The 101405-nt window shown below is 37.8% G+C and overlaps 5 protein-coding genes across 15 annotated transcripts; 2 read left to right on the plus strand and 3 right to left on the minus strand.

Annotated features, from left to right (window-relative positions):
• Positions 1-2597: 2597 nt before the first annotated feature.
• Positions 2598-45390, minus strand: prkci (protein kinase C, iota). The gene is made up of 18 exons (XM_067452355.1): positions 45028-45390; positions 33311-33432; positions 28514-28603; positions 24352-24402; positions 24111-24196; positions 23849-23986; positions 21662-21719; positions 20724-20779; positions 19835-20011; positions 18986-19083; positions 17823-17909; positions 17533-17668; positions 8700-8787; positions 8390-8515; positions 8226-8305; positions 7957-8046; positions 4626-4741; positions 2598-4325 (listed from the first exon to the last, which is right to left on the minus strand). Exons 1-18 carry the CDS (start codon positions 45105-45107, stop codon positions 4238-4240), a joined length of 1767 nt encoding a protein of 588 aa, XP_067308456.1. The 5' UTR covers positions 45108-45390; the 3' UTR covers positions 2598-4237.
• A 2572-nt stretch (positions 45391-47962) lies between these two features.
• On the plus strand, positions 47963-62085 carry phc3 (polyhomeotic homolog 3 (Drosophila)). 5 transcript variants are annotated; one of them, XM_067452362.1, is made up of 15 exons: positions 47963-48076; positions 51228-51421; positions 51643-51804; positions 51953-52042; positions 52312-52467; positions 52597-52683; positions 53004-53235; positions 54343-54941; positions 55719-55881; positions 55967-56211; positions 56509-56659; positions 56741-56855; positions 59797-59935; positions 60045-60294; positions 61634-62085. In XM_067452362.1, the coding sequence occupies exons 2-15, from the start codon at positions 51248-51250 to the stop codon at positions 61786-61788; spliced, it is 2718 nt and encodes a 905-aa protein (XP_067308463.1). In that variant the 5' UTR covers positions 47963-48076; positions 51228-51247; the 3' UTR covers positions 61789-62085. The 5 variants fall into 5 exon arrangements, with proteins under 5 accessions (XP_067308463.1, XP_067308465.1, XP_067308467.1 ...); XM_067452364.1 differs by having other exon boundaries at positions 60048-60294; XM_067452366.1 differs by having other exon boundaries at positions 55967-56070.
• A 115-nt stretch (positions 62086-62200) lies between these two features.
• si:dkey-127k13.1 (PWWP domain-containing DNA repair factor 3B) lies at positions 62201-71417 on the minus strand. Of its 6 annotated transcripts, none has more exons than XM_067452358.1 (18): positions 69861-71417; positions 69554-69776; positions 69235-69434; positions 68928-69150; positions 68669-68808; positions 68296-68518; positions 68037-68176; positions 67670-67892; positions 67362-67514; positions 67195-67265; positions 67026-67111; positions 66886-66946; positions 66573-66648; positions 66016-66066; positions 63928-64163; positions 63618-63833; positions 62973-63061; positions 62201-62884 (listed from the first exon to the last, which is right to left on the minus strand). In XM_067452358.1, the coding sequence occupies exons 1-18, from the start codon at positions 70671-70673 to the stop codon at positions 62809-62811; spliced, it is 3300 nt and encodes a 1099-aa protein (XP_067308459.1). In that variant the 5' UTR covers positions 70674-71417; the 3' UTR covers positions 62201-62808. The 6 variants fall into 6 exon arrangements, with proteins under 6 accessions (XP_067308459.1, XP_067308458.1, XP_067308457.1 ...); XM_067452357.1 differs by having other exon boundaries at positions 67362-67511; positions 68609-68808; XM_067452356.1 differs by having other exon boundaries at positions 68609-68808.
• Positions 71418-76127: 4710 nt separating this feature from the next.
• dapk3 (death-associated protein kinase 3) lies at positions 76128-84910 on the minus strand. The gene is made up of 9 exons (XM_067452368.1): positions 84811-84910; positions 84045-84132; positions 82928-83288; positions 82684-82813; positions 82533-82581; positions 80921-80947; positions 80654-80806; positions 77287-77332; positions 76128-77200 (listed from the first exon to the last, which is right to left on the minus strand). Exons 2-9 carry the CDS (start codon positions 84104-84106, stop codon positions 76667-76669), a joined length of 1362 nt encoding a protein of 453 aa, XP_067308469.1. The 5' UTR covers positions 84107-84132; positions 84811-84910; the 3' UTR covers positions 76128-76666.
• A 1580-nt stretch (positions 84911-86490) lies between these two features.
• sppl2 (signal peptide peptidase-like 2) lies at positions 86491-101130 on the plus strand. Of its 2 annotated transcripts, none has more exons than XR_010907615.1 (15): positions 86491-86641; positions 92008-92124; positions 92349-92531; positions 92609-92698; positions 92806-92945; positions 93047-93189; positions 93287-93383; positions 93464-93580; positions 93650-93731; positions 93818-93892; positions 95875-95937; positions 96025-96124; positions 96791-96868; positions 97007-97242; positions 99798-99937. XR_010907615.1 is itself a non-coding variant. In XM_067452367.1 (15 exons), exons 1-15 carry the CDS (start codon positions 86594-86596, stop codon positions 99969-99971), a joined length of 1668 nt encoding a protein of 555 aa, XP_067308468.1. In that variant the 5' UTR covers positions 86492-86593; the 3' UTR covers positions 99972-101130. The 2 variants fall into 2 exon arrangements, 1 of the variants encoding a protein (XP_067308468.1); XM_067452367.1 differs by having other exon boundaries at positions 86492-86641; positions 97007-97167; positions 99798-101130.
• Positions 101131-101405: the final 275 nt, after the last annotated feature.

The raw sequence follows: 101405 nt of genomic DNA on the forward strand, positions 1-101405 counted from the left end.
GTGCGCCCACACACACAGTGCGCTGCGCCTGAACTCCAAATACTAGCGCATTGATTTTTTTTTCCAGAGGGTAATAACATCATCCCGGTGTTGTGAGGAGTAATTTAAACTTAATATGGGTAATTACTCTCCAATAGCTGATAGTTCATTTAAAGCTCGACATAATGCTGTTTGCGTGCAGGAGAATGAAGGATAAAAAATGCCAGGAAAATGGATTAAGCGCTGACGGGCCACACAGTTAGTCAGGCAGCTGTCTTCATTACAGACTATGGGACTAAGCCCTAAGCACCCCCCTGAGGACGAAGCTTCAGAGAAAATCTATATAGAAATGCATCATCAGACAGCAAGACAAACAAACGCTTATCGCCAGCAGTACTGTTACAAGTGAGGCACACTAGTGTTACCTGCTCTGAAAAGGAGCTCCGGCTTGTTGTTTAAACAGACCGTCTAAAGGAAGCGCACCTGGATCTCTCCCTAAAGGCCGATTCAGAACGGCTGATGTAACGGCTGATGATGGTGTAAACAGCTACAAAGAATTTTAAAGTAACTGTATGTAAGAAATGTGTTTCAATTAATCATAAAATGGCCCTGATATGTCACATTAAGAAATCATGTTAATTTCAAAGACTTATATCACTGACAACAGTAGTCCGGCCATGATATTGTCATTTAAAAGTTGTTGTTGCAGCCCTCAACTGATGTTGACATGTTGTGTTTTGGCCTGAAGCTCCGCCCTCCACCTATCGACCAATCACGAAGTCAGCCGGGTTGCCAGCTCTGCTCTAGTTACCACAGCTGCAGCAACAAACGTACCTACTGAATCCTGCAGCCTATCTGGCAACCTCAGGAGGAGGGGGAGAGGGGATACACCGTTTACAGTTATTTAAAAGTAATTGCAGTACCAGTTTTGGCCACAATCTTACATACACTTCCTTTAGGGAACAGAGGTGGCTCTTCATGCAATACGCAAAGCATTCGGTGTAGTGGCTCCAGGGCTCTGGAACTCTCTTCCATTAGCCTTGATAGCTTTGGACTCTGTGAAAGTTTTAAAAAAACACCTTAAGACGCATCTTTTTAGACAAGCATTTAATTAGCAATTATGGTTTTGTATGTTTTTGTGTATTTATGTATATTTGTACGTTATGTGTATATCTCTTTAACTCTTGTGTAGGTACTAACATTTTAATTAATCATTCAGATACAATGCACTTATTGTGTAAATCATTTTTTTTTACTTACATTTTAAAAATGACCTGTATGTAATTAATTTCTGTAGTTACATTATAATTACACTGCTGACCCTTCCCAGTTACACTTTATTTTAAGGTGTAATTGTTACAGTATAATTATATATTTTAAGTACTGAGTAATATTTTAGTAACTACATGTACTTACTATAGGGTTAGGTTTTGGTTGAAGATTAGTTGCATGTAATTATGCATAGTTTACTGCTATTACTATGGTAAGCACAAGCAAAATATATAACAAGCACTGTAAAATAAGTGTTACCCACTTCCATGCACCTAATAACCTTAAACATACTCATACCACCACACCTGTCCCTAACTTTACTCGTATCCCACTTTAGTATCATCAAAAGTGTTTTATAAATACAATATGAGCACAATAAGTACATTGTACTTAATTTTTAAAACAAGTATGTGGTAGTTAAGGCCACTTAATATAGGCCTAAAGTGGGACCTATTTCTTTTTTTACATTGCCCTTATATTTAAAAAAAAAAAAAAACCTCCATGTAACTACAGCTGTGTAACAACAATTTTTTTCTGATGTATGTATATAATTGTAAAATATGAAGTGTAACTGAAAAAAAAAAAAAAAACAAGAAATCACCTTTTCAACAAACAAGGTCACACATCTCTACTTTAGAGAGCAACTCGGCTCTTTCTTCCACAGGGAATTGTGTGCCCTGCTCTCCCGAGAAAGAGGACACTGAGACAATGTCACAGAGCACAATCTGATGCAAAACATTCATCTGCCCTCAAGGATTTACAGTAATGGCCAAAGTCATACAAGGTGAGCGGTTCCACCGGCACCGTCAAAGCCAGACGTGCGAGGCGAGGTCCTCAACCATCTGGCCAACAAGGTGCATGTTATTTAAATCACAGGAAGAGGATCTTTTTTTTTCAGGATTAAGTATGCACGGAGACCACCAGTTCATATTGCTGTATTCAGTTTTTAATGTCATGTTTACACATCAGAGAGAAAGATTATCATTTGATGCAGAGAGCTCAAGCCCAAAGGAAATTACAGCAATGAAATTGATTGATGTAGGAGCTTGACATTTTTTGAGCTTCATTTGTTTAGTCTACAAATGCATACTGTGTAACTTGCCAGATTGGTACTGACGTTAGCTATGAAACAATGACAAATGTTCATTTTATTTACTGCTAGCAGGTCTGATGACTGTTCACAACGCTGAGGAAGAGATGTTTTAGCAAATTATAAAATATGCATAATGTAGAACAAATATTAGTTTTATGCAATCCTTTTGGACAGGAAATTCATTACAAGAGTCAAAGTCAGGTGTGAATTCTGTCCAATCGCAACAAAACAAATGGGCTTTCACAATTGAGAATGAGTTTCCTTAAATACTTTAATTATGTGTTAACAAAAAGTGGTACAGTTTATTCCAGTCAATAGTGTTTTTCAATGTGCATATTAATACACAAAACATATAAAAAAACAACAAAAAAACAGGTCCACTTCAGCCCCCTGGCGCTTCTTTAAAGCATATTAGCACATAGTTTACTTTTTTTCCAGGAATGCAAAGAGGGCTTTAAGCAATTCAATCATTTCTAACACCAGGTTGCTAATGAGCTCGTCGCAGCTTGAAACCAGTGTGAACATCTGTGAAAATATAAGCAAGTTGATGCATGCATAGCGAGGAATGAGAGAGGGCAATGCTGTTTACGAGTAGCCTGTGTTTAATGTCATCGTTTGGTCATTATAGTCAAAGGTCCTTTCAATGTAACGCACACAAACAAAACTGAGTCCAGGCATGATATGTTTTCAAAACGCACAACTTGAAGCTGGGTTTTTTTGATGGGTCTGTGAAGGGTAAACACAATCCAGGACCCCTTTGTACATCATGTATCTGATCTGACTATAGAAATCACCCAAAGGGACAAAATTAACCCCAAAAAGAAGAAGAAGCTTCTTAGTAACTGTGCTGAGAAACAATGAACACTCGTCCATTGACGCTCAATTTGTTCAATATATAAAAAAATACATAAACGGAATATCATAACCAGAAAGGCAATCGCATTTAACAAAAAAAAGCAAGAAAAAAAGAAGAAAAAAGATGAGAAATACTTTATACATGCAGCAGTTGAAGAGTAATAACATACTTTTACCTTGTCCGTATGGAAACCACTGACAGGAACATATTAGTTTTAGTGTCTCGTTTCCGTCCTGTGCTGAAGAAAGCTGTTGTATTTCATGTCTAATTTCTCCCTCCTTCCCTCTCTATACAGAAAACTTCTCCATTCACAGTTTGTCAGTATTTACAACAGAGTTCATTAGTGTTCCTTGCTCCGTTCAAACAAGCTTAATACCACTTCAATCAAAAGCGAGGCCACATGCCCAATCATCTTAAAACAACTTATGGAAAACTCTGATTCAATACAATGTGCACATTCTATATAGATGACAGTATTCTTAAATAATAACAATAATAATAATAAAAAACAAAACAATAAAAAGTATTTTTCTTCCTTACTCAACATTTTTTTTCTTCTGAGAGGCAGAACAGATAATCAGAAAAAAATATTTTCAAGAATATCCCATGTGGTATAGAGTTTAAAAATGGCTTACTATATATGCTCAGTGGATTCTCTTTAATATATACAAATAAAAGGTGTATCGGACATCATCAGCATTAGGAGGTCCTGCGTACCATCACAGTCATTCTTTTCCTTTAGTTTGCAGAGTGTAACTTAAAACTGACATTCCAACTATGTTGGTCAACGCGCAAAGGCACCGATAAGTTTCATTTCATCAGTGCTGATTTACATGATACAAAAATAATCAAGAAACAATATTGACTTAAGGACTAGTGGTTATAAATGGCAGAAAGTGAAAGAGGTTTGGCAAAGTTAATGTTTCATCTGGTCCCAACAAAATGAAGTCAGGTTGCTGTTTCCTTTCTTGTGATTCTTTCTGACCATGCAAATAAAGGCAGCAATGATATGCACGTAACAGAAACAGACAGGCCGTTCACACACACTCCTCCGCCGACATCAGCAGAGGGTTGATGTACTCAAAGCCTTCAAACTCAGACTGGTCGATCTTCTTTACAGCATCACTGGGAGGGAGACAAAGAGATAATCAATCAGCCTTAACTGCTAGGGCACATTTAACTCACTACGGCTTTCAAATGGAGAACAGGCTGTAAAATATCTTCCTGGAAAACAGTGGTGTGTGCAAATGAGGGAATGTAGTTCACAGAACTATAATGTGTCATCAGACATCGTAAACTTGACATTACTTCCTGATGAAATCTGCATTGCTGTGGTAAAGATCTGAAGAACATTAATGGGGCCAGAGGTCTGATTCAGAAAGCTTGAGGCGTGACACAGACAGATACACATGAACAGACACTCACTCATCGTCAGGCGTGAGCTGAATGGGCTCATTGGTGAACTGGGCATCAAAGTTGTCCAGCCCAAACTCGCCAGAAATGTTAGGCTTGAAGGGTGGGACCACTTGCTTCTGCTCCATCTGAAATACAGTTAATATGAGTCAAATAACAACTGTGACTGTGTCATAAAGCAGTCTCACACTTAAAGTGTTAGTTCACCCAAATATTCTGTCATTAATTACTCACCCTCATGCCGTTCGACACCCATAAGACTTCCGTTCATCTTTGGAACACAAACTAAGACATTTTTGTTGAAATCCGATGGCTCAGAAAGGCTTCCAATGGCCACAATATAATTTCCTCTCTCAATACCCATAAAGGCATTAAAGTCGTCGTTAAAAGTCCATCTCACTGCAGTGGCTCTACAATAATTTTATGAAGCGACGAGAATGTGCACAAAAAATTTGCATATGTGATAAAAGTTCATTATTTTCCATAAGTTAATGATACAAATTAAAATGTCATATATTTTAGATTCATTGCACACCAACTGAAATATTTCAGGTCTTTTATTGTTTTAATACTGATGATTTTGGCATACAGCTCATGAAAAACCAAAATTCCTATCTAAAAAAATTAGCATATTTCATCCGACCAATAAAAGAAAAGTGTTTTTAATACAAAAAAAGTCAACCTTCAAATAATTATGTTCAGTTATGCACTCAATACTTGGTAGGGAATCCTTTTGCAGAAATGACTGCTTCAATGCGGCGTGGCATGGAGGCGATCAGCCTGTGGCACTGCTGAGGTGTTATGGAGGCCCAGGATGCTTCGATAGCGGCCTTAAGCTCATCCAGAGTGTTGGGTCTTGCGTCTCTCAACTTTCTCTTCACAATATCCCACAGATTCTCTATGGGGTTCAGGTCAGAGTTGGCAGGCCAATTAAGCACTGCCAAAACCACTGGTAAATGGTTTACTGACCATGGTATTACTCTGTGAGCAGGTGCCAGGTCTTGCTGAAAAACAAAATCTTCACCTTCATAAAGATTTTCATCAGATGGAAGCATGAAGTGCTCCAAAATTTCCTGATAGCTAGCTGCATTGACCCTGCCCTTGATAAAACACAGTGAACCAACACCAGCAGCTGACATGGCACCCCAGACCATCACTGACTGTGGGTACTTGAGACTGGACTTCAGACATTTTGGCATTTCCTTCTCCCCAGTCTTCTTCCAGACTCCATGAAAAATATGCTTTCATTGGAAAAAAGTACTTTGGACCACTGAGCAACAGTCCAGTGCTGCTTCTCTGTAGCCCCAAAGTGGCTTGACCTGGGGAATGAGTCACCTGTAGCCCATTTCCTGCACACGCCTGTGCACAGTGGCTCTGGATGTTTCTACTCCAGAGTCAGTCCACTTCTTACTGCAGGTCCTCCAAGGTCTGGAATCGGTCCTTCTCCAAAAACTTCCCACTGAGGTGCCTTGATACAGCACTCTGGGAACAGTCTATTCGTTTAGAAATTTCTTTCTGTGTCTTACCCTCTCGCTTGAGGGTGTCAATGATGGCCTTCTGGACAGGGTTGGGTCGGCAGTCTTACCCATGATCACAGTTTTGAGTAATGAACCAGGCTGGGAGTTTTTAAAAGCCTCAGGAATCTTTTGCAGGTGTTTAGAGTTAATTAGTTGATTCAGATGATTAGGTTAATAACTCGTTTAGAGAACCTTTTCAAGATATGCTGTTTTTTTTTAGATTTTCATGAGCTGTATGCCAAAATCATCAGTATTAAAACAATAAAAGACCTGAAATATTTCAGTTGGTGTGCAATGAATCTAAAATATATGAAAGTTAAATTTTTATCATTACATTATGGAAAATAATGAACTTTTATCACATATGCAAATTGTTTGAGAAGGACCTGTATATTGATGTCCTGGTTCAAAACACTGCTTCTGTGAAACCTTCAAACTGCTGAAATCACATAACTTTCGTGATCCGAACCGCTGTTTCGATACACTGATTCATAATGGTTCGAAGGGTGTTTTGAAATGGGCCTTTCGTGTGTTTTTTTTTGCGCACAAAAACTATTCTCGTCACTTCATAAAATTATTGTAGAATCACTGTTGTGAGATGGGCTTTGTAATGACATCTTTAGTACCTTTTATGGGTCTTGAGAGAGGAGAGGAAATGACATTGTGGCCAATAGAGGCCTTTCTGAGCCATCGGATTTCAACAAAAATATCTTCATTTGTGTTCCGAAGATTGAACAAAGGTTTTACGGGTGTTGAACGGCGTGTGGGTAAGCAATTAATGACAGAATTTTCATTTTTGGGTGAACTAACCCTTTAAGAACGCAGTGCTCATCTTACTAAATATCCACTGCATATGTAATCTTTTTTTCCTCTTTCTTAATCACTCTCAGCAAGGTTTTAACATTATATTTAGGTAAATGGATCCTTCCCATGGACCCAGTACCCATGTTCAGTACTGCTCTTAGCTTTTTTCAAGCTATAAACCTAACAGTAGGCTCTGCTGCAAGGCCAAGATCTGCTCCCCCTGCAGGCTGCCTCAGGCACTGCAGCCTGTCTGAGAAGAAAGTGTAATCTGATCCTTTCAAACTGTCTGACCGCCACTTCTCTCCCTCTCTCAGCCAGACCAAACAGGGACAAGAGGTCAGCGTGTTCGTCTGGGTCACGTCTGCTGGTTTGACATCATTTAAACCTGCCTCACACATGATACAGTTCACTGCCACAACCCTCAGACCAGAAAAATCAATGACTTGACACCTTATCACCTTTATTATATCACTGGCCTTACACGTGATGGTTTATGTCATGATACGAACTTGGACCACCCAAAAATTTAATTGTATCAGTTTACCTAATCATTACCTACACTGTGGCGGCAGTCTAGGTAATCATTTTTTTTCCATTGACATTTACTTTACAGTACAATAGCAACATATTAATGTCTATTGCATACTATAAGTTATATAAATAATGATATAAATTAAAATTATTATAATTATATTAAAATTATCTTCGGGGGGGGGGGGGGGGGGGGTGTCACACAAAAAAACTTCACACAAATTTTAAGTGAACTGTACCTTTAAAAGCTGACGTTCCTGAAATGCTATTTGAAGTGGTAATAATGCTCACGTCAAATTACACGAATGAGTAATCAAATGGATAGTTTCTCAAGGTCATAAACAGTACTAAATAGTTGTTCAGGCTCCAGTAAGTCTCCTGTTTAGTTTCACTACCGTCAGTCTACAGCGAATGACTCATGCTTCCGCTGCAGTCTCAAGTCAAAACATCCAATAAGTCAGATAAAGGAAACAGAGATAGCAGTGACTCACAAGATCCCAGTCTACATTTCGGAAAAAAGGATGGCCCATTATGTCTGCGAAGCCTGTCTGAGGATGACATCCAAGACGTTCCTTTGGCTCCTACAAAAAGAGTGGGAAAAAAAACATTGAACAGAGAGAAAAAACACAGATAAACAAAGAGTGAAAGAAAAAGGTAAAACAGAGGTGAGGAAATAAAGAAGAGAAACAACGATTATGACAGCACTATAACTGGTCCATGTGACAATGACATTAACATTGATCTGTCTGGTCTGCTTCACCTTATTAAGGAATCCCTTTAGCACACTAGCGGCTTTAACCGATAATGATCTGGGAATTCTGATCTGCTTCTCCAAAATGACTGTGAATGAGGAGCAGAAGAAAACATGAGATGTAATGAGAGATATGTATTTTTTTCCTAAACACTTAGACTTCTGTAATGTACCTTGGAAAAGATAATCTTCTGTGTTTTGGTCAGGGTTATCAGAGCTGCCAACTATGTCAAAGGGTGACCTCCCAGCCATCATCTCAAACATCAGAACGCCCAGTGCCCACCAGTCCACACTAAAACCTGTAAAGAAACAGCACGCACAAAGTTGCACACACATCATCCCGAGGCTTTGAAACGGGCAGCTTAGGACTGACAAAAATTCTAAATGGCAGAAAGTCATGAAGTAGACACAATAAATGGATTAAGCAGTGTGTGCAAGCGCACATAGTTGCCAACCAAAAATCTTTGTGAAGAGGCTGCTTACCGTAGTCTTCCCCTCTCAGAATCTCAGGGGCAATGTAATTGGGGGTTCCACAGAAAGTGCTGGTTGTGTCTCCTGGTCTCAGTCCCTCCTGCATAAAAGATGAATATTGAAGCCAATGAAACATTCAGGCACACAATATGATTTTTAAAGAGGAGGGTGGCCGATGTAAAGCCTATACATGTAGGGCATATATTGCAATATTTAAAGATAAAGATAAAAATAATTCTGCAATGCATTTTATGCATAATGTACTGAACACAAAATGTACTGAAATAATTAGAAATATAGTATTTATTTTAATTTTAATTAATTAATTTATTTATTAAATGGGAAAAAAACCCAAAATAAACTGATTTAAATATCAACTTCTTGATTAGGTACAAATTCACAAAAAAATAAATTGTTAAAGGGATAGTTCACCCCAAAATGAATATTATCCCATGATTTACTCACCCTCAAATCATTCTAGGTGTCCATGACATTCTTCTTTCAGACGAATACAACCGGAGTTATATTTATATTAAAAAAATGTCCTGGCTCTTCCAAGCATTAAAATGACAGTGAATGGCAGCCCAAAATTTAAAGACCAAAAAAGCGCATCCATCAGGTTAATAAAGGGCGTTAATAAAGGCCTTCTGAAGCGAAACGATGGGTTTGTGTCATTCACTGCCCTGCCATTCACTGCCATTATAAAGCTTGGAAGAGCCTGGATATATTTTAATATAATCGATTGTATTCATCTGACAGAATGTTATATACACCTAAGATGACTTGAGGATGATTAAACCATGTTAGAAATAAATCACATTTTTGGGTGAACTATCCAAAAACCAACAAGCAGTGCACACCGTAATCTGGCATGTTTGTGCACATTGGGAATTGCATGGGCTTCCGGTACGGTGCACATGTGTTCCAAACGGTTCTGAATGCAATCTTTAATAGTTAACAGTCGGTTTGTTTCAAGTACATACATTGAACATACCTCAATCAGAGTTCCCACATGAACTTATTAAATATTCAGTCAATTTTATCACAAAGTTCAAACAATAAATGCCGTTTTGAGGCTCTTTAATTTGATGTGACTGATCACTGGATAGGCGCGCCAGTTCAAGCGGCGCTGTGCGAGTGAATGCGATCATCTCTTCCTAAAGAATAAACATGAATTAATATCTTAAGGTATGTTGAGGATACATTACAACTAACTGAAATGTATCATATGTCATTTAATCACTCAATCTGTGTTTCAACCATGGAAAGACGTCAATAAAACAGCTTGTAAACAATGTCACAAAGCATTACATTTACCTCAGGGAGTCATTTAGAGTCCACCGCTGTTAGTTCACTACAGAGATGAATTCTTTTGCTAAATATATGCACTATATTAGCCTAAGATATATATATATATATATATATATATATATATATATATAATATATATATATATATATATATATATATATATATATATATATATATATATATGCACACACACACACACACAGACACACACACACACACACACACACACACATATATATATACACACATATATATATATATATATATATATATATATATATATATATATATATTCTTTAAAGGGTTGCTTCAGCGATTAGCATATGACTACGCTTTCTATCAGTGGAAACCCTGGAATATATCCGAATGATCCTGCTCCCCCCTCTCATATCCCCCTGAGACGAGAGCTTTATGCATTTTATTTCTGGAAAAATCACTCCGGTGACGCAAATATCGTCAATTTGCATAATCGGTAAAATGCTTGGCCAGATGCTAAAGACTACAGCCAGCAGAGGGAGCCATTTCCGCATGTTTTCAACTCGCACATGGGGGATGGGGTCGCACTCACGGCTCAGCTCAGCTCAGGCATTTATGGAAACGTTGCGGCTGGCGGAGCAAAGTGAGTATTTTATCTTCTCAAGTTAATTCCTATGAAAGTGAATCATCCAAAGGCATGAACAGTCTAGAAAGCATCAAATTCAAAAATAATTTCACATTTCTACTACATTAATGACCCAGTTTAAATACAGATTCATCTTCCCAGCACTGAAGTACCCCTTTAAGAACTTAAATTCTACTTAAAGAAAGTGTATGTAAGATTGTGGCCAAAACTGGTACTGCAGGTGTATTCCCCTCTCCTCTTGAGTGTTGATTATTACATTTAAAAATAAATTGCAACTGAATTTAGGCTAATAGTTTGGGCTCTGTTGTTAACCCTTAAAGGAAAACTCCGGTAAGAAATGATCCTAAGGGTAATTAACAGATGGTTACCAGATGGTAGATCGTTCTCTGGGATGCGTTTTCATCAAAATCGAATGTAAAGCGTTTTACCTCTAAAAACAGATTAGCTTATAGCGCTTGTCTATGGGGTACAGGGTAGACACAGGATAGTAAAATTAAATCGCTAGTTAATACCACTAACAAGGCTCAAAATAGCCTCACACTAACCCGGTAGCATAATGAGGGTCCCTACATGCAAACCGAAGCATTGAGAACTTTGTAAGTGTACAAACAGTTTAATAAGAAGATACTTTATAAACACAGCGCATTACACGTCCACGGATAGGTGCCATCTTGGAAAACAGTCTCGACGAGTCGATCCACGAGCACTGTTTGTGAAATGTAATTACATGGACATTTTTACTTTTATTTATTTATTTTCTCTGTTGCGTTCAGTGTTTTCTTCCGGAAACAACGGACCATATGAGATTCCAAATCACAGTTCATCACTTAGCAGAGCGCTCGTGGATCGACGAGTCGAGACTGTTTTCCAACTCGTAGTTTTTTACCCGTCGACGCATTCACGGCATGTCCGTGAACGCGTAATGCGCTGTGTTTATAAAGTATCTTCTTATTAAACTGTTTGGACACTTACAAACTTCTCAATGCTTCGGTTTGCATGTAGGGACCCTCATTATGCTACTGTGTTAGTGTGAGGCTATTTTTAACCTTGTTAGTGGTATTAACTAGCGATTTAATTTTATTACCCTGTGCCCCATGGACTAGCGTTATATGCTAATCTGTTTTTAGAGATAAAACTCTTTACATTCAATTTCCATGAAAACGCATCCCAGAGAACGATCTAGGTTCATTTCTCACCGGAGTGGCCCTTAAAATTATAGTGATGTGTAAGCAAGTTCAAGTGTGTGTGTGTATGTATGTATGTATGTATGTATGTATGTATGTATATATATATATATATATATATATATATATATATATATACACACACACACTGAGACTAAAAATCCTATAAGAAGAGCAGACATTTAATCAAAATCTATTTATATTTCTGAAGAAAACCTCAGTATTGCTTTCCACAAGGTATCAGGCCGATTTTTACTCTTATTCATCCATGTTTCTTTATTAATATATAACTTCCCGTCCCACCCACTGAAAGATATGCGTATTGTCATACAGACATAAATACAACACATTTATAGGACATAAAAGGTCTCTGCGGCAAAAGCGAAAGTACCCAGTGAAATGTTTGAAAATGTTTCTTGGCACAGCAGAGCACCAATTTCAGTCCAGTCACTTTTTAAAATACTACTGAATTTGCGCTGCAGCTCTAAAAATCTTCATTTCTTACCATTACCACAAACAAGCTAAGTAGCTGCTTGAATCTGAGTGTAGGAGCTCCAAGTTACCATAGAAACGCAATTGAATTGCCATTAAAGGGGTCATGAATAAAGAAACTGAAGTTTCATTGATCTTTTGACATGAGTTCATTGTACTATGCAAATATCCTTTAAGTTTAAGAAGGTGAGGATTATTGAAACCAAGCAGCCAAAATGACTTGCTTGCTTCTACATCAATGCCTTTTAACCCCGCCCACCGATTTGCGCAAACCAGTTATATCCTGGTTGATGAGTGATGTAACCCAGAAATCTAGACGCACCCTAGCGGCAGCAAATCTAATCTGCCCGCGAGTGTCATCAAGCAACTCTCAATACCCTTCGAGCTGTAAATGCCAAACTCTTGTCGGGCCAATCACATTGTGTATAGAGTCGGTGGGCGGGGCTTAACATAATGACAACAGCCGAGTTGCTTGCGTGCTTCTAGTAAACATAGAAACTGGCGAACGGCGGTGTCATGACAAATCCTATACGCCTGTGAAATCGTGTCCGCTGGTAGCAGTTTTAAATGCCTGATCAAAAGTTGTTATACATTTTTCTGGACAAGCAATTGTTTAAAAATAAACTATAGGAGTTAATTACATTTATTTGAAATATGTAACTGATTGCTATAATGGGAGCAAAAACATGTTCTGAATTATTTCAACTGATAAACTAAGTACAAATACAAAATCTTGACATAGTAATGTACCTATAATGTAAATAAAAAAGAATGAAAAAAAAGCAATATACAGAACAGGTGCACAAAACAAATAGATTATATACGAGATATGCTTGTATATACAGGTCCTTCTCAAAAAATTAGCATATTGTGATAAAGTTCATTATTTTCCATAATGTAATGATAAAAATTTAACTTTCATATATTTTAGATTCATTGCACACCAACTGAAATATTTCAGGTCTTTTATTGTTTTAATACTGATGATTTTGGTATACAGCTCATGAAAACCCATCTAAAAAAATTAGCATATCATGAAAAGGTTCTCTAAACGAGTTATTAACCTAATCATCTGAATCAACAAATTAACTCTAAACACCTGCAAAAGATTCCTGAAGCTTTTAAAAACTCCCAGCCTGGTTCATTACTCAAAACCGCATTCATGGGTAAGACTGCCGACCCGAACCTGTCCAGAAGGCCATCATTGACACCCTCAAGCGAGAGGGTAAGACACAGAAAGAAATTTCTGAACGAATAGGCTGTTCCCAGAGTGCTGTATCAAGGCACCTCAGTGGGAAGTCTGTGGGAAGGAAAAGTGTGGCAAAAAGAGCTGCACAACGAGAAGAGGTGACCGGACCCTGAGGAAGATTGTGGAGAAGGACCGATTCCAGACCTTGGGGGACCTGCGGAAGCAGTGGACTGAGTCTGGAGTAGAAACATCCAGATCCACCGTGCACAGGCGTTTATAGGAAATGGGCTACAGGTGCCGCATTCCCCAGGTCAAGCCACTTTTGGGCTACAGAGAAGCAGCACTGGACTGTTGCTCAGTGGTCCAAAGTGCTTTTTTGGGATGAAAGCAAATTTTGCACGTCATTCAGAAATCAAGGTGCCAGTGTCTGGAGGAAGACTGGGGAGAAGGAAATGCCAAAATGCCTGCAGTCCAGTGTCAAGTACCCACAGTCAGTGATGGTCTGGGGTGCCATGTCAGCTGCTGGTGTTGGTTCACTGTGTTTCATCAAGGGCAGGGTCAATGCAGCTAGCTATCAGGAGATTTTGGAGCACTTCATGCTTCTATCTGCTGAAAAGCTTTATGGAGATGAAGATTTCGTTTTTCAGCACGACCTGGCACCTGCTTACAGTGCCAAAACCACTGGTAAATGGTTTACTAACCATGGTATTACTGTGCTCAATTGGCCTGCCAACTCTCCTGACCTGAACCCCATAGAGAATCTGTGGGATATTGTGAAGAGAAAGTTGAGAGACGCAAGACCCAACACTCTGGATGAGCTTAAGGCCGCTATCGAAGCATCCTGGGCCTCCATAACACCTCAGCAGTGCCACAGGCTAATTGCCTCCATGCCACGTCGCATTGAAGCAGTCATTTCTTCAAAAGGATTCCCGACCAAGTATTGAGTGCATAACTGAACATAATTATGTGAAGGTTGACCTTTTTTGTATTAAAAACACTTTTCTTTTATTGGTCGGATGAAATTTTCTAATTTTTTTTAGATGAGCTGTATGCCAAAATCATCAGTATCAAAACAATAAAAGACCTGAAATATTTCAGTTGGTATGCAATAAATCTAAAATATATGAAAGTTGAATTTTTATCATTACATTATGGAAAATAATGAACTTTTATCACCTATGCTAATTTTTTGAGAAGGACCTGTATCTTATATACTTATATAAGCACTTACAGCTTCAGTTATATAGTACTAGTATGAAACATATGATTTGTAAAACATTAAAGACTAATTTTAAATTTAGATTTGCTATGCAAGTAGTCTGGCAAAGAGCCCATTCAAGACCATTTGTAATCCGTCGAAATCACGGCACCAATAAGAAATGTTGGGGCGGGGTTTACACAAGGATGACAGCACAGGGACGGTGAAGCAGATTTTGTACATTACAAAGATGGATGCCGCCGTAGGACATCACTCTGTTTTAAGTGATTTAAACTTTTCCTTTTGGTTAAAACCCGACCAAAGAACAACACTCGGCTATCACATGTGGATTACACCAGCTACTTTGATGAGGAGGGAGTGTGATCATGTGCTAACACCACATAGCAGCTCTGTATCTGGTCTTTCTGTGCTTATTTCCTCAGACTAGATATGGTAGTCATGTAAAAATTAGGGATGCACCGATACCATTTTGACATTACAAATTAAACTATGGAAGGCTTTAGAACACATAATACACTGCACAGATTTTTGATGATGCTTTATAATGTTTTTGTGCCTTTTGTGGGGTACTGGGGCTGATCAATAACACAGCATATTATACGCACAGTATCGAATTTGGATCGACCCTATCTGACCGATACCCGATCCGGCAAATAATTGCGAATCAGAGCAGATACTAGGGATGCACGATATTGGATTTTTGCCGATATCCGATATGTCGATATTTTTCAGCTCATTTTGGCCGATGCCGATATCGATGCCGATATGTTTATTTTTTCCCTTTGTTTGGAAACAACACCATTTTGAGCAAAAACTTTTTTTTTTTCATTCTGGTTTCAGATTTCTGAGGTATCCTTACTAAAAGGATTCTTGTTGAAGATAAATAAATGTTAATAAAGTTCTTTTTATGATAAGAGTATATTAAAAGCTCTGAAAATAACAATAATAAAGTCAGTAATTTTTCACCCCAGATGCAGCTGTAACCTAAATATTGTATTTTTGGATTTAACGTTTGTGCACATGAAGTGGGGGTGGCATGACATCCATTGATGCTGTCTTTTAATTCTGCAATTATTGTAGAGCTCCTTGGATTATTTTTCATCATCCATTTCGTAAAATTTTATTACAGATTAATACACTGTATATAAAAGTATTTAATTTACAAGTGTCATGCTTGTGATTTATGACATCATTACTGATTTGTTTATTCAGAAAAAGAAGTAACTTCAATTTATTTGTGTATTCTACTTTTCATTGTATTACTGTAACAACAGTGCCCCCACTACATGTATAAATATATAGCGGTCTAGCTGGAGGGCACTAGGACCTGGAGGAGCTTCTGCTGCTGTGGAGGCTGCCGCACGCGCTAGAGAGTGGGGAGACGCAATTGGGCTTGTTTTGGGCTAGTTTTGTTGTGAAAACGTGACAAATCTGCTGCTGACGGTCACGTCCTTCTGTACGTGCATTCAGAAATTCAAGGCAGCATTTAAAAACAGTCAATATAAATCACTGTACATGCAATGTATTTTCTTGTTTTCACTTGAAGAATGACCAGTGCTGACATGGTCTTATCGCTGTAGCACTCCTTGCACACGTGAGTTATTGCAGGCGCATATCAACACGTTATCATATCGGCAAGGCATATCGGCATAATGTTTTCATATCGACCGATGCCGATTTTTATATTTTAAGCGTTTATCGGCCGATTCCGATGTCATGCCGATAATATCGTGCATCCCTAGCAGATACGGATACAGAGTGTCTGATCGGTGCATCCCTAGTACAAATTTTAAATAATTGTAAATAAATAACTAGCGTAACTGTGCTCAAGTCTGAACATTTTCTAACACATCTGAAATGACTGAATTTGAATAAAGTTTGTGAGACACAATTTTCCAAAGACTCCTCAATATTATTTTATTTTCAATATATTGCAAATCGCGTTCTAATCGTAATACAAATGCCTTACAACAGGAGCAAATGCGAGATGAAGAGATTGATGTTTTCTGTTCGACCGGCAAGCCAAGATGTTTCAGTCTGTCTGAGATACTATTAGGTTTTACAAATTTGGCAAGAATGTTGATGGAGTGCCGGTGGACACCAGCTATTATCATATTTCTTTTACAACAACGGCAAAAGTCGTCAGAAGCCATTGCAATATCTTCCTCGAAATCACAAACAGAGAATTGCTGTCTCCGTCGCTCTGCATAGGCTATGTCATTGTCCATTGGTGACGCCCCTTGGAAATGATTTGTCTATGAAACTTTGCCAGACCATAATTCAGTTACTACTGAGCATGGTCTGGTTTTAACCAGGCTAAATCAGTAGCGAAAGTGGTCTGAGTGAGAAAATCACACGTTATTATCAAGTCCGTCTCCCTCTGTCCGGAGGGGGGCACTGTGGCAAAACCTCCCTTTTCTCACTACATTTCTCTCCAATATGGAAGGAAATTAAAATGAATGTGGAGGATTTTGACTGTGATGATGATTGTCAGGCAGTTGGCAGTAAACAGTGATGGGATGCACTAACTAAGCCACAGAGTCTGTTAAAAAATGACAGAATAGTATGTCCCAAAGCTTGCATACTCTTCTGCTACACACTCAAAAGTACATACTTTTTCTTCACAAAAAGAGTACATACTTTTAGGTCGTAGAATAAGTAGTGCAGCAATAGGTTCCTGACCGCTGTGCTAGTGTGTTGGTGGTTGCCGGGGGAAATATGCATGAGGTTTCTAGGGTGAAGCTAGATGGCTATTTACTGTTTTTTATTTTATTTTAAACACCCTCTCAACTCTCTATGATATTCTGAAAGAACATATTCAGACATACCTTACACATGCCGTAATCAGTGAGTTTGATGTGTCCCTCTGACTCTAGCAGAACATTGTCCAGTTTCAGGTCCCTATAAATGATGCCACGCTCATGGAGGTAGTTCAAGGCAAGGCTGATCTCTGCTGAGTAAAACCTGCCAGTGGAAAAAACAAAAGAAACAAGTGACCGCATTTGTTTTCTGTTCCTGTGGTGTCATTCAGACTAATGTCAGCTTTTTTTTTAACCAAGACAGGATGTTCATTAATTATGAACTGTGTTACACACAAAGACAGTTAACATCCTCATACCTGGCATGCTCTTCCGGAAGTTTTCTCTGTCGCTGCATGTGGAACATGAGATCCCCTCCATTCACATACTCAATTACAAAGAATAGCCTGTGAAAGAAAAGCATTAAATAATCATCAGCCTTCACCAGATAAACAAAACAGTTAACACTAAACAGAAGGGCTAAACAATAATATGGCCAGAGGACCAACATAAGAGCGGTTTGGGGCGGAGGTTGATGGAAAACTGTTCTTTTTTTCCCATTATTCAAAGCAAGTCACTTAAGTGGTTAAAAGCTACATGCCAAATGGGTCGATAAGATTTTTTTGGAAAAAATGTTTTTGAAAGTAGTATTTTATCCTCAGCAAGGCTGCATGTATTGAATCAAAAATACAGTAAAACGAATATTATGAAATTCAATTTAAAATTATTCTTTTAAAAAAATAATCTCTTACTGACCCCGGCCCATACCCTTTAAAATACAGTGTATATGATGTTGAAATGTTAATATCCTGCTTTTTACACAGCTACTTGTCTCAAGTAAATCAAACACAAAATATTGTCTTGAGTTTAAATATTTGAAACGCTCTTATACAAATTTTCTGTGAAGAAAAACAGTTCCAAACTGCTTTGAGCCTTTTTAAGTCAGACAAGATGGACATTTAAGGCATAATTTACAGTCGTATCACTAATTACAATAAACAGTTGGATATGAAACATTGATTAAAATATTTTATTAGCTCATTTGTAAGTTAACAAACTCAAACTTTTGAGAAAAGAAAAACAGCTCTTCATGCGGCTTAAGTCATGACACAAAGTTATTAAAAAAAACTGGGGAGTCATTGGAGTCTAAAAAATTGCTAAAAAAAATACTTTACCATATATGTTAAAAGTCTTCTGTGGTGGTTAAGTGTTTTTCAGTAACAAGATGACAACAGACAGTCACCGACAGCGGAGTGACACGTTAAGCATATAAGTAGTACCGGTGGAGATAACTCATACTAACCGGATGAGTGGTGAGCTATTCATTTTGCAAGTTCTTATCTGGAAATTACATATCACTTGAATGCGCGATTTACCAATCAGAATCAAGTATTCCACAGAGCAGTGTAATAATCATGGATAATATGATATAATATTTAATTTGTGAAGTCCTGATGATCTAAAAGCACGAGTGCAGACAGACCTGCTCTCTGTCTGGAAGCAGGAGTGAAGTCCCACTAAGAAGGGATGGTTGGAAGCCTGCTCAAACACATGCTTTTCTGTTTGAACCCAGTCAATATCCTGAAAACAAGAAAGAGAAGAACAAAACAAACACACAAAAATCAATCTCCCATTGAAAAGCAGAGCATTCTCTCTGTCAGTAGGGGAAACATTTGGAAGGACATTCAGGGCTGTATTGAGTAAAGGCTCCTCACAAGGCTGAAAACTGATAAAGATTTAAAGGACAGGGGCACCAGGTCTTTCCGAGGAGCTGCTCTGGATGTGAGGAGACTCATAATATACAGATACAGAGTGAAAAGCTAGGACCTTTCATTGACAGCCTGGTAAAAATACCTCTGACCCTGAGACATGCTTAAAGAAGCACTGCGGGGCCAGTAGAGCACAGCTGCCATTATTGACCATTAGATGCTGCTGTCAATTCATCACACAAGGCTAAAGTGCATCTAATCAACGTTAAATGCCCACTTCATCAACATCTAGTCATCAGTATGCCTGTACATAAACACATCCTGGAAAGATTAGAGCTATAGGCAGCTCTTTGCTTGTTTATTCTGCAAAGTCAAGACTCAAATAACTTGAATCATTCAGTGATTTAGTGTCAGGAGAAACACTTGAATTTGTGAAGTATCAAGAGCGGTTTAAAAGTGCAGATTGTTTGTTGGGTGTGACAGTAGTTTCATAGTAGTTTGGGATGTGGTTTGTTTGAACTTCGTATTGTTCACAACGGTTAAAAATGCAATCTGGCAATTTATATAATAACATTTCAGTGGCATTTTTGCCCGTTCCCGGTGTATGAAATGTAAAATTTCACCTCATCATCGTTCACCAGCTCCTTCTTCACCACCTTCATGGCGTAGATGCGGTCTGTCTTTTTGAGACGCACCAGCAGCACCTTGGCGTAGCTGCCCCTGCCAATCACTCGGAGCAGGTCAAAGTCTGTAAGCCCCAAACTGGACACAGCCTTCCCTGGGTCCCGACTGCCCACAGCCTGAGGGATGGATAAGATGCACCTTAATTATATTATAACCGACTTGCTGGTTTACACCTCTAAATGCTCTTCTCTGTTCTTTCCCTTTGTTTGTCTCCTTAGCCATACAATTTCCTATGATTGCAACAGAGCTACAGGAACGCAAGCCCTTAATCAGATGCTAATGACCCTGAGAGAAGGTTACTTTATTAGCTCCACTAAAGGAAATCAATACACCCTGATTGGGCCTTGTGCATCTCCTTCTCTGAGTGACAACTTCAGCCTGATCATTGGTCAGAGAGTGGACTACTGAAAGCTCATCTAATCAAACACACAGTTCATAATGATCCCATTTACACCTGGTACTATTATTAATTTTGACCACTTAAATCAACAAATGGAAAGTGTGATCCGATTGTTCAAACCACATTTAACAACACATTTGTCTACATCACATCCTCACTGGAAGCGTCAACTAGAACATCAAACGTGCAAGTGATTGGCTAAAGACAAAGAAGCCTTCCCCCCATTTAATATGACTAAAAATAATAATTATTATAACAATCATTAGAAATCTGGGAAGATGGATGGCATGTGTTGCGTTTTTAAATGCATGTTATAAGGAACCGAAATTAACAGCACTTGTATAGATGGAGCTTGTGAGAAGCAGCATTTAATACTGATCAAGAGATGGATGCTAATACCAGGAATAAACAAGGCCAAAGTGTCTTACCTCATGCTCCTCTCCCTCGTGATTGATACTTTCCGTTGAGTTCTTTTTACCTAGAACTGGAAAACAACAAAGAGAAACAGGGAAAGTCATCACTCATTAATATACTTATACAAATCTAATTCACAAGCCTCTAAAGCAAATCAGGCACTTTGATAAATAAAGCACTTTGAAAAAACAGAGGGATTGAAATTTATCTGACCAGCACTGTAACTAAAGCCATGAGCCTGTTCACGTCATTAATTCCAACAAACAAGCTTAATCTTGTGAGAAGACTCACGCCTGTAGGCTGCTCAATGCATCAATCTGTTTCAGTGCAAGCACATGCCTAATTACTAAGGGGAAACATCAGCTTAGCCCATCCAGTCATTTAAAACCCCTCAAGATGAAAATCAGTGGCATCAATGAGCCATTATAGATCTTAGTGAATCAATTTAATGACATAATGAATGCAACAACAAAGATTAACATTGTTTAACACCTCTGCATTACAAGTTAGTTTGTAGTTAATGATGTTGCTTGATTTTGCTAAGTTTATCTGCTTGACTTTATATTTTTGTAAATTGATCTGTGGGTAGAATGTTCATATTGTTATTCATGACTAGTAGTTATGGATATCAGGGGAATCTTTCGGTTCAGTTTCAGAACAGTATTTCCTTGAATATTTATGTTCTGACAAAAAGAGATATTATTATAGAAATGTCTGGGCAAAAGAGGTTGATTATTCTGCGACCTGATGCAGAACAACTAAAAAGAAAATTATTTTTAGAAAACTGATTGTGAGTTACGTTTAATTGAAATCACAAAAGTGCATTCTTTCTTGAAAATTGATTTTATACTCTGATATTCTATTCTGCCTCTAAGTACAAAGAGGTAAGGAACATGTATTAGACAAGATGCATGTGAAGTGTATGACAAATATAGATGAGAGCCTACTTTACCTTGATCAGCGTGCTCTGATGGACTGGACCCTGGATCAATTCTTCCAATCATTGGGTCCTAGAAGAATAGCAAGAAGATTAAAGCTAGGGATAGATTGAGGTTCATTCTGTTATTAGCAGTAATAGCATGCCTAATATTTAGGTCTACACTGAATCTGAAATTTGAACGACCTTCATTCACAAAGCTTCCTATCCCCATGCATGTCCATTTATTAAATATATAGGCCTTATTGGGCTAAATATTTTGGCTTACTTTAGCAACCAATAATAATGTAGTACTCTCAGCTCCATTTTACAAAACCCGATTCCAAAAAAGTTGGGACACTGAACAAATTGTGAATAAAAACAGAATGCAACGATGTGGAAGTTTCAAATTTCTATATCTTATTCATAACACAACATAGATGATATATCAAATGGTTAAACTGAGAAAATTTATAATTTTAACAATTTATAATTTTCAACAAATCAACAAATTTAAAAAAAAGTTTGGACAAGGCCATGTTTACCACTGTGTGGCATCTCTTCTTTTTATAACAGTCTGTAAACGTCTGGGGACTGAGGAGAGTTTAAGATTAGGAATGTTGTCCCATTCTTGTCTAATACAGGCTTTTAGTTACTCAACTGTATTGGGTCTTCTTTGTTGCATCTTTATGATGTGCCAAATGTTTTCTATGGGTATCTGAGTATCTGGACTACAGGCTGGCCATTTCAGAACCCAGATCATTCCTATGCATGTGGTCTGGCATTGTCATGTTGTAAAATGAAAGGTCTTCCCTGAGACGATGTCTGGTTGGGAGCATATGTTGTTCTAGAACTTGAATATACCTTTCAGCATTGATGGTGCCTTTCCAGCTGCCCATGTTACATGAACTCATGCAACCCCATACCATTAGAGATGCAGGCTTCTGAACTGAGCGCTAATAACAACTTGGGTTGTCCTTGTCCTCTTTAGTCCGGATGACATGGCGTCCCAGTTTTCCAAAAAGAACGTCAAATTTTGATTCGTCTGACCACATAAGAGTTTTCCACTTTGCCACAGTCCATTTTAAATGAGCCTTGGCCCAGAGAAAACGCCTGCGCTTCTGGATCATGTTTAGATATGGCTTCTTTTTTGACCTTTTTGGCACAGTGGGCTGTGCTCACTGACAATGTTTTCTGGAAGTATTCCTGAGCCAATGTTGTGACTTCCATTACAGTAGCATTCCTGTATGTGATACAGTACCATGTAAGGGCCCAAAGATCACAGGGATCCAGTATGGTTTTCCGTCCTTGACCCTTGCGCAGAGATAGTTCCAGACTCTCTGAATCTTTGGATGATATTATGCACTGTAGATGATGATAACTTTTTTTCTCTTTTTCTCTGAGAAACTCCTTTCTGATATTGCTCCAGTATTTTTCTCCGCAGCATTGGGGGAATTGGTGATCATCTGCCCATCTTGACTTCTGAGAGGCACTGCCACTCTCAGAGGTTCTTTTTATACCCAATCATGTTGCCAATTGACCTATTAAGTTGCAAATTGGTCCTCCCGCTGTTCCTTATGTGTACATTTAACTTTTCCGGACTCTTATTGCTACCTGTCCCAACTTTTTTGGAATATGTAGCTCTCATGAAATCCAAAATGAGCCAATATTTGACATGACATTTCATGTCAAATATTGTCTCACTTTCAACATTTGATATGTTATCTATATTCTATTGTGAATAAAATATACATTTATGAAAATTGTAAATTATTGCATTCTTTTTTATTCACAATTTGTAAAGTGTCCCAACTTTTTTGGAATTGGGTTTGTATATATTAAAATTATGGTGGCCTTAATTACTATGTACATCAAAAAATAAGTAGAACGTACTTATTGTGCTCATATTGTATTGTAAAACACTTTTGCTGATATTGAGGTGAGATACGGATAAAATTAGGGACAGATGTAGTCTGCAGGGAAGGGTCAGCAATATAATTATAAATGTAACTACATAAATATATTACAGATGTAATCGCATGCGGGTATTTTTAAAAATGTAAGTACAATGTAAAAACATGTATGTACACAACAAATGCATTGTATCAAATCATTAATTAAAATGTTAGTATATACTGTAGTAGTTAAGGCCACCTAATATAAAGTGGGTCTGATTTAAATTTATTCCACAGAAAATAAGAAAGATGTGGAATAATGTCTCACCTGTATTACCTGTCTACCACACTCCACTGTGACCAATTTATGGCATTTCTTATGAACCAGCAGTTTACAGTTTATGCACTTGTATCCCTGCCTGCCCAGGCCCCAGATACGATCTGTGCAGATGGCACAATGAGCACGCTGTACAGAACAGAAGGAACAGGAACATTAAACCATACTAAACACAAAAAGTCACATCCATATAATTGAGACAAATTTTATAATGTAATAGGTGCCAGAAATAACAATAAGAGCATTTTTGTACCCTATTAAAGCGCTTAGCCTGAAACGCATGTCCGTTGGCATAGTAAAGTTTCCTCCAGCGGCGAGCTCCACGACGGTAGATGGACTCTGAGTGTAACATTTGAGCGAACTTGTGAATTATCTGCTATTAACCAGTTTATACCCAATCATTTTAACCCAAAAAGCATGTTTTCCAGCACTATAAAGTGCAAACAAAGAAACATGATGACCCTATTATAAATATAATCACAAGATGCACATACTGTCTTCTCCAGGACAGGGCATGCCAGGCTTCTCAGGGACACACGGAAACACTGTGGAGAGATAGAGAGAGACTGTGAAAAAAGCACAGAATGACCTCACTGTGACCTCTCCTCATCTGACAACAGATAAGGACTCTGGGGTCAAAAATCTGAGTCTGGTTAGGCCTTTGTGGAGAGTGGATATTGACGGACAGTCGGTTGGGACCTTTTTCTGAAAGCCCTTGTGACCAGACGTCTCCTCCTCAGCATGACTAATTAACTCACCCAGCAGGCAGAACAATCTATCTCTGTCAATCACTCACTGAGTCCCATCTTTCCTGTCCACTAATGATCCAGTGACCTGTATGATGCCGTAGGGTGTGTTTCTGCGTTATAAATAAATAAATACATGTACCCGAGTCAGGACATCAAAATATGGAGCGTCGTCCAAGCTCATTAGCTCAGGGGATTAAAAGGACATAGGTGTTATGACTACATGCGTCTGATGTGTCAAGTTTCCAGTAACAAGCTGAATGCAAAAGCCACTGTGCGATGTGACAATCAGAAGATATCTGATATTTAAATGTACAACATTTTGGACAATGAGATTTAAGATATGTGAGATGAGCAGACGCAATACTGCAGAAACGGAAACAGGTGGCTGACAAAATGCAATTTGAAGGTAGTTGTGGATTATAACCGGGTAGGTTTTCCATCTCATCCGGGTTTACATTGATGAGAGCATTTTTTTCTAGGGCCCTATGATTATAGCAATGCGTTGAGCACTACCCTTTTGCGATAGTTACTGGTTTTACACGTTGTTCAGCCATACACTGATTACATTACTATATGGCTCCCGCCGCATCAGCCAAGTGGATGCTGCACATTGGTGGTGGTTGAGGAAATTTCCCTCCTTCTATATGTAAAAGTGCTTTGAGTACCCAGAAGTGCTATATAAATATAACAAATTATTCAGACAAAGAAGGGAAAATAAATGGCTCATAATTTGCTCATTAAAAGTAATCAAAATATTTGTAGAAAAACAGATTTGAACATTGGTAGGTTCCGAAGGACAATTTATAGGTCTATGGGAGGTTTCTCATTATGAGCACTGCTGTATGATCTTAACAGCAACTTAATTAGATCCCAATCCTCTAATTGGATCCCAATTCAGGATTGTGGGTATTGTAGTTCTTCACTGGTGTTTTGGTAATTACATTTTTATTTTATTTTAACAATGTAAATCAAAATAGCCGATTTTACATGAGCATATAAAACCAAATAACCATCTCACCCACCCTGGATCCTCAAGCCAGATGTATATATTATTGCAAAAGTAATACTATTGATAATTTTCTTTGAGGATAAATTAAGAATTTACTTCCTGTTCTGGAACACTGTTGTTGCCAACCACGTTTTGTCTGTAAGGGCAGGTTTTATTCAAAAAAATAAAACCTGTAAATATATTCAGCATTCTGCACAATTTATTTTTGGATTATCTAGACTATTTAAAGTTGTAGCCTGAGCCCTCCCTAGCTCTACTGCTCCTCGCAATTTTGATGAAAAATGGAACTGCAGCCTGCTTTAATTAAGAGCCTTTGGAGCAGATTTCAGACTAGACCACTTATTTTTGAATTACCTTATGTAAACCTCGCTCCAGTCCAAGACAAAGTCAGTCTGCTTCAGCTATGTTCTTATTAGTCAGCACCAGGTCAGTAACTAGTTGGCATGTCTCTTCTTTCTATGTGATATAGCGCATCAAATTAATAAAAGTATAAATCCTTTAGTTTAAACATGCTCATGTGAATAGCCTTTATATAGTTCTGTTGTGTTTGTTTTATGTTTGCTCTGAGAATAGACATGATGACATTTTTTTCCCTCAAATGGAATTCCTACACAACTTATAATATTCTAAAACAACATATGGAAGCAATAAATAGGCCTATTAAGGCAGTTCTAAGATAGCATTATATATGTGTTGTGCATACTTAAAGCCTGTAAATCATCATTAGAGCGCCACCCTCAGGCTGAATAAAGCAACCTCTGTCAAAAGTGTTCTGCGTGTGTTCAGAGATTAGAATATGAAGTTTACAAAATATTTATCATAAACTAGCGTTAAGGCACAGAATCTGCCCTACCTAAATTTACAGTCAGGAGCCGCTACTAGATGTTGTGCAGTTACAGGTAATTGCATCAATTTATTGCATGTTTTTTGGGATTAACTTTCGATTTTAGTCACTTTTTAATGTACAAATATGTAGTTGGAGAAATGTTTTGAATGAGCTTGTCACCGACTTTGCACTGCTCTGACTTCACCACTAACCACTTTTGGAATAAAAACTGCACTGTAACAAAAGTTAAGACATGTGTTTAGGTGTTCAAGCACGTAGTGGAAGGGTTTTTTAATTACAAAACCCTTTTGTAATTATAAGAATTTTTATTATTATTCTTCCGCCATATAACTGATCGTGTAGACCAAACCGTAAGGCCAAGAGACTTGAAACTTGGCCAGATAGTAGGTCTCAATTTGGGGAAAGGTTGACAAGGAATGACCCCGATTGGCTCAAAAAATGAAAAAGAGCTCCTCGATTACATATGCAACCTTCAAATGCGACCTTTGGAGTACGCAGCCTTGGAAAGGAGTCGCAGTATCTAAGTGCTAACAAAACATTATATTTAAAAAATGTTGGCAGTTGTCATGACAATGTCTGGCTAGTGGGTTTGGACTTCCTGTCAGTATGAATGGCAGATCATTTTGTAAAGTGTGTTGATAGCTTAATGAACCATCTAATTTTAGTAGTTCTGTTGCTGGAGTTGGACAGCTTTGAAAATCTAATTTTAAACGGCTCAATGCTTAGGCTGTTTCAGAATTTGTATTGCTTTCATATTGTTGTTATCTGCAAGTCTGTGCATATTTGTGGACTCTTTATTGTGGACTCTGTGCATATTTTGTGCATTCTTTAAGTATGGTCGATTTTGTTTAGATATAATGTGTTTACTTGGGAATGTCATTGTTGTATGGCCAGATGGAATTATGCCATACCCTAGGTTTTTGTGAAAACTGCTGCTGCAACTGCTGCAGTCGCAGTACAGTGCAGCAGGAGTCCGATTTCACTTATCATGTGACGAGAGTAAGCAGAGCTGACTGACAAGACAACGGCGGTGATGTGCAACAGATCCTGACTGCATTGACAAATATTGTATCTTGTAAAATGTGCCATCAGTACCGCCACTCCCTATACACTGAAACGTGACCGTGAACAAAACATGACAAGCACACAAGCATTCAAAGAGATTTCAACACTCCGCATATCGATAGTGGCTCCCTGATGTCTGCAAATTATAGAGAAATTAAAAAAGACAAATAAAGAATAATTCATAGGGCACATAAAACAGAGCACGAAGGAGAGAGACTATTCATGCTCTCAATCTGAAGGATAAACTTTCATTCATTAGGGAATAGGCTATATTAACTCAAACCATATAATTATTGTAACATGCTAAAACATCGACATCGCCCCAAGTTACCGTAACCGTTATATGCCATGCAAGTCTACAGTGTGAGACAATGTTTTCTTCTTCTGACTTGTTCAGGAAGTAACTAGCGCATGCCGATTACAATGTCATTAGTTCAATAACATACATGTAAGGGAAGACAGTGTTGATGATTTACCTTAGATATGAGCGATAGCGAGCCTGCAGTGTATTCGAGCATAGCAAGTGCAATCAGGGTAGCAAATTAATGGCAATTCACCGTCTCCTCAAAAGAGTCAGTTTGCAAGCAGCAAAAGCTGCCTTGAAGTGTCAAACATACAGTAAACCCAAGTGCTGTTTACTCCAAGTGAATAAAAAATAAATATATATATTGACCTGCGTTCTGTTTTCTATCATGCCCGTGCACGCAGATGAACGCAGACAAATGCAAAAAAAGAATCACGGTCACGTATCCAATATAAAACACCATGAGAGTTGACTGATAGCTTTTAGGTGCGTTATTGGCAGTGCCACACTCTGGTTAAACGAACACGTCACCACTTTAGTCAGCACTAAAAATATATAGATTATATTTTTAGATTATATTATAGATTATAATATATAGATAATTTAATTAACTAATCAAATATTAGAAAATCGTGACTTATCCCTACTGCCCACCCACATCAAAAGCCAAATCCCAGCATACCGTGAATAATGAGCTCTGAGTCTTTGTTGAGATCATAGAGACGTAAGGCCTCCTCCAGCTCCAGCTGAGAAGAAACGGTGCATGGATCCCCTGCAATGACAAGCACAGTGAACACTTACTGGAAAACTCTTTACCAAAGACATTAGCATAAGCAGCATACTTTACACAGCAAAGAGAAACAGAGTGAAGGAAAACTAAAGCAGGACTTAGAAAGAGACAAGAAATGAGTCCCTGTTAGCATGCAAGGATTATAATGATGTTTGCAGAGCATAAAACAAAAATCTATTCGTTTTTCACAATGAACTAGTAACATGGCCTGTGGCGTTGTCCGAAGGTGACGTCAATCCTGTTTGTCATTTAAAGAGCAGCCTGTGGCACCGACTGTCTCGACTTGCGTAGACACACGGCCCTCAATCAGACATCACAGCAGAGGCAATGAGTGACGCTGGGCATTGGTGCCAAGGCTTGTGTAGACAGAAGGGATTAACTCTTCGCCATGACGGCCCTCTCAGATCAGCTATGCTAATGAGCAGCATGACTCTGGGCTCAGCGTGGAATGGTGAAGATTTTGGTATTTAAATTAACGTTCTTCCATCTCCATTTCCCATCTCGTATGACTAATGCAGCAGTTAATCATCACACACAGTCTATCTTTCCAGCATAAAACCTGCTCCCTGCTGTGCGCTGCATTCTGATTCACTTTATTCCTCATGTAAAATCCATCCATTTTATTTCTGCCAGTGGAGTCTAGGGTAATTTTGAGACTCTAATGCAATCTGCCAAAAGTGGGTTCATTTGTAATATATAAAGTGCTGGTGCAAATGAGGCAGACATTTCAGCAGAATGGCAGGGGAAAGCTTGTTGCTACGGTGACAGTTAGAGGAAAAGAATGAGATTTACACCTGGTATTAAAGCTACACTGTGTAACTTTTTTAGTTTATTCTTAGCTAAAAACACTTAGTTCTTTCAAAAATATATTTGCTCATTAATGTATATTTACTTCTTTCAAGTAATAAAGTATTCTCGTGAGTTTATAAAATGCCATTGAAAATACATACGGGTGAGGGGTTAGAATGCTGGTCGCCATGTTGCCCCTCCATCTTGAAAGTACATTAGCCAAAGAGGGACATACCCATAAATCCAAGCTTCGCCTTTCGCGTTTTAACACCTGATGGCACAGTGTCGAATGTGAAGAGGGGGATTGCCATGTTTTTTGGATTGCCATGTAATCTTGGACTAAATCGGCCACCAGAAACAGAAACTAATATTCCCTGGATGGTCATATACCATTTCACCGCTAGATGGGGGAAAATATCACACAGTGTAGCTTTAACATCTGTCTCAGGGGATTTGATCACAAGCTGACATCACTAAACAAAGGTTTAAGTCTCAAACATTTTGCAACTCCTCAGACCACCTATGGAGTTAGACACAAATGACCACACTTCATTTATATTGTAAACTGATGCGCCCAGGACAATAACAAATAGTTACCTTCATATAATTTACCTACATTTCACTTATAATTAGGGCTGGATAGTATGGCCAAATTTATATCACAATATATTTCTTAATTTCGGTTTATACAATATAACTCCCATATCGATATGAACTATATAAAAGCCTCCGAAAAACTGACAATAACCCCCACAATGGATGTCTGTACCTAAAAACTATAAAATATATAATATTTCAGAAATAAAAACTGTACAAATAAATTAATGTTCAGCTTTTATTTGTGTTTAGCCCTCATACAAAGAAGAAATGTGAAATTACTGTCAAATAAACATAAGACTCAGTAGATTTAATAATATTAATATATTTAACTTTAAACTATAACCTTGGCTGATTATTTTATTCTTAAAGATTAAAACAAAAGTACTTCAGCCAGGATAAAGAATATGAAGTGCTTAGATTTGCTGAACTGAATCTTCATCTTCTGTCTCTCAGAATATTCTGTTGGGTGGAATTGCTTCAGATGGTGGAAGTTCGTGGAACCGATTTGATGTGTTGTTCCCATTGCTAGTCGGCACCAGGGGTATAAATCGGACGGTTCATCACGATTCATAACCGCAGTCACTCCAGCTGACGGTGACGTCACGCATGCCCTCAATACAGAGCAGCAGAATGATGCGCTCGAAGCAACACAATCCTATGCCGCAGTTTAACAGTTTTAAATGTCAGTGTGAAGAATGATTCATAGCGCTCTATTCTCCGTTTATGCGTAACCATAGTCCTTTATCTACTGAAGCACAAAAAAAGAAGACTCAATTCAGTGGCCTATTTTTGCTCACTGCTTTTTGCAAGGCTTTAAACACGAGCAGAATATAAACTTTCGTGAAGCACTGTCCGAGCGCCTTAGTGAAGCACTGAAATGTGCCTCTTAAATATATAAATAGCCAACAGGTATCTATTTTTAACGTGTGGCATTGATGCATTGCATCGTTAGACAGTAAATCAATGCATTGATCTATGTCGATGTATTGTTACACCCCATAGTCGGCACCACTCCCTGGCACATTTTGCAGCACACTGAAACCTATAGTTTATCAGATCCACGCCACTGAATTAGTAATTCCTCTCTTATCAACTATTACTTCTGCTTATTTGTGGAAGCTCATTCAGTCACATTTGTATTGCGGTCAGAGGTACTTTGCCTACTACTGCTAAGCACTGGCTTTGTGTCTGTGTACGTCATCACACAAGTAGCCAACCGTGTTCAGCTCTTCTGAAGGCTGTGCCCTGAACGGGAGTCAGTGAGAAATGCTGTAATGTATATCAAAATATTGGAAATGTGTTTAAAAATTACATCACAGTTATTTAATTTTTAAATAAATGTTAAATTTTTCAATATATTGATTTTGAATTATTGTCCAGCCCTTATAATTATATTTATTTATAATATATTTACAAAGAAGTCTCTTATGCTCACCAACGGTGCATTAATTTGATCAAAAATACAGTAAAAAATGTATATTGTGAAATATTAATTTTATTCAAATAAAAATATTTATAATTTAAAAACTTCTTCTTCAATCCATTTCATGCTGAGGAGCAGGTCATTGGCCGTGGTGTCTATGGTCTGTGCTTTATCAAGACGGAGTCCCCCAATGTGTGTGTCTAAATGTGCAACATTAAGCTACAAATAACTATCAAAAAACAGCTCCCACTATAAACCGAACAACTCAATAAAAATAAATGATTTAACAATGATTGAAATAAAAATAATGGGAAAATCAAAAGATAAAATTTATTTACAATTTGGTTTAATGAACCCTTTTGCACGCAAGTTTATAATATTCTAGCTGAGCCCTCAGTATGTTTTTTTTAAGGCAACCATTATTTTTTTGAATGCATCACCTTATTATTTTAATGGAGACACATCATGCTCATCACGTGACGCACCACAGTCAGATTAGTGCAGTTTGACAGATGTTTTGCTTTTATACATTTTTTCCTTGATGATTCAAAATATTCACAAAGTTGTTGCTTGTTTTTTCACAACTTTCTGATATTCAGATTGTCAAATATGTGTATGCAAATGCGTTTTGTTGTTTAAAAACCTTTACAATGTTCATTTTCGTCTATAACGTCCAAAGGTGCATGCTAGTTTGCACTGCAAATAAGATAAATCGGATCTGTCAGATTTACATCATATAAATTCACACATTTCTCCCCAAGTGAATGAAAGTAAATGGCCGGTGAGGTGGGAGGAGAATAGAGTAAACAATATAGTTACCTATACAATGTGTATCTGAATTACATATACATATCAAATTATAATACAAAGGACTATTATTGCCACTCCCATAGACATCAGCCCGTATTTAACAAACCATAAATATATTGTTTTGCTAGTACTCATGTGTATGTGTATTTAAATGTCTGAAACCTAAAATAAACCAGGTTGAAAACACTGAATAGTTGTGATACGTGACAAGCATTGAGCATGTCCATCTCTGCCTCAGTAGTAGCCAACGCATGAAAGCACATTTGAGTTTAGCATGTGATCATGTGAGTCACTGAACGTTCTAATCACACTGGTGTGATCGTATAGCCTAGAAATCTAGACGCACCCTGGCGGCAGCAAATTTAATTTGCCCTCAAGTGTCGTCTAGGCACTCTGAGCTGTGTTCCTCAAAATCTGGACGGCCCAATCACATCATGTATAGAGTCGGCGGGCGGGGCCATAATGACGACGGCCGAGTTGCGTTTGCGTGCTTCTAGTTAACAAAGAAACTGGCGAACGGCGGCGGTCTTTCGAATCAGCTCTGACCGCGACTCTAGAAGACTTGGAGTTAAGCTTTTCTCTGAGAAAAGAACAAAGAGCGGGAAGATGTGTTCGTAGTTTAGCCGACCGGATACGGCGAATGTTTAATCAGTCAGTGAGCTCTGCTTCACCTTCATTGCTCTGGATGGTGTAGCGCTATCCTATCGCGTGCAGAGAGAGTTTGAAAGACAACCGTTTATCCCGCCCCTCGGATTGAGCCCCATCTATGGTGAGTTTCCAGACCAAACATCTTGATGTGGGTCTGGCTTGTCAGGCAAGTGATCGTACCCATCAAAGGGCTAAAACTGCATGTAAATGCGCTGACTGGTTTAGCAAGTCTTGTGTTTAGTCATGAAATCAGAGGGCCTGTCAATGAAATCTGACCACAAGAGGTTACAGGACACACATGTTAATACCTGATGTAAATGGCAATCTGTCTAAGCTGACTGCGTGTGATCAGATCACCTTGAACGGATGTTAATAGCGGCTGTAAGGCCAGAGAGAAAAACACAAATAAAATGACAAACCTTCTTCATCAATCCATTTCATGGTGAAGAGCTGATCATTGTCCATGGAGCACATGTCTCGCACTTCACTGCACAGCCCCTCATAGGAGATGGAGGGCTCGAAATGTGTGATCATGATGTCCCTGAAACAGAAAAAAAGTGACATTCAGTAATGGTTTATCCATTAACAGATTATTCCAAGAATATTCTCCATTTTATTAGTGAAGACCTATTTTGCCTTTTTACACAATTTAATAGAGCGGCAAAATTCTGGATATACTGAGCAGGGCTTGACATAAGCATGTTCATGTGCTTGTTCTTCGGACAAGTAAATTGGTCATTCACTTAGTCCGAGTAAAAAATGTGCTTGTCCGGAAAAAAGTTAGATTTTTATTTTTTATATTTTAAATCTGCATATTTGTAATATTTTTACCTTTTATAAAGGGCAATTTCCCCCTAATCTTATTACATTTAGGCTATGCTTCATGTTTCCTATTATATTCTTACATTTGATCTATACACCTAATAAAAATAAGACACTATAGGGCTGTTACCAATAAAATTAAATCATTTGCATTGAAAAATTACAACTGCATTAAATAATGATATGAGATTTGTATTTCTGAAAAAACAAATAAACATTTTTGAAAAGTGTGTTTAAACATGAAACTAAACCACCAGTAGGTGGCAGCAGGTAAGTTTTAACGAGAGTCTTAAGCCCCTTTCACATTGCGATTCCGGCAAATACACGGATAATGCGACCCGGCATTTGTTCCTGGGCTGCTAGATTTGGTCCATTCTCACTGCCAGCAAAATACTGTAATATGTAAGCTTTCACACACAACCTGTAACGGTCCCGGATCGAGTTGACACGTGAAATTCAGATATGACGTATAATGGCGAGCGATCTCAGCTTCAGCGCGGATAGTAAGGAGCTCCGTGGTCTCGACTTGTGTCCAGTTTGCGCACATTTCTTCTTGTTTAATTTTAGTTTCTTTTGTATATGAACACTCTCTGCGTTTAAAACACAGACTAGCTCTTCTGGCACTGCAGGGTTGTATTATTGAAAAAACAAGCTCAAGGAGTCGCACGATAACTACGTACACGTTGCGTTAGTTTTGGCTTTTGTTCACAGAACGCTCGTCCCGGGTCGAACCCCGCAATGTTACTAGGTCCCCGAACCGGGTTCAATTCGGTAATCAATTCCGGGACATGGTTGCTTTCAGACAGAAGGTGACCCGGCAATGTTCCAGGAATATTGCGGGTCCGACGTGCAGTGTGAAAGGGGCTATAGAGTCATTGCTTGGAATCTTTGTTTGGAACTATTCTCGCAGCTAAAATAGAACAAAAATATTGCTTCTATAATGTAAGTGACTAAACTTAATTAATTTTTTAGGGAATTGTCATATAAAATCATTGTCATTTTCAGTTGTGATAGTATTCAAGAAAACAGCACACTTGGTTGAGTGATGTTGTTTAAAGCTACACTGTGTAACTTTTTTAGTTTATTCTTAGCTAAAAACACTTAGTTCTTTCAAAAATGTATGTGCTCATTAATTTTTATTTACTTCTTTCAAATAATAAAGTATTCTCGTAAGTTTATAATATGCCATTGAAAACATACGGGTGAGGGGTTCGAATGCCGGTCGCCATGTTGCCCCTCCATCTTGAAGTACATTAGCCAAAGAGGGACATACCCGTAAATTCAAGCATCGCCTTTTGCCGTTTAACACGCAATGGCATCGAATGTGAAGAGGGGGATTGCCATGCAAATCTTGGACTAAATCGGCCACCGTAGGAGTTGAAAAGAAATCGGAATTGAGAGGAACAGAAACTAATATTCACCAGATGGTCATATACCGTTTCACCGCTAGATGGGAGAAAATATCAAACAGCGTAGCTTTAAAATTTTCATACAGTATGTTATAAATATAAACACTTCACATTTGGAACGTTTACCGCAGTTTAAGTAAGCAGCCCTCATTTGTTGTGATTTTTGTTGTGACAGCACAACCTTGTTACAGTCAGTTCATTATATATTATACTATTATCCACTATTGATCGCCACTTACACTAAATGAATGCAAAATCATTCTTGCATTTTGGTCATTCGCTATTATTTTTTTGTTATTGATGTTTTACTCCGCTTAGTCTGTCAGGCAAGTAAAATTCTCTTTCACTTGTCCCTTTAAAAAATCCACTTGTCCTGGACATGCGTTAAACCAGTGGTTCTCAAGCTCTCAATCTGAATCATGAATCAATAAGCTGATTCATTACCGTTTGAATCTTTATTTGAGGTTTGAAAACAAACACAGAAGAGAAGACAATGCTAAATAAAGCCGTAGTTTTTGTTATTTTTGGACCAAAATGTATTTTCGATGCTTCAAGAGATTCTAATCAACCAACTGATGTCACATATGGACTACATTGATGATGTTTTTATTCCCTTTCTGGACATGGACAGTTAAGTGTGCATACACTTGGATAAGGCTCTCGGACTAAATGTAAAATATCTAAAAATATGTTTCGAAGATGAACGGAGGTCTTACGGGTGTGGAACAACATTAGGGTGAGTCATTAATGACATAAATTTCATTTTTGGTGAACTAACCCTTTAATGTCGAGCCCTGCTGAGAATCACATTTTGGTTAAAATAGAGATAACAATTCTCTGTTAATTGCTGCAGTCTATTAATTTCTTTTCTTTCTTCAAAATGAATGGATTCATTGATTTGAATGAATGATACAAGACTTCACTGTTTTTGTTACTGGAGGAATCTTGTCTGGCTATCACCAGACCAAGCTCAATTAAAAATTGAACATTGGTCTGGGTAGTCTGCTCTGTATTTTCTACTGCACAAGAGGTGTGATCAACTGGCATTATTCAAATGAGTCATTCAAATAATGCTTGTTTATCACATCTCTTGTGCAGTAAAAAATAAAGAGCAGACTACCCAGACCAATGTTTAATTTTTAATTGAGCTTGGTCTGGTAAATAGCCAAACAAAGCTGCCTCTGTAATAATCTTCTGATAGGTGCAGTGCAATCAAGTGAAAATCGCTGCGTAGCATAAATTATAAATCTATAAGGCATTAGCGAAATCGCTTTTCTTCCTGTATTCTTCAAAACAAAAAGTTGCATTGTGAATGACGCATGTTAAGTGCAATGTGAGTGCAGGCCAGCGGAGTGGGAACAATCGTGCTCTGGCACGATACAAGGCAACCCTGGTAAAGGTGAACTGTGATTCACTCTCTCACTTACACACACACACACACGAGCATGCGCAGCGATCGTTACACAAGAGTCAGACAGCAGCCGCTGACCTATCTAATTTCAGCACTAAATACACCGTTTACTCTTATTCACACATTGGATATAATAATGGTGGCTGCGTGTGTTTTTTTTTTTTAATTAACGGGCTGAGCCAAACCTGTTCTGCAGATTTATTTAGAAAATAGACATTCAAAATAATAAAATAAAATAAATTATTTAATATTCATCTATTGTGCATTTTTTTTAAAAGTTTTAAAACAAAATAAAACGTGATAAACAAAAAGAATAATAATTCTCAACTTGCGCACACTGACTTGATTGGAGAACTTTGTAATACATTACATCTGGTCAGCGTGACGCATACGGTGTAGTCGCTCAAGTTCAAATATTTGAATGCATCCGAAGCTCAAATCGGATCAGAAAATTCCGCATTTGCAGATGGTCGGCACGCAACCCCTGTACGACTCTCCATTGGAAATGAATGACTTCCGGTCCAACGGCTGTCATTTGTCATGTGCAGTGGAAAGGCAGCTTTAGATGCTGGGAGTAAATGGACACCTTTGGTTCATTCTTACAGCCAACAGCATAACTTTTAGATTGTGTACGACATAGCATTCTCGTGTTACCACTAGCTGCTCTAGTGATGAATTACCATGGAAGAAGGTGTATAGCTTACTAAGGAGAGAATCTAAACTAATAGGCAATACCTATCCCAATGTGATGTTACACTGGGTTGTAGACATGAACAAGTCATTTGTAGACAGTTTCTGATCTATGATTTCTGATTTTACCATTATAAAATCCTTTATTTGCCATCATTTAAAGCAGATCTTACATTTCTGTATCCTTGTGTATGGTAATTATGGAGATCGAAATGCATTTAAAATGCTATACGTTTTTTTTTTTTAAAGACCAAAAGATGAATACAGTGCAGCTGGAGTATCATACGATGGGTTTCTGGGAAGCTGTGTTGTATTACTAGCACATTCCTATAGAAGGAGTCACCCAGCAGTTCTTTCCCTTTGTTTTCTACTGTGTTCACACTAGGCTTGGGCGGTAATACGGTAAAATGGTATACCGCGGGATCTAAAAATAGCAACGGTATCAGTTTCAATACCGTCAAAAAAAACAAAAAACAGATCAACTTACATATTGCTGATCAACAATTAATTATTAAATATTTAATAAGTTGAACTAATTAAACTATTTACATATTAAATACTATTTATTTATTAAATGCCTAAATATGTGTATGCGTTGTTGTGACAGCGTGGATGAGAAAGAGAGAGAGAGAGAGAGAGGGGAAAAGACGGCGAGTCGGGCACTGAGTTATTATCGAAAAAGAACACAACTTCTGCAGTTTGGAAGTATTTTGGGTTTTGACGGTAAATACAGACGAGGCAATTTGCAAATTGTGCAACAAAAAGATGACCGCGAGAGATGGAAATACCTTGAACCTAAGGGCGCATATCCGAAACCACCATCCTCACTGCTGCGTGGATGAAAAACCGAGCGCACCCTCGGACTATGCTGTAATATTGCCGAAGCCTTTTGTCACACAGCTGGCAATGTAAGCAATAAGCATGAACTCCACAAAAATCAAGTGGACATGGGACTCACAAAAAAAAATGTCAAATGTCTGACAGTTGTCTCATAACGGTAAGCATAAAACGTGCAGAGAGTTTCTCAGGGGCAGGGGCTCAAATGTAAAAAATAAAATAAATATAGGCCTATATATATATATATATATATATATATATATATATATATATATATATATATATATATATATATAAGCCAAGCCAACAGTTTGTTGACGCTGTCTGAGCCTTACATCATAATGTTTTAATTATTCACGGTAATACCGTATACCGAGGTAAAATAGGGAGGAGGTTTGACGGTATCAAAATTTGGATACCGCCCAAGCCTAGTTCACACTGTTTTAGTTAATTATTGACTGCAGGGGAGTACTTCCTGTCTATGAGCCAGCGCACTGACCCACACATGCCACTGAGACTAGTGGAAGTACACACTATGACAAAGAAAATCACAAGGCTGATTTGATCTGATACAGGATCATTATGACGACGCTACTGTACGAGAGAATGTGATGCATGTCAGTGACATTATGAAAGCTCTGCATCAGTGAACGGTGCTTTAGTTAATATTTACAGTAGGGGTGTAATGATACATCAAGATGAATATAAAAAAATGTGATGATAAGTATTGGTTATGTAAACGGAATGATTCACAATATAGAGGTAGTTATATCCAAGACTCATCTTACTGTATTTGTAAAGTATAATTCACCCAAAAATGGAAAGCCTGTCATCATGTACTCACTCACCCTCTTGTCATCTCAAACCTATAAGATCTTCTACCAAACACAAATGAAGATATTTTTTTATGATACCCAAGAGGTTACTGCATTTCTGCCCCTCCATTTAAAGTGTATTCCCTATTTCCCTTAAAACTTAAAAGTTCCAAAAGAATCTTAAAGGGCAGGCGTTGTAAAAGTAATCAACCCAGAAGTCTAATCCAAATCTTCTGAAGAGACATTTATATGATGAACAGATTTACAATACACACTGAAGTAAACATATTTAAAAGGGTTCAAACTTTCAAATTCCAAAAAAGGTAAAGAGATAAAAATGAACTAATAAAGCAAAAAGGCCCAAAAAAGTGCAACAAAATGACTTGTACCTTTAACCATTGAAATATACTATGACGAAGATATAATTTCCTTATTCAAACTGAATTTTTTAAATATATATATATTATCAAATATATATATATATATATATATATATATATATATATATATATATATATATATATATATATATATATATATATATATATATATTATTAAAGGTAGTAAAGACATTGCTAAAAAAGACCATGTGACGACAGTGTTTCAACCTTAATTTTATGAAGCAACTATTTGTGCACAAAAAACAAAACGTAGCAACTTTATTTGACCATTTCTTTTTGTCTGAACATGAGTCATTAATGACATAAATTTCATTTTGGGTGAACTAGCCTTTTAATATAAGAATATCATGTTTCAGAGCTAAAAAACATCCTTGCTAGGCAAAGAAAAGCTTTTATTGACACCAGGCCTAGCAAACGATCGATCTCAGAATATGCCACACCAATAAATATCTTGCATAAGTTCATTCGGATTCGAATATGACACTTTATTTTTAGGGTTGGGCATCGAGAACCAGTTCTAACTTGGAACCGTTTAAAAAAGAACTATGCCATTGGAATCGTTAAGAAAAAAAAATTTCGACTCCGATCATCGGTTCCAAACACGCAAGTTTTGGTATCCATGGCCACCTGATTTCCGGAAGTTCTTGCAGCGTCATGGAGCATGGTATTCGACCTTAATGCTCTGTCATGATGCTTTAAGCTTGACGTCGACTAGTCGCTGGCCTATAGAGTGCACAACAGGATAAACAATTTCCTGACACGCAGGCTCTGTTTTGAACAGTTAAAAATAACAATGCATACTCCTTGAGCTCTCCACAAGACATGTTTGATTATACCAAAGGGTGCTCAAAATTAATCGGGAGAATGCACGCTTATTGTACACGTAAGTTAATCATCGCGCTAAACTAATGCGTGCTTGCATTGCAACGCATACACATAGCCGATCGCACGCGCCTCATACAAAACCATTCAGTAGCGCAGAAATGTATTGTCAACACCGTTCTGTGATTTATCAATACAATAGCTGAGAAACTTGAAAGTTCTAGCATATATTTCTTGATTACCAATAGGGAAACTGTGAGTTTTAGTTGAGACGCTGTCAGGTAGAATTAATTTACATGCAATCACTCACTAATGCATTCATAAACATGTAATTTTTATTGTTCTACTTCATCTGCATCTTATTCAGAACCAGCAGAAATCAGTGAGAAATATAACGACCATAAGACAAAAGAACTGATACAGAAGCTATTATGTAGGACCAATAACCTTATGGGCAGCGCTGTCATATGCCATAACTGTCCACAAGAAGACCCAAGTTCGAGTCTCAGCTCGAGGCTCAGGCTCAGGCTTATTTGTTCATTATTGACGTCATCGGCGACTAGTCGACGTCGACTCCACTTTCATCACAAAAATGTCGACTTTAAAAAACTGGAAGTCGTTCAACCCCTAATACGCACCGGCATATTCTTATTCAACCTGGTTAACCCTCTGAACACGCGTTCTTCTTGACTTTTCCTCATGACAGCATGTGAGTGTTAGTGTGTGATCGGTCTGAATTTTGCTTGGGATTGTACATAATTCTACTAATCCCTGCAGATTTCGCGCTCACATCTGAAGCGCACACACACATACCGTAATAAAGCCGCCTCTGACATACAAGTGCAAACATTTGCTTCTTTTTCCAGCTTATTGTTGGTCAAATACGCTCAAAAAAATTCTCAGTGCACATCTTGAAGAGTATAAACGTAAACACAGTCGTCAATAGTTCAGAAAGAATGAGTAACAGGAAATGTGTTTAGGATCCATGCGTGCATTAGCATGGGACAGCAGTTATTTGTTCAGACTACAAAAAGACTAACGATCACACTGCTCTTGACTGATCAACTTGTGTAACTTTAATGCAGGGGTCGTCAAGTATATTTGACTTATTCTCTCCACAGCATTAAATTATGATTTTGTTTTGTTTCTCCATGGCAACAAGCTGAGTACACCAACGCGCTACAGTTTAGAAAGAGAGCCCTCTGACAACAGAAAGCGGCATTTTTTTAATGTGCGGTCTGATGATCAAGCGCTGCTTTAAATTGAAATCTAGTATAATTAGCGACACTGTTATATCAGTCACACAGTAACTAAACACATATAGACATACAGAGAAAATTAAGAGTAAAGAAAAATGAAACAGCCGAGTCTGTTATATGAGCGGACAGAGCGGCCCACCGGGAATTCTCCCAATTCTCCCGAAGGCCCCTGCTGACAGGGGAGCTGGAGCTCATTATAATATGCCAATCTTATCCAATCCTAGCCGTCTTGGCGCGCGCATAGAAACCGAGCATGCCGGAGAGAGCCTCAAAACCAGTGTAGAAAATAGCCTATTACTTATTCAGTATGATGTTTTTGAATGTAAAAACCACGCAAACGTCATTAGTTGACCTCAGACAACAGTAAAAAAAAAGTCAGTTCATGAAACCTTTAAAATATCATGATAGTATTGCATTGTGACTTCAATATCGTAGTTTGTTTTATTGAATTGTGACATGAGTGTATATTATTATTACACTGCTAATTTACAGAAATTTCTTTTTACTGTTGCCTCCTGCAAATTATATAAAATGTTGGCACATAATTGCCAATATGAGGAAGTTGGCTCTGTATCCCACTCTCTTAGTATGAACAGATGCACCCTGCGAGAGCTCAGCATCACTGAAAGGAGGTAGTGAAGCCACAATCCTCCATAGGGCATACATGGATCAGCTCACATTGCCTTTACAACCATGAGCACACTCAATCTTGTTGTCAAACATGACTTACAAGAAGCTCAAAGACAATTTTCAAAGACAACAAGCTCACACACACTAAAACTCAAACAGAAAAATACACAAGGAAATAAGACCGCACAGCAGGTGTATAAAAGCGGTATTTCAGCATAAAAATGTAAATAGTCATTATTTACGGTTGTTCCAAACTGGTATGACTATCTTTCTTCCGTGAAAAAAGAAGAAGATAAAAGTGAGTGTGCTAGCCTCCACAAGCTTTAATGGCAGATGTCAAGAGTTTAAAATCCCCACAATCAGAGCTTTTCTCTTAAATGGATATTTTTTGTCTACTGTTTTACTTAATCTACTAAACCTTGCAACCATGCACACACATTCTCCCTCCCTGCACTGCAAAAAAAGCAGCAATCAGATCTCAAAACACAGACAAATATACTGGAAACCTCTATTGGGACAGTCCACTCAAAAGATGTTTAATATACTCTGTCTATGACTGTGTTTGAGTCCACGTGCTATTTGCTGAAACTATATCGGAGCAAACCTTCTGAAGAACTGTGACAAATTCAAATATGAATCTCAACTATATTGGTTGATGGTTGTAAACTAGACAAGAAAGCCCTAACCCTAACCATGCATATGAGTTGATCTTCTGTTGATTTGTGCTTTAATAAAAGTGCAATATTTCTGATTTAATGTAAAACAATACATTTGTAAATTAGAACAAATAATCGCTATTATAATTTTTTAACAAAATAGTTATCAGTTTAACCATTACTGTGCAGCCATACTGCAGAATAAAGGCATACAGGAACGACCTGAGGACGATCAAATAATACATTTTGGAGTAACGTATTCTTGTATTTTGGACTTACGAAAACGGCGATTGTTTTCAGTTCAAAAACGTATAAGCTATAGAGTTTCATAAGACGATACAGAATGATACAGAACATACAAGACTGGTGAAGACGCTTTTCCATCGGACCAAACTGTTCTCCTTGTTTGTTAACCGTTCCATTCCGGCCGGTACAGACATGGTTTCGTTTTCTACTGTGGTGCTGCAATAACAGAGCTCTTGGCGAGTCAGTTGTTGCCTTGGGGACACAAGAGTTTACAGACAATACGTGATATGAATACTGACTGCGTTATGAAGGATAACCAGATTTTTTAAAACTGTATTATTAATTTATTAATTATTAGTTCACATCACTAAAATGGCTGGCTACGTAGAAACTGGCATCCAGACAACGCATAAGTGTTCGATCTCGAGTGGCAACATCAATACAGGATTCCTAGCAGCACGGTAGTTGTGTATGCAGGGGAATTCATCCTGTGTTCATAGTGTGGTCCCAAAAAATTTTCATTTGAAGGGCTATCTGGCCCTTGCCCTTTCCCCTACCACTTCAGCCAAAAGAGAATCGAGACACCCCTTCACGTAAATGCGCAAAACGAAGGGGTAGGGGAAAGGCTATGGGGTAGAAATGGGATTGGGCCTAGATCTAATATGATGACCAAAATGCACAACTGTTGAATGTGTAACATCTGCTGTATTCAACAGCCATGAAAAAAAAATTGCAATATAGGTCAAATCTTCTAAAAGACTTGTTTAATACAGTTATACAGACTACATTTTATGTTATACAGTCATCACAGAAATAAATAAAAAATGGATGAGTGCCAGAAAGAGAGTGATAAGTGGATTAAAGGTACAAGAGAGGGCAAAGAAAGAGAAGATGGAGGATAAAGGCTGTGAATTTCATCTTTGCCAGGCTTTAGGGGGTTTCGAACAGAACATAAAAGGTGCAGAGAGTAACATGCCCTTGACTCTATTCAAGACTGTGCTGCATTCAGGCAGAAACCTGCCATTATGGCCTCCACACAGCAAAAATAACCTCTGATTGATCCATCATGGCCACAATAGAAGTTTATATAGAATAAGAAGGTTGAAAATAAAATGGGTTCAAAGATTCACTAAAATGACCTGCTGAAAAACCACAGAAGGAAAGACATATTCAGGGACAAATGATGGGTTTCAAAACAGACAGTAATTATTCAACTATTATTTGTATACAGTATATGCCATCCATACAGCTTTTCTTAAAAAATACAGAATTCTTGGAATATTTTTACATCACTGAGGCCAGTTCATAGAGATTAATGACGGCGGACATGTCAGTTCCCCACAACGATGATAATAACTATTATCAACAAATTCCAGCTGGAACAGAAACTGCTTGAATCCCCTAGACAGCTGCACACACAATAGCTCTCTTGGGGAGTGTGAATAGGAATTAGTCTCCAACAGGTTTGGCAAAAGATACTTGCTGTACAAGTTTTTCAAGTGCATTACAACAGCAAGCGTCATCATGAAAGGAACCCAGCTCTTACTAAAATAATTTAAACATCAATGTGCTTATTTATTTAACGTTACATAAAAGTAAAATATTTCAATAGAAACCCAAAATGTATTCCCTAAACAGTATGAGGAATAACAGACATTTACAGATTTTTACTTGCCAATTTTGGAATCATTCACTGTTCTCATTTATAAATTAACGTTATCTTAAGGCGAATATAAAATAAATTACATGATATACCCTATCGCCAAACAGAACCAATAGGCAGGCAGACATATCCAGCTCCATGACAGGAGCAGCTCTCAGATGAAAACAACACTAAGCCATTATTAGAACTGATAAGCATATAATCACTTTGTTGTGTGTACTATTACGTGAAATAAAATGGGGGGAAAACGTTGTAGACAAAGAGATTACTAAAGAGCTGTTTTATTGGAGTTGGTTTCATTTGACAACTTCATCAAGAGTTTTGTTTTGGGGTTAAGTTAGCTAATACTGCCAGCTATCTGGCCAATAATTTTTGAGTAACGTTAAGTTACATCCCGAAACTTGACTATAAGGAGTTCTAGACAAGATAAGAGTCTATCGAAACATCTAAAAAGACAGCACATGGTCTCTCTTACCCTCTGTAGTAGGCTTTTACCCGGACCTGGTGCGGGTTTTCTCCAGGGTGGGACATTGTGCTTTCCCGCAGCGTAGGCATTATGAACTCTCCGTACTCCGGCTAGCGAGCTAACTTAGCTAACGAGGCTAGCCCGCTGTCGTCTGACGAGAAAAAAACAACAACAACAAAAAAATAACCTGAGTTAGAAACTGGATTTATTACTTTGACCAAAATATTATTGGCCTCTGTGGTACAATCGGCCTGTCTAAAATATAACTAGTAAAGTTCTGACAAAAATTAGTTTGACTACTACAACTTCTGTGTCTGATGGGAAAACACTCCCTTCTCTCGCGCAGGCCTCGAGACGGAATGATCCAAACAGCGGAATGTGGAGGGGGGATGAGGGGGATTTCCATCAAACACATTAGGCTACATATTATTAGCGACTGTTAGTATCAGAAATATTGTTCGTTTATAGAATGTCCAAATATTCAACATCTGCGATATAATTAATGTTTGAAGTGTTGTGTTATGTTCAATTGGATCGGTTGGATGGGAACGTCTGGTAGCATTCCGATTATACCACACAAAATTCAGAGAGGGTGGAGGAGAAGAGCAGCCAAGGAAGTAGTTCGCAGCATCCTTTTCCATGTCGAGAAAAGATTGGGGCTACTTTTGAGACAGAAATATTGGGAATATAAGAAATGAAATTTTTATTTCAGATTTCAATAAAACGGATAGGCATTTCACAAATGGGGGGGGGGGGGTATAGTTGTGCAAAAAAAAATCCAGCAAAGTTTTCAATATTTTCTGTTTGTTTTGATGAATACAATTATTCATTATTGTTCAGTAAAAAAAAATGTTAATATAAAAATATTTTTAAAATAAGCTACAGAAACTATTATTAAGTAAATAATCTAAAAAAACTGAATGAATGAGATCCCATAATAATTTAATACAGTTTTATAGTAGGCTATTAACAACTTTTATTAGGTTTATATGATATGATTATTATCATATTTTTAGTATAAATATGATGATTATATCTAAGGTGAACATCCAACTTAATGATATTTACCATCTGAATCATAACCATGTCATGTCAAACAATGTCAGTCAGTCAGCTGTTTATTATCATGTTAAATATGCCTTTACCCCATACCATACTTTTATATAGGCCTATTCTGTTATTGAAAAACTGTTGCGTTTGATTTACAAAAATCATAAACAAGACCTTTGTCTCAAAATATATATTTAATAGCTTAATTTTAGTGATTCTCATTTAGGCTAACATAGCTACATAAATCTCCAATAGAAAAAAAATATAGAAAAAAAAGAAGAAATCAAATTAGCGCAGAATCAACTTTTTGGAAGCCTATACAACAACATACATTGAATTAGCACTAAAGCCTAACAGTTGTATTTACAGTATGATTGTAAAAGTTTTGTTGTGTTTATTCTCTATATATTAAGATGATACTCAACCCTCTCATAGTTTTCTTGGTTTGGGCCACTGCTCCTCAAAATGTCTGTGCACGGCCCTGCATTCGTAGTCTAATCGATTATTTTGTACGCTACAAGGATCATTATTTTGCGATAGGCCGTTACAATTCATAGTGTAGTACGCATTCTAGTGGCAAAACCAATGCAACTGCACTGCCTCCAGGCTTCACACCATGGTACCACAGTCAATGCCGATATCATGCAGATGATGGCACTGACATGCAGAAGAAATAGATGCACCTAATGAAATTTACCATGCCGTTCCACTACAAAACATATACAAACTCACATTAAACATATGCTTATGTAGGGTCAATTTGAGTTTCAAATCAAAATATGCATTTTGCAAGCTATCAGCAGTGTCTCATTTATGGTGAAATGAAAGTAAAATGACTAGCCTAACACAACGTAGGCCTAGCTATAGAAATACAAAGGCAAACTTTGTAAAACTCACATCAAGCGCATTTATTAATTAGCTTTACATTAAATAACCCATTAACCAAAATAATTTCAATGCATGACTCTCAAAATAACAGTTGGGCCAGGCAGACAGGTTAAAACTGCATTAAGAATCTGACTGTTTTCACTATAGGCCTATATGCAAAAGTAATCAACTTTAAATATTGCATAAAAAAATACTAACAGTTTACGGTATAGGCAACAATTTTCATCTGCTAGCATTAGTTAACATTAGTTAACATTAACTAACAATGAGAAATACTTAGTCTACAGCATTTAGTTAATAAGTTCAAAAATACATATTTCAGATCAAAAGTTGTATCTGTTAACATTATTTCATGAAAACTAATAACAAATGTAATAAATAGGCTACTGTAACACTGGTCGTTTTTTTTTTGTTTGTTTGTTTGTTTGTTTTGTTTTGTTAATGCATTATAAGGACCACAAATGAGACCTATTAGCCTAGTGTTATTAAAGATGGCAAGCCTTTTTTACTTTTAATAATTTTGCAGGATATCAATTTGACAACAATTACATTTTCAATAGGCTAGTTAAAATGCTAATTCTGGATATCAGGAATTGGATTTTTACTAGAAACAATGGCTTTTAAATATATCGGGAATTACATTTCCACAAGTAAAATGTGAATTATTAATATCAACAATGGTCCGCACTAGCAGAAATACGAATAATAAATATCAAGAATAAAGTGTAAATTAAAAACTATAATCTTGATAGGCTATATGTAATTGCACAACACTTAGCAGAAATGTATACAAAATTAGCATTTTAACTAGGCTAGTGAACGTTTTATTGTTGATATCCTGAATTATCCCGAATAAAAATCAATGTGGCTTGCCAAACCAAAATTTTAATAATAATGTATATTATTATTAAACCATATAAAACAACGATGAGAAAGTCATGGTGATAGCGCTGCACGAAGTCCTCCTACACAGCAAGTGGTGCTGCTGGCTCAGACATTCCTCAGCCTCTGAAGCGTTTTGTTTTTATCTCCATCAGTGCGCGCTGTCGCATTAGAACATGACTGAGGCCGTGACAGAGCACAGCAGCGCGCGCTCACGTCTCATATCCATCTCTGGCAGGTAACACTCATCGACTCATGCGCTTTCAATACTGAATGGGAAAACGCGTCATGATCGCATGATTCCCCAAAGATGGAGACGTAAAGTCTTAATAAAAACATTTTCTGAAAATAATTCCAGTCAAATCGATTGTTAAAAAAATATCAGTGTCCCACAAGAAGAATCACGGTGGGCTCGACTGGAAAGGTGGGCGTTTCTCCATCTCCATCAAGCAGTTATGACTTGATGTAGCCTAAAACATTCGGCCTGTCGAAATATTCTACAAGGCATTTCGTAATGCGACACGACACCAGTCTGTTTTACAAGTATTTCTTGTAATTGTGATAAACAGTTAATATACTGTTTAGCTACTGTTACATTGTTTTGCCTAGATTTAATAACGCATAGCGGACTCGAGTTAATTTGAGTCAAATTCTTTGCACGTCTCCTTATGGAAGAAGGGACGCAATAATAAAAGTATCAAACATATGTTATTTAATTTTACTGCTGAATTATTCAGACGCTTCTTCTCATTAAATTGTTACACTTCTGTTACGCGGGTCTTATTTCCTATTTTATGTCTATAGCCCTATCCTAACGTTAGGCTATTAAAATATTAAGCTATTAAAAACTTTTAGCCTACCATTGCTTTTAAACGGATTGTGTCATTAAATTTACAGTAGTGAAGTAAGAATGTCACAACACAGAGATAATAAGTCTATGGTAAAGCTAGTCCTATTTATATTTTAGGCTATTAAAAACTCGCCGTTAATCCGCAGTGTAAAATGCTTGTAGCTCGTTGTAAATTTTTATTTTATTTTTCTGGTTGTCCAAGAGATTTAAACACTTAAACAGACCTTTAGGGACGAAAAGGGGTTTTCTGTGAAATGTAGACAATTCTTTATCGTCATCGTCATGAGTCATCATGACGATGGCAATTCTGTTTATAGAATACAAAATAGTCCTACAATAGAATTAACTTTTAATAATAAACACTAGACAAAAATACCTATCCTACACTAAATTGAAAGGATCGAATGACGTTAACAACTAAAAGTGAGAGAGCGCGTGCACAAAATATTTTCATTTAATATAGACTAATTTTCCAGACAAACAGGCCTATTGTAACAGTCTGTGAGAGACTTTACTGTACAGATGCTATAATCTGACAGAGAAAATAAATGAAAAAGTTACTTTTTTAAAAGCCCTAGATTTTTACCTCTGTATTAAATGAAGGTCCAAAAAGAAGCTAATTTGCGCGTATAGAAATCGACCAATATTGACATTTAGACAACATATACATTCCTATTTTGTTTAATTAAATAGTATTTTATTCAGTTGTTTTTGATAAACATTCCTTCATTAAACTCACTTTAAAAAAAACGCAGATGTAAGCTAAATTTGTAAAATTGATGCTACTTTTCATAATAATAATTGTATCAATTAAACTGATAAAATGTGAATGTATCAAATAATAAATAAATTATAAAGTTAACAATATTACTATAAATTAAAAATGAATGTATGAAGTTGTATGAATTACTATTACAGCTAAATTGTAAATTTTTATTTATACATTTAAATGAATTGTTAACTTCAATTATAGAGTCTTTTTAATGACATTTTATACATTTGGTAAATTTGTGAATTTAAATATGTCTTAATGTGTAATAAATGTGAAGTGTGCTATAATTCTGAAATGCATTATTTGTGCAAGTATAGAAATACAGTGCATCCAGAAAATATTCACAGCGCTTCACTTTTTCCATATTTTGTTATGCCTTATACAAAAAATGGATTAATTTAATATTTGTTCCCTCAATTCTACAAACAATACCCCATAATGGCAAAGTGAAATAAGTTTGTTTGAAATCTTTGCAAATGATTAACATTTTGTTTTTAAAATCACATGTACGTAAGTATTCACAGCCTTTGCCATGACACTCAAAAATGAGCTCAAGTGCTCCTGTTTCCACTATTCATCCTTGAGATGTTTATGTTACTTGATTGGAGTCACCCTGTGGTAAATTAAGTTGATTGGACATTATTTGGAAAGGCACACACCTGTCTATATAAGGTCTCACAGTTCAAGGAATTGTCTGTAGACCTCCTAGACAGGATTGTATTGAGGCACAGATCTGGAGAACGGAAACATTTCTGCAGCATTGAAGGTCCCAATGAGCACAATGGCCTCCATCATCCATCGTAAAATGAAAGGAGGGTTTATGTCTGGAGGAAACAGGCACCGCTCATCACCTGGTTAATACCATCCCTACAGTGAAGCATGTGATGGCAGCATCATGCTGTGGGGATGTTTTTCAGTGGGAGGAACTGCGAGACTAGTCAGGATCGAGGGAAATACGAATGCAGCAATGTATAAAGACATCCTTGATGAAAACCTGCTCCAGAGCACCCTGGTCCTCAGAGTGGGGCGAAGGTTCATCTTCCAACAGGACAATGACCCTAAGCACACAGCCAAGATAGCACGTGGCTACAGGATGACTCGGTGAATGTCCTTGAGTGGTCCAGCCAGAGGTCAGACTTGAACCCGATTGAACATCTCTGGAGAGATCTGAAAACGGCTGTGCACAGACGCTCCCCATCCAACCTGATGGAGCTTGAGAGGTCCAGCAAAGAAGAAAGGGAGAAACTGCTCAAAAAAAGGCGTGCCAAGCTTGTAGCATCATATTTAAAAAGACTTGAGACTATTCAGTGCCAAAAGTGCTTCAACAAAGTAAAGGCTGTGAATACTTAAGTACACGTGATTTGTTCCATTTTTAATAAGATTTCAAACAAACATATTTCCCTTTGTCATTATGGGGTATTGGCAAAACATTTTTTAAATCCATTTTGGAATAAGGCTGTAACATAACAAAATATGGAAAAAGTGAAGTGAACTGCAAATGTTTCCAGTTGCACTATATTTACCTTTAGTAATATACAAAAAATGTGGCAGGATAAATTGTTTAATTTTTTTCACATTTGCTAATGCAATACATTGTAATTACATTTTTATTTTAAATTAAATTAAATCAACATCAATCAATTAAATCAGCCATCAAACCATGCATTTACAGAACAGAAGTGGATTACAGAATAGATTTTTAGATTACATTTTTTTCCCCACAAAAAAAATTAAAGTGGCTGATTATATGTTTTTATAATTTTTCAGTAGGCTTACAAACCACTCTGATGGGTGACACAGATAAACAGAGTCAGGACGAGATGGAGGTGGGCGGCTGTGTAACAGTAGCCTCCAGCAGTGCCGCACCAGTGAGCTCTACACCTAGATCCAACACTCCCACAGGCACCCAGCCCAACTCCATTCCTCTGGGAAACGTCTCTTCAGACAGACAAGCAGTCCAGGTAAGTCCCCACCGGTATCAACCACTAACATAGTGAACAAATGATATTACACAATGCTAAAGAATAGCAACGACCTTTAAATGTAGTAAAATATTTATCATTGCTTTGAGGCTGACCTAATCTTTAGCTGCTATTTCTTTGTTGTGGTTGTGAGTCAAAAACAAGCCATTGATGATTCCCCCCCAGTGCTGTGTGAAGCTTATGATGTGGTGGTTTGCTAGGTAATCCAGCAGACGTTACACAGACCACAGAGCATGACAGCTCAGTACCTGCAACAGATGTATGCTGCCCAACAACAACATATCCTACTACAGACAGCTGCACTACAACAGCAGCATCAACAAAACCTCACGGCTACACAAATCCTGACCACTACAGAGCAAGTATGAGAAAATATAATATAATATAATATAATATAATATAATATAATATAATATAATATAATATAATATAATATAATATAATATAATATAATATAATATAATATAATATTTAGGAGATTAAGAATTTGTTCCTGCTACTTCTTATCAGGCTGCAGAGACTAATGGCAGACGGCCCAACTCCTCCCCTATATCATCCAATGGGAATGTAACTCAGCTTGCTAGTGTGTCTCAAACATCAGTAAGTGCTTTCGTTGTTTAGCATATAAACTTTAATTTAGCTTCTAAAGCTACTTTTGTTTTTTTATAGATGAACCATGTGCTCTCATTGAAACATTATGCCAGAAAAAGTGCCCTATTAAAAGTGAACCGTAATTTGATTTCTAGAAAATCTAAAATAAATCTGTTCTTTTTAAAAAGATGATAAGATCAGAAAACATAGTTTTTATGCAAACATTAATGGTTTTGATCAAAGATGAATTATACAGGAACACGACTCTCTCCCTCTAGATCACCATGCCAACCTCTCTTGTAACTCAGCCAATAGGTCGCATTCAGGTCGCTAGCTCCAATAGCACAGGGGGAGCCTTATCCCAGCAGGCCATGCTTCTAGGAAACAGTTCTCCCACAGGTAGCCAGGCCCAAATGTATCTGCGCACTCAGATGGTAAGAAAGTATTTACTAAAAGCATTGTGTTCTTCGAGTTTATTGCTGTTCTCAAGCTTCTACTGACTTGACTTGATTCTATTTCTTCTTCTTTCTTCCATTGCTGTGTCATTGTCTCTAAATCTGTAGCTGATTCTTACTCCTGCCACTGTAGCTGCCGTTCAACCTGAGCTGACTGTTGTTAGTTCAATGTGCTCTCATTCAGCATCATCACAGGTAAGACAGAGTTTTCTTTAAATCAGGGCTGTATAATGAAAAGGATTAAATAATATGTTATCCACAGTTCTTTCAAATAGATGGTTGTTGCCATTTGAATGAATAAATTAATATATACATATTTGTAAATGTCATGTAATAATGATGAATGCACATTTCCAGATTTTTATTTTTTTTTATTAATAATTTAACTTAGCAGAGTTAAAGCTATAAAATAAATGTGTTATCCTGTATCCTGTTTATTATATTAGTACCAAGCCATATGTCAAATAATGACCATACTATGTTGCAGTAAAATGATATGTATTGTCTTCTGCAAGGTTCAAAGCTTGGCTCTCCGCACGCATCTCTCTGGAGCTCTTGCTACTCCCCAAAACATCCAGATCAAGCCTTCTTTTCAAGGCCAGACACTGTTGTCACCCCCACCTAAGATGTCCATTTGCCCACTGAAGTCCACACAGCTGTCTCACAACCTGGTAGAAACTTCTAGAAATGATTCTCTGTTGACCGATGTCACTCAGCCACCATCAGCCCAACCACACATTCCTCCTTGTAAGTCACAAGATCACAGTTCCATCTCTATTATTTTCATAGTTGTTTTAAATGCAGAATAATGTGAATATTGTAAATACTTGCTTCTGAAGAAATAATAATAATTTTAATTGCAAAAGATCCAAAATAATTTCAACATTGTTCGAGCTTTATGCCATAGCAAAGTGGTTCTCAACATAGGGGGCCTCGACACACTTCCAATGGGGGCAGAATATTAAAATGGTTTGTGTGGGGAGATTTCGTTTATCATCTATGGGTGGCAGGTCTTTCTTTGTTACAGCCCTTAAGCTATGAAACTCTTTCCTCCTGCCTCTCAGGACAACAACCACGTTACATGAATTTAAATGTGAACTCAAAACACATTTGTTTAATCAGTTTTATCAGTCATGAAAATGTTGACTTGACGTAACACAATCAAAATGTTAACTCACTACCAATAATCTCTTTCATCTCTACTCTAACTGCCCACCATGCTGTCTGTAATTAATGTTTGTTACATAAGTTTTTCATATTGTATTGTAAATGTAGTGCGTATATAAAAAGGTGCTATATAAACTAAACCTATTATTATTGTTATTATTATTATTAAATGAAGATGAAACAAGCTTTATATATTATTATATAAAAAAATATTATTTAAAAATTCCATTATTATTTATGAATCAGCAGTCCCACAGTCTAGAAAAAGCTAGATATTTCTAAACCTGCATAAAAGTGATGGAAAATGTATAAAAACGTATTAATAAATATTACGTCTAGTTATGCCAAGATAGTTTATTGGTTGGAAATAATGAGAAATTACTATTTGTGAGTAAAATAGAATTGAAAAACCATGGACAGCTTGAAAAGTCATAAATTCATTGGTCTTAAAGAGTGCGAACCCTAAAAAGCGTTCAGTTATTAAAACTTCTTGAATTATGGGATTTTAATTATGATTATTTATAGTTTTTTTTATTTAATTAGTTTAATATTCCCATTACTTGTAGTTTCTGTAAATGATAAAAGGTTGAGATCCACTGCTAGAACACCAATTTTACTTTTCAAACATCTTAGAACTGTTCATGCTGAATACTTTGTGTTTGCTCCTAATGAATGTCTGTACCACAGCAACGTTCACACCAGTCCAATCTCATACACTGGTCAGACACCAGCTACACTGCCCTTCTGGCCAGAGGGCGACGCCACATCAGCTCATCATCCAGCAGAGTTCCGCCACTCACAGACAGGTCCAGCCCAGTGTCACACCGCAGGACAGCTCTCCTTCACCTCTTGCCCTGCAGACCCGTACCACTTCCACTACAGCCACCGTCCAATCACAGCACACAGAGTTCCTCTCAGTGCCCTCCTCTGCAAATCAACCAGCCAATCAGTCGGAAGTTGTGTCTATGTCCACAGTTCCTCCTGCAGCGCTCCCTGACCCTCCACCCCTTCATCTGGGCCCAGTGCTAGAGCCGATCTCTCAGCATTCACCTCTGGCCTGCCCCCCTCCTCTCACCATGGGTCTGCCTAGGCTGGTCCAGCCGCAGAGACACACGCTACGCTCAGTTCAGACAGTAGCTGTCCAGCCTGACCACATGCTGGTGTCTGAAGAGGAGCACCCAGTCGATGAAGTGGTTGTTCAGTTGCCTTTTCAGCATTTACCGCCACCACAGACAGTGGCAGTGGATTTAAAGATGCAACCTGCTACACAGACAGAAGTTCCCTTGGTTAGTCTGGTTTGATTTTTAATGTGGCTAAACTGGAATCAAGCATATGGAATAGTTAGCCCAGAAATAGAACAGATTTATCTAAGGATTGTCCAGGCTGCTCTTTTCCATAAAACAAAAGTTTAATATGACCAGTGACTTCCATATGCTGAATTTACAATTCATTGTATGGTTACAGAAGACAAATACCAAGTTCAGAGACATATGCCATATCACATGTATGGACTGCACTTATGATGTTTATGGTGCTTTTTTTGGGGGGGGGGGGGGGGGGGGTTCTATGGTTTGCTACACTACCATTCAAAAGTTTGGGGTCAGTTAGATTTTGCTTTTTAAAAAATTCATATTTTTATTCTGTAAGAATGCATTAAATTGATCAAATATGACAGAGAAATTAATTTATAATGTTGAAAAAGATTTCTATTTCAAATAAATTCTTTATTTTAAACTTGGTGAGCAGAAGAGATTTATTTCAAAAGCATAAAAAAATCTTACCAGTCCCAAACTTTTGAATGGTTATGTATTATTGAATGGAAAAGAGCAACTTCTTATTCTTCAGAACCAGTTTTTGTCTTTGAATAAAAAAGTATTATAAATATATTTCATGTCATACGAATTTTAGTTAGTCAGATTTTTTAGTTATAGTTTTTGATTTTGTTGAAAATATCCTTTGAATTTAGTCTATATTTTGTCATGTCATATTCATTAGTTTTAGTAAATTTTACTTTGTAACTGTACATACATATCATTTTAATTGCTTATTATGAAATTTGGCAGACGCCGCCGATGTTGAACGAGAGTGGAAGCATGAATTTGTTGAAGGATGTAGAACACGTATGTCCTCAGTATATCAGAGCACCCACCCCGTCACCACTGTCCTCACCAGACGAGTCACGGAGAAGCTCTGATGATGTAACAGCTCAACCAGAAAACTGTACAGGTACTTTGAACCTAAATCAAAGAATGGCAATGTGGTCTTCCCACCCTTCTGCAGATCTCTAACCTGACCTCTCATTTATCCATAGCTGATCCGGACCAACCGTGCATTCCATCGAGCAGATCTGTGATCCGGTCACCGGAGGCCCCGACATATGTCAACAGTCCCCCCCCTCCCGTCCTCTCCTCTGTGGTAAGAAGCACCAGCAGGCTTCCCCCAGCCAGCCTGCCAGGGAACCCTGAGGGTCAGCCCTCACAGGCCATCGTTAGACCTCACATCCTCACACACCTCATTGAGGGCTTCATCATCCGAGAGGGCCTGGAGCCGTTCCCGGTATGTCCACTGTTTGACAAAGTAGCAATTCTCAGCTGCCATGAGGCCCAAATGATGCCCATGGTTCTCTCATATTCTCTAATGGAGCCGTGAAGCTCAAAGATCTCTCACTCCCTGAGAGCAAAGAGTAAGATGGCTGGTGAGGGTCTGCGGCCAAACGTACAGATCAATCAGTTATTAAAGTCCCCTTTGGGAATCTCCACAAAGTGCTCCACACTTTCAGAAGTCCAAACCACAAAAAGCATCTCAAAAAATGTTTGGTATGTCCAGTATAGATGTGCTTGTCTTTTTCATCAGGTGAGATGTGCTTCCTTAGAGATGAACCTACAGGCCACACTGCCAGAAGATAGAGAGGATGGAGAATCAACCCGGGATGACTGCCTTATGGATGCCGACCATCCAGAAAACTCCACTGATTCTGACATTGATAACCCACATGCTGAGGATGGTGGGCTCATTGGCATATTTCTTATTTATACAATCATTGAGTCAATATGAGTGTTTCTGGTAGCATCTCTTCTGCTTTCAGAACAGGCAGTTGAAAACCTGCCTGACGTTCTCGAATGCGAGTTCTGTCGGAAGAGAGGCTTCGCACGTACGTTCCTCAGATCCAAGCGCTTCTGCTCCATGACATGTGTCAGAAGGTAAAGAGCATTATGGATGACCACTTTTTGTGTCTCTTTCATTTTAAAGTATGAAGTGTCATTGGAATTATTATTACTATTATTCTGGGGATTATTATTACTCATGCTTTAGGTTTTCTAAAATGAAACCTCTAAACTTGAATAATAATAAGCCCATAAATTATCCTGTACAATTTCTTCCACAGACATGAATGATTGTTAAGGAGAGGTGTTCTATTACATTCCTAAATTAAAAAATATGAAATTTTTACCTCCTGGATGATAAAATGGACAAAAATATTGTTTAGATCAGGGTTCTTCAAATCCGGTCCTGGAAGGCCACTGCCTTGCAGTTGGGCTGCATCCAAAAACCTAGCCAGCTGACATGTTGCCTCACTGCCCTATCAGGCAATGACTTTGCAGGCAGTATTTGCACATGATGCTACCTCACAAAACAGACTTTGAAGGCAGCGTAATGGTTTAATGACCAAAGCGAAATAGAGAGAGCTTTAGTAAAAACGAAGTGAATATTTAATTAGTACAACAGTAATTTCTCAATAGAAATGACATAAGAAATGGAAAATGTTGGTAAAAAATGTACATTTACACACAAACTGACTGCAAATTTTTAGACACTATCTTTATTGTTTACCTCAACTGTCACAGAATGGAACAGTGGGACAGATTTGAGGAACCTTGGCTTAGACTTAAAATGAAGAGGGACATGAGACCAGAATATCATAGGGCAGGTTTCCATTCTCATATTTTTATGCAAATTTTGTGGAAACAGAGATACATTTATTTCCTAAAATGCATATAAAGAATATACACTACCATTCAAAATTGGGTTATATTTATTTGATTAAATAATAAGAATACAATTAATCATATGTAATATCACATTAATATTGTGAAATATTATTTTATTATATTTTATAAAATATAATTTATTTAGGCGATTGTAAAGCTGAATTTTCATTATGATTACTCCAGTCTTCGGTGTCACATGATCATTCAGAAATCATTCTAATATGCTGATTTGATGCTTAAGAAACAATTGTTCTCATATTAACATCAAAAACCATCAATTGTGCTGCTCTATCTTTTTCCCAAAAATGTATTTTCAGATTTTTTTGATAAATAGAAAGGTAATTTATTTGAAAATATTTTTTTTTTTTTGTAAATGTGAAAGTATTTACTGTTACTTTTGATAAATGAAATGCATCCTTGCTAAATAAAAGTACACTGCTCCAAAAAAATTAAAGGAACACGTTTTAATCTCTGGTCAATCTCCTCGAATATTGATCTGGTCAGTTAAGTAGCAGAAGGGGTTGTTAATCAGTTTCAGCTGCTTTGGTGTTAATAAAACTTACAACAAGTTCACTAGATGGGCAACAATAAGACAACCCCCAAAACAGGAATGGTTTTACAGGTGGAGGCCACTGACATTTTGGTTCCTCAACTCATCTTTTCTGGCTGTTTTTCACCATCTTTGGCTAGGGTCAGTGTCACTACTGGTGGCATGAAGCAATTCGTAGACTCTACCGAGGTTGCACAGCCAGTCCAACTCCTCCAGGATGGTACATCAATACGTGCCATTGCCAGAAGGTTTGCTGTGTCTGCAAGCACAGTCTCAAGAGCATGGAGGAGATTCCAGGAGACAGACAGTTACTCTAGGAGAGCTGGACAGGGCTGTAGAAGGTCCTTAAACCAATTAGCAGGACTGGTATCTGCTCCTTTGTGCAAGGAGAAACAGCATGAGCACTGCCAGAGCCCTACAAAATGGCCTCCAGCAGGCCACTGTTGTGAATGTCTCTGACCAAACAATCAGAAACAGACTTGAGGGTGCCATGAGGGTGGCCTGAGGGCCCAACATCCTCTAGTGGGCCCTGTGCCCAGCACCGTGAAGCTTGATTGCTATTTGCCATTGAACACCAGAATTGGCAGGTTCGCCACTGGCAGTCTGTGCTTTTCACAAATGAGAGAAGGTTCACCCTTAGCACATGTGACAGACATGAAAGGGTCTGGAGAAACCGTGGAGAACGTTGTGCTGCATGTAACATCATTCAGCATGACCAGTTTGGTGGTGGGTCAGTGATGGTCTGGGGAGGTATATCCATGGAGGGACGCACAAACCTCTACAGGCTAGATAATGGCATCCTGACTGCCATTAGTATCGGGTTAAAATCCTTGGACCCATTGTCAGACCCTACGCTGGTGTAGTGCGTCCTGGGTTCCTCCTGGTGCATGACAATGCCTGGCCTCATGTGGCGAGAGTATGCAGGCAGTTCCTGGAGGATGAAGTAAGATACCATTGAATGGCCTCCATGCTCGCCTGACCTCAGTCCAATAGAACACCTCTGGGACATTATGTTTCGGTCCATCCAACGTCGCCGGGTTGCACCTCAGACTGTCTAGGAGCTCAGTGATGCCCTGGTCCAGATCTGGAAGGAAAAACCCCAGAACACCATCCATTGTCTCATTAGAAGCGTGCCCCGACGTTGTCAGGCATGCATACAAGAATGTGGGGGCTACTGAGTACTATTTTGAGTTGGACAAAATGGACAAGCCTGTTGTATAATTTTTTCAGTTTGATTTTCAGGGTGTCTTTGACATTTGTCCTCTGTAGGTTGATAATTTTAATTTCCATCAAACGGTGTGGCATCCTTTCGTTCCTAACACATTACCCAGTCCATATTAGTATAGATATTCAGCATAAATTTTTCCCCCATTGAGATCTGATGCGTTTTTAAAGTGTTCCTATAGTTTTTTTAAAGATGTGTATACATTTCTTTGAACGGTAGTATATACATGCTCACTTGAAGTGGTTGCGTTTTTTGTAAGAATGCATGCATATTTACTATGATGAAAACACATTTAGGATATTTGCCTTTTATAAAGAGAAGTTAATGTGTTCATAAAATTGTATACTGGACTACAAGCAGCCTTGTTCATCTTACAGATACAACGTAAGCTGTAAAAAACGCCTAAACCTGTTGAGGTCAGAAAAAATTGTCCGCTGGCCCCACAGAACAATGGGCAGGCGGGGGAGACCACCTAGTGGAGTAAATGGTGGGTCTAGGGAACACTACTTCAGGCAGGTCAGTGAAAACTAACAAATAACAGTTTAACCAAACTATACAACACAGTGCTAAACCATTTTAATAAGTGGGACTGACCTACTGCAACAATACTACATGATTTTCTCAGCAGCTGCCAGATTCCCATCGTTCCAACGACAACCAGAGGGTGTCCAATTCATTGTGGATTGAGAGAGAAGAGGAGCCACCAGGCCCGATGACGACAAGGCTGCGTTTACAGGCTGAAAGAGAGAAAGAGCAAGACAGAGAAAAAGAACAGAGCAGACTGGAGAGCTCCAGCAGCTCTGACTGTGTTCTTGACTCGAGTCCATCACGGTGGAATGTGGAGCAAGTGTGTTCCTTCGTCAGCTCTTTACCAGGTAGCTGCACAGGCTTCAAAAACACAATACTTCATGTTTCACTAGGTGTTGTCTAATAGATAAATACAATACTTTTGATTGTAAAATGACACTTTCTATATACTATGAATGTAATCTGAAAGTACTACATTCGCCATGTTGTCATTGTCATGTGACCTACCAGTGTCAGTGCTTTCCTGCCATTCACAAATCCTCTCCAGTGGCCTCATGGGATAGTAACATGTCCATCATAAGCACACCTTAGAATCTCACCATAAGTAGAAGGTACTTTTTGCCTACTCTTTCATGAGTAGAGTGAATTTGGAAATATTTATTTTGTCCCATCCCATCCTGTTTTTCACCTACTATATATGCAGGGCAGAATACATTTTGGACGTAGCCATGTTTTCAATTTCAGCTTCTTCTGCTGTTTCCATTCAAGCTTTAAAGCTTTGACTTGCTACCAAAGTTGGCCTCTGCAGATGTGTGATATGGTTTAATGATATATATATATAAACTTTATGGTTTGTAGCAGGGTGCATTATCCTGCTGAAAGAGCCCACAGCAACCAGGGAATACCGTTTCCATGAAAGGGTGTACATGGTCTGCAACAAAGCTTAGGTAGGTGATACATGTCAAAGTAACATCCACATGGATGGCAGGACCCATGGTTTCCCAGCAGAACCCAAGATTTCCCAGCAGAACATTGGCCAAAGTATCACATTGCCTCCACCGGCTTGCCTTCTTCCTATATTGCATTCTGGTACCATGTGTTCCCCAGGTAAGTGACGCACATACACCCGGCAATCTATGTGATGGAAAAGAAAACGTGATTTATCAGACCAGGCCTCCTTCTTGGTGGTCCAGTTCTGATGCTAATGTTCCCACTGTTAACACTTACAGTGGTGGACAGGGGTCAGCATGGGCACCCTGACCGGTCTGCGGCTATGCAGCCCCATATGCAACAAACTGTGATGCATTGTGTATTCTGACACCCTATCAGAACCAGCATTCATTTCTTGAGCAATTCGAGCTATAGTAGCTCGTCTGTTTGATTGGATCACACAGACTTCCACTCCCCACGTGCATCAATGAGCCATGACCGGAATAACCCACAAGAGTTGCAGTTTTGGAGATGCTCTGAGCCTGATCGGTATATATATATATATATATATATATATATATATATATATATATATATATATATATATATATATATATATATATATATATATATAAAACTGTGACTTACTTAGTAATATCATTATCTATGATTTACACTGCATTTAGCATCTGATATAATTAATACAATTCTTTAGAATCATATGCTCATATTTGCATCTTCTCGACTTGTTCTAAGGGTGCCATAATATTGCAGCAGAGTTCCGGTCACAGGAGATTGATGGACAGGCCCTGTTGTTGCTTACAGAGGACCACCTCGTGAACGCTATGAACGTAAAACTGGGCCCTGCACTCAAAATCTGTGCACAAATCAACGTTCTCAAAGAACCATAGGCTCGTCTTTCCACAATCCTTACGAAGGTCATATTCTGTCACACAATATCTGAAAGTCAGCTTCCTCCAAAGTGCCATGATTTCAGTGTGTGGCCCATCTACAAATATTCTACACGCATGGGGACCTCCTTCTTATACCTCAAAGTTTCATGGTGGATTTTATTCAATTCAATACAATTGTTAGGTAAAGTTTTGTATAATATCTAAAACTAAATTCGAATCTTGTATATTGGATTTATAATAAACAGACCAACTGGAAACACGAAGATGAGGTATGATGTTGCTGTGCAGCCACGATTTGTGGAATTTGGCACATAAATGTACAAAGTATTTTTTTTAAATTACATAACTGTTTAAATATAAAGAAACTCTTTAAATTACCTAAATGTTTACATAAGTACAGAATATATAATGTGTTGAAAAATAAAGATTTATTGAAAACATCAATTCCTGTATAAAATCGTTATATACATTAGACCAGAACACATTTTCAGAAAAATTAAACTTCTTTGGCATCTTTTTACACAAAGATGTTGAATAAGCCTCTATGCACTGTAAAGGTATTGTGAAATGTCAGATGTCTAAAAGGCAACATTTTAGAGATAACAATTGTTCAGTTACAAACATCCCTTGCACACACTTGAGCGTTTTCAAAACATAGCCATAAAATCAGGTTTAGCGCAACTGAACAATACAATAACAAGAATACAATTAGTATTAAAACATTGGATTTATGTACAAGGTGTTTCTTTATTACACACACTGCACAGATTAAAAACACAGGGATACTTGTTTTTTTATTATCTGAGTCTCAGAGATCTGACAATAAAAATGAATATTGTCAGGTTTAGTTAAAGCAATAATTGTTTGCCATGAAAATGTTTAATTTCAACCATCATTCAACTGATTTCTCATATACTATGATTAAGTGCTGTCAAAAAATGAAAGATAATATTCCAAACCATAAATGGTATGAAAAGAGCTCATAAAAGTTAATGTTTCTTTAAAACAGAGATGATGTCACGGTCTATGATGCTGTGTGATTTCCTTGAGCTTCATCTGCTGTTCAATCATCATGTCAAACTCCTGTCTTTCTCTATAACACAGTGAAAGAGAACAATTTTTTTTTTTAAAAAGATGTAAGATGCAGTTTTTCAGGTCAAGGCAGTTCACAAATACTCTACCTGTTACTAAAGCACGGCCCTCTGCGGTACTTCTCCTCTGCCTTCTCCAGGGAAAGCTTGTGGACTCCAGCAATGGCATGGATAATGGCCTGAACAGCAAAACAGTCACTAAAACACGGCTATGCATGATCGGACCATCGGACTGGAGTATCGGATTGTTGAAAATATTATACACTACCGTTCAAACGTTTGGGGGCAGTGCGATTTTTATTTGATTTAAAAAAATTAAAAAAACACATTTATTCAGCAAGGATGCATTCAATTAATCGAAAGTAAAGGTAAAAAAAAGTGTTACAAAAGATTTCAATTTCAAATAAATGCTGTTATTTTGAACTTAAATCTTACCAACCCCAAACATTTAAAAGGTTGCAAAAATTGAACGGAAAGCTCACCCAAAAATTCTGTCATTTATTTGGATGACAAGTTGTTCCAAACTTGTGTGGAAGTTTTATATTTTTATGTTAATATATATTCATATTCCCCCCCCCCCATACTATGAAAGGCAATGGGGTCCATCAATTGTTTGGTTAACCATATTCTTCAAAATTTGTTTGTGTTCAGCAGAATAAAAAGTCATATGTTTGGATGGAACAACTTGAGGATGAGTAAACGATGAGCAGAATTTCACCATTTTGAGGCAATTACCTCAGGCAGGAGAACATCAAGGATAAGTCGGATCCGGTCCACCTGGTTATTTTCTAGGCAGGTGTTTGTTTCAGGGAAGCTATCGCAGACTTTGTTCAGGTAACGGTACACCCTATCAACCTGCTCCTCATCTTCCAGATAGACATCAACCACTGGGCGAGAAGGTTTGTGGAGGGCTTGCATCCATTTAGATGACTCGCGACCGCTGATGACTGCCTGTGCGCACCAGACAGAAGGGTTAGTTGTGTATAGTGCTTACGTAAACCTGTCTCAATTCTGGTAAATATATTTATATCATCAAAAATCGTACCAGTAAGCGGTTTTCAACTTTTCGTCTGATGATAAAGTCAATCAAGTGCTCGTTGGCACGGTTCCGTGCAGCCTTGGATCGGTCAGGCAGCACTTTCTTAGAGAGGAGCTCATCTTGCTCTTCCACAATGTCCTCTGTGTTATTATCGGAGTTGTCACACTCTTCACCCAGAATCTCCTGACTGGGGAAGGTCAGCACAGATTTCTTCTCAGAGTACTTCTTCCACACTGGGCAACCTGGGATCATCAGATCAAAGGAGCATTTCTGTTAAACCAGCACTGGTGAATGAGGCTGACCTGATTCAGAAAGAGGATTTAACTGGGTTTACACTGATTGATTGTTTATCATTAAAATTATCAATCAATTAACTGATTAATTGTTTAAGTTATTACCACTAAAACATGAAGTACTACAAATACCATGTTCATGTAGTCTATTTTTAAGTACTATTTAAATCATCTAAAATATGGAAGTATTGGTATTTTCCATTTAATAACAATTAAAACTGTAACATTCATATTTAATATGAACATAATTTGTTTAATTTACCATTCATTTATTATTGTTAATAATTTAATTTATTATTTTATTAATTATTACAATATGCATCTAACTAGCTGTACATTATACAGGTCATCTCTTATTTCAGGGTATCTGCAGGTTTCATCAAGAAAAGGGTAAGACTTTTAAGACCTTTTTATGACTGTTATGATTTAAATGTAAATCAAGACATATCACGCAATAAAAATTCATTTAAAATAAAAATGAAATTAAGGAAATTAGTTTAAACAAATAGTATTAGTAAACCTGCACTTCCTCATAGCTCAATGCCACCAGGATTTATATATATATATATATATATATATATATATATATATATATATATATATATACACGCACATACATGCATACATATATGTTTTTTGCATGTGTTTGTGTGTGTGTGTGTGTGTGTGTGTGTGTGTGTGGGGGGGGGGGGGTCATTTCCCCCCAAAAACACATTTCAAATACATTTTTTTAGATGGTCATTTCCAGATATTTGTGAAAAAAATGTACATTTTTTTTTTTTTTCATAGTTAGGATGCCACGTTTACTATATTATTATGTTAGATGCACAATAGTGAAAAAAACAATATATAGATACAGATACAAACAGTGCGTTAAGTTTAAATACTGTTGTTGTTTTTTGTTTAACATTAACAACTCAGACAGGAGTGGGTATAGGCTGTATTAGGTTGCTTCCACTTTAAGACACACAGTGATGCACAGATCCAATACTGACACGTCCTAAACTTTTTTTACACACAAAATAATCGCAAATATGGACATAGGCATAATAATGGGTGTATTTGATTGTTCAAGGGCAATAAGCCTAGAAATAGAAAACATTCGGTATATTCGCACGAGCACTAGGCAGCAAACGTGTGAACAGAATCCGCAGCCATTTTGACATCGGTCTGTCGGTTTACATGGCTTTTATTAACTCTTTTTTTTGTGCTATCAGGCATATAATGCTTTTATTTGGTCATTATGGGAGATGGCAGGTGAGAAAGATTCGCCTTCACTTTCACGATCGTGGAACTGGAAGAATTAGAGAACTGTGATTGAAGAATAAAATCTCATGTGTTTGTGGTACAATCCAAAAGACTCGCTGGCTGGCTACAAAATAAGATGCATGTTGGTCTAATTTGTTATGTAATACTGTAAACTGGTTGGACTAGTGAAACAAAGAACTACAACACACAATCTAAAGCACTGCAGGAGCATTTTAATGAGCAACAGAGGTAACGTTACATGGACTTAGGAAAAATAAGACCTGTTTACAGTTATTTAAGACATAGAACTCAATACTTCAGCGAAATTAAGACTTTTTATGGCCTAAAATTTTGAAATTTAAGAAGCTTAAGACTTCAAGACCCCGCAGGTACCCTGTATTTGTGCGATTTATTTTTTTACTTTCTTTACTTTGTACTAAATTTCACTGAATTGCATTTAAATGACAAAGTGCCTTAAATCTTAAATTAACAACTAATCAACCCAGCTCATATTTTAAATGAAAATGAAAATCCATAATAAAAGGAAACCTACTGATGTCAGCGGCACAATATTCGATGAAGGAGCCAGAGAAGGATCCACATCCTGCCAGAGAACAACCAAATTCAATAATTGAATTTCACATTCTTTTTATCTCTGAAACCTCAGCACACGTGCGAAAAGCGACTCAAATGATATAATTTCATATTCCTGCTGTGCATACAGTTATATAAGGATACATCGGTTGCTTACATTTACTGCACGCTATTACCATGACATTATTTAAACTATGTATTATTAGAAAGATGTAGGAAGATATGTAGCAGTTATTTGTGATTTTAAAAAAGTTTACAGAGACAGGAATTTATTAATTTCTGTCAGGAGTGTAAAATCAACAAGCAAAATCAAACATTGATATATAATTTACAATAAGGCACATACATGCTCAGGTTTATTTGTGTTCAATACACAACATTAGGGCATTTAGTCCAAAGTTCTGCACATTTGGATAAATACTGATATATTCACATATTTGACTCTGCTGCTACATAAAATTTTTACTTTAAATGTTTAAATTAAGTTCTAAAAGGAAAACAATTTGAAATAAATACCAATGCGGATCCTATAATCAGATATCAGTTCCACAGACCAGGAAATAGCACTGCCATACTTCTCTTTTGCTATGTCCTAAAAGAGATATTAAAAAGAAAAGGCCAAGCAAAATGTCCATAAAAATGTCTTGTAGTATATACCAAGTATGCTTAGTGTAACAATGTCTTTCTAAAGCGCTTTGAGTGCCTAGAAAAGCACTATATAAATGTTATGAATTATTATTATTATTATAATGGCAGAAATATAAAAGCAGTGAGTATGTACTCTGAAAAAGCGAAATATTGTGTAAAAGTAAAAAAGATGTTACTTTACCACCAATGTTTCATACTCATCACAGTCAAAACGTTTTAGGTTTCGTAGGGGTACAGAAAACCTACAGATAAATTAAAAAGAAGATTAATTTACTACATTTACCAAAAATAAGTGAAGTTTAAAAACGGATTAATTCTTACCCTTTTCTAATTCTCTTTTGGTCGATTAGGCAAGAGTCAATAAATAAAATGCTGGCTTTTTTGCTCTTGTGATTCACACTTTTAACCTGTGGCACAGATGAGCACGCTAGTCATCAACTACAGTTTAAGATAAAGAGCTACAAAGTGAACAGAATCATATGCAACTTACCACCGCTGGCCAGTAGGGATATTTCCTCAATTTGCACCACACGCAGAGTCCCTCTGAGATTGACAAAGGCTCTGGAAATTAAATATCATTTGCCAAATATATCAAAGCATTGGCCAAATCAATGTAAACATATATACAAGGAAATACTCATTTTAATGCTCACTCACTTTTATTGTCCTGCTGCAAAAAGCTGGGCAGCTCCTCTTCATCTTCATCCTGGTCCTCTTCCTCCTCCTGCATGAAGACAGAGTGGTTAAGAGGATGAGGCTCCTCCAGCACGCTCAGCTCGATGGAGAGGTCAGAGGACATGTTTTGATCTGCTAGGTACATAACATGACATTATATCATTATAATGGCTGATTTTAGAAGACAATGACAACACAATCTTATTACCAAGGCTTCAAGTGATATAATGTACTATGTGTAAATACATAGACTACAATGATTTTAATGAGGATCCAATAATGATGGACACCTGATTTCTGTGGCTCTGGCTCCTTAGTTTCAATGCAAGGTCTACTTGGAGGCTGCGTCTCAAAGGATCGCTCTTCCTGATGAGATTTTACAGGAGACGTTGCACTTTTCCTGCCGCGTTTCCCTGGTGGAGAGGCACTCGACTGTTCCTGCACATTCGTTTTTTTGCTACCTCTTGGCCTTCCTCTGCCCCGTTTTAATGGTGAAGCCTCTGAAGGAGTTGACTAATAAGAATACCACATGAAAAATAGTCATGCCAGGAATTCATACAACAGTTCAATAATGCTATAATGACTTTCATAAAAAAACTTTATTAGACTGGACTCTTCAATTTTCTGATGACTATATGGTGTGTAAATATTCTCAACTCTTTTTGGAGACAGGGGATGGAGGTCTGAGCTTAGCGTGGAGCTTAAGAGAGGGCTGGACTGAAGCTGGTCCCGTTTTGGGGTGCGTGGTCTGGAGCTACAATCCCCATCAGGGTGGCAGGAGGACATCTCCATAATGGCTGATTTCAGAAGACAATGACAACACAATCATATATCCAAGGCTCTAAGTGATATAATGTACTAGGTGTAAATACATACACTACATACATTTTTATGAGGATCCAAAAATGATGGATACCTGATTTCTGTTGCTCTGGCTCCTTAGTTTCAATGCAAGGTCTACTTGGAGGCTGCGTCTCAAAGGATGGCTCTTCCTGATGAGATTTTACAGGAGACGTTGCACTTTTCCTGCCGAGTTTCCTTGGTGGAGAGGCACTCGTCTGTTCCTGCACATTCGTTTTTTTGCTACCTTTCGGCCTTCCTCTGCCCCGTTTTAATGGTGGAGCCTCTGAAGGAGTTGACTAATTAGAATACCACATGAAAAATAGTCAAGCCAGGAATTTCATACAACAGTTCAATAATGCTATAATGACTTTCATAAAAATAAAAACCTTTATTAGACTGGACTCTTCGACTTTCTGATGACAATGTGATGTATAACTATTCTCAACTCTTTTTGGAGACAGGGGGTGGAGGTCTGAGCTTAGCGTGGAGCTTAAGAATGGGCTGGACTGAAGCTGGTCATGTTTTGGGGTGCGTGGTCTGGAGCTACAACCATGATTAGTGTGGCTGGAGGACATCTCCATAATGGCTGATTTAAAAAGATGATGACAACACAATCTTATATCCAAGGCTCCAAGTGATATAATGTTCTATGTGTAAATACATAGACTACATTGATTTAAAAGAGGATCCAAAAATGATGGATACCTGATTTCTGTGGCTCTGGCTCCTTGGTTTCAATGCAAGGTCTACTTGGAGGCTGTGTCTCAAAGGATGGCTCTTCCTGAGTAAATTTTACAGGAGACGTTGTACTTTCCCTGCCGCGTTTCTCTGGTGGTGAGGCACTCGACTGTTCCTGCACATTCATTTTCTTGCAACATCTTGGCCTTCCTCTGCCCCGTTTTAATGGTGAAGCCTCTGAAGGAGTTGACTAATAAGAATACCACATGAAAAATAGTCAAGCCAGGAATTTCATACAACAGTTCAATAATGCTATGATAACTTTCATAAAAACCTTTATTAGACTGGACTCTTCGACTTCCTGATGACTATGTGGTGTGTAAATATTCTCAACTCTTTTTGGAGACAGGGGATGGAGGTCTGAGCTCGGCGTGGAGCTTAAAAGAGGGCTGGACTGAAGCTGGTCCCGTTTTGGGGTGCGTGGTCTGGAGCTGCAATCACCATCAGTGAGGCAGGAGGACATCTCCATAAAGGCTGATTTCAGAAGACAATGACAACACAATCTTATATCCAAGGCTCCAAGTGATATAATGTTCTATGTGTAAATACATAGACTACAATGATTTTAATTAGGATCCAAAAATTATGGATACCCAATTTCTGTTGCTCTGGCTTCTTGTTTTCAATGCAAGGTCTACTTGGAGGCTGCGTCTCAAAGGATTGCTCCTCCTGATGAGATTTTAAAGGAGATGATGCACTTTTCCTGCCACGTTTCCATGGAGGAGAGGCACTTGTCTTTTCCTGCACATTCATTTCCTTGCTACCTCTTGGCCTTCCTCTGCCCCGTTTTGATGGTGAAGCCTCTGAAGGAGTTGACTAATAACAATCCAACATGAAAAATAGTTAAGCTAGGAATGTCATACAACAACACAATAATGTTATAATGATTTTCATAAAAACCTTTTTTAGACTGGACTCTTCAACTTTCTGATGACTAGGTGGTGTGTAACTATTCTCAACTCTTTTTGGAGACAGGGGATTGCGGTCTGAGCTCGGCGTGGAGCTTAAGAGAGGGCTGGACTGAAGCTGGTCATGTTTTGGGGTGTGTGGTCTGGATCTACAATCACCATTAGTGTGGCAGGAGGACATCTCTTTATGACAACAAGGAGATAATGTAGTACATGTGTGAAGCCCAGTAGAACTATAAGAAGGGGTCTGATGGATTTGAGTTTTTTTAGAGTCCTGATAACATGTCCCTTTTGTTTTTGAAGAGCTTAAGTGTTCTTTTGAGCATGAATTGTATACAGAATTGTCCAGTCCATCTTTGCTAGCAGCTACTTCTTTCTCACTCGGTTGAACATATTTATTTTTCCTTCCCTTGTAAGATCTTTTTGAAGTCTTTGATGGGCATTTGGGGGTAGTCATTTTTTGAGGCACCAACGGCTCAGGTTTATGTGAGTTTGAAGATATCTCTCCATTTATACCCAGTAGTTCATATGTGGATTTTTGTAAACAGGGTGATGCATCAGGAAGAGCATTTTGGTTTACTATTTGAGGTTTCTCCTTTTCCTTCTTGACCTTTCTTTGTCTGCATGATTCTGCAGTATTCAGATCTTGAGACGCTGTGGTTTCTTTACTATGAAGGATGTACGCTTTGAAGCTTGAAACGGGTTTGTTAAGTTCTGAAAGAAAATCAGAAATGCGACAGGTCCTACGAGGATTCCTTCGGTGGTGTGCATTCAAGTTTTCTGCCGAACTCATTCCTGCAATCATTGATGTCTCAGCACATCGGCACAACCAAAGTTGCTCTCATTATGCTGGGCTGCAAAGAAACACTAATTGAGGTATGTTACTCATGTTAGTTGTAAAAAGTTGCATGTGCATATATATTCAACTTGCCATAAGTTTAGCAACAAACGCACAGCAACTAAGAGTAAGCTGGTACACAAATACCATTTAACGTAAATATAATATGCATGCATAAAGCAGGCTGACGTTATAGCTACGAAAAATATAAGACATTTCCTGCAATTGCATCGCAGAGTATACTACACTTAACGTTGATCATATCGAGAAATGCAGCCTTTAAAACCACTAACGCTATTCGTCCTTGGCTTGTTCATATAACGTTACTGGAAGTGGCATAACCCAAATAACGTTATACCTTAGCAAAACAAAAATCCGCACAATCAACAGTATACAAATCGTAAGATGCCAGACACCACGATATACGCATAAAATGCAGCACAAAAGAAAGCATCTGAAGCATATCAGACGTGTTGATTAGGGGCGTTGTGTATTAGCATTAGCAGCTCCATGGAAAACCAATGTAAACACGGTCAGGCATGTTATAGTATACTAAAAATCTGCAAAAGCAGGTTCAGTTGCTACTGTTCCAAAATAGTAAAATGATGAAATTGTAATATAAAAATGTAAGCGCTCACACGAGCGATTAGTACCAGAGCACTTACTTCTGATTTTCAGCTATTTACGAAACGCTCGGTCGAGACCACGTGATCAGGGTTATCGTTTCAGGAAGTCCATTTCAAAACCATAGTTCAAAACACGCAAAAGCTCTTTTTTTCATTCCCTTTTCTGATAATTGTGATGTTTTTCAAGTTGAAAATATATGAATAATTATTAAAACACTATTGGAACAATTGTATTCATTATTAAATTCACTTTATTTGAATAATAATAATTGTAATATTTCAATTGCAAATTAAATAATCACAATAAAATAATAATAATAATAATAATAATAATAATACATTTAATCGATTTTCGATTAAATATTTAATATTCCATTATATAAACCCACCTATTTTCAAAACATAAAAAGAAAAAAACTTGTACATTCAGCTTAAAACAGAAATAATGTAATAATTAAAATGTTAGTGTAAATAAATATGTCCCTAGACTAGGTATTCATTTTTAAAATAAAAAAGTGTGTGTATGAACATAGTCAAAAATGTATTGTCCTCCTAACAATTCCCACAATAATAACACAATTACTATTATTATGATTACATTATTTGTTACTATTACATTATTATTTCACTTTACCATAAAACTATGTCAGACTGTCTCGTTATGAAGGAGCTTGTGTCAGTAGGCCTATACTTTAGCACTTTCCATAATAGGTTAAAGGGTTAGTTCACCCAAAAATGTAAAATTATGTCATTAATTACTCATCCTTATGTCGTTCGACACCCGAAAGACCTCCGTTTATCTTCGGAACACAAATGAAGATATTTTTGTTGAAATCCGATGGCTCAGACAGGCCTTCATTGACACAAATGTAATTTCCTCTCTCAAGACCCATAAAAGGCACAAAAGACTTCGTTTCATCTCACTTTACAATAATTTTATGAAGTGACGAGAATATTTTTTGAGCATAAAAAACTAAATAACGACTTGTATAGTGATGGGCCGATTTCAAAACAAAGTTTCGAACCGTTATGAATCATGGTATTGATTCATGATTCGGATTGCGTGTCAAACCCAAGGGGGTAACTAGCACTCGGAAAGTGTACCACCCAATGGTCTACGGCCATTGCTAACCAAGCCATCACCTGCTGTTAGCATCCCATCGACTCCCATTAATTTTTGCGTCACTTTGACAGTGAATAACTTTACATCTGAGGCGTTTAAAGACTTCATTTGTCCATTGTTTATTTATAAAGAAACACAACAATGCATAAAAGGCTCCATTAACTTGTATACACTATCACCTCATAGAAGCTGTTTTTGTAAAAAAAAAAAAAAAATAGGCTAACGATTGCGTCATAACCAACACGACTCTGTCGCACAGTAGAGAAATTACCGTATGGACAGGAGGAGACGCTCGCAGGCAATCTTTTACTGTCTATGAGGCAGTCGGGGGGACGTGGAAACATAAAGTCAGATAAAGTCAAGGGAGAAGAATGGGGAGAAGCCGATAGTGAGCCAAAAGCAACGGGACAAAATATTTAAACAACGTAAATCAGATTTCACTGTCCACAACTACTAGAAGACTTACAACTGTCAGACAGGTTGGTTCTGTCACATCTACATTGTCAAGCTCAGTCTGAGGCTGCGCAGTTCACTCAGCCATCAGGAAGTGAGTGCTTATAATTGACTTCACTTTTCGCCGTTGAAGTCTATGGGGTAGCTGTGTCCATTTCTTTTACTGTTTATGGTCAAACCGGCAAACTGCTGAAATCACGTGACTTTGGCGATCTGAATCATGAATCGATACACTGATTCATAACGTTTTGAAATCGGCCCATCACTATATAAGTCGTTATTTATTTCTGGGGTTTTTTGTGCACAAAAACTGTTCTCGTCGCTTCATAAAATGATTGTAGAGCGTTTTTCATAGAGATTGTAGTGAGATGGGCTTTGTAACGACGTCTTTAGTGCCTTTTATGGGTCTTGAAAGAGGAAATTACATTGGTGTCAATGAAGGCCTGTCTGAGCCATTGGATTTCAACAAAAATATCTTAATTTGTGTTCCGAAGATGAACGGAGGTCTTACGGGTGTAGAACGACATGAGGGTCAGTAATTAATGACAGAATTTTCATTTTTGGTTGAACTAACCCTTTAAGCTATATTTATTCCAAAGGTATTTGTAGTCGTTGTCTGTGGAAGTTTTCTTCAGTTGTTTTGGAAGTCTTTGGTTCCTTGCCCCTTAACTTTACAGTTCTCCCTGTAATATGGATAAAGAAATAAATGAAACAGTGCACTGTAAAATAAACGTTTTGTATCATATACGGTTTGGATTATAATCTCTCACACTTGCTTGACAAGGTAATTTGTTTTGGTTTCACAGGCTTTCCTCTGACTCTCTGCTGCCACCTGCTGGCTCTCCGCGGCATCCCGTAATGCTGCACACGAATCTAAATAATGCGATTCACTGGTCAGATTCACCCACAGATTCTCACTAAGATCTGCATGAAGCAAAATAATAAATACGTTTTAATATATTTATTACCTGTTTTATTCTAAAGTGAAATATAGTTTATAAAATAATACAATTAACGTAGCCTAATTCGTCATGATCAACATTAGGCTTATAAGGCTTATAATCCATATTATAACTTTAATTCATGAAAATTACTGCATATAAAACATAATTATTTATCAATGTGTCTGGAAGGGACACGAAGTATAACCCATTTCACATATACATTATAGCCTACTCCTTGTCTCAAAACAGATAAAAAATTATGCTTTCATGTAAAAACATGCAGATGACGTCTTGGGCTGCACCAAATTTATAATTTTGAAAAATTATTCCCATAATAGGATCTCCTACCTTCTTTTTGCGCCAGCTCAGAAAAAAGTCTTGCATGTTCACTATGGTGTATGAGTCTTTGAATTTCCAAAGCTGTTACATTTTTCTTTAGGATCATCTAAATTGGAAACAAAAATCCAGTAAAATTAGCATTAGGCTACTATCTTCAAAAACAAACAAACAAACAAACAAACAAACAAACAAAAAACACAATTAAATAACTTTATCAGTTACCTTTTTTATTATCCTTTCACAATACGATGAGACCATGGTACAAACGGTAACACCATCGTACACTGAAATACAGGCCTACTGCACCAAGCATCAGCACAAAAACAAAAGACACGAATCACTTTTTGATACTCACTTGAAGTTGCAGACTCTCGGTTAGAGATGCGTTGGTTTCCCTCTGGGTCTCTAGAATGCTTTCCAGCTCTCCTTGCAGTCTGGTCTGGTTTTTAGAGCTTAGCTGCAGGGCATATTTCAAGACATCTTGCTCTTTTTCCTTTAACACTTTAGCTCCCTCCATCTTTTCAATTAGGGCCTGATGTGCCACTCTGCATTGTGTAAGGCTAGCCAATGGAGGCCAGGTGGCCCAAACCACAATGACGATCAGAGAGACCATGGACCACAATGTAAGGAGAGCCGTTATCCAGTTACAGGTGTTCTGGGCCAAGCTGGATCTGGTCATCTTAAAAAGGATGATGTCTGGCACAGACCTTCTGCTGTCTGGTGGCAACGATGGAAGTTTAAGGAATCAGGGTTGAACCAGCTGCGTTTTGTTCACTGAGGCTGGGCTGCGACTCTGGAGCTCTGGATGTGAGTGGAAGCTACGTCAGCATATCTACATTGTTATTTTAAGGACCTTATCAGCGCTCTGAGGAATAATTACACATCACTGTTTTAGAAAACATCCAGTATTTCCCTGGACACATTCCCCATAATGCCTTACTCGGAATGAATATGATGTGAAGGACCGACCAAAATGATTATTCAGTCAGCATTTCCTTACTCACTGTCATGTCATTTCAAACTTGTATGAGTTTCTTTCTTCTGTCATCTTTCTTTCTTTCTGTTTTTTTTTTTTTTTTTACCCAGTCCACATTTTCATCCGTTTACAGTATAGTAAACATTTAAAACATTTTAATTGTGGGTTGAATTATCTCCTTTAAATGAACTGACAGAATGTGACAGAATAAAAAAAAGAAAAGAAAGGGCATGTTGATGCCAAAGAAAGACATGCACTGTTGATTTATGTCCACATCTTTTGGGAAGCTGACAGAGTATTCATAGATGTCCTGTGGTTTTAAATTTCGAAGTAAACAGTGGCGTCTGTAAGACCCCAAAAATCCAAATGTTTATCTGAGTAACAAAGCACAATTATGTTACAATGGACATGGAAAAATATTGTTTAGTTAAAGCTCTGGGACTTTCAACAACTCTAGACATGTTGAAAATTAAGATAAAGAGTATGACAAATGTTCAGATTTAATAAACACTACACTTGACCTCCCAGTGCGCTCCTCAGCCCCCCCACCCACATACAAAAGACACTGTAACTATTCTTCTTCAATTGTTTTATTTAAATTGACTTTTCTGATTATATATATATATATATATATATATATATATATGTAAATAAAACACAATAATGGGTACAGTACTGTAAGCAAACATATGAATATTGCTATGACTTAACTGCAAATGACCACAACCATAATGATGCTCATTTGCATATGGAATGTCATTTAAAAAAAAAGAGGAATGTTTGAAGTGTGTTTTAAGCAAAAGAAAAGCCTTAATGGGATAGTTCACCCCAAAATAAAATTCTATCATCAATTACTCACCCTCATATTGTTATTTTGTGGAAGGTGAGTAAACAATTTTTACTTTTTGAGTGAACTGTCCTATTAAATCCTATTTATAGACACATATACTATATGTACACATCATTAAAGACAGCATTTAGGACTTTTATATGTTTAGAAGTAATTCCATTTGTCTCGTATCATAAAATTAGAATTTGATTTGCATAGGAAAAGCAGACATGCAGCACAACAAACGCAACTGGCATCTCGAGATTCTTCAATTCCTCATAGAGGATTGTGTAGTGCATTACTCACAATGTACATTAATATGCTTTGAGTGCTTTAATTGATACTCAAGTGGTAAATAAACTTTTTATCTACTGATCCAGCATGTATATTTGTGGTGGCGAGTGAAAATGCTAAATGTTTGCTTTAGCTCCAACAGACCGACATCACATAAGAATACTGCAATGCACAGACATCCTTAAAGCATGCATACCCTCACCCAGCCTTTATGTAAAATAAAATTTTGCACCGCTCGCTCTTTTGTTCTAAGAGTAACATGAACCCTACAGGCTTACATGAAGCTTAATGCAAAGTTTAATGCTCTATAACTGCCCTGCACATACCAAGCAAAGATATTAGATAGTTGTTGCGATCTGAAAGCAAACAGAGCAGCTCAAGCCATGCTGTTGCTGTGAGTGTCATTTTCAGCTGAAATTGAGCGCACCAACTCTTCCACCCAGCGCACCTCAGAGACCATCTGCTCGGCGAGCACTTCGTAGCGGTTCTCCAACCGACCAAACCTGCGTTTGAGGGCATTGGCCGACAGCATGGTGGCTCGGGTCTCCTCCTGGCTCTGTCTGCGCAGGGCTTGTGCTTTCTGCAGCTCCTGTTTGATCTGATTGAGATCTGCAGCGATGCTTTCGTTCTCCTCCTTGTACCAGCTCTCCTTCTCCTCATAGATGGAGCGTAGAGCGGCCACGTCCTCCACGCAGGAGCGCTGGTTCTTCTCCAACTCTCGCAGGCCATCCTCAGCCGCGGTTATTTCCTCCATGACCAGCGAGAAGCGCTCAAAATTGATGTAGGTGTTGTTAGGAGGCATGCTGGAATGGGATTTGATAGTGTACTCCTTCAGACGGGTGGTCTTCAGACGCCTGCGCTCCGGCTTACGCTCGCTCTCTTCAGGGCGAACGTTACGCCTCTTAATCACCTGTAGGGGATGATGGGATGAGAACTAGTCAAATCACAGAACAAATGGTGACAACTCAAAAGTGAGGGAAAGAGAAACATTCAAACCTTGATCCAGGGGTGCTGGAGACTGTCCTCGATTGTCATTCTCTTCCTGAATGTTAAAAGCAAATACTGAATTACAGTGAGGAAAATAAGTATTTGAACACCCTGCTATTTTGCAAGTTCTCCCACTTAGAAATCATGGAGGGGTCTGAAATTGTCATCGTAGGTGCATGTCCACTGTGAGAGACATAATCTAAAATAAAATAAAAATCCAGAAATCACAATGTATGATTTTTTAAACTACAGTCCCTGACAAAAGTCTTGTCGCTTATCTATTTCTAGAAATACCGGATATTAACCTGACTTTTAATTAATTAATTGGTGTTAGAAATAGCTCATATGAAAAGCTAAAACCCTCCCAAATGATGTTTAATGCACTGAAATAAATAATGTTCACAGAATTTTTTTAAAATCATTTAATCAAGACGGAAAGGTTAAATTTTGGCAAGACAAAAGTTGTCGCCTATACAGAAATTGAACAAATTTACTGCAAATACAAAAATATGTCAGCAAATTAAGTTGTGGTGCTGTGAGATCCAAATTTAATATCTTGTATGACTTCCATGAGCTTGAAGGACTGTATCCATGCGGTTTGGCAAGGATTCATACAATTTATTGATGAAGTCATCAGGAATAGCTAAGAAAGCAGTCTTGCATGCCTCCCAGAGTTCATCAATATTCTTTGGTTTCGTCTTCCATGCGTCCTCTTTCATCCTACCCCACATATGCTCAATGATGTTCATGTCTGGTGACTGGGCTGGCCAATCCTGAAGCATCTTGATCTTCTTCGCCTTGAGGAACTTTGATGTGGAGATGGAAGTATGCGATGGAGCACCGCCCTGCTGCAGAATTTGGCCTCTTTTATGGTTGGGAATATAAGAGGTAGCTAAGATTTCTTGGTATTTTAGACTATTGATGTTGCCTTCCACCCTGCAGATCTCTCGCACACCCCCATTCTGGATGTAACCCTAGACCATGATTTTTCCTTGAACCTTGATATGCATCTTACAGAGCCACTCCTTGTTATCCTGGCTGTGTGCTTTGGGTCATTGTCATGTTGGAAGACCCAGCCTCGACCCATCTTCAATGCTCTAACTAAGGGAAGGAGGTTGTTCCCCAAAATCTCGCAATGCATGGCCCCGGTCATCCTCTCCTTAATACAGTGCAGTCACCCTGTCCCATGTGCAGAAAAACACCCCCAAAGCATGATGCTACCACCCCCATTCTTCACAGGAGGGATGGTGTTCTTGTGATGGTACTCGTCATTCTTCTTCCTCCAAACACGTTTAGTGGAATTATGACCAAAAAGTTATATTTTGGTCTCATCTGACCACATAACTTTCTCCCATGACTCCTTTGGATCATCCAAATGGCCATCGGCAAACTTAAGATGGGCCTGGACATGTGCTGGTTTAAGCAGGGGAACCTTTTGTGCAATGCATGGTTTCAAACCATGACGTCTTAGTGTATTACCAACAGTAACCTTGGAAATGGGGGTCCCAGCTCTTTTCAGGTCATTGACCAGCTCCTCCCGTGTAGTAATGGACTGATTTCTCAACTTTCTTGGGATCATCGAGACCCCACGAGGTGAGATCTTGCATGGAGCTCCAGTCCGAGGGAGATTGACAGTCATGTTTAGCTTCTTCCAATTTCTAATGATTGCTCAACAGTGGACCTGTTTTCACCAAGCTGCTTGGCAATTTTCCTGTAGCACTTTCCAGCCTTGTTGAGGTATACAATTTTGTCCCTAGTGTCTTTGGACAGCTCTTTGGTCTTGGCCATGTTAGTAGTTGGATTCTTACTGAATGTATGGGGTGGACAGGTGTCTTTATGCAGCTAACAACCTCAAACAGGATCATCTAATTTAGGATAATAAATGAAGTTGAGGTAGACATTTTAAAGGCAGACTAACAGGCCTTTGATGGTCAGAATTCTAGCTGATAGACAGGTGTTCAAATACTTATTTGCAGCTGTATCATACAAATAAATAGTTAAAAAAAACATATTGTGACAGAGGGGGCGTGGTTCAGCAAGGTCTGCAACGGGAGAGAGAGGAGGGAGACGAGCGGTAAGTGAGTGGGTTGGACACAAACTACCAACACCTGTCTCGTTCTAGTAATTGGTGCGGGGAGAGTACAAGAGCCCTGGAGAAACGGAAGACAGAGAGAGAGAAGGACTACTGACGTGTCCCCCCAGAGTTCCCGGATGCCTGTAACCCGGAAGTGATTACGACGAATGATTGAGTTTGAGCTTGCACTGTTGTGCGATCACGAATTACCTTGAGTTGTCAAATGAAACGTCAGTAGTCCAGCCGACCCCTGTGTCCTCTTCCTTACCCCACACACGATCCTCTACACATATATTGTGATTTCTGGATTTTTTTATTTAGATTATGTCTCTCACAGTGGACATGCACCTACGATGACAATTTTCCTCCATGATTTGCAAAATAGCAGGGTGTTCAAATACTAATGTACTAATATTTTGAACAAGAATAAAACATTTTTTTTCAGTTTTCAATTCATTTTATATTTTTTATTTAAAGTGTTAGTTTAATCAAAAATGTAAAGCCTAAGTTTATATGAATTTCTTCTTTCAGCCAAACACAATCGGAGTTATATAAAAAAAATAGTGCCAATTCCAATCTTTCTAATGGGAGTAAATGGTTTTTTAAAAAAAACCCAATTAAGCATTTCTATCCATCAAAAAAGTAATTCACTCAGCTCCAGGGGGTTAATAAAGTCCTTCTGAAGCAAAATGATTTGTTTTGAAAAGTTTTTTTATAAGAAAAATATCCCTATTTATAACTTTATGCTATGCGTACGTCCCTTGTCATACGTTGGAACTCGACTCTCTCATGAAGGTGCAGATGGCCGCTAACAGAAGCTAGTGATTACAGTTTATTAAATTATAATTATGGAGATTCTTTTTAACAAAACGCATCCCTTAACCTTCACAAGTTGGAGACACTACTTTTATGATGGATGGATGTGCTTTTTATTTTATTTTTAGTCTTCAAAATCTAAGGTAACATTCACTATTACAAATTACAAAGCTTGCAAGAGTCAGGACATATTTTTATATAAATCCGATTGTGTTTGGCTTAAAGAAGTCATGGGATGGCTTGAGGCTGAGTAAATTGTGGGATAATGTTCATTTTTGGGTGAACTAAACCTTTCAAGTTTTCATATATTTTTTATGTCCTTTTGTCCTTTTATCACTATGTCCATTTATCTTTATTTATATTAGTAATCTTTGTACATCAACTTTTGATCATTTCAATTGTTTCAAACAATTCAATTGATTGTTTTTTTTATATTTTATTATACAAGTTTTAATAGGTTTTGTAATAACACTGGATTATACTAACTTAGGATCCTTGACCAGCAGTCGGCGAATGAAGTCCTTGGCGAGCTCACTGGTGTTGCTGAAGTACTCTTCATCAAAGTCATAATTGACAGCTGAAATGTTGGTAAGTGTTTCTTGTTTGGTCTCGCCAAGAAACGGAGAAGCACCACTCAATCTAAAGTGCATTAATAATGCATTAATATTTGTCAAGTACCACAGTATCATTTGAGTGGGAAAAAAGCATGCAATCAGTGCAGCCAAACAAGCCATTTATGTGATAATTACTCACAGTATATATGTGATAACTCCAATACTCCTGCAGGAAATAAAATAACAATGTTTTAATTCAGAGCAAAAATAGCCCTATTAGGCATTCACAACCTAAACAATATTTAATAATAACCATCAGCTATATTGCCATCCAAAATTGCGAATGTAACAAAATTGTAATATCACAATATAAAATACTTGCAAATAAAGCACTGTTTACACCCAGTGTTAAAAGAATTCTGCAATAAAAGGGGAATGTGCTGCAATCAGGGAAGCCACTGTGCCTCTTATCCATATGAATGGCAGACGAAATGCAATAAACACTTTTGTCTTGCATTCAGATGTCTGAATGTGTATTGTGTGTATTCCAGAAAGCAAGGTTAACTTACCGCCACATATACCCTAAACTTTCGGTTGATTAACCCAAAGCTTACTCGAGGTATGCTGGTTCCAAAAACGTGTCCGGGACTAAGTTCAAACAACTCAGATCATGTTCCCGATTAACACACAAGACATTCACAACAGAGCGACGAATCAATGATTCAGATTCACCAAACAGATGCTAAGAAAAAGCGCTCCATTCCACTTCCTTCTTCTCGTTTTGTTTAATGCGAGTTACATAACCTGTTTAGTGCACATCGCCACCTATTTGGTGGTTATGCAATAATTTTTTCAATGTTTTCATTTTAATAAGTAATCTTTATTCACTGAGAATAAAGATTATATTGTTTGTTTGATGTTAATTAATTGAATGCAGGTCCATGTGTGATATGACAGTAAAATAAATTATTTATTTTTAAAGTATTTTTTATTCTAATTCTTTAGAATTAATATATAATACTGTATATTATATAACAAACAAATTTGGTTATATTAATAACTATATTAATTATATAAAACACATCTGAATACCCAATAAGCAAACTAACCCTGGAACATAACCTGCTTCCGGAGCAGGTTATGTTCAGAGTGAGTTGCCATGGTTACTTACATTTAACATTTAATCATTTAGCACACGCTTTTATCCAAAGAGACTTACAAAAGAGGAGAGCAATAGAAGCAACTAAAAAACAAGGGCAACAGCCTGCAAAAGTGCTGTAAGTAAGTCTCAGTTAATTGAACAGTACACAAAGTTTTTTTTAAATATAAACAATCAAACAGAAAATTTAACTAGATACTTACATAACCATGGAAGTTACCTCAGTTTTTTGGAACCTAAAATTGAGGCTATCCGCTCACTTACTCTTAAACATACCCGTGTATGTCACATAACCTGCTTTCTGGAATACCCCCCTGGTGTTTGGGAATGCAGTTATTTGAGACACTTCTGAGAGGTCATTAAGGCAAATCATTTTGATGACAGAATTTGACTTTTTTTTCCAGAATAACTAAATAACTTTGAGATGCTGTGCAATACATCTGATCCAAGGGTTAAGTCCAATTATCCAATCACATTCTCTGTTGTGGTGAAGACATTTAGTTTTTTTTCATTTCGAATTTATTCGGTAAACATGTTTATATCATAGTTTATATCAGATTAAAACACATTTTTAGAATTTATGTGCATATTGGCGTTTCCATCCAGTGTTGTTTTTAATGCTATAACATGGCTATTGATAATTATGACTCACCACATGTCTGCCTCCAGGCCAAGGGGCTCATAATTCACAATTTCCGGTGCTACAAATGACAAAAGATATGGCAAATTAAACTAGACCTCCTAATACACTTATAATGAATAAAGATATAATTCAATATTATAATAAAAACTCAGGTTCCCACCAACAAACTCAGGAGTTCCGAAGATGTTTTTAAATTCATTTCCATCCTTAATCTGATGCGCAATCCCAAAATCAATCAATTTGATTCTGGGGTTCGGCACATTTTTATCCAGCAGCATTATGTTTTCAGGCTGAAAACAAAGTGCATTACAGACTTTTGTTTCCATGCTAATGAGACATTTCACAATTTTGAATGATCGGGCTTCTACATTAATCGGCAGCAAATCTTAACAAACAAAACATACCTTCAAGTCAAAGTGTGCTATGCGTTTAGAGTGGAGGTAGTGCACTCCATCCAGGATCTGCTTGAGGAACTGCGTGGCCTCCTCCTCAGTCAGCGACTCTTTCTCAGCCAGGAAGTCAAACAGCTCCCCTCCAGACACCAGCTCCAGGATCAGGATCACGTCGGTCTTGTTCTCAAAGATGTCATGGAGAGTGATAATGTTGCTGTGCTGAATCTCTCGAAGGATGTTAACCTCTCGCTCGATCTCCTCACGGCTCACACCCCGTCGACTGGATGACAGCCGTCTCTTCTTGATAAACTTGGCAGCGTATTCTGTTCCGGAGCTCCTTTCTTTACATTTACGCACAATGGCAAACTGTCCACTGGGAAACGTGTTACAATGATACACAGAGAAGAAGGAAAAAAAGAAGAAGTTAAAAGAGGAAACACAGATATATATATTATCAACAGTTATATATTATCATAACAGTGATATATCAAGGACATTTCATTGCATATAGATGATATGGAATGTGTGTTAAAAAGCACAACACTAACAAGTTTAAACATTCCACAAAACCAAACTCTAGTAAATTTCTAAAGGAATAAGAGTGTAACTCATTTAAATAAATAGTAAAAATGCTGCGTAATGCAACCAATGAGAATTATAAAAGTCTGATAAAATGTGTGTACTCCTCTGATGGCTCTTCTCTGGCCCATCTGTAGTGTTATTTGCACTACAGCTGTGCTCAGGCTCAGAGAGCGAGCATATGCATTGTAAAGCAGTGATGTCATGCTGCAGCAGTACAAAGCAGAAACCTCCACATCCATATATAGGAAGAAAAGCAAGACTCAGTGTTTGCAGATGATTAAGTCACTGTTCTGGGGATTTTTAAATTGTAGGACTCTCATAATGTTTAGTTTTACACTGCACTGATAAGCAACAACACTACGTTACGTTGGCAACTCAAGGCCAAACATTATGATGTATTAATTTACCTTATATCTCATCAAAACCCTATTATTTATAGTGCTTATTCAAACATTAGGATCTTAGGCTAATTTTAACCTCAATCTTTGTTTGTGAAACCAGGTTAAACTAGTTTTACAGTTTTAAGGAGTGAAATGGCATCTCTTACCTTCCTAACTCCTCTCCCATTTCATAGTACAGCTCCACATCCTCCTGCCTGAAGCCAGCCATGATTTGCTGACTTCAAATGAATCAATCTGTTAAAAAAATGACCAGAAATAGTGCTGGTTATGGACTGGTTTAGTTTAATGGTTTTGACTTCATCAGACCACTTTATTTTCACATGCTTTGGTATTTACTCTTGACCTCACAGGAAGTTAGATTTTAAACTGACGGGAACGAGAAGTTCCATGTGCAGAGTGTGGACATTCTACATACGTCATTACCTAGGGTCATAAACTAGGTTTGCCATTTTTTCAAATTCCTTTATTTATTTATTTATTTTGGACCTTTAACAACGAATATCTCAGCTCTGCAGTACAAACTTACACTAAAACTACATCTCAGTGATATCCATCTCATCTATTCTACAAGACACGTAAGGATTAATTAATGCCTTGGGTAAAGACAACAACAACAACCATATAGCTCAGAGGTCACAGTTTCATTGTTTTTAAAGTTTTCATGTGGCTATTGAGTTCGTAAACCAAGAACGAAATAAGTATATTACGATAATCCACAGCATATCTAATAAAGCACTGACTAATTCCAGTAGCCATCTGGCTAACTTGTAAAAGAAACGATCAGCGACTACCGGCAAGCTTCGTATGATGACACACAAAACGGAATAAATTAATATGGTTTCTGTATAATATTAATAATACGACACGGAACAATGTTATAGAACAAGTAAACGCTGAGAGTTTGTTACATACCTCAACGTCGCCGCATTCCTCAGCCAATGGGTATTTTCCGGTTGCTGCCTCTGGACAGGCGGGGCTTGTTCAGTGACATCACCGAGACTCCACCGCAGGATGATGTCAACTTATACCTGTTATTAAGAGTCTGCCAGGTGTTAGCCACACCGATCTAAGGTAAAAACTACTTGTTTAGGCTTGTTTTCCATTGTTTGGTTGTCGGTGTTACTACAACAGACCCATAACACACATACAAATGTGTAAATGAATGAAAGAATGAATATATATATGGGGTGGGTCAATACAAATGACATGCATTTTTTGTGTGTGTCCAAGTGCATTATTTCCTTTTAAAATAATTTGATAAATTCATGACATATATCACTTTATTCTATTAAACCTACTTTGCTTTAATACATTTTAAGTACATTTAAATAATACATATTATTTTATGTTTTGTTATTTAAAACCCCCAAATGTCAGGTGGTGCAACTGTCCGAACAAATGAACAGACTAAGAAATGTCTTAATGATGACAAATTAAAAACGAAATACTTTTAGGTTTGAACCCTAAAAACTAAATGTATAAATCTCAGTAGGCTGTTGAGATAATGCATCATCCAGAGGACCCCGAATCTTGTGGCAGAGTGAAACGGTTAGTAAATCTTTCTCAAAAACTGCTAATTTAAACTATGAAACTACTGGTACACTTTCATGTCAGGTGGTACAACTACAGTAGCTATATACAACTATTTGGTTGTACCTCCTGACAAAAAAACAGTCAAACATTAATTTAAAAATATTTAAATGTTATTGAACAGGTGAAACTTGTTTAAACACATGGTTCATGAAAAGCTTTTTTTTTAAATACATATATGCACAAACACATTTTTTATTAGTTTGTAAAAAACAAACAAAAACAAAACAACAACAACAACACAAAAGTCTTTTTAACCTCTTAGATAAAATATGTTCGGCAAAGTCAGGCAAGTTCTGCATATTAAAACAGTAGAATAACGTTAAGTAAAAATACACTCTGTTAACCATGATTTCTCTGGAAATGTCTCTGACATTAACTGTATGTATGCAGGATTTGTGAGTATTTATGAGACAGCATTAAAAAGAATTAAGCCATTTTTTGATAATTTTGTTTTAAAATGTTTTCCTTTCACAAAACCATTTTACAGTTTAATATAAATAATAGGCCTATGATAACAATTATAATAACATAAACATGTAGATCATTAAAATAAAAGAAAACAACAAAAACATAAAGGCCATGCTCAAGTTCAATGTAGGCTTTCAATTTCCGTACACATGTCAAATAAAAAAATAACGAATTTGTTACTGGTAAATGTCCACATGTATCTTTGCAGCCTAGGTATGAGTATGCCTCTTTATATTTATATATATATATATATATATATATATATATATATATATATATATATATATATATATATATATATAATTGTATTGATGCTCAAAACAATACACAAATACCTAATAACTAATAATAACAGAATACAAAAAAACCTGTCTACGTACACTAACATTAACCGCAGAATATTAAGTTACCAGGGATAACATATTTGGACATTATGAAGTGAAGTCTGGACCACATTTGGATTGATTAGAATGAAAGCCAATAGGCCAAGAGGTGATATTCGGAAGTAGACAACTTTAGCCAATCGGCAACGTACTGCAAAATGTAGGCGGGGTATGGTTAAACAGCTGATAGTTGAGTCTGAGGAGGGCAGTAACAGTGTGGATGGGGGAGACGACAACAACATTCAGGCATCATGAGATTTTTGTCAAGTCTCCTTTGGGCAGCTCTTCTGTTCAAACAGGTAAGACACAACAGGACACAAAGAACCTGCCTGTTTTTGGTGGGTTTCTCAAAAGGACTGTACCCAGTTAGTGTTTTTAAAAAAAATGATTACTAGCTACATGCTATACGATTAGCTATCGGTGGACTTCAGTAGGTATGTATGTGCTCGTGCATGTTTGGGGCCCGGGCGGCCGAGTCCTCTCGCGGTCCTGTCGGCATGACACTGCTACTGCGAAACACTTACAACATACAACACTGATCAAACAAGCGGCAAACTGTCATTTTTGCTGAATCATCATTAATGGCAAACCTTTATTTTAATGTTATAATTTATTTTACAAGCAATGAGACTGTAACGTTACACTGGAAATGTTAGTAATTTTACCCGAAGACGTACGTAAACATGCTAGTGTACATCAAAACCGCTTTAGTTGCTAAACCGGTTTAGTTACTATACCATATATTTTATCTTTTTTTTTCTTACTAGTTATGCGCATTTGAGTATTATGCTCATTACATTAAGGTTGTTTAGTTCATGCTTATGGAGTTCTTTTAGTGTCATGTGTTAACCTGATGGTGTATTTGTGTGGGTCACAATGAGCTCTGTGTTTATGTAATTGTCATGTTGCTGGAAAGGCCAATTATGATGATCTGTTTTTTTCACGCTGCTAGCTGGTGTTTTCAATTGTTTTCAATGAAAGCGCCACGTTTCTAGAGCGGCGCTGAGTGAGTATTTCATGCTCAAGCGCTGAGCGCTCTGCGTTTTTTACTGGTCACAGAGAGTTAAAGAATGTTCAACTTTGAGTTAAATGTTAGCGTTCATCACTGTCACTTTTCACCCAGCTGTCCAATCACAGTGGAGGAGGGGCGGGACAAATACTACATAGACCAGAGCTATTCAAATCTTACCCTGGAGGGCCAATGCACTGCAGAGTTTAGCTCCAACCCTGATCAAACACACCCACCTGTAATTTTCTAATGCTCCTGGAGACATTGATTAGCATGTTCAGGTGTGCTTGATTAAGGTTGGAGCTAAACTCTGCACTGCATTGGCCCTCCAGGGTAAGATTTGAATAGCCCTGACATAGACCAACCGCTATATTCTTACATGCACTTTATATTCTGCTTATACAACTTCAACAGATGACAACAAGCAATAATAACGGAACAAAAGGATTTAAAATGAGAAATTAGCAGTAGCGTACCGTGGGGTTTCAGTCAGGGCCTTCACTAACGATCAACACGCCCCACGCCATAACAACACACACACACACACACACACACACACACACACACACACACACACACACACACACACACACGATCAACAAGCCCCACGCCGTCGCCATAACAGCACACACCCACACGCACACGTTTGTTTTTGTGACATATGGGGACATTCCATAGGCGTAATGGTTTTTATACTGTACAAACCGTATTTTCTATCCCCCTACACTGCCCCTGCCCCTGATCAAAATCAGCTGGCACAAATACTCTTAAACAAACAAAAATACGGACCAACAGAACATCCAAAGAAACAGAAAAAACACTGCTTGTTAGCTAACATTACCGGCTTGACATCAGGATCGATCATTCGCACGCAGCCCGTCATCCGCGGCGGCCATAGTTTATTTCACACAGAATTCTCACAACCCGCGAAAAGTTCAGACGGCTGATGACATCAGCAGGGGGTAGCACACCGACACATCGCTGGGCCTCTGGGCCGTTCTATCACTACACATCATTTTGATTGGCTAATGATCCACGTCAGTCAAAGCTATGGTCCAATGGAAAATAGCAGCTTCAATGGAAGGCAAGCTATTCTACTAGTGCTGGTCCTCGGGGCTGTGATGCGTTTAGATGATGACATATGGAAAATACACCAAAAATACATACATTCTTTCTGGAAATATGAATGAATGAATGAATGAGGCATTTATATAGCGCTTTCAAATGTACTACTGTACACCCAAAGCGCTTCACACTCATGTCAGGGGTCTCTCTATATATAGCCCCGTTTCCACCACAGGAACTTTACCCAGGAACTAGGAACTTTGGGTGGTACTTCGTGTGTTTAGACCGCAGGAACCAGGGTAAAATTGAAGTTCCGGGTAAATATTTCCCCCTCCAAACGGCCCTGCTCGCGAGGTAGTACTTTTTCAAAGTTCAGGAACTTTCGAGGGCGGGACTTGGGCGCTGAACATGCTGATTGGTTGAGCTCACGCAGTTCAACCGGCATTTTTAAAAGTCTTTTGCGAGGTTCGTTCTGCGTTCAGTAAATATCAGTCTTTGCTCTCTGTCTGGTGGCGCGCGGTCGTCTCAGCCATCTCACGTGCAATGTCCGTAATAGCTGATAATAATATACATTGTCATTTTAAATCTAGCTTTACAAGCTTTCTGAATATGCTGCAGCTGCATGCTGCTGAATCTGCATATTAGTGCTCTTTTCTGTCGTTGTTAATTACCTCTTTAGTAAACCTATACATAACCAGCAAAAGCAGCACAGCTTGAATCTCTTCCATACTCGTTATTAATTTTTTTTCACCATGTAAACGACCTGACCGATTACTTTTAAGTGTGTGTCCTTACATGACGTGACGGCGCGCGCCGCGCTCATGTTGACAAGAGAGGAAAGTACATTTTTCTGAGGGGTAAACTTTTTATTTCATAAGTTATGAATATAATGTTGGAGTAATGACACAGCGTATATTGCCCCAGGCAGTTTTTACTTTAACTGCGCCTGACAGAAGATTTTTTTTTTCTGAGATGATTATTACACTTTACAACAAATAGCTATAAATAATACTGTATTAGTCCTGGTGGCCGTTAAGAGTTGCTATGGCTACAGTCAACACACTCCAGCTGCTGGAGAAAACAGCGTTGACATTTTTGGTGCGGCAGAAAAACTGCATGTGACAAAATGATTGCGATTGAAAGTCATCACATGTAAACACCAGATCGGTTTAGATAACGTCTCATGTAAACAGTTCACTAAATCTTTCAATCGGTAACGTTACACACACAAATGATTACATGTCCTTCACTGATTTGGAGGAGCAGTCGCGCGCAGTCCTACATCACCGGACTAATTTGCCTAATCTTCTCGGAACTTTATCGCGGTCGAAACGCAGACAGCTGCAGGTCTGGGGGGGAGAAAAGTTCCTGTAAAAAAGTTCCTGGTACAAATTGTTCCGGGTAATTTTGGTGGAAACGGGGCTTATGATTTTGACAGGGCCAGCAGAGAAGGCCCTGCTGGCCCTGACGGCCCACCACTGGAAATTAGTAACACTTCCGTGGATTTTTTTCCGCAGAACAAGAGTCTCAACTGAAGAAAAAAAGGCTTCCTGACAAAAACGCTCTCAAGCACTCACAGAGAGGCGTTTTCAGCAGAGCGCCTAGCGTTTTCAGCTGGCTAAAAACGCTTTGGTGGACCTAGGGGTAGCTAGGTGTAATGGAGAATAAATAGGGGAAGTCACGTGAGAGGAGGCAAAAAGCCACTCTTACATGCACTTTTTTTTTCTTCATTCCGATTAAAATAATTCCGATTGAAAGATTCAGTGGACTCTTTATTACATGAGGCGTTATGCTGGGACAAATGCTGTCAAGATGAGAGGGTGTAGCCAGGTTATATCCGTGTTACTATTCCAACATTATCTACTTAACTTCTTATGAAATAAAAAGTTTACCCCTCAGAAAAACGAACTTTCCTCTTTTGTCAACATTATAGCCTGGTGTGAGCATGACGCATGCTCTTCAGTTATGGAAGCGCACGTTGTATATCACGTCATATAAGGACGTATACTCAAAAGTAATCGGGTCAGGTCGTTACGGAATTTTTCGTTTGATCTGTTCATGAAAAGTTTTATTCCACCACTCTCAAAACGATAACAATTTCATTCGGTTTGGGCATTTTTATTCCAATTAAGGTGTTTATATGGAGCATTTTCATTCAGATTGGACTTTTAAACCGATTATAGTGCTCCATGTAAACACACCTAATGCCTTCATCACGCTGATTGGATATAATTGGTTCGTGCAATAAATTCCACTTCTTGTTTTCGCTCGCGTTCTCCAATCAGCCTGAATGAAATGATGCCGTTAATGGAAAACCAATTAAAAATGTATCAAACAACTCTTATATATCCCTTTTTTGTCACATCAAAATCAAACTTGAAATGGCCTGAAAATATGTCTTCACTTAGCCTGACAAGCCAGACCCACATCAAGATGTTTGGTCTGGAAACTCACCAGAGACAGGGCGCAATCCGAGGGGCGGGATAAACGGTTGTCTTTCAAACTCCCTCTGCACGCGATAGGATAGCGCTACACCAACCAGAGCAACGAAGGTGAAACAGAGCTCGCTGATAGATTGAACATTCGCCGCACTCGGTCGGCTAAACTCCGAACACATCTTCCCTTTTTAAGAATGACTTCAGTGCCGTTCTTTGTTCTTTTCTCAGAGAAAAGCTTAACTCCAAGTCTTCCAGGATCGCGGTCAAAGCTGATTCGAAAGACCGCCGCCGTTCATCAATTTCTGTGTTTACTAGAAGCACGCAAACGCAACTCGGCCGTCGTCATTATGGCACCGCCCGCTGACTCTATACATGATGTGATTGGGCCGTCCAGATTCTGAGGAATACAGCTCAGACGTGTATTGAGAGTTGCTAGACGACACTTGCGGGCAAATTAAATTTGCTGTCGCTAGGGTGCGTCTAGATTTCTAGGCTAGTCTTCACTATCAGCTTGGGGAAATTAAAGGTTTATCTTTGTGTCTGTGTGAAGCATTTTGTAAAAACACTAAGATGATGAAATTTATACTTGGTTTTAATAAATAGAACATTACCTAGTTAGTGTAAAAATACATTATAGAATTGTATTTGGTCTCTTGTATTTATGTAATGTTTATTTAATCAGGAAAATTAAGTGTAACAGGGACATAAATTTACATTTGAGATATATAAAAAATGTATATACATATATATGTATATATATATACACATACACACACACACACACATATATATATGCATATGTATATATATGTGTGTGTGTGTAATCTATTAAGAAAATTAGTAGCATTTCAGTAACACTAAAGCAAAAGCAACACCACACGTAGCCCTGCTTTTTACCCATTAACAAAAGGGTTGTAAATGAAAGTCAAACTTTTTGTAATTAGAATACATGTCACGGTGCGTTTCTCTATATAAATGGTTTATAATGAAAAAGTTTTAAAAAGCTTTATGCAAGTTTGTGCCACCTCTCATTTCACCTTCAGACTTTTACACATTTCTTTCCTATTGTCAGTTTTTCCCTCTTTGCACAGCAAGGAGGAAATGCACAAACCTGTTAACCACTAACCTGAGCTGTATCAATTTTGATTCACAGGTTTTAGGTGAATATGGCATGGCACATTTCAGTGATTTGGAGAAGAGTAAAGGAAAAGATTACTGCATATTCTTCAACTCTCAGTGGGCTCGACTACCTCAGGACCTCAGTAAAGCAGTTAGTAGCAATTTACACCACACACACACACACACACACACACACACACACACACACACACACACACACACACACACACACACACACACACACACACACACACAATAGATTCAGATTGTAATGATAAAATGCCTCATTCCTAACAGAACCCTTGCTCTATCTGAAACTGCAGTGCACAATTGACTATCACGATGCTGGCACTCATTCACCCTTTGTTTTTTCAGACACGGCTGCAGACTTACGATCTTACCACCTCTGTACTGTGCTCCCCTTCTGATGTACCCGAGGGTGGCTTCCCAAACAGCATCCCGATGGTGATGAGAGGAAATTGCACTTTCTATGAAAAAGTCCGATTGGCCCAGCTCAACGGTGCCAAGGGAATACTGATCGTCAGCAAAGATAGACTGGTAAGACTATAGCACTATTATTGTCATTAAAACATTTCACATGAGTCACAAATAAGCTCATTTGACATGCTTTACAGACTCCACCCTCAGGCAACAAGTCCCAGTATGAGGAGATAGGAATCCCGGTGGCATTGCTAAGCTATAAAGACATGCTGGACATCACTAAGGTAATTTTTCATTGGAGCAATTTGTCTTTGGACTGAAATTGCCCAATCAAAATCACTTCGATATGTATCACATTGACATGACTTCCTTTCGCTATTTCTGTTTCTAGATGTTTGGGGAGAAACGAGAGGTGGCCATGTATGCGCCCAATGAACCGGTGGTGGACTACAACATGGTGCTCATCTTTCTGATGGCAGTGGGCACAGTGGCTGTCGGAGGATATTGGGCTGGCAGCAGGGACATTAAAAAGTAAGAATTGAGCACATGTAAAATTATGAGCCCCTGAGACACAAGGTGGCAAGTTAAATAAGTAGTATTTATTTAACAAAACCCACATCTGTGTGCCGCAGACGTTACATGAAGCACAAAAGGGATGACGGTGCAGAGAAACAAGACGAGGAGACTGTTGACGTCACCCCTATCATGATTTGTGTGTTTGTGGTTATGTGCTGCTCTATGCTGGTGCTCTTATATTTCTTCTATGATCAATTGGGTAAATACATTTTTTTTAAGTATTTCCCTTTTTGAACAAACTGTGTACTTTGGTTGAACTCAATGATTTGATTTATTCCTCAACGTTTCTCTCACAGTGTATATGACTATAGCAACGTTTTGTCTGGCGTCTGCCGTCAGTCTGTATAGCTGTCTTTGGCCTTTTGTCCGAAGAATACCATTTGGGAAATGCAGGTTGGTGATGTGCATGAGAGACAAGATAAGGTTCTTTCCTTTTGGCTTTCTTTTGAAGGAGATGCTTTGTTTGTTGACAGGATACCTGAGAATAACTTGCCATACTGCCACAAGCGGCCACAGGTGCGCATGCTGATCCTTTCAGCCTTCTGTATAGGAGTCAGCATCACTTGGGGAGTTTTCCGCAACGAAGACCAGTAAGAATAATGAAAACCACTTTCCTTTTTTCAGCACTATTACGGTATCTGATGAGAAATGTTCCCTAGGTGGGCGTGGATACTTCAGGATACGTTAGGCATCGCTTTCTGTCTCTACATGCTGAAAACAATCAGGCTGCCTACTTTCAAGGTGAGTATAATATAATGGTGGATGCTGACAATTACCTTAGCGTGTGGAGATGATATATTTCATACTTCTTTTTCTACTCATTGTAGGCCTGCACTCTGCTGCTGGTCGTGCTGTTCGTGTATGATGTGTTTTTTGTGTTCGTAACACCACTCTTAACTGAGGTACAAGGCTCTTCATAGTTTTATTTTCAACACTTAAATGGATAGATCACCAAATAACAATGACATTTTGATGTTTATCTGCGTACCCCCAGGGCATCCAAGATGTAGGTGTATTTGTTTCTTCAGTAGAACACAAATGAAGATTTTTTTTTTTTACTGCAACTGTTGTAGTGTGCCGTTAGGAACAGTTGAGAGTTATGAGAGCTATGAGAGAGAACAGTATGAGAGCTATGCGAGTAAAAAAAACTGACATACGAATCCATATTAAACCCTGCGGCTCATAGCGATACATCTTAAGGCATGAAACAATTGGTTTGTGTGAGAAACAGAACCGTATTTAAATATTTTTTTTTTTACCTCAAATACAACACTATGAACAAAAGCCGTGAGCACGGCATCACTTCTGGCATATGGCCAAATTTACAGGTCAAATTTACATGATATGGCGTATCGCAATGGGATACAAGTGGCGGAAGTGATGTCTCGTGTGTTTTTTACACCATATCGTGTAATTTGACCTCATACAGGCAGTGATGGTGCAGGGTGCAATGGTGCCATTGCACCCTGCACCATCACTGCCTGTATGAGGTCAAATTAATAATTGGCATCATTTCTTTTGGCATTTCGATTTTTGGCCTTGGTATCCTCTCTTTCGGTTTTGGCCAAGAGTTGTGATTTAGTTGTATCCCTACTGACAATGTTCTGCTCGGTGTGTCGTCAACACGCTTCAGAAGATACGAAAACTAATAGTTTCATTGTTGAGACTAAAAACCTAAAACTGAAAGCCATAAAAGACCATAAATCATCCACATGCAACATCCAGGTAAAAAAAAAGTAGAATGCACAGACCCATTTTACTAATTTCTTGAAATGTATATCAGTTCATGGTTTGTGTGTGTATAAGAGAAAATGTCAGCATTCCATTAAGACTTGAGATTAAATAAACTGCTTAAGTATTGTAGAGCTTGTAGTATTAATGTTCACGTGCAGTTACACATTGTCGGTTAAAAACAAGGAAGTGGCTTGTAGGTTACAAAAAAAGTACAAAAAAAGTTAAGTTCTATCCCTGATGTGTATGTTTTTTTACTCTCATTGCTCTCATACTCTAAAATGTTACCATTGACATGCATTATATGACTGGCACACTGCAACGGTTGGAGTTAAAAATCTTAAAGGTCCCGTTCTTCGCGATTCCATCTTTCAAACTTTAGTTAGTGTGAAATGATGCTGTTGGAGCATAAACAATACCTGTAAAATTATAAAGCTCAAAGTTCAATACCAAGCGAGATATTTTATTTAACAGAAGTTCCCTTTCAAAGCCTACAGCGAACGGCCGGTTTGGACTACACCCCTGCACTTCCTTGCTTGAATGACGTTACTAGAACTGTTTGTTGACTAACCCTCCACCCACAAGTACACGCAAAATAGAGGGCGGGGTCTTGTTGCTCTCTCACGTGGAGAAGAGCGTGCATTCAGCGCTTGCATCCATAGATATGTATACGTATACATATCTATGCTTGCATCTCCCCGTTATGGTAAGAGGCTGGACCTTTCCGGACAAAGTGCTCTAAGCTGCTGTCCAATCACAACACGGGAAGCGCTGACCCAATCAGAACTCGTTACGTGTTTCTGAAGGAGGGACTTCATAGAACAAGGAAATCATCAGGCTGTTTTTCGGACAGAGAAAACAGCGGTGTACAGATAAGTAAATTGTGTGAAAAATACTGTGTTTTTTTAACGCACGAAACATGAACTCATGTTATATTGCACACTGTAAACATAATCAAAGCTTCGAAAACACGTGAAAAGAACAGGACCTTTAATTTGTGTAATACTGAAGAAACAAACACACCTACATCTTGGATGCCAATGGGGTAAGCAGATTAACAAAACATTTTCATTTATGGGTGAACTATCCCTTTAAAACTGATGCAAAATAGAATTGTATATTCTTATGCATGTTTGTATATTGTTCCATGCAGAGTGGGGAAAGTATCATGGTTGAGGTGGCGGCTGGTCCCTCTGATTCTTCTACTCATGAAAAGGTAGGTGTTTTTTGAAGATTTGGATACATTTAAATACATTTTTGTAATATTTTGTGGTGTCAATTTTGGCATATTTTTCTTCATTAGCTTCCCATGGTGCTGAAAGTGCCCAGGCTAAATTCGTCTCCTCTGGTCCTGTGTGACCGGCCCTTCTCTCTCCTGGGCTTTGGGGATATCTTGGTACCAGGTAACGTCACTACTGTTGTTGCATCAGCTGCATGATGAACAGATTTCCAGCGTTCATGGAAAGAAAGTAATGATGCACAGAAATACATTTTTTACCAACACCGAATGTTTTCATTTAGCTGAAAATGAAAATAAAGTGTAGGTCATTGAACTTGGTATGCTGATTATTGGGTCGTGTTAGGCGATAAATGAAACTAGTTTTGGGAAAGATCTTCGCATCGAGCTGCCTCTCGATCTTTAGCCAAACAAATTTTACATAATTCTACTTTAGCATTCTTTTTTGGTCATTGTAAAGTGTATCCACACTGCTGACATGTTTACCTGTTCAAATGTTCCTGCAGTTGGTTAATGGTTTCACCCTACACATCTAAAGACTTTTTTTGGATTTATATTTTGGTTGTTGGAATTTCTGTGCATCACTAAAAGAAAGAGAAAATATTAGGCAAACGTGTGTCTGGCTCTGGTTATCAATCCGGAATAAAAAGATGTTATTAATTATATGAAAAATCTTCAGTGCTTGTATCTGATTTTTTTGTTTTCAAGAAAAGTTATTGAAATCAAACTCTGCCTCAACATCCTTGCCCCCCCCCCCCCCCCCCCTCCTTTTAGTTTAGTTTTTTAAAATAATGACAATAACAATATCTTCCTTTTTATTTTGTTTCCCCAGGTCTGCTTGTAGCATATTGTCATAGATTTGACATTCTCATGCAGACTTCTCGAATATACTTTCTGGCCTGCACTATTGGTAAGACATTGACCTTTTAAATTCAGATATATATGTGGTAATGCACTGATTGACACTGGAGAACTATTTCTACTTTCGTGCTTATATTTAGTTATACTTATAATTGAAAGATTGTGAATGTGATCTCTGTTTGTTTAGGCTACGGCATTGGTCTCCTCATCACATTTGTGGCTTTGGCTCTGATGCAGATGGGTCAGCCTGCCCTCTTATACCTGGTGCCTTGCACGCTCCTCACCAGCCTTGCGGTGGCACTGTGGCGCAATGAGCTGCATTTGTTCTGGACAGGAAGTGGATTTGTGGTGAATACCAGTTTGATATGAGTGCCTTCTTCGATCGGCAAAGTTCTAGGGTTATGTACAGTTACTAGAATTACAGTTGAGTAAAACCACCCACGTGTTTTTGTTGCGCTCTTATTTTGCTCTCATTTTTACTGTGGGTGTCTTCTTTTTATTAAAGGAGGGGTTCGGTGTCAACCTGTACCTTAGGAATAAAACTAATTAACTATTTTTTATATATATATATATATATATATATATATATATATATATATATATATATATATATATATATATATATATATATATAAAACTAGAATAAGACGTCTGTTGCAAAAAGTCCCTCTGACATTTTTTTTTAAATGAGCATTTGTTTTTTATTTTAATCAGTGACATTTTTGTTTTTGCATGTCAATAACTGACTAATAACCTTCGCATTGCCATTAAAGTGAAATTATCGAATCTAAAAATAGGAACCTGATACAAATGTTCATTTAAAAGAAAAATTTCTGTCTGTCTTTTTGCATCTGAAGTCTTTAATTGTTCTTAAAGGGTTAGGTCACACACAAATTTGAATTCTGTCATCCATTACTCATGCATGTTGTTCCACTTGTTGACATTCCCTCCTTCGAGTGCATTAGTTCCCGCCCCCACTCGGCCCTGTAGTGTTCCTTCCCACATTCATTTTTCTCATAGGGAGTAAAAAAAAAAAATGTCTTGGTTTAAGAGTCATAAGCCATAAACCAAGCCAGCCTTCTACAAGGTGAATCATAACATTACAAACTTTGATTTAAAGCAAAAACTTTTTGAAAATCTGACAAAATTACAATTTACAAATATAAATTCAAATAATACCATGGATTAACATTCTCGTAGCTCACAGTAGGTCTGCCTTTAAAGGTTTATAAGTTATAGTTCTAAATCTATTTTTACTTCCAGAACCCAACCCGACCTAACTCTATTGAAAGTTTTTTTGACGCTTCAACAATTTGACAACAATTTGACGCTTCAAAACATTCAAAAAAAGGTCATAATACATAAAGCGATATGAATCGAGCAGTTCGATCTTAGTCTTCTGAAGAGACATGATTGCTTTATATCAGGGGTCCCCAATTTCGGTCCTGGAGGGCCACTGTCCTGCAGAGTTTAGCTCCAACCCCAAACACACCTGAACCAGCTAATCAAGATCTTACTAGGTCCTACAAAGGCATTGATTAGCTGGTTCAGGTGTGTTTGATTGGGGTTGGAGCTAAACTCTGCAGGACAGTGGCCCTACAGGACCGAGATTGGGGACCACTGCTTTATATAATGAATAGATTTTTTTAGGCTTTTATTTTCACCAATAAATATTGATCAGCGAACATGCATAAATTACTCAAATATGGTAAATGGAAGGTCAATCGGACTTGTTTGACGCACAAGAACAAAACCTCATTAAATCTAAATTAAATCTATTCATCATGTAATGTGATTGTCTCGATTAAACTGCTCGATTCATATCGATTCATACCAATCTTTTTAGGAATGTTTTGAAGCATCGAATTTTTGGGGACAAAAATCTCTCCGATTTATTTTAAAAAAAAGAAAGATGAACGAAAGTCTCACAGGTTTGGAACAAAAAAAAAGAAAGTAATTGATGACAGAATTTTCCTTTTTTGGGTGAACCCATTATCACACAATCAGCCATTTACATCCTTTAATTTCACAGGCATTTTTTTAAAGATGTTTAGAAACGTCTTTGGCATAGATCCCAGAGATCCTGAATGGAATCTCTACCGTCTGTAGTAAAAGATTTTACAGGGATTTTGAAGACGAGACAAATGCCTGTTTGCCTGAATTCATTCAATCCAGTTTTTCTCTCTCTAAACCACAGTAACAGGAAAGGCTGTGCTACAGACTGATATACATGAGTTAAAACCACTCACTATGGGTTGATAAACACCACATCTCTCCTTTAGGTCTGGTAAGAGATCTGTGTACCGGAAGAGGGCTTAAGTTTTCTTTCCTCCGTGCTTATGCTTTTAATCTGATAATCGGCCTGGAGATTTGTTGTCTTGAGTTGATTTATGGTGATTTTCTGTATGATCTATAAGAATCAAACCTGTCATCTCTGAGTGTTCGCTCCTTCATAAGTCATAGATCAGATTTTTTTTTCTCATTCACACTTCTCAGTGAAGTGATTCTAAAAAGAATGTATTCTCCTTTAAATTGCAATTTCAATGGAATTACATATTAACTACGAAAAGGGGCCAGTACGTGTCTTAAGCTCAGAAAGGCTGCAGTTATTTGATCAAAAACACAGTAAACATTACAACTTAGATTTTTTTTTCTGTTTTTAATATATTTTAAAATGTAATTTATTCCTGTGATGGCAAAGCCAAATTTTCACACAAAAAGATGTGCTGCTTAGTTCATATATTTGTGGAAAAGTAATGTTTTTCCAGAATTCTTTGATTAAACAAAGTTAATAATTTATTTTAAATAGAAATAATTTGTAAAATTATAGATGTCTCAATCGCTTTTGATCAATTTAATGTGTCCTTGCTGAAAAATTACTGACCCCAAGCAATTATGTAGACTGCATATAAAAATGATTTAGAATTGAATGTAATCTGAACTCAATTAAAAATGTCTATCTCTCATTTCTTCCTCAGCCTCCTCTGATAGTCATGGAACAAATCAACTGTACTCAAACACCAGGACCGTCCACAGATGAACCCCAGTCCAATCAGGAGCCACCAGACTCTGAAACAACCAATCAGAGCGAAGACCCTCCTCCACCAGCCCAAGTGGAAGTTCCGCATCTTACAGATGCATCTACTTCATAAAAACAAAAGACTGGAAGGATGCTAATTAATTTCTTTCGTTTTCTTTTTTTTAAAAGTCAGTTATATATCTGACCATATATGTAATAGACTTGAGCAGTATGAACATCTCCACACACTTGTTTTAAGCCTTTGAAATTATACAGTCTGTTCGAACCGAAAAACGAGGAGACACAGCACCTGCTGTGCTTCATCCAGCTTGTTTCAAGATAACATTTGATGGCATTAGGAGGGCGTTGAAGGGACAGCTTTTATCTTCTTCACAAGGATTTCAACTCCGTGTTCATTTTGTTCTCGCTCATCCTCTTTTTCTCTGAGTAAATGAAACGAAGTGCAGCTAGACATTTTAAAACAAATGTCAAGAAAATTCAAGACAGCTCACTGAAAATATTTCTATTTGGCTTCCAGTCGTTAATACATTGCTGACGGGTTCTGTCTTTTTTCACAACAGCGCTGAAGTATCACATCCTATAAATACGGTGCTACTAAGGACAGAATGAACCAAAGGGGTGGGGAATAATGATTTATTAGTTTCATCCCTAGTTCTGAGTTGCGAATGCTGTGGATTGATGAGATGAATCGTTGATATTATGCTTTACTGTACAGTTAAGAGCAGTACTGTTATACAAAGCCTCATAATTAAAACAAAAACGTACTTATTTGTTTTGGAATGTGACTTCAACTTGACTTCTGCTCATGGCTTATTTAAAAGTATTATATTTAGAATTAGCTGTTGGCTTGATGGAAGGAACGTTTAAGACCTTTAAATTAAAACTGAAGTGCGTTTTTAAAACAAGTGCATTTCCTGGCCATCCGTTGAGTGTCCTTCTGTTTTATAGTAGGAATTTTATATTCATGGTACTTTTTAAAAGTTGTTTTTCCAGTGTAAAGCACTGATATGATTTTTGTGTATGATTTAACAATCTGAAGTTTCATCAAGTTTATTTATGAAGTTTGTCACGTTGTTGTCTCATTGAAATCTTTTTGACTTGGGTACACCGTAATCGCGTGGAATAACTTGGCCAAGTTTCCATCAAGATCTGTCCATTTAATACTCATGCAGTCTAGAGGCCACGTCAGATCTTATGTTGTGTATGCTGAAAAAGTCTGATTTTGAAACATTGTTTGAGTGCATATATTAAAGGAATAATGCATTATGCTATATACAGTGTATTGTGGTGTTGTAATGTGAGAACACTAACGGAATACTTGATACTTCTGTAGCACTGCTCCCCTGAATCGTGGTGCTAAACTGATCACGTTGCCGAGCAATAAACACGTCAAAGATAGCATGATAATAGTTCGTAAACAAGACAGAGGTCGACACTGGATTTGCAGACATTGAGATTAACACACCGTGCTGTGCCTTCTATATTGGATATGACATAAATGGTGCAGCACACTTATGTGAGTAAAACATGTTTTTTATGTGATAGT

The sequence above is a fragment of the Pseudorasbora parva genome, chromosome 9 (genome assembly GCF_024679245.1).
Source record: "Pseudorasbora parva isolate DD20220531a chromosome 9, ASM2467924v1, whole genome shotgun sequence".
NCBI classification, from domain to species: Eukaryota; Metazoa; Chordata; class Actinopteri; order Cypriniformes; family Gobionidae; genus Pseudorasbora; species Pseudorasbora parva.

What these genes read in the sequence shown, in the direction of transcription:
- sppl2 (XM_067452367.1), top strand. Translation starts at nt 86,594, where the DNA reads ATGAGATTTTTGTCAAGTCTCCTTTGGGCAGCTCTTCTGTTCAAACAG. An exon ending in GGCAGCAGGGACATTAAAAA is followed by an intron (nt 92,946 to 93,046) that starts GTAAGAATTGAG and finishes TGTGTGCCGCAG; the next exon opens with ACGTTACATGAAGCACAAAA. An exon ending in TCAGGCTGCCTACTTTCAAG is followed by an intron (nt 93,732 to 93,817) that starts GTGAGTATAATA and finishes TACTCATTGTAG; the next exon opens with GCCTGCACTCTGCTGCTGGT.
- dapk3 (XM_067452368.1), bottom strand. Translation starts at nt 84,106, where the DNA reads ATGGCTGGCTTCAGGCAGGAGGATGTGGAGCTGTACTATGAAATGGGA. An exon ending in ATGGGAGAGGAGTTAGGAAG is followed by an intron (nt 83,289 to 84,044) that starts GTAAGAGATGCC and finishes CACGTTTCCCAG; the next exon opens with TGGACAGTTTGCCATTGTGC. An exon ending in GGAGTTATCACATATATACT is followed by an intron (nt 80,807 to 80,920) that starts GTGAGTAATTAT and finishes AATGCACTTTAG; the next exon opens with ATTGAGTGGTGCTTCTCCGT.
- phc3 (XM_067452362.1), top strand. Translation starts at nt 51,248, where the DNA reads ATGGGTGACACAGATAAACAGAGTCAGGACGAGATGGAGGTGGGCGGC. An exon ending in CACAGACAGAAGTTCCCTTG is followed by an intron (nt 54,942 to 55,718) that starts GTTAGTCTGGTT and finishes GAAATTTGGCAG; the next exon opens with ACGCCGCCGATGTTGAACGA. An exon ending in TCCATGACATGTGTCAGAAG is followed by an intron (nt 56,856 to 59,796) that starts GTAAAGAGCATT and finishes TTCATCTTACAG; the next exon opens with ATACAACGTAAGCTGTAAAA.
- prkci (XM_067452355.1), bottom strand. Translation starts at nt 45,107, where the DNA reads ATGCCTACGCTGCGGGAAAGCACAATGTCCCACCCTGGAGAAAACCCG. An exon ending in AGCTGGTGAACGATGATGAG is followed by an intron (nt 19,084 to 19,834) that starts GTGAAATTTTAC and finishes TCTTGTTTTCAG; the next exon opens with GATATTGACTGGGTTCAAAC. An exon ending in TAAAGGGATTCCTTAATAAG is followed by an intron (nt 8,047 to 8,225) that starts GTGAAGCAGACC and finishes CTCTTTTTGTAG; the next exon opens with GAGCCAAAGGAACGTCTTGG.
- si:dkey-127k13.1 (XM_067452356.1), bottom strand. Translation starts at nt 70,673, where the DNA reads ATGATTGCAGGAATGAGTTCGGCAGAAAACTTGAATGCACACCACCGA. An exon ending in ATATTGTGCCGCTGACATCA is followed by an intron (nt 64,164 to 66,015) that starts GTAGGTTTCCTT and finishes TGATGATCCCAG; the next exon opens with GTTGCCCAGTGTGGAAGAAG. An exon ending in AAGTTGAAAACCGCTTACTG is followed by an intron (nt 63,834 to 63,927) that starts GTACGATTTTTG and finishes TGGTGCGCACAG; the next exon opens with GCAGTCATCAGCGGTCGCGA.